The 144,179-nt window shown below is 41.6% G+C and overlaps 1 protein-coding gene across 1 annotated transcript; it reads left to right on the plus strand.

Annotated features, from left to right (window-relative positions):
* The first annotated feature begins 48,446 nt into the window (after nucleotides 1-48,446).
* Nucleotides 48,447-118,531, plus strand: SUSD4 (sushi domain containing 4). The gene is made up of 9 exons (XM_041405592.1): nucleotides 48,447-48,565; nucleotides 48,696-48,848; nucleotides 89,534-89,746; nucleotides 96,594-96,773; nucleotides 100,123-100,311; nucleotides 114,070-114,261; nucleotides 114,756-114,900; nucleotides 116,134-116,516; nucleotides 117,704-118,531. The coding sequence occupies exons 2-9, from the start codon at nucleotides 48,731-48,733 to the stop codon at nucleotides 117,730-117,732; spliced, it is 1,449 nt and encodes a 482-aa protein (XP_041261526.1). The 5' UTR covers nucleotides 48,447-48,565; nucleotides 48,696-48,730; the 3' UTR covers nucleotides 117,733-118,531.
* Nucleotides 118,532-144,179: the final 25,648 nt, after the last annotated feature.

Genomic DNA, 144,179 nt, shown 5'->3' on the forward strand with positions numbered 1-144,179 from the left:
AAACTGTGTTTGTAAAACTGTGTGTTTTCCCAAGCTGTAATCACACTCTTAGACCACTGTGCAAATTTACCCAGTGCACATACCAGAGCAGGTATGATCTCTTGAGAGTTTAAATGAACTTTGTGACCAACACATTTTATTTCAAATTGTGTTTTGCAATGTTTTAAAAGATCATTATATTTGCTTATTAATTTGCACAGAGTTGGAACTCAGGAAATGCAGTGCTTGTCAAACGTGGGATTGATGACTGGTGGTGATTGGTGGTGTGGCAGGCAGTGGGGCTTCTCACAGGGTCTCTGTGTTGGGATGCAGCAGCATTCCCAAGGGATATTCCAGTGTGCAGGTTGTGTCATATGAAGGGTGTTCCCATCTGCCTTGAGTGAAAGAATCTTTGCTGGGGCAGCTTTGCCTGGCAGATGGCAACTGTGAATACAGGAAACTAGGAAAATGTTTTCAGTTTCAGAAAGAATCTTCACAGAATTAATTAAATGGGAAAAAAAAAAAAAAAGAGATTAAAGGAAAAATGAGAAAATTATAAAGTACCAACCTGACCTCTAATTTGTAAAGCACCTTTAGCCAGAACCCCGAGAGAATGAGCTATCTGAAACAGTAGTAAACTTAATCATAACAAAGCTGATTCCAGCAGAGAGTCCCAGCTTTCTACATGTTAATTTAATTTGAACTCATCTCAGTCTTGGGCTGGGATTCTGTTTTTATGTGTGTGTGTGCTTTTATACATGCTGATAATGTTTGAATTGCAGGCATGCTGGTCTGGTGCATGAAAGCTTGAATGAGAAATTATCTAACCAAATTTTAGTGTCCAAGTTGACTAGAGTACAAGCAATGAACAAGCTTTATGGAGAGAGAAAATACAATTAATTTCAGAACTTACACCTTGCACTTTATGGTGATACCAGTAACGTGAGTAAGAAGAAAAAAAAATTATTTTTTAAATTATGTGGGTTATTATTATATGTTACCCTGGCAGATTTAATTTTGCCGTCCTCATAAAAATTCTTGACCCCACCCCCCACCCCCCTTCCATAGGATGCAAATATTATTCTAGTTTAAAGGATATCTCCCCTCAGTACCTGATGTCCTATCAACATTCTGTGATATAATGGAGCTCTGTAATGCTGATGCCATACTGTCACTAGGAATCTACATTTCTTTTAGCACAAGGTACATTTTGTGAATAACATATAAATGAGCATGTCTTGAATAATCACGTGTTTGTCAAACCATGGTATTGCTTCTCTGGATTCCTACACATACAACAGATGAAATTTCCTCAGATACCAGGAGAATGATTTTTTAATTTCAACTTTCTTTTCCTCTGAATGAACTCTTCTGTTTTGGGATTCCTGGGAGAAAAAGAAAAGTAAAATGCTGTTGGCCAGGTCTCATTCATTTCATTTAAAAGGAGCTGGTAACACAGTGATAGCTGGCTTGAGGCTACTTGATGTTTCCATCCCAAAGTACAAGATCATTTCATGGAGCATGGAGACAGCTAAATCGGAACTCAGCTAAAAGAGGAGTGATTCTGTCTAGACTAATGAGGTTCACTGCATTGAGCACAAGGTGCTCAGCATATTTTGATATTGATTCTGATAGGCTGGAGTTTTCTGCTGTTTGTAGTAAATTATGCTCCATGACATAGGAATGGTCAATAGAGAAATCTGGGAATGCAGCTCATTCAGAGACACTGTAAAACCAATTATACCACCAGCAGATCTCAAAAGTACCACAGAGCTAGACAAGCCTATGCTGCAACCTGTACTCCCTACGTCTACATCTAATTAATTTTCTTAATTGCACAAGAGTGCTCTTCCTAATTACACTGGGGAACCACACATGGTTCTTTACCTATTGGTCAGATTATTCTGGCTGTCATTCTATCAGCACAGTCCCCAGTCTAATTTTGTCCCATCACACACAGACTGCTTGGGAAGTGCTTGGCAGAGCCCTCAGCTGCTGCAGTGACATCTCTCAGGCCCAGATGGATGCCCTCACTCACACGGGGTCCCTGGCTGAGTAGGGCCAGTGCAGCCATGGGGCTGTTGTGGAGACACCGTGTAATAGAAGAATGTTGTTAAGATCTCTTGTGAACAAGAGCCAGAGGAAGCCTTTGGCAGTGCTCATCCATGGTTTCGTTGGTCCTACAATACCCAGGAGCTGGGCTATGTGTTCTTCAGTACCATCCAATTTGGGGAATAACTAAGTCATTATCAGTAGATGGCATGCTCCTGAAACAAGGAGCATAGTCACCCCCAAATGACCTGACAGACAGAAAGAACCTCCCCCTCCAGACACCTCCATTTATCCCACCATTGTAACTGCAATACACAGGGGTGCAGTCAGGCACACAATAAAACCATGCAACAGTAATTACCACCAGCAATAAAAAGCCAGGTAACCCAAAATCCCAGTGTGAGGAGTCTGGTTGCCAGGGAGCACACATATCCCAGTGCTGCCAAATACATCTGCCAGGTAGTGGTGCACTTTCCCTTTCACTCAGACTGAAGTTAAATACCTGAAATATATTTAACTTTATTCCACATCTTTCAATGGCACCAATGTGCTTCAACACAGCATTGGTGCATCTGGGTTTCCACCACTCCTGGCAAGCAAATGGAGTCTGGATACTTTTGGCACTATCCCCATATTTTGCTGAAACCAGCCAAGAATAATAATGTTTGGTAGATTTTGTATCTTTTTTCTTCCCCTGTTTTCAAATTTTGTAGAACCTAGCTTCTTAGCCAATGGGTTTGCCAGGAGATCTCTCAAGAAAACATCTGCTGTACTGCAGGAGATGTTCAATATAATATTGATGTAAGACACTTAGACCTGATCAAAGGAAATAGATTTTAAAATTCTAACTGAAATGCAAAACTTGTTGTAACTGGAAGTTGTTGGTCTACAGTACTTGGCAAGATGAGAAGAGAGATCAGACATTTGTAGGGACAAAAGGACAATCAGTGGTTTTGTTTTAATCTTTATTGCTAAACCACCTTTTGAAAAATTACGAAACTACATCATTTCAGGATTTGAGCTGACCACTAATATTAGAGATTGAGAGCAAGCCTGCGGTGAAGTTTAAAATAACCCTCCATCTGTGTGGCTACTCTGAAACACTTGATCTTTGACACTTTGAGGCAGGATGGTCCACTGGATTGACCAGAGATCCCTCCCAGGAGACTGGTGCTTGCTCCACGTTACCTCAAATAGACTGGTTCCCATCTGCTGTCCATCTACCAGTGCTTTGAACCCCACTGGGTTGCAAGGAGCCTCCCGCCAACTTCTGCTTTGCTGAGCAGAGAGACAGAGCAGAAGGAACTTGTGCCCTCTCAGAAAGATTTCACTTTTCATCCTCCTCCTTCCTTTGCTGCTTTTACTGCATCCTAAATAATTGCTATGAAGTGATAAATCATATGTTTATTCTTTATTTATAGATTTATAAGGCAATGAAACTGTGAAAGGTATTTGCAAAGCCCAGTTCTGGCCAATTATTGAATTGGCTGAAGTATTTTTGATTAGTAACAATTACTCTAAAGCACAAGAGAACCTAGAGAAGCATAATTTGTTGTTTGGTATTTTTCTGTAAAGATTACTTATAATATGTGGGCTTGAGGGCACTGAGACATATACTAAAATAATTTAATACAATCCTGGTCTCTGCCAATTGAGAAAAGCCTCCCTGCATCTCCCTTGGAAAGTACAACATGGGGACAACACATGGCTCTGATTTTCAGATCTGATGACAACCCAGATCTCCTGAAAAAATCCCTTCACAACTCCTGTTTTCTAACAGCTCAGGAAAATTACTTGTGGGATGGAATAAAAAACCACTAGAATTTAAAAAGCTATCCTGACAGGGATCAGTCCCCAGAGGAGGAGTGTCTGGGTGCCCAAAGGGACAAATATATTTGTCTGCAAACATGCTTTTTAGTGATGATGATATCCAAGCTGTAATGCTTCCTTTTCATGTAGCCCTTTTAACTCACTCCCAGCAACACAAGGCTTTGGCCCAAGATTTTCCCTGTCATCCATTCCCATAACCAAGATCTGTGAGACAGATCTGCTTTCAAATTGGATTAGATGTGTACCAGGTGCCGCATCCATGAGCACTGCACAAACAGTGAAATACAAAAATTGCCTTTCAGCACAGCCTGATTAAAACCAGTATAAAACAGCAGCAAGGTCTGCATGAGCCTCCAGACCCATCTTATTCCTTTGGGATCTCTCTTGGTATGTGACAGTCTGCACTGCTGGAATTGCAACACCATTCATCTTGGTGTTGAGTTTTAGAAGAGTCCTCTTTCTAAAAGGAAGAGTTCTTCTGCATGCAGACTGGCAGAGCCCTGTCTTCTGTCACCCACAATATCCATTTAAAACGATATGCTCAGTTCCCAAGTGAAAAAGTTCTTAACTTTCTCAATGCCTCCGATCAGCCTGGGCAGATGTCCCAGACCATTGTGTTCAATACAGGTTCCACCAAACAAAATAGGCCCTGATACCTTTTTCCAGCCTTGGACCCTGAGTAGCATCTTTGCTTCAAGTGAATTTGCAGTGTATAAATGTTTGGGAACTCAGTACATTATTTTGCTGGTGATAAAGAATGGAAGTAAAATCTGGACCACACTTTTCAGGGTTTTTAGGAGCAACAGGAACAAAGAGACAATAAAAGATGCGTTATCACTGAAGACACAGGCTCAACTCTAATACAAGCAAAGGTCAGATAAGATAATAAAACAGTTCATTCTTTCCAGTTCAGATTAGTAGGGTCCTCTAATCCTCAAAACAACTTTGTTGAATATACTCACATATGCCAGTGCCAGTGACTAGCTCTAAAAATAATAAATATGATTCATTTTAATTTTGGCCATGAATTTTTGACTATGAGGTTCACAACTCAATAAACAGGGAAGAGCTAAGGGGATGTCACCAGCTCCTGCTCAAAGGAAGGAGTTAGTATCGCTTGATTTCAAATTCATTTTCAAGGCTAGAACTGTTTAACTGCAAGACCCAGTGAGTACTCGTGTATGGCAGGACTGGTGAAATTATAATGTACCAGCTCCTTTTGGCAGGGTCTGGGGATTTTTAAGCAGAGCTTTTTGGGGAATTTCTTTCTAGCTTGGCAGCTCCCAAGCAGAGGAAAGCTCCAGCTCCCCTTGAGCTCTGCAGGAATGTGCCCCTGTTGTCTGAGGCGTGGTGCTGCAGGTGGGATATGCACTGCCTGGGAGTTCAGAACAAACTCTGTCAGAGGAGAATGAAGGGGAAAGACCCTCACAGGGATGTCCACCCCATTTTAAAGGTCCTCTACTGAGAAACCTGCTTAAGAAACATGGCCAGAATGAGCCAAAGATGTATAAATGATGGAGAGGTGTTGCAAGCGTCTCCTCTCCCAGAGGGGCTTGAGTGACAGAGTCTGAGCTAACCTTGCTGTAATGGTCTCACTTTCATTTTTGAAATTCCAGTTAACACCTTTTTTTTTTTTATGGGTGGAATTTATTATGTCCATTTCTATCCTGTAGCATCTTCTGTCTTTAAAGAGACATGGACAGATTGCAAAAGCTCCTAGGTATTGATTCTGTTGACACTAAACTTTAAATTTGAGCTGATTTCTGAACAGGTATAAAGAATGTTGAGAATTTGTTTTAAAAATAGCTCCATTCAAACACACTAAAATCAGTAGGAAACATTAAAAATGTAACATAAGCCTTATTTGGACTTTATAGAAATACATATAACTTTTTCTTTAAGGAAAAAAAAATTGGAATGTGACAGAAGGCTCCATGATATCTGAAAAGTCAATTAAAATAAAGCATTGCCCCTGGCTTTCCAGGTGGCTGAATCTTTTATTTTCCCATACTTTTTATGCCCCATATTTTATATACAATACAGCTGTGCTACCAGTGACTTCCACCAGTGCTGGAGCTGCCTTACAGAAATGAGTGCAGAATCAAACTGTCAGCACAGGATGGATCCCAAGCATAAGCCCAATTCCAGCTCACATCAACTGCTCTGATGCAAACTGAGGGACAAGCTTTCGGTGAGCCCTGGCATGGGGGAGAAAAATCAAGGACTGACTGTCTGTGTCCTGTCACAGAATTTTTTTTTTCGTTTGTTAAACATTTTGTAAATGTGATCTAAACACTGCAAGATAAAGCTCAGTTGGGTAATTCTAATGAAATCTTGGAGGCTTGGAGAGAAAATACAGGAGGTGTTTAAAGAAAGTGCTTCTATTTCACACTGTGTTGCAGCAGCTGAAATTAAATTCTGATTAATATTGTTCAAAAGCAGTAGTAAGTGACTGTACTGACCTGACCTTTGATTGTCAGTGGTTTTTTAATACATGCCAGAGGTCAAGCAAGTAAAATCCCAAGGAGATATGGCCAGGGGGCATGATGGGGAATAAAAAGGGGAAGGGTATTAAGAGAAGTGTAGCATGTACATGCCTGCTGTTTGACTACAGCTCCTGCCTGCTTCATACCCTCAGGCAGCCTGAAGCTAACTAATAACCCTGTCATCTGGAGAGAAAACACAGCACTGATCATCACAGTTTCACAAATAAGTAATTTAAAATTAATTATATCACATCCTAATAAGACCAGCTCTGATTGTCTCCTAGCTTATCTTGGATTACTTTATCAGCACTGAATATATTCATTTTGCAGATAAACCTCGGAGTGCTTGAGCAGCAGCTGACGCTGAGTGTCTCTCTGTGTCACTACCAGCACCTCCCTGACCTCCTGAAGTCCTGATGTACAAGGCTTACCGTGCAGGGAAAGCCAGGAAATTTTTCCCTTTTCATTCAGTGCTGCCTGATGCCTTCCTACAGGTGCACACCTCCCCCACTGAGGTTATTACAGTCACCTCAGCTATTCCAGATTATCTCAAGGTTCACCCCAAATGCAAACCTGGAGTTTATGACTCAGCTCTCCCATATGCAGCTATGCTCCAAAGCAGCTCTTTCAACCATTTTGCTAAGCCCAGAGTCTGTGGATGACAAAGCAGCCCCTTTATTTTGATATTCCAATTATATGAATGGCATTGACAAGTTGGAGAGAGGAGAGTTGTAGCAATGGTGAAGTACCAGAGCGGGCAGAGGGAGATCTTGGAAAACTCTCAGCCTGCCTCTGTAACAGCTGCTTGAGAAATGATCCTTCAAAATGCTCTTTTTGTGAGAAAGTGCCTCTGTGTTGAAACAAATCAGGCTTGCTGCTCAGAAGAGACCTGAAGCAGAATGGGAATATCAATGAATTGATGCAATTTCTTTTTCCTCAAAATTTTAATTTATGGGAAAAGTAAAGGTTTGAAATCAGAACATTGCATGATTTTAATATAATCTTGAAACAAAAAACGCTCAGGGTTTTGCCTTTTAAACAATAAAGGAGAAGCACGGATATTCAAAGTAACGGTAACTCTCTTAGGCCAGTAAAATATTCCCCACCTGGCCTGGCGTGCTACAAACTGGACACAAATTTCAATTTTGGAACAAATGGGGGCAAGTAACTGCTATCACAAACTGTGTAGGAGACATTACATTACAGCAATCCTTCAGGTCACTCTTTGAACTCATGCAAGAAGGATTTTCTCCCTTCAAACCATTAATCACTGCTGATGAGCTCCAAGAGAAGCACAAGATTAATTAATGTTTCCCCCTTTTCCAGACATTTTTCTTTGAAGAGAGAGAGAGGGTGGCAAAGCTCAAGAGTCAGGAGTTCAGAAGGCGCTGCAAGAATCGGACCGATTAGTATCCTCCCAGCAGTCATATTTTCACCCTAGGAAAATGAAATATTGCCCAATTAGCCATATTTTATCACTTTTAGCATAAGAGATCACCTCTCAACAGCTGTTTATAGTTTTTCCAGTAAAAGTTACCTCTGTTAAAGATAACTGGGCATAATGATTTCATCTGGAAAAGCTATTACATGTTTTCAAAAAGTTTGATCTGAATTCAAGGTTGGTGGCCGCAGGACTGAATAACAGACTTAAGGTTCTAGTCAAAGTAAATAGTTTCTAGTGAGCACTCATAAGAGCAGTTGTAGCAGGATGCTCTGCCTGGAGTGGGGGTAGAACAATTTGAACAATACTGGTTTTTCAAAGCTATCAGCAGTGAAAGGAGAAGGGGTTGGCACACTGCTTTTGGTGTTGAATGATGCTGAAAACAGCCTGACCCATCGTTCCCAAAGATAAACATCCTGATAGTGAGGTGAAGACGTGGCAGACTTGATAAAGTACCTGATATAAAGGGATAAGCAAGTGATACTGCTGATAACTTATCTAAAGATGCTGAGGTGACACAGCTGGCCTGGAGACATATAAGGGACAGAAAATCACTTTATATATAAAAACCCAGTCCCACTTTCTAACAGCAGGGTCTTCATAGAATCACAGAATGGTTTGGGTTGGAAGGAATCTTAAAGATCACCCTTTCCAATCCTCCTGCCATGGGCAGGGCCACCTTCCACTAGGCCAAGTTGCTCAAACCCCCACCCAACCTGGCCTTGAACACTTCCAGGGATGGGGCATCCACAACTCTGGGCATCCTGTGACAGGGCTCACACCTTCTAACATACTCTTTCTTGAAGTGTGTTTGGAGATTCCTCCCTGAAGTGGGGACACCCCTCAAGGTTACTCCTTGAGGCTGAGAGAAAGAGATTTGCCTGCAGTCGTTGGTATGGGTGAGTAACATCAATCTCTACTTAATAACTGGTTTTGCTTGCTGCAATATAATTGCTTCAATATTGCTTCAATTCTAATAGTTATAGCTCCCCTACTGTACAGTAAATAATTTTGATTTAGTCTAGTAATGAAATTATTTATTTTTATATAAATATACTTGGTTCCCCGTCCTTTACCTTGTTGGACAAAGTAGTATGAAGGTTCAATTAGAGCTATGTAATCTTAGTCATAAATCATTGACAAATCTGGGGCTAAGATTGGATCCAGCAGCACCTGGACTCCTCTCTAGGAAGGAGTTTAAAGAGCAAGGGGATTCTTTGTGTCCCTCATGACTCAACAGCAGGGCTTCTCTAATAAACTTTACCTGAAGCTCTCATTCTGCTTGAGACAGCAGTATAACGAAAGCCAAATTCATGCAGATCAACACACTCTCCACACTTCTATCATATTGATTTTTGAATTCATGGGAGGCCTGGACAGCACAAACTGGGAACCAGAAAGGTGCTTGGAGCTGCACTAATGGGTTCCAACTCGTGTAATCCCGCTGTCTTTCTTCATCAGGGATAGAACTGAAGGAAGGAGATGTGACCCTCAGCTCTGGCTCCTCTCTAGCTGCTGACATAGGTTAGGGACAACTTGACAAATGGCTCCTCTACAGAGTGTACTGAGGAACCCAGGGTCCAGGCTGATGCTTTATGTCCTGTGTAGTAAGACTGAACAAGAGCCATACGTTTGCCAGGGGACGAATTTAAAACTTATGTTTTTATTCATCCGCTCCATACAGGCACAGTGGTCTTGTCTGTAGCATCACAGAGGGTCTTTCTCGTTATTCTCCTCCCTGGGCCACACAGTTTTCCTGTGCTTTTGTTTTTCAGTATAGGATTCTTGTCGTATCATTTGTGGCTGAGACAGATCTACCCAAGGAACAAGAGAGAATTTTATTCTTGCAGCTTGAATTTGGACTCTGTATTCAAATCCCTGTGACCTTTTTAAGACTTTGAGGGCAAGATGTGCATTACTGCTGCTCTAGACTGTTGCTGGTGGCATAATATGGTGCCTCTCAGGGGAACTCTGAGCACATCACAATTGATGCTTTTGTCTCTGGTTCTTTTCAGCGAAATGAGTTTTTTTCCCCACAGATATCAGACTGTTGCACTGCACCAGTGCTGGCTGGCCCCAGGTGCTCCTGGGGAAGTCCTGTTCAGCTGGATGGAGCTGTGGTGTCACCTTGTGTATGGGACTGACTTCAACCTATCCTCAAGCTACACAACAGGCAGGTGTATTGTAATGGTTTTCTACAAAATGCTGCATGCAATCCCTTGGTTCATTAACTTCCCTGAAAATAGTGACTATATTTGGATCTTCTTGTAATAGACGGAGGCTTTTGTGGCTAGACTAAGGAAGAGGCCTGCTCCTAAGCCTCTGTGGAAAATACTTTGGGAGGATTGCTCACAGGAGACATCCTGGCAGCTCAGACATGGATAGTGTCATAAATAAATGACAATTAATTTGAGAGGGGAAAGATGTTATGAGAAAGTGTAAGCAATAATAATCAGAAATTAAAAATCCCTAAGGAAAATATCAAGGTCAGAGCAACTCTATTTTTCAAGCCAAATCATTGCCTTTTATAAGAATAAAAAGAAGTGATAATGTAAATTTGTGTTTTCATTTCAGGCTTGGTATAAATACTTGTTTAAATCACTGTCATTCAAGTCCTTCCTGTATAGATGAGACCCATCTTTTCCACATTGTTTCTGTGCTTTTTCTATTTCTACCACATCAACTTATTCTGACCTTGAGCAAGTCTCCCCCTGTATCCCTGTTCTCTTTCTATAAAATGTGGGTGATAGTACAGCAAGCCTGCAAGGAAAAAATGCCCTGGAAGCACAATTTCATAGTGGGTGCTGTGAACATAGCTCAAGGAAATAAGTTCTCAAAGACAAGGTGAATTCAGGTTTCAAAACAGCTTTGATGAAAAGTTGATCTAAAATTTCTTTTCCACTTGCCCTTGGCTTTTTGGCATGTTTCAAAATCATATTCCAGTGAAGGACCCTGGGGGAATAGGCAAGGCAGTGTGGCTGAGGGCTCATGTGTGCTGGCTCACATTGGTGCCTTTGCTATGCAGGGCTGTATCCCGGTAGGTTCCAGCCGGGCTACAGCCCTGCATAGCAGGGTGGTACAGCCGGTGGACTGCCGAGGCCAGAATAGTCTCAGGGGAGGCTCAGACTTGGTCTGATCTCCCAAGCTGTTCCCAGCTGCAGGCAGCCAAGCAAGCTCGAGTGATTTTCAGCACTTTAGTGATTATCAGCTCTATGTGATTATCAGCTCTTTTGGCTTGCTTGTGGCCCTGGCAGCAGACGCAAGGAGAGAGAGGAGAAGCGCTGTATAAGGTTCCGCAGGGTTCTTTATTAGGGTCTTCCACTAAGGTTCTCAGTGACAGCTCTTCTGGTGAACCAGGCAAATTAGGGGTTTTTATACCCTTCAGGGGTTTTGGAAACTGTCCAATAGAAAGGGTCAGGGAAAAGTGACCTATAGGCTTACAGAGAGATAAGCAGGGGGCCGAAAGGCGGAAGAGAGGGGCTTCTAAGGCCCGAGTCATCGTGACTTGGCATTTCCTAGCTCAGGCTTCTGACCTCCAAGGAGGCCTTGCAGGCCCTGTGCCTGCTACAGGGCTGTGTGCCAGTCAAAGTCTCCCCTCCTTCCAAGCTCCAATTAACTTCATGTCGTTCAGCAATGCCTGCTCTGCATGCATCTGCTGCTTCACCTCTCGTGTTTAGACTAATGAGGACAGAGCCCACACATCTTGTTACATATTTGCTGTACTGTTCACTCACATTCTTGGAGAGGCTTGAAAAAAAAATGAAGGCCAAGATCTCCAGGTACCCTGAACTTATTATTGTACTTGGTAAGAAAAGGGAATCCTATGTTCATGGAGATGCTGGAATACCACAACACATCCTGGAGATGCTGGAGATGTGAAGGACATGAAGGTGATTGGAACTAGGAGGCAGCATGAATACAGCAAAAGAAACCCTGCTTGTCAAACCTAATTATCTTCTGTGGTGACATGGCTGGGTTGGGACGTGAGGGGTGTACATTTGGAGTGGCCATTGGCCACTTCAGGAGGACTGTCTGCCAGAACAGCCTCCTGGAGAAGATGAAGAAGTGTGGGCAGGCTGAGCAGAATGGGAGGTGGTTTGAAAGCTGGCTGAGTGGCCGGGCCCAAAGGCTGGTGGCCCAAAGAGGGACCAAATTTATCAGAGATCAGGACCAACAGTGAAGCCCAAAGCAAGGGGAAGTGAAGACCAACATGTGGACGGAGATGACCCTTCCCCTCAGCTGTCTCCTGATTCCACCCTTGTCTGTCTGCCATCCATAACATTCCTTAAGAAAAAGAGATGAACTGCTACCCTGCTGCATGCCCCTCTGGTCTGAGCTCTGCCCCAAGAACTGTGGGTGCTGAGTGGTGGAAAAAGGCAATGGGGCAAGAAGAAGGGGAGGACCACAGTAGCAAGGCTGCCTTTCAGCTGCCCCTGGCTGTGCAAAGGTGATGTGTGGCCAGTGGGGTGAGTTAGAGTGGGAAGGAGGGAGAGAGGGTCCAGCTGTGCTCCTCAGGGAACACAAGAGGGTTGGAAAGCTGGAAGGAACACCAGCACAGCCTTGGTGGTGGTTCTGGAAGGAAATTTGCCATGTGGGTCAGAGAGCCCCTGTCACTATGATGTTTTTAAGAAAAATCCCTTCACCAGGATTTTTTCTCTTGAGACGCTGAGAAGCCTCAGAAAAGAAATGTAAACAATAATTATCTGATGCTTTGGAATGTGGCAGGTGCATCTTTGATTGGTTCCATGTGAATTGTTTTTACTTAATGACCAATCCCAGTCCAGCTGTGTTGGGACTCTGGTCTGTCACGGGTTTTTATTATTCATTCCTTTCCTAGCCTTCTGATCTATTCCTTTCTCTCTATAGTTTAGTATAGCTTTAGTATAGCATAATATAAGGTAATATAATGTAATTAATATAATATAATATAATATAATATAATATAATATAATATAATATAATATAATATATCAGCCTTCTAGGAAATATTGTGTTAGATTAATCTCTTCGCTGGTCTTGGGACCCATAAACACATCGACAATTGGTGACATCGAGTGAGTTGCATTATTACCACTTTGTGGAGTCACAGGAAAAATGGTGACCACAGAAGTGAGTTCTAGCCTGGAGCTCAAGAACTGAGACCCTGAAGATGGGCAGAGTTCACAGCCAAGGCTGAAAACATAAGATTCTCCTGAAGTTTCCCAGACAGCATGTCCGGAATCCTTCACAGCATAGAACTCCTATGCTGAGCACCCTGCTGGAAGCTGGACACTGTCACAAGGTACTATTAACTCTTTCCTTCCTGAAAATACTGCCCTTTGTAAAATGTGGGCTTAAATTTGGGAAAATGTACCTTCAGAACGGGAGGTTCCATTCTCTCCTTCAGAGGAGAACTTTATTACTCTCTGGCAAACTTGGGGACGCCAGGACAGAGTTCTTATGGTGAAGAGACATTTCTATGAGTTTTTCAGATGGACAAAGTTCCATGTTTGTTTTTTCCAGACCTGACCTACTCCCTTGATTTCGATATCTGGGAGCTCATGGAGTCCTTTTTTGAGGAGATATTTAACCGGGATTTTGGACTGCTGAGAATTTATCTGGCGTTTGCAACCTTTTTCCCTGCTTTGAAGCGCAGGGCCCCCTTCGTGGGGTTCATCCTCTGATGCAGCGGGCAGTTTGCCCCCCCTTCAAAGCCAGCAGGAGAGAAATCTGTCGAAGGACAGAAACTGCCGGTTTCCACCACCCTCGCACCACGGGAGGGCGAGATTTTACCCACGGCTGAGAAAAAGTTTTTTCCGGCTTCTTTTGGGCCTGCGCAAATGAAGCCGTTTTTTCCCGCCCCCTCCTTCCCCTCGGGGGAGATGCGAGTCGGCCCCACTGCCTCCCGGGGTGCCTCCACCGACTTTGCTGACCCGGCCGCAGGCCCCGCCCCGTGAGCCCCGCCACGGAATTCTCCGCCCCCCTCACACCTCCCCAGGAAAGCACAGATCCGCTCCCGTTCCCACTGAGAGAGACGATTGCTGCATCAGCGCTGGCAGCGCCACCTCGTCCAGCCCCGCGGGCTGCGCTGCGGACGCTGCCGCCCGTGGCCCTGCCGTCTCCAGAAGAGTTTGTCGGCGTTCCGATCGCAGGAGCACTGCCTCTCACTGCTTCGCCCGGGTTGCCAGGCAACGCGATCGACTGCAGCGGCGATCAACGAGAGCCTGTCTCCGTGTTGCTAGGCTGCGCAATCGACAGCAGCGGCGGACGACCACAGCCTGTCTCAGAGAGGCGGCGTGTCTCCGCGGCTGTCTGCCCGCCCGAAAACACCGCGGCAGGGCTGAGCAAGCCGTCCGCGGCCCCACTGCCTCCCCCACCGGCCACTCCGGCTGTTCCGCTGAGTGCACCTGCGCTGCTGTTCCCGGAACTAGCAGCAGAAGCGGCTGCTGTGACCCTGCTTTCTGTGCCTGCGCTCTCTGCACCCCGCCCGGTGGGGAACATGCTCCCGCTAGCCCCACTGCCCACCCCGGCGATCCTGCCGCCTCCCGCCGACGCGGCTCCGTTCAAGATGATGCTGAGAACGGCGATGAGCCCGGAGAACAGCTCCTGCAGCCGATCCTGCCACCCGTGCCGCCCCTACCGGCTCCCTCAGCAGTTCTGCCGCCTTCGGGGACCCCGTCCTCCGTGTCTGCATCTGCGTCAGGCCCTGCGAACAGCTTGTCTTGCAGCGGAAGCGGCCAGCTCGACTTCTGACAGCTGGTGCCACATGAGTGAACATTTTCAAATTCAGCATTTTTCACGGGCCAATTCGCCTTTGGTCGGGGACTTCTCCCTGGGGTTTGGAATGCCTGCCTCCCACCGCGTGCCCCAGCGGTGTTGGCGGGGTGGTTCCCGGAGGTTCTGCCTTCAGTCCCGAGCCCAGAGTGGGTCGGGGTGGTGCCAAGGGGCAGAGAACGGGAACACTGGCATTTGCATTGCAGGGGCGGAGGACACAGTGGAAAGTGAGTATCGCTCGCTTGTTCTGGGGAACGAAGACCCCCAGATCCGGGGTCTTCCCTAGATCCCTGGGGAAACTTTTCTTCCCCAACTGCCGGTATACACCAGTGGTACTGGGGCGAGGAAGCGTTCAGTCACTTCTGCTGCCAGGGCATTGGCAGCATCGTGGTGCTGGGTTGTGAGAGCAAAGAGCCCGCGTCGCAGGTTGGGTCTGTGCCATCTGGCTCATTTCCCTGGGCCAGGGCCTCCACCCTGCCTGCTGCTAGGTTTGGGGGCTCTGCTTCCCCTGTCAGGGCCCCGGCCACTGGCTGTGGGCTGAGCCTGGGGTCCTTGGTCCACCCAACTGTACCAAGACCAGGGACTCTGTCCCATCCAGCACCACAGAACAGCTCTGCTGCTCCTGCTGTTCTTTCAGACAACAACAACAACAAAAGTGGAAAGAGCTATCAGCTCAAAGTACTCAAAGCCAAGAATTAGCCTCAGCTCAAGTGTTTCAATTAAGGGCTGTGGCCAGGGCATTCCAGAAATTTTTAAAAAATCGTTTAATAACTGTCAATGGATTTTTTTATAATTGTTGATTATTTTCTTTAGCAGTTCTTTGTTTCAGGATTCTCCAAGTCTGTTTCAGGACCAATAAAGACCTTTCACGGATGTCAAAGAACATCTTCAGTCCATGGACTTTCTCCTGAAACTCAGCTGCTAGACTTGAAACAATGGACTTTCTTTGCATGGGTTTTTTCCATTTTCTTGTATTGTAAGCTTTGTTTTAGTAATATGATAGAATTTGATGTTCTACAGGTGAAGAATCTCCTTGATCATTCCACATCAGCACTTGACTGAGGTTTTGATTGGCAACAGATAAACCTCTAGAGATGTGTTTGTTCTCTCTTCTGCTAGGGTCAGCAGAAGAATGACAAACACTGGGGTTTTTTTTAATTTTAGTTGTATAAAGAAGGGTGAGATGTCACCATGATATTTTATGAAAAATCCCTTCACCAGGATTTTTTCTCTAGAGACGCTGAGAAGCCTCAGAAAAGAAATGTAAACAATAATTATCTGATGCTTTGGAATGTGGCAGGTGCATCTTTGATTGGTTCCATGTGAATTGTTTTTACTTAATGACCAATCCCAGTCCAGCTGTGTTGGGACTCTGGTCTGTCACGGGTTTTTATTATTCATTCCTTTCCTAGCCTTCTGATCTATTTCTTTCTCTCTATAGTTTAGTGTAGCTTTAGCATAGTGCTTTTTAATATCATAATATAATAAATCAGCCTTCTAGGAAATACGGAGTCAGATTCATCTCTTCAGTTGTCCTGAGACCCACAAACCCAATGTCCTGGGACATCGACAAGCCCCAGAGGGCAAAGGGTTCCAGCTCTGCCATGGTCAAGGTGCGGTGCTGGGTGGCAGCTCCCAGAGACCCTTTCTGCTCTGGGGCTGCTCTCTAAGCACAGCCTGGTTTCTGAAGGGTGATTGCAAGCAAAGGGCTCTGACTGCACTGTCTGAAAATGGTAGGAGTTTCTGCTCACCCTTTGAATTTTGGGAAAAAAGGCAGGGTGAGTCTTTTCTCCTGAACCAACACATCTGCAGAACTGAGGATGGTGCTGCTGCCCTTCCTTGATTCATTAATTAATTCATTATCACTCTACTTAAACTTTAGTGACTTGTAATTCTTCATACAAGGTTGGTAATTTGCTCCATGGTTAAAATCAAAATCCCAAGTGTTTTTGGCTTGCTGTCAGGACTCCGGAGCCCCCTGCCTGGGTCTTGGGCCATCCACAGCACCCAGAGGGTTGTCCTGGGTTCCAGCACCTACTGAAACCTCTGTGACTGAACATGGAGTGATTTTCTCTGAAATGCTGCACTTTTTAAGCAGACTTATACTTACAGGTCTGGTACAAAGCACAGACATAGCAGACTTTGAGAATGGCCATAGTAACCACACAAGATACAAAAAGTTTTTAAATCCCAGTAGTCCAGTGGATAATAATGCTGGAGGCAGGTTCATGCTGTAATTTGTATTCAAAGCCTGAACATTAAAGAGAGACCATTTCTAGCACCTGAAATTCAGAACAGGTCTGCTGTTCACAGCTGGAAGTTAACAAATAGGTGTGATCTCTTATCAGTTTAACATCTGAAATGAGAGACTTGAAGGTTTAATTTTCTCCAAATATTACAAAGCAATCAATGGGAGGAAGAGCAAATTGCAAAAATGAGTAAGAAAAGATTGTTCACTCTCTGTTATAACTCAGGAATTAGTGAGAAACAGATGAAATTATTAATCACAGGAAATGAATGAAGAACATCTGCACACAACGTATAATTAAACTGTACACCTCCTTGCCACAGGATGTTTTCAACAGAAGCAAGAATGGTCAGAAGAAGCAATCAGAATCAGTAAGAAAGGTCTCTTACAGGCTGTTGTGGTGCACCAGTTTAGTTGTTCTCTTGCACTGGGTGATTGGGAATTTGCCCAGAATAGTTTTGTATTGCACTGTATAGCTTATGTTATATCATGTGGTTTGTTACCCCGTTTCCCCATCACATGGTCTTTCCCTCACCTGTCTCGGTACCGCCTGATGGCCTCTCCCCTGGGTTACCCCTCCCCTTGCCACTCCTCACTGGTGTCCCATTGGTTGTGGACCTCTCCCTCTGTCCCCATGGGGGGGGTATAAAAGCTCCCTGCTGCCAGGGAACGTGCTCTTTTTACCCATGGGTTTGTCCGCCTGATGTGTGTCTTGGAATAAAGGACAACATTTCCCATGTGGAGGAGAGTGCTTCTCTAATCTTTTACCTTCGTCTGTGAAGTATCGTGTGGGCAAGGGTCTATAGCTAGCCGGAGTGGACCCTGACAGCCCCGGAAACCATGTTTCTTCAACAGGCCATTAAGCTCTGGGAAGCAGGAACAGCCTCCAGAAGACTGAACTAGTGACTGTCAGCAGATAGAGAGCCTACCAGGGGAAGGAGCATGCTATGCTTATCCCATTTCTCATGCTTTTTTCCTACACACCTTTCACTGTTCAGCCTCAGAGACAGGATGCTGAGCTAAATGAACCTTTAGCATGACCCCATGTTGCTAGTCTCATGAATTATCCAAGGCACAGTTTAAATATGCTAGAGATGCAATTCACATTCACACAGAGCAGCAGCTTACGGCTCTGCAAATTCTGCTGGGTATTCACAGGGAGAATTTGAGCAGAACCTGAGTGGCTGAGTTCATGCATTCATGCTATCCCATTTTGCCCTATCCAAAACTGCACACTGGCTCTTCGGGCCTGCTTTTTGGCTTGGGTACAATTTTATACGCAATTAGTCAAACATCCTCTCCTGCCAGATCTGCCCTGTTGTGAACAATTGATGCTGCATAAAGGGATACATTCCGAAGCTGGAGCCCAGGGATTCCTGTCAATTTACATTGACAGTATGCTTATAAGGAAGGAGCTGGCAGTCCAGCTGGAATTAACTGCTAGCAGCCACAGAGGCAGCCACACACCAGCATACAGATGGTCTAATTCTTCCTCACATTTTCAGCTTTGTCTACCTTGAGCATCCTTTCATTTTTATATACATTAAGCAAGATACTGAGTGTGCTTGAATGTCTAGAAATGCATTTCTTAATGTCTTAGCCACAAACAGAGTTAGTAGATATTTAACTGTACAGCCCATGGGAAGAAAACAATCAAGTCATTATTTACATACAGGACATTTTCTTCTTGCCAGAGAAGAGGGGACCAGCTGTTAGGAGGCTGACCTGATGCAGTTCCCAGGGTGGCCAACTTGCCTGAGTGCCAACTCCACTTAAAGAAAGGACAACCTGACTTAGTAAAAGAGATCAATTTACTCTTAGCAGTGGCTCTCCAAAAAAATCATGCTTTGTGGAGATGAGTTTTTCTGCACATTAAAGCCTGTTCAAGAGTAGCTGGGTGTCTTACAAACCCTTGTAGAAGTTACTTATTAAAAAAAAAAAAAAAAAAAAAGGCAGCAGCAAACTGTCTCCCAAGTCTGCCCTCATCCAGAACTAAGAAGAGGTAATTTTTTTAGTGGTCAGAGCTCATGTGTTGGAAAAGCTACCAGATGCTGTCTTTTTTTGGCTTTGTAAAGCCATTTAGCTGTGTTCTGAAAGTAATTGGCTTTTAGTACTCTGGCTAATCAGATCCCTTCTTGGTTTATCCTGGACTAATTAACTCTCATCTCTTCAAATTATCAGGCAGCTGATCACCTAAAAACCTCCATCCCTGTGCAGCAGCTGCTGTCCATTGCTGATAAGGTGAGACATTCTTCATCATGAGCTGTCTTCCTAAGCGAAAATAAAACAAAATGTTAAGTAGCCAGAATAATGTACCAAATAGCAGCCTTTTCTCTAGCTGCAAATTTTTCCTCTCTGGGGAACGCTGCCTACAGTTCTGGATGCTGTTTTTCTATCATATGGGTTGAAATATGTTACCAGGAAACAAGACTCTGCACAGGGGGCAGCTCAGCTTGATCAAGCATCGTTGCCCTTCTGTGGCTGATGATCTGTGTGTGGTAAAAGACTGCAGCCCTACATGGGTTATAGGGTGAGGTGTGCAACACCATTTTCCAAGCACGAACAGGATTCGTGGGTTACATATCACTGTGCTCCTCTGCACCTGTTAGACAAGGGTATGGATGCAAAGAATGGGTCAATTAGGTGAGGCTGTGAGAGGAAGACAAAGCTACACACCAACATTAAAGTTCAGGATTTGTTGCTTTGGAGAATTTTACAAATGCCAAGCACAAGAAGACATCAGTTATTTAATCCTGAAAGATAGAATGAAGTGGGATGTTCTTTGGAAAAGAGAGCTGAGACCATTGAAGGAGTTTGGGTTAAACAAGCCTAGGAATGTCAGCGCCACAGCTGTGAGTCTATCACCAGAAATTCCCCAAAAACACTCAAAAGAGTCACAGAGAAGCTATGAAAGTCCACTGTTCAGAAAGCTTTTGCTAATCTTTCTGGTGCTAAAAGAGAAGATGAAATCTGTCTGTTTTTGCTTGCCCCTGAATTCCAGCCCTGAGACTGAATGTCATGTAAAGGAAGGTGGCACAAAAACTGGCTGGAGCTGTTTGCTTGTCAAAACAGTCCCAGGTGGTGACTCAGTTGCTCTCTCCACCCAGATCGACACACAGAATCTCGTTATCTTTTCACATGACCCTTTCTGGTTATTTACATGCCCAGCACTCAAGTAGTCAACATTGGCATCTCCAAGGAATGGAACCCTGTGAAAGCCTTGACACAACCCAAATGTTCAGACAGGCCTTCCTGTGTGAAGAACCCAAAATGCAGTTCTGAGCAGCTGCTACAATCAGTAGATGCTACAATCAGCAGATGCTACAATCCATCTTTGGATCCAACATTGCAGCATGGCCTGCGAATTTGTAAGTTATTAACCTTCCAGATGGCAAGATGAGGAGACATCCTTCAAAAGATGGATGTACACTGAAATTTTAATTAACGGTCAATGACCTTTAAGAGTGAGACACAGTGGTCTATGCGCTATGCAAGACATCATAGATATCCTAGGAAACTGCCAAAATTATGAACAATAATTTTTTTTGAGTGAGACATTTTTCTAATAAGATTTCAGCAATCTAATTCAGATTGGAAATACTGTTTATCTGCTTTTCTCTCAAAGATTTTAACACCTTCTCAGACCTTCAGCAGACCACAACAGGATGATTGGATGGTCCCCCAATGTAGCTTTATCATTATCCAAATCCATTCCTCTAGCTTTACTTGTCCCAGGACATCAATGAGGAATTAACCCACTGTGTCTTCTTGAGTAGGTTCAGGGAGTGCTTTGCTTCATTCTATTCCCTCACTCTACTCAAACCTGCCTCTTACTCCACATCTTCCAGATATGCCAGCCACAGGGTCTGGAGTTTCTTGAGGTCAGGGATTCTTTTTCGTAGGGTTTTGTCTACAGAAGTGTTGAGACCACCAGGAGAACATTGAGAGTACATCAGTGGGACTCCAAGTGCTGTGTTGCATGCCCGGTCTGGTGATCAACATGGAAGGGAGAGGAGAGGATTTCTGCAAAGGAGCCTGGTCCCACCTGCAGGACAGCCACAGGGAGGCAGGAGCACTTTGAAGTGTTTGGGTGGCATGGAACTGCTGTGCTGCCTTGCCTCTTAGCTACACCTACCTTGAAGAGGCAGCCACACGACATTGATAGTATTAAGTACATGATTCCTCTTGGGTGCAATTTTTTTGGATAAAGCAGACATAATTTGCACAATGCCATCTAAAAAAGGATGCAGCTACGTCTGTATGTTCAGATTACATCCAGCTACTTTGAAATTGCAGGAGGCAGTGTGAAAACTGGAGTTTGGGACTGTTACATGATCCTTGGTTCAATAACTAGCTTGAAGAAGCTGAATGGATAAGATTTCCACTGTCATTTAGTCATACTCACCAACCTTTTCTCGGAGAGACTTGATCTGTGGTCAGGGCTGGAGGATAATTAGATTTCTGTCTGCTCAACTTCTGAATTGTTATGACTCAGCATAACCAGTTCAGCTGAACAGCTCCCCTGATGTTAAGGGATTCAACCAAGTAAAACTCAAGCTCATTTTAGAAAGGCAAAGTAAAATACATTATCACTAGGTTCTCCCACAATGAAAAGGAATTAATAAGGTGCAAGACCACACAGTTATCTTTCTATTGCAATGGTTGCAGCAAACTACATTCCTGTTATAAAAAGAAATGAATTTCATCATATCACTGTGACATTCCCTGATTGATCTATTTAAATATAAAAGATTTGTTTTGTGCCATATTATTCAGCCAAACACATTTTGAAAATCAATAAATGGTCTTAGTACTGAGATATTCAAATTCCTTCCCTATAACACAGAAAATCATTTATGTTTACACTGAGTATCCTCACAGCAGTGGGAGCTGTGATACACCCCACTAGAAACTGCTTGTTTCACTTACCTCTCTGTCCAGCAAATCTGCAGGGCATTATCTAGAAAACCAAAATCTTGGCACTAGGGAGTATGAGAACTTCACTATTTAATGCAAACAGAATACTAAAGATTAAGAGGGAAAATATTAAAATTTTTCATGATGCCTAATGACCCTCTCTGGATTTAAAATTTGGATATTCAAGATGCCTAGGAAACACCTTATTCCCTTCAAGCCCAACTAGATGAGATTGTTGAGGTGTATATGAAGTAACATTTTGTTCTGGGATTAGCAGTAGAATATGGGGCAGTCTTTTCAGAGGTTATTTGAATAAGGCTTAGTGAACTGCACAAGGAGAGCAGCATCCTTTTGTACCTGGATGTGAGTTATGATTGCTTTTTTACGTGTTATCTCCTTCAGGCTTTTTAGTGCTGCTGCATACAAAAACTTGCAAGGTTTCAAACAAATGTTTCTTTAAATCAAATGTGGAACTACACACCTGTCTTCTTTAGTTTAGGGGCTTGGGTTGGAGTTTTTTGCTATTATGTGTTTTAGCCAGTGGGGAGAGTGTAAAGAGAGAGAACCAGCAACTTGCTAGCTTCTCGCTCAAAATTAATGCATATCTAGATGCTTTGTAGATGGTGATATATCCACTTTGCTGTCACAGATCAGATTCTTCAGTGACTGCAGCCTAAACAAAACATAAAGCCAAATATTGCCACAAAGGATGTTTTTTCCATTGTTCTTGAGTTTTCAGTATGAAACTTACCATTTTACAATTGAGTATGTTCATTTTTGTCTAAGAGACTAAAGAACTTTCAGATTTTGGTGTTAGTAGAAGAAAATGAGTGTGGTAATATGATGTCAGAGCTGGTATCTTTCAAGCGTGTTTCTCTTGTTTTCTTCAGAAACTGATGGATCATTTCTACAAAAATAAGCACATAAGCTATTTCCAAAATAGCTTTCCATCTCATCAGAGTCAAACTTTATTGAGAGCAAGAAATTTATAAGCATAAACACTATAATGTGATTTGGTTTTAACAGATTTCCTCCTTTTGCAGTTAGAATGGGATTGAAGATTATGTCTACAAAGACTTGTTATAGGTAAAAATTGATCCAGCCAATTTGATCAAAAATAAAAATTAAAATATTCGCAACTGATATACAGTCCCGACCGCCAACAATCAAAAAGTAGCGCTGACCCCGGGATCGCAGTGGGTGAACTATGACCTGGCCTCTATCACACCGAATCCCCCTGTCCACCACCGAGGCCTGGCAGAGTTTGATTTTTATACTCTTTCTCTTGCCTGCAGCGGAGTCCCTTTGTCCCCTCCTGGACTCCTTGGTATTCATGCAGTGTCTATTCTCTGTCCTGTGCTGGACAAAGCCTCATCCAGGAATTGATGTGTATCTGTCTCCAGTTCCCAGAATCCTTCATTCAGATGTATGTCCTTGATGGTCCTGTCTATCTGAGGTGGACATCTACATGGGCCATCATTGCTGGGCGTTTCCTGGTTCATGCCATTGGGAAGTGCGGGCTAGGTTTTCTTTGTATGTTAATGATGCACCTCTGCCTCGGCTGCGAGTTGTCCTGTGTGGCAATCTCCCTCTCCCCTTTGCAGTGTGATCTTAAGGCTTCATTTTATATTACATTAATAATCTTACATTTCCAGCACGAATTACCACCTTATTCATAACAATCCCCCCTATCTTTTCATTAATCCATTAATTCGTGCTGTTTTCTAAAAATATTTATACATACTTATTTTTAGCCCTTTTCCCTTTTTATTTCCCGTTTGTGTGACTCTACTGTTGAGGCAAACACCCCATGTGTGGAGACATGAGGCTTGACTCCATTTTTTCAGAAGGCTGATTTATTATCTTATGATATATATTATACTAAAATACTACATTAAAACTATACTAAAAGAACAGAGAGAAAAGAATGATCAGAAGGCTACAAAGAACAAGGATAGAATTGAATGCATAACAAAAATCTTGTGACTGCTCACAGCCTTGGCACAGGTGGCTGTGATTGGTCATCAGTTGAAAACAATCCATATGGACCAATGGAAGATGCACCTGTGGCATTCCACAGCAGCAGACAGCTATTGTTTACATTTCTTTCCTGAGGCTCCCAGCTGTCAGGCGGGAAAAATCCTAGGAAAGGATTTTTCATAAAATATCATAGCTACACTCTACCTATTTTGTGCTCAAAAAAACAAGACATAAGTAAAACATTATTCAGTCTCACTTTCATTTTCCCATTCCTCCCTGGGTAACTCCTGATATATTTTATATTCAATCTCATTTCCTTTTACTTGTTTTTCAAATTTGGCCAAGGCGTCTGCTGCCCACTTGTGTGGATCTCCTTCTAGTTTCATGATTTTAGAGACTGGGTTAGTCCTTCCTGTGGCACATTCTGCATCCATGGGCACTGCTGCTATTTGCATACCTTGTACAACTGAATGTATTAGTCTAATAAAACATGGTATCAGACAGGGTAAGAATATGATTCCTGCTACTGAACAGAGGATGAAGAATATTAATTTCTTCCACCATGGTCCATCAAACAGATTATCCCACCAAGATGCATTTAAGATAGTATTCCACTTCTGGACTGGAACATGAGCAACCCTCTATATTTCCGCTGCCAAACTTCTAATGGTCTCTTCATAGTCATCTATTTCAATACAGCATTCCAACTCATTAAATTTCCCACAGACTCCCCCTTCCTCTGCTAATAAGTAGTCTAGGGCTGTCCTGCTTTGGTACACAAATGCCCTCATTTGGGAGTGCTGTTTAGATAGTAACTCCAGGGCATCTGAAGTATGATTTGAAACAATTTCCACTACTGCTTGGAGTCTTATTAACCAGTTTAGCAGGTATATCTGGATTCTGTAACCTCAACTTCCACCTTGGGCCCAATTTGCTGGTCCATAATATTCTATAATTTATTCCGTGGGCCACTCTTCCCCTCCCCAGGTTTGGCTTCCCTCAAAAAGAGGAAATTTCTTCTTTACCTCCCCCTTTTGTCTGTTCAGAGTTTCATACAAAGGAGCTCCTAGCAAGGTGCTTTCTGACTGAGGTAAAGTAAAGAACACAGGTCTTATTATTCCTAAAGTACAGGAACCTATTTTTGAGGCAATTCACTATAAGCCTTTTTCCCACAGATGCAGTATAAACCGTTAGGAGCCTTCCATTTACTGGCAGTACTCCCTGGTTCGTTCCAGTAACCTTTCAATCCTTCCAGAGATTGGTAAGGGTTACCTCCAGAGGCTTTATTCCAGCGTAGTCCAATTTTATCACTCCACTCACAATTGTTTCCCTTTTCCTGCCTCCAACACCCCACTGGAGGCTTTGGTTGCCAGGTTTTACTTTTTTAGCATTTGAATTTACCGCTAGAGTGGAGATACAAGGGGTATATCCAACTACTTCGGTATACTCCCTCCCTTCCCGACTAATACAGATTGTTCCAATTCCTCGTTGGTCCAAAACCCAACCCTCCGGTCATTGTATTAGTCCTGATATTTTAGTGTTATCCCATTTAAGAAGCTGCTCTGGAGCTAAACTCTCACCTTTTCAAGGCCATTTCTCCGCTGATTTCAGTCCTCCACAAATCCAACAATTAGACAATCTTAATTCCATCGCAATTTCCTGCATCAAATCTATAAAAATATTTTTGTCTGAAGCAGGCAACCCCAGATTGTTGTACTGTTTCTCCAGTTGGTCATATTGCTCACTTAGGGTCCTCAACCTTTCTTGCTCCACCCTCCTTTTCCTCATCTCTGCCTCCTGTCTTTTTAACTCTTGTGCCACTTGTTGTATTTTAGTCTCTGGGTCCAATCCCTCTTTGTTCCGGGAGAAACAAAAGGTCAGGTCATACTGAAAACATGTTCAGTCATCATGATCTTCGAGAAGGTCAATGATAACCAGTTCCTTTTTAAGTGGCGACTTATTCCCATATTTCAAGTTTTTCCCCACCCAGTATGTTTTTCCCCCCATTATACACATTTCCAGTAAGTTATTATCATAACACAGTTTGTTCACCTGGAAATACCTGACAAATACAGATTCCATCCTACCCCCAGTCCATACAGTATGATTGCATCTGTTACAAATAGGGATAGGTGCTTGTCTCACCTCTCTTTTGCGTTGGGCGTGCTCTGACTCTCCAATATTAGATGCTGTCTCTTTCAAGTAGCAAATCTCCTTTCCATTTACTTTGCGTATCCCATATTGGGTGCCGTTGAAGAGACAGTACCTGCCTTTTCCATCTCCATTGCAGTTTCCCAAGGCTGGGTGGATCGAAGCCGCCGCTTCGCCCCATCCGTCCAGGATGGTTTGCATGCACGGTCCACACTCATTACTGGAGACCTGTTCTCCCAAGCCGAGTGGGTGTGCGCTAATCCTGAAGCACATGACTAGACTCAAGCTCGTCAGGACTTCCCTAGTTTCATTCCTCTGCCTCTGCCTCCACCCACTGGTGTGCCTCCAGTGGCGGGGAGAACCATCTTCTTGGCAGCAGGAATATCCTTCATGGGTATCGTACCTGGCTCAAGCTGCGTATCTCCTTTTAAAAGTGCCCCACCTGGATAACTTGACTGCTATGGCGCTGCAAGGTACCTTGTTTCGTCTCCGGCCCTTGATTGCTAAGATTTTTGCTCTGGATCTCAGTTGTCCCCTTACCCCGTTTTGAAATAGCCGAAACCACACTAGTGAATCCATCTTGATTACCCCCAAATCTGTGAGGAGTGTTAAGATTAGGTTAGTCAGACTCCATCCAAGCACTTATCACATAGACCCCTTGGCCACGCCCCTCTTCTGCAGTGTACCACCCACACCTCATTACAATATTTGCACTTGAATTGAGCAATTGAGCAATTACAGCCTGGCTCTGAGCATCTTATTTGGTCGTTCTCGGTCATTTACTTGGCCGACGCAGAGTTAATTTCAGGTCCCCGGGTGGAGAAGTAACTTTCCACTCAGGCTCCTCTTCTCACGGTTCGACCCTCTTTACTCGCGAAGCGTGGGTCCAGCCTTTTTCTGCCATTTGCATTGCTCTATCTGTGATTAGAAGAACAAGAAATGGCCCTTCCCAGTGTGGGGAGAGGGGAACATCTCTCCAAGTTTTTATGAGTACTTTATCCCCGGGTTGAATTTGGTGTACCGCGAATCCCAGGGGACTGTTTTGCATTAAAATTCCCTGCTTCCTTAGTTCCTGTAGGTTTTTACCTATGGTCATCAGGTAAGGTCATATCTGACCATCTTCTACTCTTGGGTGTCCTATAGGCATTCCGTGTTCATAGGGCATCCCGTACAACATTTCAAAAGGTGATAGTCCTGTTTCAGAATGAGGCAGTGTCCTGATATTTAACACAGCCAAGGGAAGGCACTTTTATCCAGGACATCTTGGTTTCCAAAATTAATTTGGATAGTTGGGATTTCAAAGTCTGGTTCATTTTTTTCACCTGCCCTGAACTCTGGGGATGCCAAGGCGTGTGATATACCTAGAGAATTCCTAAAGCCTCAGCTAATTGTCTGATAATTCTTGAAGTGAAATATGTACCCTGGTCCGAATCTATATACTTTACCAAACCATACCAAGGTATGATTTCTAGTAGGCAACTTGACACTACTTGCACTGTAGCCCTGGAGCTTGGGAAAGCTTCCACCCAGTGTGTCAGTTTATCGACCATTACTAGAAGACATCTGTATCTTCCTACCTTTGGCATATCGGTGAAATCCACCTGGATCCTTTCAGATGGTTGGTATGCCACTGGGCAGCTACCTGATGCCACTTGTCTTACCCTTGCCTGATTAACCCTTTGACATATCATACATCCTTGTACTTCTTCTTTAACTAGCTTGGAAATCCCTTGGCACCCAAAAAACTTTAAAAACTGCTCAGCTAGTGCTTGTGCTCCCCAGTGGGTTTGCGAGTGAAGCCTCTTTAAAATCTTTCTAGTATACTCTTTGGATAGCAATTCCCTCCTGTCTGGCAATTTCCACTTACCTTCCTCTAGTTTTTCCCCGATCTTCTCATACCCCTCAATTTCATGGGGGAAATTCTCATACCTCCTCCCCTTCGACTTCTGGGGTGCTTACCTGCAGCAATGCCGTGTTTCTAGCCTCCTTATCAGCTAAGTTTTTTCCTTGGGTCTGAAACTGTACTCCCGCCTGGTGTGCTTTTACATGAAAGACCGCAATTGCTTCAAGTTCCCTTATGTCATGGTTTGACCCGGAAGTGAGGTTTTGGGAAGTTATGGTCAAACCAATCAGTGGCCAAATTTCAGATTGGCACCTGGTGTGGCCACTGGGGACTTGGATACGCCTCTGAGAACACACAGGGGTTAAAAGCAGAGCACTCCCAGAGAGACTTCCTCTTTGGAGTCCAGCAGGTGAGCAGATCGGCAGATTTCTCTTCGAGCAGCTGCTGTGTGTGACATGGAAGCACAGAAGTTCTACTGTGTTTCCAGGGGGAAGCCGATGGCGAAAGAGGGAGACTTCTCTCTCTCCTGATGGACTGGGGGGTGCTTGTGTGAAAGGAGGGTATTGGATTGAGAATTAATGTATTAGAGGGGATTTGAATGTTAGAGGACTGGGGGGAGGAGGAGGAGGAGTGTTTTGAAAGTATTCTATTGTGGATTGTTGTGTGTATGTAGTTTTCCCCTTCCTTTTCGTGTCTGTGTAGATTAATAAAGTGTTGTCTTTTCCCTCCATTCCCAAGTTAGAGCCTGCTTTGTTCTGTTCCCGGGTCACATCTCACAGCAACCATTTTGGGGGATACACCTTTCATGGGGACACTGGCACCGTGCCAGAGTCAATCCATGACACCTTATAACCTCCAAAATTTGTTTTATTATCCCTTCATGCATCAACCCTCGCCCTTTGGTGTTAATCAGCCCCCTTTCTTCCCATATCTTCCCGAACATGTGAACTACCCCAAAGGCATACTTCGAGTCCGTGAAAATTGTCCCCTTTTTCCCTTTTAGCATCTGCAAAGCCCTCAGTACTGCATATAGTTCACAGACCTGGGCTGACCAACAGGCGTTCAAGGGCCCTGACTCCAAGGTTTCCCCCGTCTTTCCATCTACCACTGCATATCTCAATTTCCTCTTCCCCTCTATGATTCAGGCTGACCCATCTACAAACCATTTTTCCCCTTCTTCCAGTTCCTCCTCTTCTAGGTCTGGTCTTATTTTGGTTTGTAATTCCACTATCTCCGCACAGTCATGGGCAGGTTTCCCCAGAATTTCTCCATACAGGAACTGTGCTGGATTTTGTGCTGCAGTCGTTTTTAGTTCTAAGTCGTGTCAGTGGACCAAGATAGCTTCATATTTAAGAAGCCGGTGGACCGTGAGTCACTTTTCAGCCTTTTGCTCACGTTGTGAGGAGAAAAAACAACAAAGGGCACTCCAAAAGTTATTTTCTTAGCCTCTTCTACCAAAACAGCCACCCCCATGATAGCTTGCAGACATGTAGGCCACCCTCTGCTGACAGGATCTAATAACTTTGATACATACCCCACAGGTTTCTTTGACCCGGCCCACTCCTGACTCAATACTCTGTGGGTCGTATGGTTATTCATGTCCATGAATAGGTGAAATGGTCTGTTCACATCTGGGAGACTCAACACCAGAGCTGTCATAAGCATTTCTTTCAGCTCTTTGAACCTCTCCTCATCTTGCCAGGTCCACTTTGGTTTATCCATGGTAAGCTTTTCATAAAGAAATTTTACCTTTTCACTATATCCCTCAATCCTCTGTCTACAAAACCCCAAAAGCCCCAGTACCTGCCTTACTTCCCTCTTTAATTGAGGAGCGGGTAAGGCAATTATTCCGGCTACTCTATCTGGGTCTAATTTCTTCTTACCTTTGGTGAGCCAGTTCCCCAAGTACTTGACTTCAGGTTCAGTGAATTGTAATTTAGATTTTGAGACTTTCAAACACTTTTGTCTCCCAAAAAGTTGAGGAGGGCTATAGTGCTTACCCTTACCAGTTCTTCTTGGGGACCCGCCACCAGCAAATCATCAACATATTGTAGTAGTTTGGTGTCACTATGATGTTTTATGAATAATCTTTTGCTAGGATTTTTCCCTCCTGAGGAGCTGAGGGCCTCAGGAAAGAAATGTAAATAGTAACTATCTGCTGCTGTTGCTGCTGTGGAATGTAACAGGTGCATCTGCGATTGGTGGATGTTGGTTGTTTCTAATTAACGGCCAATCACAGATGCAGCTGGCTCGAACTCTCTGGGAGTCAGGAGTCTTTGTTATTGCATTCCATTCTTGTTCTTTCTAGCATTCTGATGAATCTTTTCTCTCTATTCTTTTAGTATAGTTTTTACTATAGTATTGTAATATAATATATATCATAATATAATAAACCAGCCTTCTGAAACATGGAGTCGAGATTCACGTCTCCACACATGGGGCACCAGACACAGCAGTTTGGTCCCTTTAACTCAGTCAATGCCTGTTCCAGAGCCTGGCCGAAGAGGTTTGGTGAATCTACAAACCCCTGAGGCAGGGAAGTCCACCTTAGTTGTTGTTTACAATTAGTGTTGGCATCCTCCCATTGAAATGCAAAATAGTCCCAACTTTCCCTTGCCAGCAGGCAAGTCCCAAAGGTGTTCTATAATCTATTACGCTGTACCAGGTATCCTCTGGAGAAACGTTATTTAAATGCATATAAGGGTTTGAAACTGTGGGAAATAGTGTTTTAGTCCTTTGATTAACTGCCCTTAAATCTTGTACCAACCTGTAACTCCCATCTAGTTTTCGTACCGCTAGGATAGGAGTGTTGTGCCTGGACGTACAAGGTTCCAGAGTGCCCTTTTGAATTAAATCCTCAATTATTGGTTTCAGCCCTCTCCTTCCGTCCATCGGTATGGGGTACTGTTTTGTCCGGATGGGATCCTCAGGTCTCTCAATTTCAATATTGATTGGTTCCATTTCTAATTTCCCTCCTTCTCCCTTTGAATGTCAGACCTTAGGATTGATTTTTCCCTCATCCTCCACGGTTAATTGGTACAAACTTACCATAAGCTGTGAATCCTGAGCAATCAGGCTAATTCCTAGATCCACCAACAAATCCCATCCCAGCAAATTATAATCTGCTTCTTCTACTAATAGGATATCTCCCACACAAAACTTAGTTTCTGATTCAATTTCCACACCCTTTATAACTGGTACCTTAAAAGGTTCTCCTTTTACTCCAATGATCATCATGGAATCTTTGCTTTTAGAACATCCACTAGGTAATTGTCGCACCGTGCTCCGCTTGGCTCCTGAATTCAAGAATACCAATTCTTGTTTATGGGGTCCTATTTTTAATTTATCAAGGGCTCTCTAGGTATTACGGACACCAAATTAAAAAGCCCCTGACACCTCTAGTCTTCCTGAAAGATCCTTTCATCCCTCAGCTTTTTCTTACATTCCCTCTTAAAATGACCTCTTTGCTTGCAGTAATAGCACTCCAGTCCCTCCCCCTGCCTATTCGTGGGTTTCCTTTGGGGTTGCTTAGGTTTTCCTTGAGGTTTATGTGCCTGACTGGTCTTACCTGTGTTCGCATCCTTCTGGGCCTCCCTTACTACCGCCACCAAAACCTTTACCTGTGCCTTTTGCTTTTTGTCGTCCCTCCTCATATAAACCCTCTGTGCTTCCCTTAGCAATTCCTGCAGAGTTCTTTCCTGCCAATTTTCCATCTTTTCTAGCTTTCGCCGTATATCCTCCCATGATTTGGCTACAAACTGGGTTTTTAGCAAGATTGCCCCCACTGGGGAGTCCGGATCTGTCCTGGAGTACATCTGGAGACATTTCCTTAACCTCTCCAGCCATTTAGTGGGAGTTTCATCCCTCCCTTGACATTCTCCTAATGCCTTGCTCAGATTTTGTCCTTTTGGAACCGCCCCCCTGATACCTTGTATGATCATATTCCTTAATTCTATCATTTTACGTCTATCTTCCTCTGTCTGCGCATTCCAAGAAGGTCTTTGGTTAGGCCATTTATCCTCCCCACTCCCCCCTTGAGGGTTTCTATGCTCCCAGTCCTTTATTGCCGCTCACCTAATCATCTCCCTTTCTTCCACATTAAACAATGACCTTAGGATGGCACTGATATCATCATAGGAGTATATGCTGTTCCCCAGAAATTCATCCAGCCTCTCTGCCACCCCCATCAGATCATCCATTATCTTCCCCATTTCCTTCTTGAATGCACATACATCCCTGGAGTTTATCGGCACGTTAACATATGCGATGACTCCCGGAGCTGTTGGAACCTCCCTTAATGGAAAAAGACTTTGTTGACCATCCTTGTCCTCACTATCCTCAAAGTTTACCTTCCGAGTCCGCTGTCTTGTTCTACTAGCAGGCAGGGATCTGTTGCCACCCGTTTTCTACTTGTTGTGAGGGAGGACGGGACAGGGACGGTTCTTGCAAATGTTGCACCGCTGAAGCTGATCCTTATACAGGTAAGGCTTCTGCTGGTGGTGCTTGGGGTACTGCGGGTTGGTGCGCAGGATTTACTGGTGCAGGGACAGGGAGAAGGTCTTGTGGCATTGGGTAAGGTGGTGGCAGATTGTCTAAAGGTTCCCATGTTTCCCCCGGGTTTGTCTGATTTCTGTAGGTTCTAACCGGGAATACTCCCGTACTGGCATATTCCCATAGTTGGGCATATTCTCTTTCCTCACTGGTTGGCCCCGCCTCCTCAGAAACTAACTCATCCAAGGCTCAGCTTGTTTCCTTTTCGAAGGTGCCAAACAGAGGCCAGAATAAATATTTCTTCACCTCCCCGTTTTCCCATTTCTCCATGCAATAAATCATTCTTTCCCTCGACCTCCTCCGCCTTGTCGGACACTCGTCCCAGTGTTCTAATATCCACCCCAATGGACTGTTCCTAGGTATGTTTGGCAAACAGTACTTTTCTCCTTTTTCTATCTCACCTTGGGTTTTCCCTAAGATTTTACTCTTTCTTTGTCCCATCCCGCTAGGTTTAGCAAATTCCCTTTACATATCTTTTCATTGTATTGGAGGAACAAAAAAATTCCCTAATTCCCCTGGTCTTCCAAGGGGATCTTTCAATCACACAGTGAACCAGTCTGTGGATTTTTGCCTGTAAATGAGCTCTTGTACTTACCTTTTCCTGGATCCAAGGGAATTACCAATTCCCTAATGTCAGAGGCCTTTCCTACCCCTTTCTGATCCTGCCTGTGATCAATGCCCTCCCCTTCCCAATTTTCCCAGGTTTTCACGGTTTCGGTGTGTATGCAGAAACGAGTTTCTCAACCGCTTCCAACTTGACCGACCACTTTCCTCGTGGAAGAGTGGAATTTCAATATTGGGGTCCACACTCGCTTTGTGACAGTGTCACGTCTCACACACATGCTCGATCACACCCCACTCAACCGTGCAATACTTACGGTCCTTTTTCCCATGTGGAGTCTTTGTGCACGTCGTTTTTATGAGTGAAAACATTTTGCAGTCTCGGAGGTTCCACTCTGATTTTGAGAAATCTGGGGCCCGTTTTTATCCTTTTCATTGTTGTGGCTTTGGCTTTCTAGATCGTGGTTCTGATTGGTTCCATCAGGTTTTCCCAATCCCACCCGGCCGCTGACATCAGCGGGGTGCCGCCCAGGCCAAGAGAAGGGTCCCTGGAATCCAGGATCAGATCATGTCAGGAAAGGTCACCAAGATTGTTATAGGTAAAAATTGATCCAGCCAATTTGATCAAAAATAAAAATTAAAATATTCGCAACCGATATACAGTCCCGACCGCCAACAATCAAAAAGCAGCGCTGACCCCGGGATCGGAGCGGGTGAACTATGACCCGGCCTCTATCACACCGAATCCCCCTGTTCACCACCGAGGCCTGGCAGAGTTTGATTTTTATACTCTTTTTCTTGCCTGCAGCGGAGTCCCTTTGTCCCCTCCTGGACTCCTTCGTATTCATGCAGTGTCTATTCTCTGTCCTGTGCTGGACAAAGCCTCATCCAGGAATTGATGTGTATCTGTCTCCAGTTCCCAGAATCCTTCATTCAGATGTATGTCCTTGATGGTCCTGTCTATCTGAGGTGGACATCTACATGGGCCATCATTGCTGGGCGTTTCCTTGTTCATGCCATCGGAGAGTGCCCATCTCCCGTGGGGGCTAGGTTTTCTTTGTATGTTAATGATGCACCTCCTCCTCAGCTGCGAGTTGTCCTGTGTGGCAATCTCCCTCTCCCCTTTGCAGTGTGATCTTAAGGCTTCATTTTATATTACATTAATAATCTTACATTTCCAGCACGAATTACCACCTTATTCATAACAGACTGTAGACTGGTCAAGTATTTCTTCTGTTGTGCATAAAACCTTTTATTTTACTGGTGCCAATGCACAGCCTTTAAATTCCCAATCTGTAATTCTAGGCAAAATGGTGTGAAGCACTTTACATGGAAATGTTCACTTGGGGATTCTTTGAGCAGGCAGCAGACTCTCAGACTTCCTTGGTGCCTGCAATGGCAGTGCCCACCATGGTTGTGCTTTTCACAGCTGGAGTCTTCCCTCATATCCTTGAAAAGGTTAATCCATCATCACAGGAAAGTAATAGGAAATTAATTATTGCAGTCACTGATAAACAAAGCTGGCATCAAATTTTTGGAGAGCCGGCAGGGCCAGTCTAAGCACCAAGAGAATTCAGCCAGGGGAGACTCAGTCTCAGGGCATTAAGCAGTTTAGCTTCTCAGAGTGCAGGAACTGTTCTATTTTAGAATTATTGACAACAATTGCACCTGAACACCAAGTAATGAGATCTTGAAATGACTCCAGAATGATTATCACAGACAGATATGTAATGTAACTGCCAGAGGTGATAAAGATATTGTAGAGGGTGAAAAGAAAGTGGCTCAGATCACAAGTCCTAGGATGCTCATTTGCTCTGCTTCTAGAAAGAACAGAAGCCACTTTGCATTTCTCCTTTTCCAAAGCCATCCAAGATGTTGCTTGGTCAGAGTTGAAGTGAAAGGAGTGCTGATATGACTTAGAAGCACTTTGGATGATTGTCAGGGAAAATGTTAGGGCTATGAACATCTTTTCCTAAAAGAGCAGAAGTAGCAGCCAAATTCAGCAGCAGCTAAAACCTCATTGTCATACACTTGGAATTACAGATTCAATCTTAAATGAAGGCATCATTCCTCAATAGTTTTAACAGTATAGTGCAAGCATGATAATGATGAGATAAGAGGCAGATATGGGTGACAGTCTTGGATAATCTATTTGAGTGTAAATCCACTTCAGCTGCATAGCTCCTGGGAGTGATTCCAGGGTGAGAAAACAGAATTTCACCCCACTACACTCTTTTGTTGTTGTCTCTTTTTCCTTATGATTTTTTATCTTGTAGTCACAGCAGATAAGGTGAAACTTTAAATTGTATATTCTCAGAATTGTATATTCCCAAGGACTTTTCTGTTTGTAAAGCTGGAATGTGATCAAGCATAGAAGGTACAGTCGAGATAACCCATGCTAGTAAAACAGGAGCAGACAGAATGCTGAAAGATTTCAATAATGATCCTCTAACTGCTGGGGCCAAAGGCAAATTCCCATGAATTACAAAGGACTTGTGATCTCAGTTTCCAGCAGGTGCCTAAAGCTGTTGGGCAATCCTGCCTTTGCCTGGATAGCAGTGAGAATAAACAGACTTGTGATGGGACTAGGAAAAGAAAGCCTCCTTCTACCAGGATTATTAAACAGTTCTTCCTTCTATTGTGCACACTGGTTTTAGGTGTAGAATCAACACACTGTAGGTTTTGTCTGGCACCAGAAGCAATGGCTGGGATGTTTGCAGCTCTGCGACAGCCAAGGGCTGCTGAAGGAAGCAGAGAGTTGGGATGCCTGGGATGGGAGGAGGACACGGGTGAAACATCAGTCCCCCTCTGTTGAGGACTCTCCGCGTGTTGAGACACGAGGCTTGACTCCATTTCAGAAGGCTGATTTATTATGTTAAATATTATATTAAAATGCTACATTAAAACTATACTAAAAGAACAGAGAGATCAGAAGGCTACAACAGGAAAAGAACAGAACAGAATAACAAAAATCCTGTGACTGCTCACAGCCTTGGCACAGGTGGCTGTGATTGGTCATCAACGGAAAACAATCCACATGCACCAATCACAGATGCACCTGTTGCATTCCACAGCAGCAGATAGTAATTGTTTACATTTCTCTCCTGAGGCTCCTCAGCTTCTCAGGAGGGGAAAAATCCCAGCAAAGGATTTTTCATAATATCATGGCTACACCCCTCCTCACAGAACAATTTGTCAAATAATTGTAATCATGCTTTGGGATATATTCTGAATAGCCCATAAATTCTTATTGTCAAATTGCTTTAGTCAGCACTGCATCTTGTTACCATTAAATTACCACAGTATATAATCCAGAAGCTTTTGAAAGGTTTTTTCTTCTGTTTAGTAATTTGACAATCTTGTAATAAGCTGAGATATAAGAGCTTTCTGGCAGAGAAATAGAAATGAGGCAATAAAAAAATGTCATGTATTCATCTGAATCAATTGTAGTATCTAACTTACATTTCTAATGAATTATAAAAGGTGAGATGATTTCTCTTGTTTTTCTTTAAACTAACCTGGGATCAGACATTGTGATTAAAACTGTATTGAGCCTTACTCCCTTTTTTTGTATTGTGTGTACTTTTGTATATGTATTTTTTTGTGTGTGTTTGTGAGATGAGGGTTTTTTTGGCAGGATAAAATATATATGAAATCAGGATTTTAATGTACTGCATGTGCTTTGTTGCATTTGTTTTCTGTGTCCTGTCCATGCTTACGGAGATAACAGAATGATTATCAGTGTTTGATGAATGTCTTCATTTCAATACTCCCTTACATATATCTCGGGCTTTGCTCTGTTTGGGTTTCCCACTGTTTTGCAAAACATAACCTGAAAACTTAACACAGAGCCCAAAAAAATAAATAAGCATATTTCTTTGGCCTTGAATGACTGAAGAAGTCAACATGCTAACTCAGTACAGGGGCTGGGTCAGGCAGCTTTTAGTTTTTGCTTTTCCTATGCAGATATTTTTCCTCTGAGAATTCTGTAAATGTTGAAACACCTGTGCCTCAGAAACATCTGAAGCACAGCAAAATAGCCATATAATCAGGTACGTGGAAAAGCCCATCTGTTCCCACCAAACTCAATTTGAGGAGAACATTCCCACATATTTGTACTAATCAGAATGCTGTTTGACCATTTTTTCCTCATTTTTTCCTCAAAGGTGTTTAAATATGCCTTGCATCACCCTTAAATTTTTTAAGTCAACCTTAAAAATTTAATAAATGCAGTGCATTAATATAATTTTCTGCTCATTCCTGAATAGGTATAAGTAAATGTTTTAATTACTAAAATTATGCAGTTCCAGAAATTATTTAATGAAATTATTCTTCCCATTTGCATTCAGGTGCTGTCTGTATGATGAGGTATGGTAAATGGCACTGAACTGTGGTGGAATAATTCCCGGTACTGTAACTCTGCCTGAGGACTGAGCACCTCAATGGTTTCAGCTCCCAGCAAGATCAATCCACAGGGAAGTGCTCTGAGTGTAAGGAGGGCTAAACATAATGCATGGCTTTTGAAATCACTTTCAGTTTTATTGATGGACTTCAGATCTTGGTGTGGATAAAATGACTTCACGGTGATAATCCAAAGGGAAATGTCTCTGCTTTCAGTGAATTCCTTTCTGTAACTTCTTTAGCCATGACTGGTGCAGAACACGTGCCTTGCAGGAGAAGGGTTCTGGATGATGCCTTAATTAATGTGCATCCTCTCTAATCTGCAATGATGTCTGTTTATTTCAAACTAATTACTTCATTATGCTTTCCTCTGCTAAAAAAAATCTTTGGTGCCTGAATGAGACTGCAAACTCTTTGGGGCACAGACCACATATAATGAGATAACATTATGTTTGCTAAATAATGTAAAAGGAAGGAAGCTTGTGAATAAAATATATGCTGAAGTTTTGTAACTCTGGTTATAGGTAAAATTTCACAATTTATCCTGCATTTGCAGTCATAAATAATCCTTTTGCTCAGATTTATAAATTATCAACAGCTGAAATACAACCTGCTACCCAAACAGTCTCAAGTGTTAGAAAAATAATTTCTGACTTCACTATGATGGACTGAACAAGAACTCCTAGATTCAAATCAGTTATAAGAAAATTTCACAGTCCTCCTTTTCTTCATAATCTTTGTGTGAGGAAAGAGCTGCAATATCCTTCAAGACTATTCTGAAGGCATTTTTTTCCTAAAAGTTACAAGTGTAACTTCCTAATCTTGAACACCCATCCCAAACAAATCCAGTCTGGACCTTTCTGTTACAGGTAAAGCTAAGTGGTCAGCCATGGAATGGTAATCACTGCTTGCCAGTATTTACAATGGACAAAAATAAAACAGACTTTTATACATTTTTAGTGTTTCAGAAGGACTGGTTTCCCACAGATTAAGAGAGTGAGAGTGAGAAAAAAACCCAGAAGGAACAAATGTGATGGAGAATGGTGAGCTCTTTAAAGAAGAGCTCATTAAACAGCCAAAAAGCTGTGATTCCCGTGCCAAGAAAGATGACAGCATTGCCTGAAAGCCAAATTCTGGGGAAAAAAATAAAAAATGAAAACAGTAATTAGGAAGTGATATACAATCAATAAATAAGGACAACATGTAACATTCAATTATAGATGAGAAATTATGAAGCGTGGGGAATGAAGGAGGGACAAAAAGACGTGACAGTGAAATCTTTCCGTTCCTTTCAGGCTGTGCACAAGAGAGTTTGGGCTTTTCTTTAGGGGCAGGACAGCCCAGCACTGGGGCTGGTGGCTGCCCCATGGAGAAATCCCTTTGAAAAAAGGACTATTTGACAATGAACTTCTCAACAGTGAAACCAAGACTGAAGTTTGCAGCTCCAAAGAAGAGAAGGAACCAGCTTTTAAGAGAGGAATGTCTGTTTCTTCCTGCCCTTTCCTGTGTAGGACTGAGCAAAGCCTTTTCCACCCTGGCACAATCTTCTCCCTCCCTGCACTGGAGCTCAGCAGAGCCAAACTGCTGGCAGTGGCTGGCAAAGATGGGGGCTCAAAACTCTCCTCTCATTGCTGCTCACGATGCAGGAGCAAGCTCAGCCAAGGCCTTCTCTGCCCAGCAGTGCTTTCCCTTTAGTGCCACAGCAGTGATGAGCACAGAGGTGGCTTGAGCAGGTCCAGATCACATAGGCCATCAGCTCAGGCATGCCCCTGTCACAGAACAGAATCATAGGATCATAGAATGGTCATCTAGACCATCTAGGGGTCCTGCCCCTGCTCAGCCTTCTCCGTGCCAGGTGGCCCTGGAGCTGCTCAAACAAGCTCCTTTTTAATACTCTCAGTGTGAGAAATTTGGAGACCTCGCTCTTACCTTAAAGAATCTTGCAAAGTGCTTCAAATGAGCCCTTGAGGTATTTTGATGAGAAAAAGTAGTTATGAAAGGACTCCAAATGAGGGTAAGGGGAAATCCAAATAAAAAAACCTCTGAGAAATCATTGTTTGTCAGCAGTTGACAAATTCAATTTGGAGAGTTGGAAATCCTATTTTCACATGGAAAGTAACTGAGTGTTTGAACAAACTGACATAAGTAAACTGGATGTCCTGGAAACTTTGGTTTAACCAGACACTAAAGAGCTTCAACAAACAAAATATATTGGGGTGACTGAGAGAAATGGAGAGGTCAGGGACACATGGCAGTTCTGAGCTGATGAAGATATAATTAGCATTAGATTTTGAAAGCCTGTCATGTGAAGTTCTTGCCATCTCACCACCACACATTGTCCCATCTGTGTATTTAATACCTGATGCTTTGTTGCACCCAAAATGTATTGGCATTGCTATACCAAAAAGAGTTAGTTTATACTTCATTTTGTGTTTTATACTTTAAACAAAACAATTACATATAAATAGTATAACCTTAACACGTCAGTACAAAGAAGAACAAAGCTTTAAATGGTCCTAAACTTCATAAAAAGGAATCATTAATACTATGACAATCTGTTGAGGAAGACTAAACCTGGCTGGATTTGCTTTTCATTAGCAAGCATGAAGAATTAGATGACTCCCATGGGGATCTACATATCTGAAAGTTATCTTATACATGACCAAAAAAAAGCAGAATTCCTTTCTCTGTACAGCTAGGCTGGGTTTCAGCCATTGCTCTGGGGAGCTGTTGTCCCTGGAGGATGAAGTAGACCTTGTGCAGAAAAGGCAGGGACATGAAGAAAAGAGGAAAGCAGCACCATTTCAGAGATCTTTCCATGGTGTTGCCACTTGCAACAAAATGTCCCTGCTGCTCTCTCCTTCTCCAGACTATGTAGGGCTTGCTCTCACTCCCATGTTTTCTGTTCCCAAACAGATTATCACAGGGTAACTCACACCAGTTCCAACAATTTCCTTTTTCCTTACCCTCTTCTCCCACCTTCTGTTGATGTCCACCCACAGCTTTGCCTCTATGGACCAGAGACGGCAGGAACAGCCACCAAATTCACAACCTGATGCATAAACTTCAGGCCTGGCTGGACTTGTCCTGACCTTCTTGCACCTCTCCTTGTAGGAGCTGCTGACATAATTTTTTTTAATTTTTGTTTGTTTGGGGTTTTGTTTTGTTTAGAGTTTCTTTTGCTAAAGGAGAATAGCTAATCAAACCTAATCGAGTTTAGTCTTCAATTCAAGCTAATCCTCTTGTTATGAATTTCAGGGTGGCAACAACAAGCAGGAATGGTGATCATGTATTTTCCTGACAGCTTTAGATTTGTTATTATCTCACCTGATAAGAGCTGACAGATATAAAACTACAAAAAATGCATCAGCAAAAAGGAAGAAAAGGATCACATGCAGGGAGAAACCTCAACAAACCTGTACTGAGAGCCAGATGAACAGCTGATACAATTGGCACAACTCAGTGGTAGTGGGGCTACAGCAGAAGAGAGTTACTTTTGTGTCTGTGTGAAAAAGGTAGAAAATAAACACAGAAATTAAAGATGAGAACAGCTCAAATCCAAATCTCTGCATCTTCAAGGTCTGCACAAATCAAACTCTGTCTAGGATATTTCTTTCTGCTCCCTTTCTTCAGGCTGCACTAATTCACACTATATGGTTGTTGCTTCACAATGTGGGCTTTTGGAACAGTTTTAGAGCCCAATACTGTGCTGTTTAGTATGTGCATCAGAACAGATGCCAGAGGAAGTTACAAAAATTCTAGTGTAAGCTAGGGTTTTGCATGGCATTTAGTTACAACTCAATATTAAAAAAAAAAAAAAATCCTCAACATCTTAGGAAGTCATTATGCAGCACTATAGAATTGTGACATTTTAACTTTTTTTTTTTTTTGTTATTCTACATTGAGGATTGTAAAGGTACAGATATTTGCGCTGGAAGCATTCTCAACCAGCTGCTCTATTTTTGTCACAGCTTTTCAAATAATATGTTTGAACACATCTGCTTCAGCTCTCTCATTCTCTTCTCTCATGCGGACTCTGCTGCAATTCCTTATTCTTCTTTCTTTGTATGTTTAAGGAATACATAAAGTTGCTCTCCATGCAAGGAAAAAGGTAGTGAACAATTTTTTACTTTTCTACATGGCTTAGTTAGATGCTTCTAGGCAAACACACTCTGTATACATCAACTCTGCAGAGACATGAGATGCAAGGGCAAGAATCCAAGCGCCATGGAGGCTGATTTCTTCTGCACCTGAGTGGGAAGCTCAGCTTCTCTGTTTGGACAAAGGAAGGCACATCCCTTCTATTCTGAAAGAGATTTTGCTTATCAGAAGCATTGTGAAAGCTTCTGTGAATACAGCATCCAGAGGTACAACCCTACCAACCAAGCCACAAGATCCCTGCTGCCAGGGCTGAGCCCACAACCTGAAACACAACTGCAAACTCCTGAGAATTCTTGCTAAGAGATACTGAAGTGCCTTTGACTTAAACTGACAGCTGACCTGGGCTGTGGAAGCTGCAATTTTGAATGTAGGTACCTTCTGGGGGAGCTGAGTCTGAGGGACTTGCTTGTAGCTGTAAGTTCAGGCAGTAGTGGGAAGGCATTTGTGTCTTGCTGTCTCTGTGCTGCCCACACCAAAGGCACCGTGGCACTCAGGTCTGTATCTGCCAGACCGATGAAAAGGCCAGAAAGTGGGATTTGGGAACTTTTCCAGGGAGTAAATGGATGAGGCTGAGTGCCTTAATTTAAACAGACCAGTGAGTAATGAAGCTGTAAGCTGGAGGTGAAAGACACTGGGGTCCTCTTATGCAGAACCTCAGATATCATAATGCAAAGGAAATGGACTGTGCCAAGTGTGCTGTGGGCATAGGGAAATTCATCATGAGTTTATACTTAAGGGTGATGAACACCATTCAGGGGTTAGAATGGTGTTGCAAATCAAACACTACATATTGTATTTTGCATTTTCAAGTCTCGTCTGGTCTGGGACGATGAAATAAAAAGCACTCATAACTAATTTAAATTGTTTCAGCTCCTGGAGTTGTTTCATTTTATATTCTTCTGCTGGGAATTACTGTTTACTGGAAAGGAAGGGCCAAATGTAGTCACAGGACTAGTGGCAAGTTCAATTTGGCTGTAATCAGAAGAGTACAAAAATCTCGAGGTGTTCAGCTTGAATTGGCCTCACAGCAAGTGTGATTTGGTCCAGTTCTCCAATTAGCCAGGTATCATTTATTTCTGTGATGTCCTCTAAACTATGTAGATGGGAATAAAAATAAAGTGTGGTTTTCTGTTATCTAAAACTTTTCATTAGTTATGTAGGTCAGTAGGAAACAAAAAAGTAGTTCAAACTCCATCCCCTACACTGCCAGCTTTTCTAATGAAAAGTAATTAGCAGTAATTGCTGGTAAAACTACACTGATGGCTGGTTATTAATGTTTGTGTATTGGTCCCAGATGTGAGTTTATGGCAGTCAGTACTAATGGCTCAGTGAAGAAAAAAGAATTCTCCTTTCATATTCCTGTCATTTTCTTCAGGGTGTCCCCTGCTCCCTTCAAAGAAAAGTTTATGTTTAGGGAAGAGAAAGATTCTTAAATCCTGACTTTGTAAGAAAATGAATGCCTTCAGCTCTCCTTTCAATTTGGTAGGAGTTGAAAGGAGCCAGCACTATTTAGCATCTGCAGAATCAGGATTCTGCAATTTTAGGGCTGCTTTTCTTGAGCCATCATAACTGTTAGTGGTTCAGAATTCATCAAAATAATTCTCCTCCTAATGGCTTACCTGTTTCTGAAAGCACATTTTGAAAGCACATGAGGGAAGCCTCTCTTATAAGCAGTCACCTTAAAGTATTCTGTTTAGAATAATTGCTTTCCTAAAATCCCTGCAATTACTGTGTGTCCAGCAATCACCGTCTTCAGGCTGAGGTAGGTGAGAGAACTGGCCTTTTTAGACATTAATGGAGGGAAATCATGGAATCAAGGTTCCAGTGCAAATCTACCCAGAGATGTGTAAGCGATCAGTCTCCTGCAGAATCAAGAAAAGGCAATGTCATGGTGAAGAGGAGGGTCTCCAGGAATATCCTTCTGGGCACACTTGGGAATAGATTGGAAAGCACTTAGGAACTCATTAATTCCTGAATATTAACTGTAAAACATCACCACTAACATCTAAGAAGATAAAATCTTTCTTGGCAAAGCATCTATTTATTCTTACATGGTTTAATAATGGGCACATCCCCAGGATCACCCATGCAAACCTTATTTTTGTGAACTATCAGCTCATTAATATTTCTAAGTTAAAAGGGAAATACGGTGTACTCCAGGTATGAAGGAAGTGACTGAATGCATTATCTGATATATAAGGGAGTTCAGCAAATGAGTTTTTACTTGAAAATGCTTGAAAGCTTAAGCCTGTTTAGAGTACAAGTAATACAGCATATCTAAGGCCATTATCTTTCATAAGGACACAACATGGTCATTATAAATCTTAGCCCTGAATAATTTTGTGCTTTCCAAGGCATTCAGAACTCCCTTTAGCAACTCTCTGCATTTTGTTAGATGATGCTTGAGCTCTTTTTCTTAATTTTGTGTGTGGAATTGTATTTACACCAATAAATAATCTGTGAGCTCAAGGCAACAACTCTTCCTTGTGGCCAATAAAATGGGAAGCTGGTCTGTGGCCAGGAGGTCTGGAGGATGTTTTGCAACAATATGTTCTTACAGTCCAGATTGATGTTCTCCAGCCAAATCTCAATGCCAGTCATCGCCATTTTATATTTTAAAATAATTAATTGCAGACTTCTGTGTTAAGCTGTTTTTTTCCCCATGGACTGACACCCCTTTGCTCATACAACTGCTACTAACATGCCCTGGGGTCTTTTTTTTTTTTTAAAGTCTCACACTGTCAAATATAAATTCTCTCTTTACCCTCAGCTACAACCCTCACCACTTCCTTTTCACCCTTTCTGGAGTCCAATTTAAGGATGAAACTTACCTACCCAACAGCCACATTACCAGGACAATTCCTTCTGGCCTTGCTTTTGAGCCGGTAAAACATGGAGAAAGAATATCTTAATGTGATAATTAAAACCCCCAAACACTTAATCCAATACCCAATATTTTGGGTTACATTTTGCTAGCAAATTAAAGATGCCCATGACCACTCATGCAAGCAATGAGGCCAACCAGAGTGTTAGGTACCCAAGAATTTGGACTACAAAGCCTCCTTTCCAGCTGACTCTTACCAGTGTCCTGCTTTTGTCTGGGATAGAGCTGATTTTCTCCTTAGTGGGTCGTAAATGCTATGTTTTGGGTTCAGTATGAGAACAGTGTTAACAACACATTGATGTTTTAGTTGTTGCTGAGTGGTGCTTACTCTAAATCAAGACTTTTCTGTTTCCTATACTCTGCCAGCAAGGAGCTGCACAAGAAGACATGAGGGAGCACAGCCAGGACAGCTGACCTGAACTGGCCAAAGGGATGTTCCACACCACAAAGAGTCATGGTCAGGACATAAACTGAGGGATATTGGCCAGGAAGGACCAGTCATTGCTGGGCATCTCAATTATTAAACTCAGGACTCGTGTTCTGTTCTCAACCCATGAGTTTCTTCTCTTTTTTTTCCCCAGTTCTCCTCCCCTTCCTGCTCTTTTTTTCTTTTTTTTTTTTTTTTTTTTTTTTTTTTTTTTTTTTTTTTTTTTTGTGAGTGAATGAGTTTCTTCCCTTTGAAACAATATCTTTCGGCAGTTCTGGAAATAATTTAGTCCAGACACCTTCCCAATGAGCAGTGTGAATGAGACTACAGCAGATTTGGCTGCTCCTGTTCCATTTTGGTCCTGGTTTTTGAGCATTCTCAAATACTTGTGCCATGGCAGCAGCTGTGCAACACAGGTTCACGTTACAAGGGCACCACTTGGACTTGTGATGCCACAGACTCTCACATTGCCATGGATGCTTTGAAGGATAGTTCCTAGTTCTTGACACAGAGATAAAATTATTATATTGTATCCAGGACTTCAGGCCAAATGCTGTGTAGGGTGGACATGCCTTCATACTCCTACTCCTGGGCAGAGTCAATGTTGCTGCTCTTGTCATTTAGCTTAGAGTGAGGGGCCAATTTTTGGGTTGGATGTATTTAACTGAATTTTCCAATCTAGATTTTTATTAGTACAGACCTCAAAATAAGAAAGTCAGCTAAAGGAGGGCATGTGAGAAGATAAAAATAAGAGAATGAAGCAGATGAATGTGTATGGCAAGACAAAACTAAAGTCCTGCAATGACAGGAGTTATTAATTGCACACAATTGTTTATTCACCAAGGTGATTACAAAACCCCAGGAGAAGATGAGCTGTAAGCCCACAGCTAGCCAGAATCTGGCTGGGATGCTCACCAGACTTGCTAGAAGCAGCCAGGAGCTGACTGTGTGCACCAGCTGGTGCAGAGCTGAAGCCTCTTCCTCCAAGGAGAGTGAAGCTGGCCAGGAACACCTCTCCACCACATGGCAGCACCCACAACCTGCCACAAGGAACATGTGATCTCTACCTGCTCCCACCACCACCTCGATGCTCCTGGGCCCAAACAACAGGAACCTGAGTCTGGAGGGTGCAGATGAGCACTGGCACTTTTCATCTTCATTCTGAGAGGTGGCATTTTTAGCTGCAGAAGCAGTGCAGGGAAATGGAAGCAGCGAAGCAGCTTTGTGAGTACATATGAAGCAAAAAAAAAAAAAAAAAAAAAAAAGTCACATAATCTCTTGGACTTGTTTGCAGCCCATCTGCACCAGCACCAGGGAGGGTTTATCCGTACCAGAGGCAATTCAGGGTTTCTCCTCACAGGTTTGAGGCTCATTTTTAACTTGCTTTAAAAAAATAGTGGAGGGGCAGCCAAGTGTATGAAGGCACAGAAATCATGACATCTGGGTGGGATAACCAGGGGACAAATCCTCCTGTATTTTACAGTCTGTGCTATGTAACAGCAGCTCAGAGCTTCAGGTCCAGCCCACTGATCACTGCTCTGGCCCCACTTCAGCTCAGGAGGATGCCGTAAAATTGATTACAGATGTCAGATTTGGTCACAGAACAGTTGTAGCCCTTCAGGCAATCCATCCATCCCTTCCAGAAACAAAGTCCAAGCCAAAGCAAAACGACTTCTTTCCCCTCTGCCTCTCTGTGGTTGGGGTTGCTTCAGGCTTCATCCTCCTCCACCTTTTGCTGCTCCTCACTCAGTTTAGACTTTCCTGGGCTGCAGGAGCCCTTCCCTGCTCCTGGCTGACACGGATTCCTGCTAAACTGCTTCAGCCACAGGGGGCCCAGCCGCTTCAGCCACTGCCACCACCTTGCACACACATGCCCTGCTCAGCAAGAGGAGAATTTTTACAGTTCATTAAGATTTTGAAGATGAGCTGCTGCACAAGAAAGCCTTGATTTCTTGGTGCTGTTTTGAGCAGGGATGTCCTACTTATGTGGGGTGGCTGACAGGTACCTGGAGCAGTCAATTATCCTTCCTCAAGCTGGATGGTGTCAGAGGTGCAGCTGCACACGTGGGGATAGGACTAAGTGCCAGAAACAAGGGTTAAGTAGTACCTATCAACACTGATAGACATTAGTTTACTTGCCTCTTCCTCCTTAGAAGTGTCTGGGTACTCCATCCACACTGAAGGTAGACATTGCATCCAGCACTTTGCATTTCAATTGGTGGAGAACACGAATAGCATCAGATTGCTTGGGACATTATCTTTCGCTATTTTAATTTCAAAAATGAAAGCTACCAAACCAGTAACATAAAGATCCTCTTATTACAGATAACAGGAATTCCTGCATTATTGCTCTGTCCTGCTGCTTGTAGTAGTCAATGGCTTATTGCCTCTGAAGAACATCTCTATCATGTAACTTGTGCCTGTGCTGTGTTTGGATGGCTTACAACAGCTATTACTGCCCTGAACTCCCTCTTTGGGCTGGCTGGGGACATGAAAACTGACCTGATCAGGAAATGATGCTTGGTGAAAATGCTCTATATTTTCCAAATTTTCCTGTTTAAAAGGAGCAGCAAAGGTATTTCAGAGACAATAGCCAAAAATTGGCCAGTACTTCCCTATTCTTAGCAGAATACTGCACTTCACTGTGAGATATCCATTTTCTCCAGGGGAGATAAAGTACTATGCTTCTTACACTGGCCTTTGAACTGATGAATGATTTGAACTAAAATCTGTCCTGAAGAACCTTAAGTTTTAACTTGGATGAGACAGCACTAGGTAGCTGAGACACATGAAAAGAAGTTCAACATTACCAGTATTTACTATTAACTTTGAAGCATTAGATAATATTAACAGCATGTCCACATGCTGTTAATATTATCCCTTGTGCCTTTGGGTCTGTGTTTGTACTAAGCATAGGTATGTTTCATTATAAATGTATATTCCCTTGTCCCTGGTTTTGCTCCCCTTGCTGTGTCCCAGGAGTGTGCCAAACACCTTAATCTGCTTAGCAGAGTCCTTTTCATCTAAAGGAAAGGAGCTCTGCTACCTCTGAGCAAGGGTAGAGATGCAATGCCCAACTGTGGAATGGCACCAGGAAACAGAGCTACCACGGCTGCTGGAGCCACAAGACAGACTCTCTGATTAAATGATTCATGGCTGTGAATTTCACAGATTCACTACGTATAGCTGATTTCTAACAGTAAATTGCTCCAGCCGGCAGGCCCAGGCGTCCTGCGTTTCCCCAGTGGCAGCTGATAGGCGAGAGTGCTCAGGAATATACCTTCCCACTCCCAAAAACTGTGAAAGATGCGGCCCTGCCACCAGCGCTGCTAAACCGCGTCTCGTACCTAACGCTCTGCCTACGTGACGAAGCACAGGGCACTCCAAAGATGCTCCGTCAGTGCTGCGCACGAAGAAACCCCGTTTGAGGTGAAAACGAGCAGAAACTACCGGAAGCGAAACCTTAACTTCGCCTTCCCCGACCCCTGGCAGTGTTGGGGCGCCCGCCGGCGCGGGGCGGGGGGTGCCCCTGCGGGCCGGGCTGCCCGGGCGGCACAGCGGGAGCGGCGGCGCGACCGTGCCCGCGGCTGCCATGCGTGCTTGGCGCGCCGGGGCTGCCCGCGCTCCCGCCGCTCACGGCTCCCCGCACCTCCGCTCCACGCCGGCTGGTCGGGCGGGGCAGGTGCGCGCTGCGGATGCCGCTGCCCCGCTCGTAGGTAGGGCCGGCCGGCTGCGGGATGCGCAGGAGTCTCTGTGCGCCTGTGTGGCGTGTGAGCGTGTATGAGTGTGTGTGTGCCTGTGCGCTCCGCCCGGCCCCGGCAGGCTGCCGAGCCGCAGCGGCGGAGGCGGCGGCAGCCTGCCGCGGAGGTACCGCCGGCTCTGGCGGGGGAGCCCCCGCAGGTAGCGGCGGCAGGGGGGCATGGCCCGGGAAGCCGCCGGGCCGGGAGGGCGGCGGGGAGGGCGGGAGGCGGCCCGGGGACCCGCGCGGATCCCCGGACAGCGGCGAGGCGGAGCGGCTGTCTCGTTGCAGGTGGCGGCGAAACGGATGCCTTTGGCGGGCAGAAGATGTGTCATGGGAAGCAGGCGAGCGGCGGCGGTGCCCTCCCGGCGGCGCGACGGGTACTGGCCGCGGCGCTGTGGTTGCAGCTGGCGCTGAGCCTCGGCCCGAGGCTGGCGGCGGGCGGTGAGTGAGTGAGTGAGGCGCCCCGGCCCCATCCCCGGTCCCCTCCTCCGCCCGTCCCCGGCCCTGGGCCGCGCCACCCCATCCCCAGCCGGCCCCGCAGCCCCGACCCGGGGGGAGCAGGGAAAGTTCCCCCCCTGCGCCCCCCCCACCCCCTCCCGCGCCTGCCGCGGGGGCGCGCCGTTTTGGCACCCTGCGTGGGGACCCCCGGCAGGACGGAGCCTCACTCCGACTAGGGAGCACTGGCTCTCTGTAAGTACTTCATTTTGAAACAGCGTAATTTTTTGAATTTAAAGCGGGAAAAAAAAAAAAAAAAAAAAAAAAAAAAAAAAAGAGCCTTGCCCCGCCGCGGTCCGCTCAGACATCTCTTGGATGACTCTTAGTGCGAAATCCCTGTACATCTGGGGAAAGCAGAAATTTCGGGAGGAAGCTGACGATTCGAGTTTGGAAATGCAACGTCCTTCAGCACTCTGCTAGTGGAGGAGTGACCCAGCTTTATTTGGCCTTTTAATTTTAATTACCTTTTTAACACTATCATTTAAATTACTGAGCCTGTGAGATATTTCAGGAGGTACTTTTAATTACAAAATTGTTTTTAATTGATTCCATAATTAGACTTGGATTACTGCAAAAGTCTTAAAGTAAACTGCTTTGCTGCAAAATGAACTTAGCTGTGATATGAGAGCAGCTTCACATTCCTACTCCAGCATGGTATTATATGTTTGTGTTGGGGGAATAAGCTATTTTATGATTGAATCACATCACTAATGGCAGACAGAGCTCAATATAAAAATTGCTTGGGCTTCTTCTCTTGCCAAAGACTTATGCCGAAATTTTCTAACTTGAATGCCTAAGCCACAACAGCTCTAGACCAGACATGTTTTCTGTAACTGAATATCGACTTACAGGAATACAGCTAAAGAAGGCTTCAAAAGGTCATCTTGTCCATCCTTCTCCTGATTCAGGCCTAGTTTTCTCTCTGGAGACGATAATGCCATTTTGCAATAGAAATCCTGTGACTGCAAATGTGATTCCAGCTAAAAAAGCTTTTAAACTGTTGCAGTCACTACATATCCCTCTTTAGCAACAGCTTTTTTTTTTTTAAATTTTAATTTATTTTATTGCAACTGTGTAACCCTTGATTTCCTGGGCAGCTCATGTTTCAGTGTGGTGGTGCTATTCAGTCTGTCCTGGGCCATTCTCCAGATTAGAGTTGTGCGTGCTCCTGTCCTTCTTATGGCTCCATTCACAAAAATGAAGCTGCTCCAAGGCCCCCTCCTCCCTGAGGCTCTGCATATCCCACAGTTTGATTGTCAACACTTATTTAGCCAATTAGTGCAAGAGGTTCTTCAAAATATGGTTTATAGCTCCCTCAAATTGAATAGTTTTCATCCCAACCTGCAAAAAATCATTGTGCAATGCTGATCGTTACTAACACTGCTGCCTTTCACCTCAGTAGTGTAACTAATTCTGTATCAAATTTCATTTGTAAATCACTTTAGTATCTTTCAATAACTTGGGGGTATTTTTGGACCAGAGTCTAGGAAAAGGCAATGCACTGAATGATTGTGCGTGGGCATAATCACCAGTGAAAAATATTCATTGCTGTTCTGATTATTGCTATTATTTTCCAATGTGGTTGTGCTCAGAAAGTAGGCACTGTGTAAATCCCAGCAAATGTACAGTCTTTGCATGTGGTAGAATATACGGTTGGTGGGTTTCTTTCACCCTGAGTCATTTGAGTGGTAAAAATAATGAGCTTTGTAATTAGAACAGAGGACTGTGAATTAGCATGCCTCCTATTTTAGGCTCTGTTGTATCTGTGAGCAGGCTCATTGTGCTTATGTAGCTTGCTGTGTTTGCTGTGAGGGCTCAGTTTGTGGCTCCCCAGCCTGCGACCCAGAACTCTGGGAGCAGCTCTTGGGAACTCTGTAAGCAGCTGCTGACCACAGTTGTGATTTTCTGGGACCTTTGAAAATTTCATTTCTGTAGGACTCTTATTTTATGGATTTTTGTATTTAGACACAAGGCATGTGGCTTTACTGTCTAGTTTGGAAAATGTAGCTCCAGTCTCCTTCAGTCTTCTCATTATCTGTTAAATAAGAATAATCATACTTCTCTCAGAGATTTGAAAAGAGCTTTGATGACATTTAATAAAAATACTATGGAGGTGGAAAGAATTTGTTTCAAAAGCTTTAGAAAAACAGAACTGACAATATGCTGAAATAAAAACTACCTCACATATTAAAACATTAAATTGAATAATTTAGGGTTATTTTTTCTAAAAAGCAATCTGTAGCTTATATTTTGGATCCCATTTACAGCTTCTTCCTTTCCTTGGCTGATACCAGGATTTGTCTCCTGTAATAATACTGTCGTGACTTATGTGACTCCTTCTGTTTTATATCTGACTAAACTCTATTGATTGTCATGTTCTACCATTTCATCCCAAATCAATACTACTTCTAACTCTTTTTTTCTTGTCAATAACCCTACAGAGAATAACTTTGTTTACTACACTTTGACTTTCGCAAAAGTGAACCTAGCGAAAAAATTTGCTATAGAAGTGAACTCAAATGAGCAAGCCTTTCAGCTATCAATATCCCTCATTCATCTCTAATGTATTTAAAACTGTTGATACTGAGGATAAAGTGTATCTGTCATACTTCAGCCTCTGGCTTTCGTCTAATCATTTTTGTTTACAGAATCATTTAGGTTGGAAAAGACCTTTAAGATCATCAAGCCCAAGTGTTAACCCAGCACTGCTGAGGCCACCTCTAAACTGTGGTCCCAAGTACCACATCTACACATCTTTTAAATGCCTCAGGGTTGGCTGACTTAACCACCTCCCTGGGCAGCCTGTTCCAGTGCTTGACATCCCTTTTGGTGAAGAAATTGTTTGTAATATCCAGTTTAAACCTCATCTGGTGCAACTTGAGGCTATTTCCTCCTGTCCTGTTGCTTGTTACCTGGGAGAGGAGGCCATCCCCCACCTGGCTACACCCTCCTGTAGAGAGTGATAAGGTCTCCCTTCAGCCTTGTTTTCTCCAGGTTGAGCCTCCTCAGCTCCCTCAGCTGCTCCTCATCAGGAGGGACAAAAAAAAAAAAAAAAAAAAAAAAAAAAAAAAAAAAAAAAAAAAAAAAAAAAAAAAAAAAAAAAAAAAAAAAAAAAAAAAAAAGAGACAAAGCAGCAGCAGGCTGGGAAGTCTGGTATGAGGAGAAATGAAATGTGTAGTGGATGGAGCTGATGACAACTTATCCAGGAGTTTTAAGGTATTGTACAGAGTTCACTGTGAAATTAGTATGGAGATAATAGCTGTAATGATGAATTTTTAAATATATTTCCTGCAACTATATTAAAATAGTGGAGGATGATGAAATCTCAAAGGAAAGAGAAGAAAAAAAGTTCAATAAGCTGTTGTTTTTCTTATTTGTTATGTGGTCTTGTACCCAGATGTGACTTGGACATGTGTCTGCTTTGCTGTCATGGGTCATTTGGGTGAACTCTGTTCTTCTGCAGGGCCCAGTGCAGAGTCTCAGGGCTGCAGCACACATCATATAGGCTTGGAGAGGGCCATGACCTTGTTTGCCTCCTGGCCTTGAGCACATCAGCGTTCTGGCTGTATTTCATGGTCTGTTTCATCTCTTTGACTTTCTGCTGCAGAAATGCACACTCCAGTTCCTCCAAAGCCTGGATGGCTCCAGTTTCTCTGAATTTCTCCTAAGTTTTCATTGTACTTTCTGGATTGCTGGTCATTCAGGCCATGAGCTTGCTCTCATGGAACCACTTCCCTGTGGAATGTGCCTCATTGGCACTGAACAGAGCTGAGGAATATCCTGTGCCTTGGAGCTCTCCTCCTGCTCAGACATCCTGGCTTCCTTTGTTGCCATTACAAGATGATGCTGGGTTATATTCAGCTTCTGGTTCCCTGTAGCTCCCAGGGCAAAAAAATGTTCTTTTTTTAGTGTTGTAATCAATTTGTGGTGTTCCCCTGGTCGTATGTTCTGCAGGGAACATCTCTGCACATCAGTGGTGCTTTTAAGCTGGCAAGTATATCATGCACAATTGCAAAGAAATCTGGCATGTTGTGAAACCTTCAAATATACTGAATGTTAGAGATTCCATGAAGACTTGTGGTGAGCTTCTTTCTCTAGACTAAGGCTGAATTGTTACTGCTCTGTAATTGTATTGCATTTGATTGAAATTTTGGTTATGCCATTGTTATGGTAACTGATCATTGACTTTGGATGTAGTGGCCATCAAAACCACATCCCTCAGGTTTCTGAGGGTGGTGGACTTGTTTCCCTGGGGTAATACAAGTTTTTGATATATGATGATGATGATGCAGGTCTTTGATAGGGCTGACTTTTTGGTAACCTGCAGTTGTTTCTGGCAAGAAAAGCCAGCCAGAGATTCGCCATAAGTGCCTTACATGTGATTTTGGGATTATAAAGAAGGTTTTCTGAAAACTCTGAATGTTTCCTGATACCTTCTCACTAAGTCTGCAGTTAATGTATTTTACTGTCTCCTTCTCAGTGTGTCTGCTTTTCTTGTCAAGCAAAATAGACATTTCAGCCTTGAGTTCCTTGTACATTTGATGAGATCATCAGTTATTTTGCAGGATTTTTTTTAACCTCCAGCTTATTGGAGAAGCTCAGTGTTTTGAAAGGAAAAGATTTTTCCCACAGTGACAGGATCTCAGTCCCAGATGTACCTCATGCAACCTCTGTTCCCAGCAGTTAAGCACCATTCTGATGCTGCTCAGAATTGCAAATGGCAAGGCTAGTGACATCAGAGGATGGCGGTTCATCATTTGTCTTAGTGGCACATCCATCTGCCTACAGCCGTGAGAGAGGTGGGCATATTTGATAGATTAATCTTAAATCAGTTTCTTAGCACTGTGCAAGAAGGGCCTTTATCACTGATGTGCTGTGTCATTTGGAGACTGAGGTTAACTTTTGCTTTGCTGCTTTGCTCCCTTACTCTCAGGATTGCAATAGAGTATCTTTGATCTCTATATTAGGGATGATTACAACTTTAGGATAATTAATTAATTCTGCTTTGCTTGATTTTCTCATCTGTAAAGTAGATAAGTGATGTATTTTGTGGGCGTGTTATGAGGGAGTTCGTGAACCTTCCAAAGAAAATGTTACCAGAATGAGAAATAGAAATTTTAGCAAAGCATAAACTGAGCTTTATCAAAGTAGAAGGTTCTTTACTATTCATGATTTTTGTTGTTGCTATTTGTGGGGTTTAATAATTAAATATTCTTACCAGAATTAGGAAAATGCTATCTTTTTTAACTTTTACAGATTCCTATAGATTTTTTTTCTACAGGATTGATCATGTAGTCAACTTTTTTTAAAAAATATTGTTGAACTCTGATTGCAGTTCATTTACTTTTATAACAAAATACACATTATTAGAAGCAGGAAACCTTGCACTTGTGCTGTGCATTTTCATGAGGTTTTAGGCGGGAAAAGGACAACAAAGTATGGCCTGAATTCATATTTGCATATGTGCCAGTGCAAAGTGATTGAAGGCTGGGCTACACTTACTGTTGAGCATTGCTTAGTCAGAAAATGAGCTCAAGGGTAATGTGGTGTAGTGTGTACAATTTGATTCACTAAGTGGAAGAATTTGCTTTGCTAAGATATTAAGGGACTGAAGATACAAGGATGCTACCAAATTCAGCAATTTAACTGTGAAACTGGCATCTCCTCACTTGGTTTTACATCTCTTCAGCTACTTCCTTTGAGGTGGCACAGGCAGAGCATTATGAAGCCAATTATGGGCTGTACATCTATTAATTCTCACAGTGGTTTATAACAGCAGTTCTTGGTGTCCACACTCACCTTCTGTCTGACTGCCCCATTGCTTTTGTTGGCACCAAACTTGGTCTCCTGCTTTTCAGGGGGGGTCCCAATGGCTTTTCCTGAACAGCTGGGCTGCTGATGGGGTTTATCTGAGTTGGAATGTTTCTTTCTCCTCATACTGTGAACAGTGGAAGTGGTTGGTGGTGCCATCTGTGCTCACTGAGATCCTGTGGGGCAAATGTGTTTCCACATTTGTGACCTTTTGAGTCTTTTAAATCGAGTAGTGTCCATCCTGGGTTGCTCTTTTGCTTGTGGTTAAGGGATTGTACCAAGCTTTTCTTAGCTAGGGAGGGTCTAGAATTTATCAGGAACATTTTTGTATTAACTGATTTTGTCACTGATGACCAACTTCAGAAAGGAGTATAGGGGCTTTTCTGCCAGCACCCCTACTTAATTTTGATAAACCTATCTCATTAAACCCATAATTTGACAAATATTCTTGATTGTGGTACCTTAATAGTAACAACAGTAATAAAAATTTGACTTTTTTTTCATATAGCCCTTCTCATCCATGGAGTTTAAAGCACTTTATAAAGGAACATACATAAGTTTTATTGTGCTCCTTTGTAGATGGAGAAATGGCTGTAGAAAGATGAATGTCTTGAAGACACATTTCACATAAGAAACAGGTGTTGTCATATACAGGGAAGAGATCCTTTGGATCTTCATCCATCACTTTCTTCTGTAAATAGAATTTAAGGAAATTTCCGGTGTGGTTTATTTGTGTGACTCCTTTATGTCTGAGATAACACATGGCATTTTTCCAGACACCAAAAACATCTTCAGAATAACAGCAAAAAAAAAGTGTCATGAGTTAGGTAGAGCCCTGGAAAATGGTATTATGCAGGTTTCTCATGGGGTAAAGTCCATATTAAGAGAAAGGGTGTTTCTGCCTTGCTCAGTCATGTGGTTCATGATCACAGTTTACACGAAAGAGCAACATTAGAAAAGTACTGCATGTGTTTTAAATTAATTCTAACATATTTGAACAGTTAGAAGATCATTGCATGACAGGCAGCTCCATGTAGACTGTGGCTTGAATGCCATTGCCTTATACTGCCCATTCCTCTTTAGAAATCAGTGGATGTTTAATGTGTTCCCATAAAAATATGGGTTCAGCTTACAAATGTTTGCTCATGAAAACATAAGATGTAATGTAGAGGACACAGAAGGATGAAACAGGTTTGGTCCCTTGATCCTTTCTGCATATGGTGAAGCACAGCTAAGGGTGCAGCAGAGTTTCTGTGTAAAGAAAAATTCTTTAACTAGAAAAATTTACAAACTGAAAAGAGGAAACAGCTTACAGTAGCCTGAGGAAGAAAATAGGTTATATTACTAAGGGTTAGATTATGTAGAAGTTGGGTAAGCAAGAGTATCATGAGATAATATCCTAAAAATACACTATTTTACACTGCTAAAGAAAAAATGAGATATGGCATGCACATGAACTAGAGGAATCATTATATCACTGGACTCACATTCTGGAGACTGAGAGAGCATGCTAAAAAGAAGAGGTTGTCTTTGAAAATGCAAAGTCTTCAGATCTTTTGTGGTACTGCAGAAAGGCAGCAGAACTGATAGCTGTTTATCTGTCAGGATACAGATACAGATTCAAGAGAAAAGCTGTCATACATGCTGGGAGGGAGGAGAAGATGCTCAGGAAAAAAGCCTGTAAACATGGGGTCCTGTTCTCACTTCTGTCATTAGCACCCATGAGTGTGCACAGTAAAAAACTATGGAACAGAAATTTTATTTCCATCTTTCAAGACATGGGACAACACACTTGAGAGCAGAGTCACAGAAATAGGACTGGAAAACAGCTCAGCCTGTAGTTTATCCTCCTGCCCAGAACACAGGAGTTACACATTTACCTCAGGCATGTTACCATTTGAGACTTTAGGTTGGAAACTCTACCATCTATTGAAATGCTTCATTCTCAAACCTTTATAAATGTTTTTGTCAAGTCTAACTCAAATTGTCATTGCTGTAACATAGGAGTCTGAGGATTTCCATCTCTAGTGTGGGATTCCCAAGTGTTACTTCCTCCACTTGTCAGTAGAAATCCATCAGTGCTATGTCTTGGGCCATCCTGACTGCTGCTGTCACTTTCCTTGCTCAGGCTGGAAGAATGCAGACTGCCCCAGCAAAGAGTCTTTCAGAAGTTATGGACTAATTGACAGCCTGGGACCTGAAGTTTAGCTGGAGCTGCCCCAACGTTCTTGTGTTGCTGCCAGCACAGAAGGAGCTGTTGTGATTCTTAATGACGGAACTTCCATTTTTCTGGTTTAGTGAAGGTCACAGCTAAGTTTATGCTTAATACAAGATCAGATATTTTACCAGCAGCTATCAAAAAGGTCATCTTTACCTTGCTCATTCTGAAGGGCTTGCAAGGATTTTCCAAAATCACAACTGAAAAGCATCAGGAATAAATCTCAGAGCCCTCCCATAAAATATGCTTATTTACAAAGTCTGTTGTCCTTGGGGATATTAGACCAACTCTTTGTACTTGATCATGATGTAAACAGTATGGTTATTGCCACAATAAATTGCACCAAAGTGAATTTGTATATTACTTCTGCAGACTTCTAAAGTTGTATATACTGAATGGCCCTGTGATAATAGATTAGATCCACACAAAAGCTAGTCAATAGCTTAAGACTTCCATGTGTGTTTGCAAATAAACAATTTTACCTGAAATTTTGATAAGCAGCTGCTTGACAGCTGTCACCCTTAGTGCCTGCATTCCCATTTCCAGTGAAATCGTTGGTAATTGTGGGTATCCAGAAAGACTGTGTCATTCAGGAATGGCAGGGGGAAAGGTGGGGGATACTGGAGAGTGTGTGGGGAGGAGTTGCTTGGTTAGGCTAAACTGGGAGTTAGATTTAGAGCAGTACTAAGAGGTGAATTAGCAAGAGGTGATTTGCAATGGTGTGTGGATGGAAGTCAACAGCACTACTTGCTTGGGTAAATCTTTTAGCTGTAAGAACTTCATGGCATAGAGTGGAGGTTTCTTTTATGTATTTCTAATACTCTGTGGAAGCCTACCATGCTATTGCTGTGTTTGTGTAAGAATGATTTGTATTCTGAAAGCAATGGGTATTTATGAGAGAGAAGCATTTTTCTGTATCTCTTCACTTAGTTGACATTTTTAGGGATATTTTGTACACATCATCTTACTCAAAGAAAGCACAAATGATCCACTTAGAACTGAAAATAAATAATAAATAATTTGGTCTCCTGTAAATTGGACTTATAAAATAGCTTTGATTGCAATTACCAGCTTAAAGGAATTAAGATAAAATGGTGTTATCATGGGCAGTAGTAAAAATGAAAATACACAGACATTTGTCTTGATCTTGTAAAAGTGCAGAACATTCTTTTCTCCTCTGAAGGGGGACCATGACCCCCCCCCCCCCAAAAGCCCACCACCATTCTGGAGAAGCCCCACGGTGGCGCCCCCCCCCCCCAAAAGTCCACAACCATTCTGGAGGAGCACCAAGCTGGTGCAGCCACAATCCTGGGTCCCACTCTATCCCTTCTTGAGTTTAGAGATAATCATCCTGGGCAGTTCTTTCCATTGCTGACTCATAACATCACAATGCTCTTTTCTCTGCACTCCTTGTTCTCTTCTCCAAGGCCTGGGGTTCTTCTGTGGTGCCAAGGAAGAAGTATGGAGGATACAGTCTCTTTTCTTCAGATATAATTCCAGATTAATTCTATCTGGAGTTACATGGGTGAGCTGGAGGGTGTGACATGGCTGTTTCAGCACACTACCCACATTTTAAAACTCCCCCTCACTCTGCCCTGTGGGATTCATGTCCCAACAAGAGAGGCTGTTGTTTCAGGCCTTGCCCCCTTCTCTTTTGACACTCAGAAGTGTTTGCCCAGATGGAAGAATCCAGCTTTCAAGTCTAGCAGAGTCCTTCCCTGCTGGTAGCCTGTGTCTCACCTGTCACTGCTGCCCTGATCCAGTGCATCTGTCTTAGAGACCAGCACAAGGAAGGTACAGACTCGGACTGATTTTGTCAAGACTAGGCTGGTCTATAGAGGCTAGGATGTTTTAGTTCAAGGGGGAAATCCCAATGAAAATATTCACCAGATAAAATATATGAATGATTGCACAATGTGTGTAGGTGAAGCCCAACTCCATTATGCCTATGATCTATTGAAAATTAGGTCATGATGGGACATGCCTCTGCACAGTGGCAGTAAGAGATGCCAGTGGAAGAAATCGCAGGAAAGGTCATCTGGTCATAAAGGAGGGGTACATACCTGTCTTTACATGCAGCCACGCACTAATGCACTTAGCATGCCCCTTATTAATCTTATGGATAGGTGAATGGGTAGGGAGGAAGATAAATAGTGAAATGTATACATATATGCTGAATAAGAGTAAGAAACTAAGGAAAAAGACCCCATAACCCAGGAATGAAATGCCAAAAAATACGCTACGCTCATTGACAGTCTTTCCAAGGTTCTTATGCTGGTGTTATGTTCACTCAATTATCCAATCACAAAATAAAAGGCCAAACAAAATTAAATGTAACAATAATTTTAATAAAATTTAAATGAAATAGTTGAAAATATATAAAATTGAATACATTCAATAAATTGGCAGTATAATTTGGTTATAATAAAATATAGTCTGGTTCGGGTAATGACGCATAAGCAAAATTACCGCGGGGTACGGAGTGCGAGGGCCTTGGGACCCCTGCCACCTCACGTACAAGCTTGCCAAGCCCAAAATTGCCCCCTTTATACTGTCTATTATCAGCATCCCCTCCTATTTTCGATTCATCACTCCGGTGTCTCCACCTTCATCTTCATCTTCACCGCGCATGCGCCACCATCTTTTTGGGGGTCGCACCACTTTTTGGGGGTCGTCCAGATGAAGGCCGCTCCTCTTCCTCAGGTGTCCTTTATTTCACCTTTGGGTTACACATGCGCACCAAGCTAATATCATATATGCCAAACCAAAATTATATAAGCCAATATAATAAATCTTGTAAATTAACATATTTCTGATTTCCACCCAAGTTTCCCCTCTTTCACTTAATTTTAGCAAGCTTTATCTGACTCCTTTCCCTGCCTTGAACATCTGCAGAAGATAATGGCGGAGGGGGGGCGGGCCTTTCCCCTCCGCTTTTCTAGCTTTTTACCTTTTAACCATTTTGTTATCTCCAAATATTGATTACTATATCCATATTGATTACTGTTTCAATTTTATCAGCACGAATCACACCTATTTATCACACTGGTTCTTAGCATTTACAAGGTTGCTTTTTACACTGAAAAATGGATGAGTGCTGCCTCTAATGCTTCTGTTTAGGCACAAGAGTTATACTGGATTCATGTGAGGGATGGAGAGCGGGAAAGTGTTGGGTATATTTAGATTCTATTTAATTTTTATTTCATATTCAGTAAAGTTACCGAGATGGACTTCATTTCTCATTTCAAAGAGAAATCCATCAGATAAATTATGTTCACTGTGGGTAGAGGAGTTTTGTCAAAACCAAGATGAAAGATACCTTTCTGCAGTAGCCTTGTTGTACTAGGAGGCGTGTTTCTTGGATGCTACTAATAAGTGTATTTTTTAACCCTGAGTTCTGCATGTGGAAGAGTTTTCTTGGTTATTCCAAAAGGCTGTCTGAGAAACCTTGTACTTAGAGCAGGTAGATCTGTGGCGCTCAGGAAGTCCATATGTCAGCCAGGCCAGGGATAGAGGACTGAAAAAAAGAGTATTTTGAACTTTTTTTTAGCATGCCAACGTTATTAGAATATTAATAAACGTAAGGGGGCACTCATTTAAAATAGCTCTGTATTATGTAAACTGGAGGTGTTGCTGCAGTGCATTAGTATCACAGGTAAATGATTCATGACTTTTGCCATCCTGACCTGTTTGAAGCTGTGATTTCAGAATGCAGACTTTCAGGGAAAACAGTTATAAATCTGATCTGATATTTTTTTTTTTTTTCCCAAGGAACAATGTAGCAGCTCCCAGCTGCAGCTCTATGGTCATCTTAGCATTTGCTGTTTATGATCCCTTTTTGCCATTCTTAATCTTAGTTTAATTCCTTGGTTGTTTTATTGGAGAGGAAAAAGTCCTTTGGTAGTGCATATATACTTACAGTGTTAGAAAAAATATTTTCCATATGCTGAGGTTTTCTGTCCTTGCCATCAAGTGATTCTGTTATCATAAAATCTCCTCTGAAGTACAAACTCCAGGCAGTGCAGGGAGGTGCAGCAGGGTTTCAGTAGCCAGTGGGACTGGCAGCTTACTGCCAGTAAGCTTACTTACATACTTACAGAATGTTAACACAAGGCTGCTGTTTGTTAGCTTGGAAATCCATTTGCTAGTTTTTCCCTGATCTGAACAATTGGATGATGTAGGGATTTTCCTGTTCATCAGCTTTCCATTTCTCCTGTGAATTTCCTGTCTTGCTCCAAGGCAGTCATTCAGGCTATGGTGACTCTGCTCACCAGCACTACAGCCAAATTTCCTACAAGAGCAAATGTGGATCCTCTGTATTACCTCCTACACTTGACCTCAGAAATGGAGGAGGTAGGGGTGAGCAGAGTTTCTATGAGTTTTAAGAGATTTGACCTCATGAAACAGTTCTAAAATGATGCCCCCCCCCCCCCCTGTTTATGTAAAATGATGCCCCCCCCCCCCCATGTATATGCAGGGATGAGGAAAATCTGGTTGGTTTTTTTTAGAACACAAAATCTGCTTTTTTTAGAATACAAGATGATTCTGGTCCTTCTGGTTGGTTGTACAGCCTCTCCTTTCAGTGTCTGAAGACCATTCATTCTTTCTCCCTTACATCCTTGTCAGTCTATACTTATCTCTTCCTCTGACTTATTTTTAAACGTACTTACCTGAAAATAAAATGAAGAGGTGGACTAGTGCCTTTTCTGGGAGATTCTCTGGGAAGCTACAAGGCAATTAAAAATGTTTAATATGTCTCTTTTTGTAATTCGTCTCCCATTCAGCCTTCTCCAGATCATCTGGTCTCTCTGCCATCTAGATCAACTAGCTTTTAAAAAAATGTCTTCATGCACACTTTTAAACCATTTGCCTTGATCAGAAATACAAAAAAAAAGAGTCAGAAAAACAAGACAGGGATGTGTTAAATGGGGAAAATTGTCAAGGGATATATTATTCAGAGCTTTATGTAAAACTTCCCTTTTTTTCCTAGTTGTAATGGTAGTTTCACTCTTGCCTCTCCTATTGAACTTGAATGTATTCATTTGGTTTGTTTGGGGCTATCTTAGTGAATTTTGAAAGCAAGGGCTGGTCAGTATCCAGTCCTGAGTGTTCCTTAGTATCAGTTCATATGATCTGTGGTAGGAAGGGAATGATTCTGTCCATCCAAGCCTAATGACCTGAAGTTGTAAAGCTAAATAGCAAAACTGCTACTGGCATGATTCACTATTTTTTTTTAGCTCTGAAGAGGAGACAGTGGAGCAAAGGTTCGTCTTTCCATACCAACTGTGCCTTTTGTTGGACAATCTGATCTTGCTGAGAGGTTAATGTTTATCTTTCTTTTTTAACCAGGTTCTGCAAGATGCCACGCATCTGTTTGGGTTCTATTCATAATGGGCTCATTCCTTGAGAGAATGGCTCTCTGCTCTTCTGGTATTGTACAGGCCCTTGCACAGGACAGAGACTTTGCAACTTGAATTGTTGCTGGAAGCAGCCAAAGTAGAAAATGTGACTGATTTAACTAAAACAGCAACACAGAAGTCTGTGAATTTAGTTTTTGCTATTTAAAGTATAAATATTTTCTCCATTTTCCTTGAGTGCTAATTATTTTACATTTAAAGAATGATTTTCAGAGGTTAGACATTTGGTAGTGTGGTATAATAAAAGAAAAATCACTTTTTCCAATGGAATAACTGATCCAGATTCAGTTTGGAAAAGTGATTTCTGAAAGCTTTTTCTCCTAATCTCTTGGAGTGCTGCAAAGCCTACCCAGGCTGCATGGGCTCTGCTCCTGCCAGGTTTATCTGGGGAATACCTCGTTATTAAAATCCTCTGTTGCATCCAAGCAGTTCCAGTTTCTAATATTGAATTTCTAAATAAAAGTTAGTGGTGATACTGTCAGATTTGAATGAAAAAAACATGTTTACATCTTAAAAAAGCTGTGACGTGATTTTGGAGTTTAAGAACTCATTTAGAATTGGTTTAAGCACTGAAATAAGCCTAAAGTTCCTAAACTTTCAATGAAACAAAGGGCCTGAGCTGATGTGAAGACACAGAGCAGGCCAGAGAGGTGCTACTGCCTTTGGGACACTTGCTGAGACTGTGACCAAACCAAAAACCTGCATTCAGATTACTGAATAGTGGGATTTAGGTCCTAGTCTGTGACTCATGATGGTGATGCAGCATACTTTTAATGGAAAAAAACAGCAACCTTTTAATGGAAAAAAACCCCCCACCTTACCAGGATTTAAATCTAATTTGAATTATCTCTTAAGAGGGACATATGATGGTGAATGTCAACTGAATGATGCTTGTATGTTCTCTGTAGTGAAGTCTTGGTCTGCATATGGAAGACTTAGCTGAACCAAAAAGGGAAATAAGGACAGAGAATAAGAAGCATAGGGGAAATATGTGCCTTGCATTATCAGGGGATTGCTAATTCAGATAAAGTAAGGCACAGACATTTTGTCAAAGAAGTCGGGTATGTAAGTTTAAAGCTTGCTCTAGGCAGTTTAACTTAGCCAGCACTTCCAACAGATGATAACCTAAGGTGACACTGACCTTGGCAGACTTACAAGGGCAAGACTTGCACAGGGATAAATTATTTCTTGACCAGTTGCTCAAGTATATGAGACACAGTCCAGCATTCCTTCAGTATTGATTATGGATGTTTGTTTTATCCCAGAACAAACATACTTATTGCAGGCAATGGAAGTAGAACAGTCTCTGTATATTTGAGCACTTCTCTATCCATTTTAGTATATCCTGGGGTACAGTGATGCTACTGAGTTTGTGCTGTGCTGCTCTCTCCACTCTCCTTGACTCATTCGTTTTTAAAGCTGAAATGCATGGAGTGGGAAGTAATGGTTTTGTTCAGTAACTGTGCAATCAGGATTTTTGGCCAGATTGTTTTTTTTCTGGCCTCGCTCCCTTCATGTCCAGGAGAAATTTCATTAACTTGGTGTATGGATGCACAATTCCAATAGCACAGCTAGTTTCCATGTGTTGTAAGTGGCTGCTTTGAGACTGTCAGTGTTTAGAAACACAGTGGAGGCAACTTAGCCACAACGTCACTATTTTTAATCCACCCTCTGTGTACTGAATCACCGTACGTCCTGCTAAATCTGTCAGGGTCTGTGGGTGGTAAATGCTGCTAGGATGTAATTCCTTTTTGTTGTGAGGAGCTATCCAGACTCAGGAAATAAAATGCCGTGGTGAGAACAGAACTCAGCTGTACCCTACCCATGCTCGTTGTAGTGATTTCTGTATAGCAGAATTGGGCAGTTCTGAAGTCACAGCCCTTTCCTGGATTTGTGGCCCAGTGGACAGAGCTTGTTGGTTTCTTGGACTAACTGAATGCTGTCAATACCAAAAGTCCCACAGACATTATCATTTTCAGCTTAATATTTAAAACGCCTATTATCAAAGAACCACCAACAAAATAAAAACCCTGGCCCAAAAATGTTATGTGATACCACTGGGAAAATGACAGCTGAAGGGTCCCTTTTAGATCTTCTGTTGAGTGACTTGCTGGGTTTAAAGGTGCTTTTGCACATGCTACTTTGCCCATCTGTTCTCCCTGCTTCCTCAGATCCCCAGAGCAAACAGAGAAGCACAATTCAGAAGACTTTTTTCTCTGCTCTTCTGAAAGAAGAAATTGTGTCAACTGCAATGTGCTATTTGGATGCAAAAAACCCTGAGCTGGCAGGTAAAAAAACCCCAGATAGTATCCCTGAGGTGTGTAAGGTGAGTTGCCCGAAGAATCCCAGTCCCCTTGGTTTAGCAGTGGTCACTGAATTACAGACCTGATATTTTTAACAGCCATGTTTTTTGTTTGCTTGCTCCTCTGTTAGACATTTAAAGGATATAATGCTGTGGTGAGAAATGGCTTAATTTATACCATTTGCTTTACCAGCATGGCCTTTAAGTCAATAATATGTTGTAAGACTCAACTCTTTGTGAGCTAAATCTCTGCTGACAACATGATTGATTCAGTTTTGCAGATGGGACTCAACCTGTTGTATGATAACCTGTTGTGTCTCAATCTGTCTTATGATTACTTGCACACAGACCTAGCCGCTGACAACCAAAAAATGTTAATGTGGGTGAATGCTCACACATATGCTTTACGTATATGTGAACACCCACTCCCTTATGCATTGCTGGAGGAAAAAATATACTTGTACACAAGAATCCTGTTCTTTATACATGGGGAATGCAGGATGCAAAGTTATGCAGCCAGAAATAGAAGCAGGGGGTTGAAATGTCAGCTTGTGAAAAAAATGGAAAATTAATATTGAATGGTTGTATATTCATGAGGGCTGAGCACGACAGGGATTTGTACTTGATCCATCTTCCTTCAGTAGGTCAGCACTTGTTGGCTCCAAATCTCAAGCTGCTTTCACCTGGAGGCCTTTTCTTACCATACTCCTGTGGGATATCTGTCTGTCCCACAGCCCTAGGCCACTTGACGCTAATTCCCAGAAATTGCTGTCAGTGTTGAAAGAAAAGCTGGTGCTGAGTCAGTGAAGAGAGGGAATTGTTCTGCTGTCCCTGGAAGTTCTACATTTAGCACCAGTTGTCACACAAGGCTGCTGTGGTCTCCCCTGTGTGTTTTCTGAGTGTTCCCTGGTTCAGTGGATACCACAACCACAGGAGTTCTGCATCAGAAGTAAAATGTCACAATTAAGTAGAGAGATTCAGTTTCCAAATTTTCATGGAACAATTTCTTATTGTAGAATATCTGAGTTGGAAGGGGCCCACAAGGATCATGGGAGTCCAACTCCTGGCTCTGCATAGATTGTCCCATGTATAATCCATTTTGGATCATACTTTTAGAGATTCATTGAGCATTTGAAAGCATTTGAAAATATAAAATTTAGCTCACTTTTCATTTTTCTTTAACTTAGTGCCAATTTAGAAATTGTTATTTCTGTTCAATAGACTTCAGTTGTAGCAGGCTGCAGGCTAATGCCTACACAGCAGAACTCTTCTGCCCTACTTGATCCTGTTTATAATTTAATAATTATAAACAGGATCAAGTAGGGGAGAAGGGGAGACCCTGGGTCTCTCTGAAGGCTAGATTATGTCTCCAGTTTATTTGCACAACTGATGGCTTGAATTTCTTTTGGGTTCCAGAGTTTGTCCTCTAAGCATTTATTTTCCTATTTAATGAAAAATCTTTGCCTGGGGTTGAGCCCTGACACATGAGGTGGCATTTCAAGATCAAGTGTAATTAATATTAAAAAAAAAAAAAAAAAAGCACTGGAGACCACTGATTTAATTTAAGTACTTATTTTCAGATGTGATTTTTCCCAAATTTCTAGTAAAAGTCCATAGAATTTGTGATTTTTTACCATTTTTGAAAGCAGATCCTGACCTAAGACACTTCAATCATACGGCACCAATAGTGAGGAAGGACTTATGACCACAGTACTGAAATCTCCTTAAAATGTGACCATCTGCTCAGTGTTGTGCAAAGGCAGGAAATACTAATTACAGAATGTTCTGACATCTCTGGACTTGTGACACAGCTGAATCTGACCCAATATGTTCACTAAATTGAAGCTCATGTATATTGAAAACTGCACAGCTTAGTAACACTTTGTTTCTGAACTTATTACCTTTGTAATAAGTGTATTAGGCAAAAGCAGTATGTTTTTAAAAGGCATTCAGTTCAAATTTGCATGAAAATGATACTGTTGCTACAGGACTTATTATGAACTATTAGATAAATAATCTGCTTTTAAACAGCCTCTAAATACCTATTTATGCAATGTAACAGTTGAAAAGTTAGTATGTATTTTAAGACTGACAGTAGTTTACTGTGTTCAGCATCTTTGGCTTCTACAGCAGAACATTTTTCACTTAACAACATATTTGAAAAACTAAAGCAAATACCAAGAGACACACAGTGCAGACACACATTGGATTTAAATATAAAGTTCAAGTCACACTATGAGTCAGCTGCAAGCAGGAAAATATTAAATCTCACTTTTTTTAGTAGTCGTGCTCCTGTGCTTAAATGTTATAAAGGTTGTTTGTCAATAGATAATGCTGTACATGCTATGAGTTGAACGACCTAAGCCGAAAAAGTTTTTAAATGTATAAATGTTAAGAGGTGGAATTACACAGTCTGATCCCCTTAGCCAAGCCCATGAGAGGACTCCTTCAGCCACTCTGTTCAGTTCTGCTTTATTCTGTCTGCAAAACTGCTTACAGACCTGGGGCCTGCTTAACAATGGCAGTGTCTGCATTGTCTTGCCCTGTTAACAGCAGTGGCTTTTAATGTTGTCTCCCTGCTTTTGAATCCAGCTTCTGACTCTGCATTGAGAGCCTCTATCATGGCCTCTGGGTAAGGTCATGTGTCCCTTGCTACCAGAACTTGATTGTGTTCTGTGAGTGGTTTCACCTCGTGTTAGACCATTAATGAATATTGGTCCAAACATCAAGCTTAACAGCAAAATTGGAGGTTTTTAGTAGGCAGTGAAATAATCTTGACATTGCTCCAGGCTTGTATTTGTGGAATTTTTATGCAATGTGCTTCTGGAATGGAGTGGAATATTGTATTCTGCCTACTCATTCTTCTGTTCTTCATGTAAATATATGCCCAAGTGTTTGCTGAAGGCAGTGATTTTTTAAATCAAACAGGTTATATTTATTTAAGCATGAATCTTCTATCCACTCCACCCTCACAGGTGACGGTTCCTAAGATTGATTATTCAGGATGAACACCACTCCTTATTCATGAATATGTCTTCTGCATGTGCAGGAGGACACTCATTCTATTCTGAAGTGGTCACCACTTCTGCTCAGAGATGCTGCCCCTGCTTTGGCCTTACCATGTGGATTCTCCAGGGACTGCTTGTGCCTCCAGGTACTCTTGGAATCAGTTGCCATACTGTTGGATTTGTCTTGTTGTTAAGTTTGTACAGCCAGGACAAACAGCTGCTGTGTGAAAGGAAGGCAATGCCTGTCCCTGGTCTGCCCCAAATGGGCTGATCCGCTGTGATCCCACTGCGCGTGGGACTTGTCATGCAGGACCAGCTGAGATGTCCCTGTGCACCTTGGTGCACTGGGACATAGTGGTGAGAATCCAACCCACATCCTGCCCTGCAGGGTGAGTTTGTTTCAGGGGTGCAAAGCTGTGGCTTCATATTTGAAATCTGGAGGAATAAGTAGATGAAGTAATTGTTAGTAAATTGTGTTTCTATTAAATTTTGAAATGAATAGATGATTTTTTTTCAGGGATGTGTTAGTGGTGCCAAGTCAGAAGACTCCTTAGGCAAAAGATCTGACTACTTAGAAATTAAAATGGTGCAGAATAGATATAATACCTAGAATATGATAGTTTTATCCTTTGGCCATATGTCTATGTAGGCTGAAGAAATTAGAAGAGCTGGTCTCCCACCTCAGTTTTCTTAATGCCCTGTATGTGTTTTATGCAGTATTTTGGTTTTATAAGCAATCACACACACGTGCTTTCTGATTTCTCTGTTCCAGACCCTGGAAAGTTCTGCCTTGTATAATGGGTCTGGAGTTATAAAGATTTAAATTGTGAAATATGTCAAATAAATAATATATTTCTTTAGAATCATCCTCAAAACTGAAGACTCAAGATACTTGTTTTGAATGCTTCTTGAAGACTTTCTAAATCCTTGTCTTCTCAATCTCCTGGAAGGAGGGTCTGCTCACTTGTAGCTTACAGTCTGTCCTTATACTAGGTACAATCCTTTGAGATGCAGAGGCCATAGGTAATCAATCCTGCATTAATTTTTCAACAAAATAATTAATCTGATATTCAGTAGAATTTTGCATTGAGAAAGAGCTGCAGAAATACTGTGAACCATGCACTTCAGCCTTCACATTTTTAACCTGCTAACCCTTGTGCATCGAACAAGTGCAGATGTCTAACACTAAAGCTTTCTGTGAAAAAAAAAAGAAGTCAGAAAAGGAAACACTGACCATATATAGTCCCCCTTTCCTCTGCAGTGCATTAAGCAACAGTGCAATGTGACAAAATTTTTATTGATGCTTTTTCCATTTATTCTCATGGAGAAAATTTCTATAGAATTGTTATTGTGACCTGAGCCTTTTTTTTTCATTCTGGTAAGAGTAAGTTTTGAGATCACAATCATATTCCACAGGTGAGATGTCAACAGAAGAGGTGGAATTCTGCCACCCTTTGTCACTGCATCTGTTGTATTGCAGGTCTTGTCTTTGGAATCTTGATCCTGGTTGCACCAGGAGAGGGTGCAATCTTCTCACTGTGTGATTTGGAAGATCAATTTGATTTTGGCTCCTGGCATACTGGATCATTGGGAATGTGTTCTTCCCTCTCTTAGTTATGAACTCTGTAGCTTCCATCTGCTGCCATGTACAGTGGGATAGTGTAGTTGATCCAGAAGATCCAGAGTTGATCCAGAGAAAGATGTAGTGTGCTTTGGCCATGTCTTCAGGTCATGGAAGAAGCCTTTAAATGTGCAAAGAGATTTTATAGTTACAGAAGCCATGTGGATATTGAATTAAGAATCCAGAAGACGCTTCAGAGTGCAACAGGCTACTGACCTTTGATTGGAAACAATCTTCACAATGTAACAAATTCTGTAGAATATTTTCCTTTTCAATGATTCTCTTTTCCCTTGGAAAGACCTGGGAGTTGAGATAGCCCAGTGAAAGTTTCATCTCTGTGTTTGAAATGAGGGATGTAGAAGGCTGAAGATGAGTTGTGTTTCATAGGAGGCATAAGACTGGTGTTCACAGGTATTCATCTTCTTTTGTTGTGTAGGAGAGAGTGGAATCTTATCAAACTACACCAGAGAGATGTTTTCAAAGCAGAAGACTATGACTGTCTGTTCTGGTCTTGTGTGAATGTCTGAGAGGAATGTTTTAAGTCAGGGTAGCTGCAGGCTGAGCACTCCACTTTAAACCTCATGTTTGATTCATCAACACTTCACAATTGGCTGTAACAAATTCCACTGCCTGCTCTAGTCTCAAGGATCTCTTTTTTCTTTGCCATTTGTGCATCAACATCCAAGTCTGGTGTTATGCAGGCACATATTTTAAAGGAGAATTCATTTTCAGACACTTACAAATCTTATGAGTCACTTTGGGGCTGGGCAGATAGAAAGCACCTTGGGAGAGAGGGAGCTTGGGATCCTGGTGGACAAGAAGGTGACCGTGAGCCAGCAGTGTGCCCAGCATCCTGGGCTGCACTGGGAAGAGAGAAGCGCTGGAGCATGTTTCATGTGAGGAGAGGTCAGGAGAGCTGAGACTGTCCAGCCTGGAGGAGAGAAAGCTCAGGCAAGTTCTTACTGATGTGTAAAAACAACCTGAATGGGGAGGACAAAGAAGACAGAGCCAGGCTTTTAGTGGTGCCCAGTGACAGCACAGGAGGTAAAAGGCACAAACTGAAACACAGGAGGTTTCCTCTGAACATCTGGAAACAGTTTTTCATTGTGAGGGTGACCAAGCACTGGTTTCCCAGAGAGGTGGTGGATTCTCCAGCTGAGCAGATTTTCAAAGTCTTACTGGACACAGTCCTGGGCAGCCCTCTCTAGCTGCTTCTGGTTGAGCTGGGGCTGTGGACTAGATGATCAGAAGGCCCCTTTCAGCCTCAGCAGTTCTACTGTTCTGTGATATACCACATATTGACACACATCAGAGGAAGCCTCCCTGTCAGACTGGTCCATCGGTCCTGTCAGGGAAACGGGAAGTGTGGGAGACGCACTTCGTTATACAGCTATTGTGAAGTTATTGTATGGCTTAGTGTAATGTGCAGGTTGTGTCCAAAGTACGTGAACTTATGTGGAAAGGCTGTGGTGTACTCACAACATAAAGAAGCAGATGAAGATCTCAGACTTGCTATTTGGAATTTTAAGGGCATTCAGCAAGGTTTGTGTACACACATGAGGACATTTTTGCTCATGTTCCAGAACCTAGCTAATTCCAGCCTGGAAATGTGGCCTAGGAAATACTTAATTTTGGCCACATGTAACTATCCTTTTTCCCCTTTCATGTCTCTTGTAGCTTTAGTCCAGATAAATGGAGCACTTGCTCAGGGTATAACAATTTAGCAACCCTTTCAATACAGAGTTAAAGATCTATAGTGCAATGTAAGTGAAGGGAATGACAGAAAATTAAAACTGTAAAGACATTAGGAATGGCAGTGCTATTGTGGTTTGCTGTTACTGTTACCATCCGTGTTATTGCTGTTATGAGTGACATAGTTGTTTTTAGCATAGCCTGGCTAGCATCCTTAGCTGAAATTAGGAAGTTCACTACACTGGTGGCTTGATGAACACACATGACTGTATGCCGCCTTGGCTCAAGTAGGACCAAGCTGCCAAAGCAGAGCTCATCTTCTTCAGTGTCCTTGTGTTGCTGCTTCTGTGATGGGAGCAGATGGCATAGCAGGAGTGTTCCCAGCTTTGGTAAAACAAGATGCAGAAGATAAAATGAACTGGCTCTCATTGGAACATGCCAGCTATTAGTCTAGCAATCAGGCCTAGATGTAATTCTCCATTGCACAGATTATATCAAGCATGTCTCAAATATGGTAAGCGCATACCACACAGAAATAAAGATTTTCAGAAGTTGCAAAATGACTGATTTCACAGCCGTACATGCATTTTGAGCCATTTCTTCACATGTCCGATTCTGAATGTTTTAGTTGTGTAGCAATGAAATAACTGATTTGTTGGCAGCATCTCATAGTTGGTTACATAAAAGCCACAATGGCCTTGAAACCTTGAATCTGGACAGAGGGATGAAGAATATTTTAAGCTCATGACTCAGTGACCTTAAGTTCAACAGTGACAAGAGATTCCTGCCATTTAAGAAGATAATTAAATGAACTTACACATGTAAAATGTATTTTCCGGTTGCTCAGATGTCTGTGCCCCTCATGGTCTCCTCATGACCTTTCATGATCTCACCAGAGGTGCCAGCTTTGGATGAGATTGTGGAAGTTGAACTGTGCTTGATTGTAGAATCCACGCTCCTTGGGATCAGAGCGTGCTCCTGGGTCAATGGGAGAAATTTGCAATCACTGTCTACTAAGGGTTCTGTTATTCTACTTCTTAGCATCTTGCATCCATGCCAAAAGGAAAATAATTTTTATTCTTTTTAGATTATGTTCAGTGATGTTTGTCCACTGTTTTTTGGCCTTGTGTGTATGCTATTAGAGGTAGGCTAATTTATGGTGGCATGTGATTGCTTGTTGTACTCGTTCCTGAAACTGGGGAGGGAAAATGCTAGGAACAAATCTGCAAAGTGATTTTACCTCATTTTCTCCTTGATTGCTTTACTACATTCTCTTCTTTGTTCTGGCATGCATTTCTTGGCCTCTTAATTTTCAGCATAAAATGTAAATAGTTACTCACTGATCCACATGTATATGAAAAGGTGAAGGAGGTCAGTGAAGAGTATAATGATGAGAGGGAGAGGAAAAGTGCTTTTGAAAATATGTTTCTAGTTTGATTAGATTTAGCCCTGGTTCAAACTATAAAATCTTTGCAAAATTATAATTCCTGTAATGAGGTTAGGTTATATTCCCAATCAGTTCAATCTTCTGGCCAGCACACCATTAAGCAGGCATCTTCTAGTTCATAACTGCAGGAGAGACAATACAGCAGACTTTGTGAGGAAAGCCTTATGTGACTGCGAGATTATCTGTTTTTTATAATTATCTTAATTGATCTAGTAAAATATATTTCTTTTCCTGGTAAATGTTGCCTTGATGTATCCTGGAGGCAATCAAAGCTACAACTGTATTGCTGCTGCTCTGAAAGTCACAGCTGAATATGTCAGTGGGAATCAAAGTAAAAGGTGCAATAGAAATGTTATGAATTATTATTAAGATACATGAGAAAGCTCTGCAGGGAAGAACTGGAACATCTTGGGAAATGGTCTGCAGTCAGCCAGCTGGGAATGCTGAATGTTAATAGAAATGTTGTTTTTAAAAATCACCATGACGTGAACATTTTTATCAAGTGCCTTGTGCTGGACTTGCTTATATAACTGAGATTATATTAGGTGTGATGAACAGATGTGTAGTCAAGAGGGGTTGTGCTGTGTTGGGGAAGGTGGAGTTGGCAGCGAGGCTTGCAGCTAAAACTGCTTCAGTTGGAATCCTTGTTTTCAGTGCCTTGTAACTTTGTGCTGAATCATTTAAATGAAATATTCCATTCTTGTATCACTGGCTTAATAGCTTCAGATTCCGGGAAATATTAGGACAAGATTTTTTAAATGCCTAATTGTGCCCAATGTGTTCCTCCTTGGGTTGCCTATGATGAGTTATTTTGGGTATGGGAATGAAAGCTTCAACTGATGAGTGCTACTGGTGTGGGTTCCAGTAGCATATTTGTGTCAGTTACAGGAAAGAAAAGCCCAGAACTGAGTCCCCTAGCAGGCATGAGAAGCACCTTGAGGGAGTATGGTAAGTACCATACATCAGAGAAATCAGTCTGGTATTTCCCTGGCAGTATCTTCCTCCATTAGTAGGAAGAGAAAGGGAAGTGTCACAGTTCCAGACCAAGTAAACTAAAACGTGAGGTTTTGTAATTGTGAAGTAAAGCCCCTCTGCAAAATTTCCTGGTTAGTAGGATGATAGTTAAGAAATACCAACATAAAAAATCTTTATGTGGTATCTTCTAAAAAATGACATAAGCAATTCATAAGTAGTTCAGGGACTAGAGCCCAGGATGAATATTTCACTAAATGTACTGTTGAAGATACTGGTTGCAAACATACTATATCCTTTTTTTATCCTTTAAGCAAAATATGCTTTAAGGCATTTTTCCTTTCTTCTGAAGAGCCATAGCAGGAATAGGATATAAAGCCCAGATGCTACTCTGTAGAAGTGTGCTTTTAATATTAGCTATTTTTATGACATTTTGAAGGTCAGCTGTCTAGGGAACATGATAGGGTTATGCAAGATGTTGAGAGGTCTGAGAAAGCTCTGCTGTCTTTTCTGGAGAGTTCTGGTTTCATCTGCCTTCTCGCCAAGGCAACCGTGACATGTATAAAACCTGTGTTCACACAGACTTCACACAGAATAAAGAAGCTGCATGTTTTCTTTTGCAAAATCCATTTAAAAAGTTTCTAGATAATGAAAATTTGGTACTCTTCTACTACCCTCCTGTATTTATATATTACTATCTACTTGCAAAGGGATGGCTCTCTTGAGTAGCCTGAATTGTTTCTGCTACTCACCTTGGCTGAAGAGTTGCTGCATTTTTACATTAAGCAACTGTTAATCAAGGTTGTTCTCATCCCAGTCAGATTTTTGTCCTTCCTCTCAATACTTTGCATATTGAAAGGAGGCAGTTACGCCATAAATTACATCTTTTCACAGAACCTTACACTGAAATAGAATTTGATCTTAAGGCAAAGTCACTGCTTCTTGGAATTCAGTTTCTCAACTATAATTATTTTCATTAATTTCTCTGTCACTGTCAATAGCTTTTCCTTCTTTACAAAGACGTCAGAGGCTCCCTCTTGTGGCTGCATTAATTTCATTTGGATTTTGTTGGTTTTTTTTAAAAGAAGCTGAAAAAAGCAGAGCACCTCCTAATATTGGAAGCACAAACTAAAAGAAAAAATAGTAATAATAATAATAATGATAATAATAATAGCTGTTGTACAGAAGCAGCAATGTAGATTCATAGGGGAAAGGGAATTTCTTGCAGGCAAAGCTGAAGCTGCACAATATGAGCTTTATCACATTCGTACACCATTGCTAATGAACAGGTGCTCAGATGGGAACCAGATTCCTATTTCTACTGAGTGAAAATTAGACCCATTATTCTCACTTAGAGTGGGAAAGTACTCAGATTTTTTACTTTTTTTTAATAGAATCATAATGCACAGAGGTTTTTTTGAAATAATGAGGTATGGTGTGCTCAAAAATACATCACTCAATTCCCGTTAGTAATTTGTTTTATGTTTATTTTCCTTCCAGGTCTTTCAAGCATATGTAAAATAATTCAGCAGTTGGGTTGTGCTGTTTGTTAGGAATCCACCTGGTAAATAGTGTGGCTGCAGGAAGCTGAAGCTGAAACATTTCATCTCATGGGCAAAGAGAGCGCAGTGGCTGTTGCTGCAGCTCAGCTTCCACATGCTACCTGTGCAAAGGGGATGGGACAGACACCAGCTCCAGGCGGCCTCTGCCAGCCTTAGAAGTGGCACTGATCCTCCCAGCTGCCAAAGCAAGGACTGGTTTTAAGTAGCGCCCTTCCCATTTGTACACTGGTAATTTGTGCTGTCCAGTTCATTCATTTTCTGTAGGTCATGAGCAAGTTGTGCTCCCTCCTTGTGGTGTTTTTTCTCTCCCCTTTCACTCTAAAAGCTGCCCACAAACACAGCAGCCGTAATACACAGCTAAAGCCCTTTAAATGGCCCAGTGTGTTATAAAACTGGCAAATTTTCCATAGAAGAATCTACAACAAAAAAACACAACCAAAGTACAGCGAAGTTTGTGAGTTATAACTGGATTCTTATACAGCTGTGATTCCTGTGAGGATTTCGCAGTTTTGCTGGAGTTTGTAATGGTAGATGAGATAGGTTCTGAAGTGTTTTAAGCTTTCTCCCCAAAGAGAAAATTCATTACACAATGTCATTACCAAAAATAATATAACTCTTCCTTGCCATTATAAATCACACAACAGCAATTTCCTCCCTCATTTGAGTACGTCAGGTTTCAAAAGTAAGTGTAACCGTGGGGGTTTTTGGCACCAGATTAAGTTTACGTGATTACTGATTAAATGAGTTGTAAAAAAAAAAAAAAAAAAGAAAAAAAAAAAAAAAAAAAAAAAAAAAAGCTGAACTCATTCCAATTTGGAATTCTTGTATTTTTTCCATACCAAGTACAACGCTAATAACGCTGAGAGAGCATCCCTTGCCTCCTGAGGGAAAGATGAGATGTTTCAGTGTTTCAGACAGGATTGCATATAGAAACTTTGAGAAGTAGCAGTTTACTCAATTTTTCCATGAGATACAGTTATTTTACCTCAGTCTTCACTCAGTTTCCAGATAGACTTGTGTATGTGGGGTACTCTGTGTAAAATTGTATCTATGACATAGGAAATACGCTGAGTTTTAAAATGCTCGAGGACATATATCTATACAGGTTCTCCATTAAGATAGTGAAAAATAAAAACAATACAGGGTTATCATTCCTATATCCATGCCTAGTTTCAGCAGGTTGCTGATCAGGCACAAAATGCTACATTTTATGATAGTAGATCTAAATGCTTGGAGGACAGGCCTGCTTTGTGAGTGGGAGAGAACTTTAGGTAAAGCCATGTGTGATATCTCAGTGAAGGAACCTGCAGCTACCTGTGGAGGTCACTCCTGCCTGGTGTGTGTCAATTGATATGTCTTTGGTGAGCAGCAGCAGGTGGGCTACCAAGTGGCTTGAGTCAGAAATCAGGAGCAGAGGGACTTCTTTTCATCGCAGGAGTAAGTATTTCTTAACAATAAGCCAGGTCAGATCAATGGAAGGCTCTCTATTTATAGGTACAGCAACATATTCACAGAAAATTATGATGTGAAAAGTTGGCTTTTTCCAGGAGCAAATATAGTTAAAAGATTAACATTTTCTGTCCAAGGTTAGGGCAGACTATGTCTGAGACTACCAAGTGTGGAAAGATGCTTTCTTGTCTGTGGATTTTATTGCCAAAACTCAAAGACCTCATGGAGAGCAATCCTCAAAGGGAAAGCAGGTTGGTCTGGCAAGAATGAATGAATTAAATGGAGTTTTGAGGTGGGATTTAAAATACAACTGGACTTGAAAGGGGAAAAATGGGGAAATAGGAAGGTGTCATAAAAAGCCAAATTCAAGCTTGAGAAAAAACAAAGCAGTCAAAACGATATCCTGGGGAGAATGTGGAAGAAAATTAGGACACAGAAAAAATGGAGAATAGCACATATGTTGAGGACGGATAGGCTGAGGGGCTTGATTTTCAGAAGGAAAAGAAAGGAAAACAGAAGGGAACTGGGGCTATGTTCTTACTGACCAGGGCACAGCCCCACAGGGCCTCAGCAGAGCTGGGGGGCTGGTGATGGGGTCCAGAAACAGCCTCAAAAGCAGCCAGGGGATGAACCCAGTCAGAGCAGCAGAATGTGCTGATGGGTCCAGCATTGGTCCAAGGTTCACCCAGAAGATGGGACTGGAGACAGGCACAGCTATGGCATAGCTTAGACATGGTCTGGGAGCCCAAGGCGGAGCTACCTGGAGCTCCTGGCCATGAGCAGAGGGTGTGAGTGGGGCTTCCAGGTGGGGCCAGTCAGTGCCCTCAGGGAGGGCACAACCTTTCTTTTAATACAGCTGATTTTAATACAGCTAATACCATTATTACTGGGAATAATGGCAGAGACCTTACTGGGAATAACAGAGACATGGTATTTAAGGCAGTTCTAGAAAGACAGTTTTGGCACTGGATCAAATCATGGTTGGGTGACTCCCATCAATCAGAATGGAAAGGAAGAAAAGAAAATATTTTAATAGAGGTGTTTGGAAGGCAGCACCCAGCAGAGCCACAAAAGAAAGCTAAATAAGGATAGAGGAGATACAGAAACAAAGGGGCATTATTGTCCTTAGGAGGACAGTAAGATGGGTAATGATGAAGAAAAAAGCGTCATCATACGGTGGTGGTCAGGGAACTGATGCAGGGACCATATAAATGTTCTTTTTCTACCAGCATTATCAACAACCAAGCTCAGAATTTTATTGTGAATCTGGTTCTGAGTTATTGGAGGCAAAAAATAGCTATGTATTTCATGTGTAGCAAAGACAAGTAGTCTTGCCTAATCCAGCAAGGCCTCCAAGAATTTTGTAAGAATTGGGGGTGGGGCACTGGCACAGGTTTCCCAGAGAAGCTGTGGATGCCCCATCTCTGGAAATGTTCAAGACCTGGTTGGAGGGGGCTTTAAACAACCTGCTCTAGTGGAAGGGTGTCCCTACCCACGGTACAGGGGGTGGAACTAGATTGTTTTTAAAATTTCTTCCAACGCAAACCATTTTATGAATCTATAATTTCTGCCATTCCTAAACCAGTTATCTTTGGTCTCAAACAAGGTTCAAGATAGTGTCAGATCATGTAAAATAAAAATCTTTCAAGATGGTCAGAAACTGAAAGTGGAAGTATATTTAGGCATGTTCAGCTCACTTTTAGCAATTATGTTGTATGACACGCTGGACTCAGCACTGACTGACTGGGGTTTGGCTTTCTGCCCACCACTGTCCCATTAGCCTGTGCTGCTTATGACCTCTGTTTGTTTCAATGCCCCTCATAGATGCTGGTAATCCATAAGTCTGTTTTCATTACAAGGTAATCTGCAGCCTGCTTATAGCAATTAGAAAATCATATGGAATCATTAGATTACAACTGGCATGCTGTAGTCACAACGGCTGCTGGAAGGCCATGCCTACATAATAAGCTGCTCAACTAACTCAGTTATTTGTGGTACGTTTCTAGAAAGACGATGTAAATACAAAGTGTAGATATAATAATTAGGAAGAACAAGATTGTCTAAATAACCCAACTGCTCTTGCAAGTCAGGAAGCTTGATGTGCTGCTCCTATCAAGGAGACTGCAATTCCCCAAATGCTGGAAGGCAGGCTTGGAAAACTGTGCATGGAAAGAAACGGCTGAGTCAAATGTTTTGTAAAAACCAAGTAAGATTTGAAGAGAGAGACCCTGAATTAAATCAGGCAACCTATTATGCGTGTGGCTGGAGTCTGCTGTAAAGAAGGAGCCAGACTCCAGCATTTATTTAAGTCTGCTTACTATATAATTCAGGGTAGTGAGGTAAACTAAGGATGAAGCATTAGCTTCAGCATAGAATTTTTATTCTGATCACTGGAGCCTAAAGTTATTAAAAGAACAAACTCAATTATGATATCCTAGGGGACTGGCACACATATAAATCTGGATATGCTGCCTGTTTCTCTCAAAGCATATGTATGGATCTGTGTGCTGCCTGCTCTTAATTTTAACTAGGTTTGCTGCAGCTGTTGTTCTGAAAAGAACCATCTAACACTGTGGGGAAAGAGAGGCTTCAGAAATCCTCAAATGAATATCTATTAAGAAAAATAAGTTTCAAATAAATTGCTTGTGTATATGGTTAAAACTCCTATCCTTTGAATAACAACAAAGAACTATCACTTCACTAGCTCTAGACTTTTCCTAGTTCCCAGTTAATCAACTTACAGTACCATAACAACTTAATAACAGCTTATTCTTCCTCTGTTTCTTCAAAATGATGAAAACCTATTTTCTTGAAAGGTAGGGACTTTAATGCTTTCTGAAGAACAAAAACCCATAATCTTTACATTTAACTAGCATATGTGATTTTCAGATTGGCTTTTATGAAAATACTTTAAGCATCAGGTAGCTCAGCAATACCTATTATCTGTGCACAAGAATACCCTAACTCTCAGTATTTCAACTGACTAATAATGATCTGTGTACATTATATAAATTGTACAAGACTTGATCTGACAGGCTCGACTTCAGTGTTTGTGGATATTCTCAGTTCAGTCAAAGAAAGGACAGAGACAATTTCTCCCAGGCTGAGCCTGGGAATCTTAGACAAAAAAATTCAAACAATTACTATCTCTCTTTCTGTAACCATTGTTTATAGTTATGGTTCTCCACAATGTGCTATTCATAGTCACCAATAATGTGAGATGTTTCTACTTTGAGACCAATGAGGTCTCATTTAGCAAGTGAGACTATAAAAGCTCGCAACTTCTTGCTAATAAAAGAAATTATTATTTTGCCTTCTGAGCCACCCGAAGACTGGAGTCTTTCTTTCCATCCCTGACTTAACAGTGTCAAGTGTTGTCAACACTGAGTACATTACAGAGTCTCTAGTTTTGAGAGTTGTCATCAGAAAAAAAAAAAAAAAAAAAGAAGAAAAAAAAAGTCAGGTTTTCTGATCCAAAAGGTTAGGCCATTAACCTTTGAGGAGGCTCTCACAGTGTCTTACTGGCCTCCAAAGTTGTCCTGTGAGGCACTGCCCATCTCTGTTGCCTGTGACTGAGGCTCTCTCCCTCTCTTCCCTCTTGTTCCTTCCATGTTTTATCTTTCTAGAAACCCTTCTGGGCTGCTGCTTGTGTTCCCATCTCCTCCTCTCTGACCTGCTAGTGGTATCACCATCCAAACTGTCCAAAAGTTGTCAGTCACCTTCCAGGCTATCATATTTTTGTGTGTCCCTACATCGCAGTTTTGTACCTTAGCCAAGTATCTCCTGCTGTTCCTGCTCCAGTTCCTTTGGTTTCACTTCTGTCCTCAGCTTCCTCCTCTTCTGCCTAAGTTCACTGCCATAGAACCAAAATGGAGCAACTTCCAGTATCTTCCTAAGACACTATCTGTAATATTCACAGATTAAAGAGAAAACAATAAAGAAAACCACAGGACTTGGCAATCAGAGACTTGGTTCTCTCACTTCAAAAATTTGAGATTTTAGTTTTAAGGTAGTGACATTAAAAATATTGGAGGTATGATATAAAATAAAGCATAGTTGTACTAAAAGAAAGGTCAGAATAATCTGTTACTCTTCTGAGAAAACAGCTGGTTTCCTAAGGATGAAAAATGTAGCAGATATTGTCCACCTTGACTTTTGTAAACTGCCACTAGGAAAAGTATTTGTGAAGATTTAGGTTCATGGAAGAATTGGAGAATTGATAGAAAACTGACTAGAGAGAAAACATTGAAAGGGGAAATACTGGACCAGAGGGGACTTTGTAACACCAGTGATTTTTTGGTGGTGCCACAAAAATTAAGTGTGCCAGTGGAATTTTTTTTTTTTTGCTATATTTCCTAAGGGTTGTGTGTCTAGACTAAGATTGTTTAAACTAACTCATAGTAATTAATTTTTTCCAGAGCGCTAAGAATATGGGACAATACTTAGATACAGCTTTTTGAAAAACACACCCCACCCACAACATACTTGAAATTATGGGTATATTGTTTTATTTGTCACATTTTTATTAGTAGCTTTCTATGCTGTTATTAATCCTAAGGCTGGATTCCCACATTAAGAGTATTGCAACTCTAATGAAATCCTAAGACACCTAATATATAAAATGTTACATCTGAGGATGAAAACAGAAATGGGGTTGGTTGATTTAAATCCAAGTAATGAGCTCACTTTTTCATTTAAATCAGTAAAAAGAAAATCTTGGCATAAGTGATGTATTAATATTTTATAGTCTGGATTTTTACATATTTGATTTCTTATGATGATGCTTATGGGTCACCAGCCCACAAGAACATATTGGCAAGTATCATCTTTATTACAGGGCCTTACCAGCAAAATGAATAGGAGGATGTGTTAGGTATTTGCCCATTTACTGAAGCATATAGAGAGCTTTTACTGTATTCTTGCTTTTATTATGGTAAAAGGTGGTGTTTGATTATTTTTTAAAACTAGATTGTTTAAAAAATCAGTCATCCTTGTCAAGCCATGTTTACAATTTTTTATAGATAGAAATTAGAATAAGTAAATTAAATAGAAACTGGAATAAATAAAATAGATAGAAATTAGAATTCACGGATGTTCAAGGTTCCAATAAGAAATGTGGAACTACCATTTCCAAGAAGAACCATTTTAAAGTAGTTTAAATTACTTTAAGGATAATAAATATGCACACAGATAAGCTTATTTAAGCACATTTTGTATTGTAAATTAACTTAGAAACATGAAATATTAATTGGAAATTGAAGAAGTCATTTATTTTCACATGCTTCTTTTTCACAGAATAGGAAAAAACCTCTCTGGTTTTATACCTTTTTTAATTTCTTGTGGAGTTTGCAGCTTGAATAAAATTAGTCATTAAACTGAACTAACTGAATAAAGGGAGATTCAGAAAATATTCACCCTATATTTGCAGAAAGCTGGCCAAACTTTGTCTTCAGGTTTTTAATTATTTCTACCTAATACTTGATTTGAGCTCAGCCCAGTCTAGGCCTCAGAGTACCAGTTTAATAATTTTAAATGGCTTTGTTGGAAAAATAAATATCCATTTTAAAAGTTTAGGAGCTGGGAGGAGGTTGTGGGATTTATTGTGTGGTAAATGGGCTTTTATTCACCCTGAATCATATCCCAGCATAGCCATGGTAACTTTCTGTAACAGAAATACAGAAGACATGAGCTCTGTCAGTAGAATGAACAGCAAATTTGCTTTCTGCCTTTTGTTTTTCATTTAAGTGATGGCAAGTTCAGAGGATCACAGAGCAGCTTAGGACATTTCATAATGGTTCATAAATTATGCAGTCAGACTTGTTGGATTACAAAAGCCTGGGAGTAACAAATACTTCTTGCATTATAAATGAAATGGCTTATTTACAAATATGGCATGGCTATATTAATTGTGAGAAGTTGTGATTAAAGGGATAAGCATGTGCTGCTTAAGATGTTAATTAGAAGAAACTCATTTTCCAGAAGAAACAAATGCATCTTTTTAGTTTGCTGTGGGTTTACTGAAGTGCTTTGCTGACTGTATTCTGAACCACCTTCTTCTTCCAGCAATTTTAAATGTTTTTTCCTCATGTATTAGCCTAATAGGCAATAAAAGAAGGCAATAAAAGAATCCTGCATCAAGGTTCACATCCAAAATTCAAACTGGTGATGGTTTTCATGGGTAGGAAATTCAGCTTGTTCCCTGCTGTATGACACTGGTCAGGCACCAGTTGGGGTGTGCTGTCAGTTGTGGGTGTTGAATGGTAATTGGAGTAACTAATTGGAGGCGTGACCCCTGAAAGAAAGGTGCTGTTTTTACATCTGCAGTCATTTATGCAGGGCCCAGGAACCTGCCCTGTTGGCATGCTACAGCTTGTGCTTCTTTCTCCCTGGTGGTATTCCAGGCAGAAGCAGTTCCTGTATGGCTCCTAGAAGATCCATTTTGTCCTCTGAGGACACTTTATCTTGCTTGTGGCTCCTCACGTTCCATCCTCTGTACCCTCTCTGGAGGGAGCAGCAATTATTGGCCTCTCTAGGGAGATGTCAGTTTGTTTTGACACAAAAATGCCCAGGTGAAATAAATGGGCAGGAGATCTTTCTCCTTTTTTAATGCCTTTATTAAAGAGATTCAGCTCAGGTGGGGAGAAATCGACGGGTCACGCCCATGCCGCCGCTGTCCCCAAGAGTGGCACGGAGGAGGAGGGTGATGCAGCTCTGTCCGCTGGTCTGCAGGCAGAGCTGGGGACTGCATCTTCACGGGAGATTAGCAGATTCCTGTTTTTCAGTCCAACACTTCAGGTCCCCTCCTTAGTGAACATCCTTTGAGGTCAGGGTGAGAAGCAAAAAGGATCCAAGCAGGCACTGGACTACGTGCCCATCCTTAGACATCACCTAGGTCCCCTAATTCTACGTTGGCTCGTTGTTTTTAGGGGTTTTCCTGGAAAACTGGAAGCTTTGGAGCAATGCATTTCTCATCTGCATGTGAGGTCTCAGGCCACTCCCATTCTCCTGGTGCTGCAGTGTCCAGGTGTTGCTCCTGGGCAAGCATCAGGAGGACAATGGCTAAATCACCAACCATTAACAGGCAATTGAAGAAGAACTCTTAACAATGAAGCTAACTTAACAGCAACCGGTCCAACCGGTTTTAACTCTGCAACCTTAAACAAAAATACTTTTTATTCATAACACAGGGGCTTGTCATACCTGAATAGGGATTTTAAGGTTGAGCTGATCATTGCCCTTAGGAGCATTTCTGAGTGACTGCCCCTTTCCAAGGGCCCATTGAGAAGAGGAGAAAGAAAGGTGGTGGGCCTGGTGGTGGGCAAGGTTTGGGATCACAGTGGTCTTCTAGGAGACAGCAAGGGCAGGTTGGGGGTTGCCTGACAGTGGGTTGTGGTGAAGGAGGATGGAGAACACAGGTGGGAGGCCGTGGTTGTGGGAAAAGATGAAAAATCAGAAGAATGAGGAACTGCAAATGAGTCAACCTTTCTGCCTTTTGAATGACCAATTGCCTCTCTTGGAGTCTGCTCCCCTTCATGCAGGGCTTGCGTGTTCATTTTTTTACTGCAGATGGGTCCATTTGGTGCTCATGAACTGCATTACACGCTGATTTTCTTTTTTCTGCTATGATGCTCTTGTATTATAAGAAGGATGAAGTAGCTTAATGGTGTTCTTGATTTGATAGCTCAACTCCTGACTTAAGCAAAATACCTGCCCTTGGAGGTCTTTTTTGCTGTTCTGTTTCTCCTACAAAGTAATTTGAGCTTCTCTGTTTCTTCCAGTGGCTTGTTAGGCTGCCCTGGGTAAGGCTTAGCCCACTGAGGAGGGATATGCAGCTGTGCTGGCTGCTTGGGAGCATGTTCTGCAAGAATAGCAAGGGAGGCTGTGATTTACATCCTAAACAGAGCAGGGCTTTACAAAGCTGCTGAAATCTCAGGGAAGCTTAAGCATTACTGACACTTCAGGGATTAAGGAGTTTAGATTTTAGCAGGCATTTCACTAATGAAATCATAGCTTTATAAGTAAATTTCACTTCCAAGTCTAGATGCTAATCGAAGCACATCCTTCCTTTTCTTGTTCCTAGGGTACATGGATAGTTCAATTAACATCAGCAATATCAAGGAAGCATAAATGGCCAGAGGCACACAGTGCTGTGACTGCATGGCTTTCACAGAAATGGGGCAGAAGCTCCTGAAGGGATGAAAATGGCTTTTCCTTTGTACAAGACAAGGAAGCCCTTGGCATGCTTGCACTTGTGGCCCTTTTGTTTTAGTCCCAGAATGGCTTTTTACTGAGAGCTGGCCTAAGATAACCTGCTCCTGCAGTGTTTACAGACTCTTTCTAAAATGTGTGTGCAGGCAGTCTGGTCCTGCCACAGTCTGTGAAGCCTCTGCCTCCCCCTGCTTCTGGTTGAGAGAGATTTAGTGAACCCAGATGTAGGTGTTGATGTACAAGAAGCCCATTCTCCATCCTGCTGAAGACAAACACTGAAAATACTCTCTATCTTGAATATTATTGCACATTATGTGCCACTTTTCATTCACTGGATGTATGCAACAAAATGAAATGACAGTGATGCCTCTGTTTAAGAACAAGTGCAGCCAGTTCTGAGCTCACATGCATCATCAGTATGTCAGTGAAATGTTTTATAGCAGCTTTAGAGGCAAAGAAGTTAATAAAATCTAGATTAGAAATCACCTTGCCAGCACCATGAAGTTACAAGGAGCTGTAAGATACAGAGGTGAGAGAAGAGGGAAACAAAGAAAGAAAAAAACGCATGAAACTGAGAAAAAGAAACAAAGAAAAATAGATATGTGGTATGAACTGAGGGGTTCTTCCTCCTGCCTTTTTTTAGGCAGGTCTGAGGCTCAGTCGTGGCTGTCATGATTTCTTGTCATCACACATGTAGTGTTCCCCTGGATTCCAACATTTCAGGCTTTTCACTGGGGATGAGATGAATCCTTTTATGTTTGAGGATGTACAATGCAGATGTCTAGGAGCAATCTGATCAAGTTATTTACAGTGGTTCATTTTATACCCCAGGGAGGGCATTGCTTATTTTTCAGTCTTCTCATTAACTTTACATTATTTTACCTGACTGACAATACCAAGAAATTTAGGTAAAGTAAGCATCCATATAATCTGCTTGAGGGTTATCCAAATCAAGAGCATTGCTATTTTCTGGTTGGTCAAAGAGTAGAAATGTAGTAAATTGGTAAATACCAAACCCAAAATATATTCTGTATCAACTACATGCTTTTTTGATGATGATGACCTTATGTGCTCATTAACCAAAGAAGACATTAATGTCCATGATATTTTACACAATATCCCTTAAAGGTGCTGTGGTATAGAAAGTCTTCAACTTGGACCAAATATTAACCTATTCCGATTACTGAAATAGTCAGTTCCAGCAGTAATTGTGTAGTCTTTACTTTAGGGATTTAAAGCCATGCAATAGCATCCCATAAAGTTGCTGCTAATGGTGTAGTATTGATTATGATGGCTGCTGCCCTTACTAAATTTTTACTATGTAGGCAACATGAAAGTTTTCTACTTTATTTAACAAGTGTGTTGTATAATTTTTACTGGTAGCTGGTAATGATGATTTCCCCTTTCCTTCTTTTAACCATGAGAAAGTCCAGTAATCTTCTTTTCCCCAAAGACTCATTGAAGGGTTTGTCAAGAAACAGAATCCATTGTAGTTCTAAGTTGCTTTCTATCTTATTTGATAAACCTATTTTCTGAAGGATAGCAGTTTTTTATTATAGCCAAAAGATTGGCTTTCTCTTCCAAAGACTTATATGATGGCTCTGGCTGAGAAGATTTTTGGCTTTTTTCATCAGGTTCTAAAGGGACTGGAGCATAAGATGTCTATAGCATCTCATCTATAATGTAGAATTACTCCTACCATTAGAAAGTTACTGTGTCACAACTTGGAGTAGCTGCTCTTAAATGCATAGTTTTGAAAAAGAAAAGAAAACAAAGATTGTGAGAAAAAAAATTACCAAGCTGTATCTCATTGAAGACATGTATTTAAAAATTTTTGATAGGGTGGAGGTTAACTAGATGAGATTATATGGAAAGGATTATTATGTAAAGGGTCGAATTCTGCTATTATTAAGAAGAACTGGAAGATGACAATTCTGAGGTATGTTTGAGCATTATTGTTCTTGAATATTGTACCAGAAAGTTTATACTTAAATTGGAAAAGGCTGATGGACTTAGCTGTCTGCTAAATAAGCTGTTGAAACTTCACCACAGCTCTTGTGCAAGAGAGAAGCAGCTCTGGTGAAAATCAGAGCAGTTCCTGGCTTCTCTGGATGGTGGCAGTTGCTCCTTTAGAACATCTGCAGTGCCTGTTGTGCACTGGGAGATCCTCAGCACAGGGGCAGCCTCCCCACACCTTCCTCATACGTGTCCTTCCTCCTTCCCAGACCCAGCACAGCCCTGGCTTCTCTGCTTTGTGCCTGGATCATCTACACTTTCATAAAGGTGCATTCCACTGTTTCCAGCAGGACTTTGGGCACTGTCTACTGTTGCTATCTATGAAGCTAAGATGGGGTTAGGGTTTTGTTTGCTTTGCCTTTATGGCTTTACCATGAGATACTACCTTATTGTGTGTGCCATCCGCCTAACTGGCTCTTCCCTGAGGCTTTTTCCTTCTTCCTTGCTTCAGGAACAAGCTAGGAAGTAGTGATCCTGTGCTGAGTCCATGTGTCATCTCTTATGCAGTAACTGAATAACAGCTGGCTACTGGCTCTGTAGAAACCAGAGGGTGCATAATTCAATTTTCCCATTCATGTTCCAGTTTCTACTTGGGAATTCCCCTTGGGGATAGATTTGTCTGCTTGCTAACTGCACTCAAGAAAAAGAACCTGAGAGACCAACACACTGCAAAAAGATCCCAAGGAGGAACGGAAATCTTTCGTTGTGAAGGGTCACCAGAAAAGTCGCAGTAGGGTCACAGAATTGGCCTGCTCCAGGGAAAAACACATCCTTGCCTTCCATGTCCGGTTTGTGCTGACAAGCACAAAATCTCTAACTTTGCATATTTGACTTTATGAAAACTGAGAAATTACTTGGCTCATTTTTTTTCTACGCAAATTGTGTGTGGCCTCAGCACTTTTCCTTTGTTGTTGCAGAGGCAAAGTAGTAGGCAGCAGTGTACTCTTCCCTGATGCAGCTAGTGAGAAAGGACACATATCTCAAGGTGCGTTACAGTATTCCTCGCCTGACTGCAAATTCTGAGATTACTGAAGTAACAAAATTGATTTAAATGTCATGTTATCCCTTGGTTTAATGGGAAATAATTAAGATCTTTGCTGACATTATTAAAGGACATGGGCTTGCTGTCTGGAGCATAAGAAGCTTCTTTTTAATCTCCAGTAAAAATGGACAGCCTTTCTCTGTTAATAAGTGCTGCCTACAGTGTGTAATCCCATTATCATGATGACTGTGCTTCTCCTTGTTCATCCCATTGGCAAATGACAGAGAGTCTGAGGTGATTTGCACTGGAGGACTTGAGCTGTGGCAGATGAGCAGGCATGGATGGAATTTAGGGATGTGTTTGACTTGGTCACTGCACTGATGCTTCAGTTCCCAGGATGAACTGCACCGGATGGAGGAGTGAAGCTGCACAGGAGCAGCTGCTCTGCTGCTCTTGTGATGTTTCCGCCAGGAGAGAGGATGCTGGGGAAGTGGAGAGGGAGATCCATGGGTGTTGGAGCACTGCAGAGGGGCACAGGGTGGCTGTTGGTCATGGAATTCAGGCTGGGTTCTGTCCATCACGTCACCTCCTGAGAATTATAGCCTGGTTGGGGAGTTTGGCACAGGACCTGGAAATCAGGAATGTGCATTCCACCCTGGTGACTCCACAGTGTGTCCTGCCTCTGGTCACAGGAGCAGGTAATGGGACATAGGACACAAGTGGCTTGGTGTAGGCCTCCTACTTCTCCACTAGCAGCTGTCAGCCAGGGGACTGAGCAGAGACATTCAGTGCTCAAATGCAAGAGCCCTTCATCACCTTCAGTCCTCTCCATTTGGCTGCCACAGTGTCACAATGAGCCCTTGGCAGAGGGAATGATTTAGCCTTGGGAAATGGAGATTTATTTCAAAAAGTCCTTTACTGTAATATCTGCCTTCTCTCTGACTGCCCCATGGAGGCATCTCTTCATGCAGGAAGTAGCTGAGACTCTCCGATACTATTCTTTTAAAATCAAAACATTAAAACTACCATGCAATGATTTTCACATTTTCCAGGCATCCCTCCTGCTGGCATTAATTGCCCCCCTGCTGTTCTTATTCCAAAGCTATTTGCTCTTTCTGTATGCAGCCCTTGTTCACTGCTGCACTAAACCTTTGCTGCTTTGCAGTAAAAAAAGCTTCCACTTATGCAAATGGCATTGAAATGAGTTTGATAAAGTGATAAACAGTCACATTTATTGATTGCAACTGTTGGGGTTTAGTTTGTTATTTTACAGTTAATTTTGTAGAGGACTTTACAAATTCCCTTCTGGTGTCAGTGAAGTCATACAGCACTCTCATAACAGTGTTTGGAAAGTGTGGTAGGACCACCAAGCCAAAGAGATAAGGGGGTTACATTCATCCAATGCCACAGTGTCTCTTTCCCCTGTGGCAAATCTCCCTCCCATCTTGAAATCTCCCTGTACTTAGCAATTCTCCTATTTCAATTACTCTGTCTTTGGATGGCAGTTAAGTTTCATGCTCTTTTATTTCCTCTTCCTCTCTGCTTCTGACACATTATTGTTCTTACCAGTGGCTGCACGAGGCCTCCAAACTCCTACAGTCCCCAGAAGTAATTACAGACACATTACTGAGTAATCCCCACTGGTAGGCTGGGTCAAGTGCTTTATTTTTACCAAGGGCAGCTACCGAGGAGTGTGATTGACTTTTGCTTCCCCAGTAGCTGCATGAAAAGACAGGAGTACTTCTGTCGCCTGAGCATTTCAGCTGGGGGTGGGTCCTCGCCCAACCCTGGAGTAGCTGGCACCCAAGCAGGGTTGCTAGTGATCAATATGGAAGGTACAAGGTCCTCGTGAAGATAATGGATACAGACAGAAAAAAACATGAAGAGTAAATGAGCACAATTGGATTGTATCTTTGTCTGATGCAGGATTTGATGACCTGCAAGCGTGTGCTGATCCTGGGGCTCCTGAACATGGCTACAAGACACCCAGCGCGGGTGTTTTCTTTGAAAGCGTGGTGGTCCGCTTCCATTGCCAAGAAGGATACAGGCTCAATGGTTCTTCCAAAAAAATTTGTGTGAGACACTTCAATGGCTCCCTGAGCTGGAAACCCAGTGATAAACCTGTGTGCCTACAAGAAGGTAAGTCAGTTTTCTTCAAGCTGTTCACCACGTCAGTTCTTCTCACTTGTCCATGTACCATGTCTGTGTGTCTCTGGACAAAACAAAATGCTGGAGTCCATTTCACTGTGTCTTATTGGATACATACTTTAATTTTCCATCCATAATCCTCCTTTGTCAGTTAAATTTGTACCAGGAGAAGCTGTGTGTGTTGAAAGGAACATAAAGAAATGTGAAAACAGGATTTAACCTCCGCTTTTAACTAGCTACAAATTGATGCAGAGAGGAAAAACAACCTCCATTGTAAGTTAACTGTAACTATTTATTAAAGCTGCCCACTTAATATTCCTTTCTCCAATATTTTACTAGGAAAATACAATCAATTTCCAGTGCTACTGCTCCTGCTAATCAGGCATTTTAAACAATAGTATTTGGTGATGTATGCATGAGTCAAGTAGCAAAATTGAATACACAGAGCCTGCAAAAGATTAAAGCCAGGGTAGAAGTTTACTCTGAGATAATTCAGACTATTATGGCATAAACCAATTTATTTTTATTATATATTTGAAACTGTATTTGGTTTTAAATACTTAGGATGTTACATTGCTTTCTTCTTTTTGGTCTTAGAGGCAGGATTGATTTGAATTTCATAACTGTAAATTTTGGCCAAAGTACACCCAAGCAGCACAAATTTTTTATTTCACCAAGTATGTTAAAGATATAACCTGTCCTTGTTGATTTATTTTTGGTCAACAGAACTATTAAAGTCAACAGACATGAGAAGTTTTGATTAAATAAAGTGTTTACATTTTAGTGTTGTGACTTCTCCACTGAAGACATTAGCCATTCCCTCATTTCTTCATTGTCTTCATGGTGGAGCAAGATAAATTCTACTTCAGGTTACCTTTCACCATTTAAAATCAAATAAATACATGGACTTTATTCAGAGGTAGTTGAAGACATCTGTGGCTCACAAACACACTTACTGCATAGGATCATGCATCACTTAGTCTTTATAAAAACTGCAGGTACTTGTTTGTGATCCTAGGGGGGTAGGTGTAAGAATCCTGTGCCAGGATAGGGATGTGACATGACAGGGATAAGCAGGGCCTGGGAAGACCACGCTCAGGAGGTGCATGTGAAGGGAACAACCCTAAACAGTACCCAGTGTGAAAGTGGTGCATGAGATATTGGAGAGAGTAGCCAGGGGCAGCTGGTAAGGAGTGCATATGCTGTAGAGCTGTTGTTGGGATTTCAGGCAGCTGGGCTGTTGGCAGGAGAAATTTTGGTTAAATATGTTCTCCTGGACAAGTATGAGGCCATGGGCTACAGAGTCATGAGGGACACAGTGAGCTGTCCCATCAGGTGACAGCTATGTCTAGAAATAAAGGAAAAGGGGTGCCAACAGCACCTCATCATATGGCCCCATGGGTCAGCTTCAAAGAAATAACCTGATGCCTTTAAAAATAACTATGTATGGAAATCGTGCCCTCTTCTGTGACAGCCACTTTTCATAAATTACCTTGTCTCTCATCTCATGGTTATTTATGAAAAAATACATAGAGAGTGACAGCAGCCTGTGTCTAAATTGCCTATTGGAACTACCAAAAAAGCTTTAATGCTTGGAAATTCTGTTTCCTTAAGCACAGCAGGGAGCTAGGAATGTTGATGTGCATCTTTGAAATGTTGCCTGTATCATCCACTGCAGTTTTTAAAATAAGCATTAATGTGTTTTGTTAAATATTCAAACCTCTTCCCTCAAGCCCAGTGGAAATCTGTGGAAGAAGTTTCTGATCACAATGCCATCAGCAACAAAACTGCCACTAATGTGATCAACACTCAGGCCAGGTGTTTTTAAAAAGGAATGAAATTGGAAGATGAGAATGTGATAGATGATGTGACAACAGTTGCTTTGGAGATAATAATTACTTTCCAGCATAGAACGCTTAAAAAGGATTGCTAGCCAATGCTCTGATCAAGCAAAGCACTTAAGCTGGAGCATAACTGTAATTATGTGATTAGTGTTGTTAAAGTTCTATGCTCAAAATTAGGCAGATGCAAAAGTGCTTCTTATTACTTGGACCAAAGAGTAGGACCCTGATTTAGGATTTAGTGAATCAAGTGCTTAACACTGATTAACATTATAATAGTACCTCAGGTATTAGATTACAGCATTAATTCTTCTTTTCAATGCACAATAGCAGCACTGATTCAGAAGAAATACTAAGCAAAGGCTCAGTGGCAGTCCATGAGGCCTAGGCATTGGCTTAAGTGATTTTTAGAAGGATCCTTTTGCACACTGAGAGTAGAATATTGAGAGAGGGCCATGGTAGGCAGGCAGACAGTGTAGGAACGTGGCACATCTGGAGATGAGTTAAGAGAATTACAACAGGGTTTGTGATTCTCAGCTGTCTAATGACATACATAAAAGTCTTCATTGCAGAAATTCTGTAATGATACATAGAAAGAAATTTGAAATTTCTAGCAACTGCTGGAGAAAGGAGAAGTTGATGTTTTCCCATTCATCATTACCTATCACAAGGTGAAATAAACTTTATGCTGCATTTACCATTTACGGTGGGGGCTGGCTGCTCTGTGGGCTATGGTATGCTCTACATGCCTCTCATCCCAGCATATATAAATGTCAGGCAGTGTCAGCTGAGCTTGAACAGTGAAAACAATCTGTACTTTGGAATTCATGTACTCTCAGGACTTTGGATTCGGAGAAGGATAATTTTATGTCTATATGTTATGTACGTTTAATTGTTATGTGTTTACTAGCACAGTTTCTAATCACAAATCGATGCTATTTACCAAAGGAAGCAAAGCAACCTGTTTCAGAATGTAATTGATTTTAGATCTAATATGTTTGCCTGGAGCTCTTCACCCAATCTATTTGATTTTATAGGCCTGTCATCTCTTGTTAAGAGGCGGGAGATTTTAAGTGTCAGGACGAAAATGAAATTGCATGACTTGGTGCCCAATAAGTGCCCTGTCAAAAATCTGTATGTCAAAAATCTTTTGTTCTTATGTTGGTCTACAGCATGGTGTGACTGTATCTTTCATCAGCTCTAATATGGTTATGCACATAAATACCAAACCTCTGAGGTAGGAATTTTGTATTTACTGTTTAAGAGCAGTATGTCATGTTGTTCACACTTTAATCTCCCACTGTGATAATGTGGCTGCTGAGGCTGTTGGCCTACTTGGAACAAATGCTAACTCTTTCCTATGAGATTGAATCTAAATTTACAGTCTGCATGGAGATGGCATCGAAGTGAAGAGCTGTGCCCTGCTCTCCCTGTGCTCCTCAGTCAGGCAAGCTTGGAGATGTTCTCAGTGCCTCATTCTCCTAATCACAAGGATGATAAACCTGCAGTGAAAGTAGTGCACTAGTACATGGTTTGGCTACAGCTTTCCTGCAGGACATTTAGCCCTCCATTTGCTTTGTCTTTGACCAATTTTTCATGATATTCTTTTCATCCTTCCTCCCTGTTTCTCTCTGTTCCAGCCTGCCAGTGGTGTGACTCAATGTAGTCAAGGCTAATTGAGAGAGAGACTTGTCCACACAGGAGCACCAGACCTCTGCATTCGAATTTACATACAGATAGCAAACAAAACAGTGCCAGAGCAGGGACTAGGACGCAGTTCTTCAATTGTACACACTCTTACAGTGTTGTAAAGGTCCTTGACATAGTTTGGGCCAATATCCACAGGGCAGTATTCCCAAGTAAATATTCCAGCACCTTCCTGGATTAGCATGGACATGGGATAATTTTTAGATGATAAGGGCTCACCTGCAATAGATACAAGCCTTCCCAGGCCAGCTGGTACCCATGGATGCTGTAGCTATCTCCATGGTCTCTAGGTCATGCCTTCCTTCTAAGTTGCTCTTGTGGTCCAAATGCTTTTGGGAGGAGATAGGGTGATCTTCCTTCCCCATGGGTAGAAAGAACAGTTCTGAGAGGTTCTGCATGGTTTGCACCTGAGCAAAACACTAACTGTATTTTTTAACCAATTTTATTATTCAGACCAATCTTCTGTGAGGGAGACGCACTTGGTTTGCTAAAGCCAAGAGTTGCTAATGTACAAATCTTCATGAAAGTTAGGGCAATGTGAGCCCTTGTGCCTATCAGGCTGTTGAGCCTGTTGGCTCTACCCCACCTGTTTCTGCCCTTGCAAGATAAGAAATGTGTTCTTTTGGCTGGCCCATTTTAATATGCACACAGTAGATATAAGCAGATCATGTAAAACTGCCAGAAAGGAGTGTAAGTCATAGCCTTTGTTGCTCGATGCTTTCCCTTATTCCCATAAATGGTTTAGCAGCTTCCATGGATTTGCTGAGAAGGACTTAGAATAAAGTGGTTTATTTTCTAGGACAGGACATTTTAAAATTCAGTCACTTCCTTCTAGCTTTTCCAAGCAGAATTGGTGCTAGCTAATCCAGTTTTTTGTGGAGAGGTGGCTAATGCAGTTTATGCCTCAGTGCTAAATATGAATTCAGCTAGTGGGAAGGCATTTGCTTGCAAGGCATCAGGAAAAAGAGCTGTAATATTGTGGTCCATTGGTCTGGTGTTTAGCTGGGGCTTGTAATAAGCCTGTTATCAGAGTCAGCCAGGATGTGGCAGGTGGAGGATGGTGCAGTGAGCAACTTATCGCCATTCTCTGCCAACATGTACCCGATTAAAATGATCCCATCTACAGCTGTTCCTTGGAATAATAGGGATGGAGTTGCTGTGATAGATCATTGTTACAGAATCAATTTCCCCCACTTTGAAAGGGAAATCTCATGTTTTACTGTGCTGTGTGTACACACACCACCTTTATTTGTATAGCAACAGAAAGACATGGTAGAAAGCGAGGGAGATGTTCACTGACGTTATCTTCTGGCATCCATCTCCAGTCTTCTGCTGCATGGCTGCCAAGCTGCATCTATCTCATCCCATCCTCATGGGGTGCCTGGGACAGCCTCTTTATGACAGCATTTATGGCTTAGTAGTAGAGGGCATTTCTTCTGAGGCATCCTCTGCTGTCTTCTCTGCTGATTAGCTTTATAGAGAGAGAGAAAACTGTTCCATCTTTGAAAGTCATGTCTGCACCATCGCCGGTGTATTTTACAACCTCCAGTTAGGGCATGGATCCTCCCAGACTTCTGCGTTTATAAATAAATAAATAAATTCCAAGAAAACTTCTTGCTGCAGTTTCTCAGCCTGCCTAGCAGGCTGCCAGCCCTTCCTGCTACCAGCAGCAGGAGGCACCTACAGCAGCTGCCAAGAAGCTAAAAAGTAATAAGAGAAATGGAAGAATTTTTAACTAATAATGTGCTAGGCCTTATATAAAAAAATTAGCTAAATAAAATGTTTTTTAGAAACATCCCTGTGATGAGAAGGTACAAAGTATGTTTTAACTGGGGAAGGAACACTGTCCCCCTTCAGGTTAGTAAAATTTAGTGATGGAGTCTCAGTTTGCCTAACTAAATAAAAACATTACAAAATACATTTGCTCTTAGTAGTTTGTGAGTGCTGTACTAAATGACAGTTTATCTTCCTTCTACTTGTGCTTCGAAACAAACAAGCTGTCACTATCACTTTGCTTAGTGCATACTGACAATTAATTGCTAAATACAAATTTAGCTTTGCCTCTTCCTCTTTAACAAGAATTACCCATGAAAATGGCAGATACTTTTGCTTCTATGCAAGTCTCAAGGGATCTTTTTTTCTTAATAAATACAGTATTCCTAAATGAATAAAATTGTCTCTCATGGTAGAGGTGTTGGGGGAATAAAACATAATAACACAGGCTTATAATATTTTTTCTGTCTTTCTTATGTTTGAAATATTTCTTAGATTTTGATGCCTGGAAACTTTTATTATCATGTCTGTCATGGATTGACTGCTGGCAGATAAACAAAATTTTTCTCCCAATATCTGTTTCATCTCATTTCATCTCACTTTGCCTTTGTGAGGAGGATGAACTTTGAGTCACTCAGATTATTCCCTCAGACCCTCTTGGCTTTTTTTCTCAATTATTCAGTATTACTAGGGGATTTTCCCCCTGCTTTCCCTTTCCACTTTGTACACCTTTCAGTGTTCTGAGTTTCATTCTGTATTTTGATGTCTTTGGCACTGATATCTAGAGTGAGATCTGTGACTGTCTGATGCATGTGTCACAGACAGGCACTAGGGCCCATCCCTGTATATCACTTCAGGTTTGCAGTCCGTTCTTGAGAATCTTCTACAAGCACTCAAGATGCTGCTCAGAGTGCGAGATGCTAAAAATCATGCCCTCTAAAGGCATATGAATGCAGGCACACAAAACTATCTGGTTTAAAACATAATCATGCAAATTAAAGTGAAGGCATTCTCATAATAAACTCTGTGGCCTGGAGCTGTATAAACCCTTGTAAATGTACCTGATTTTCATCTGTCTCTCTGCTAAAACTGCAGCTTTTCTGTGGTCCTCATGCCATATCTGTATTTTATCTTTTCTTTCATCCTGTCCTTAGTGCTGTCAGAGTCTGCCTTTGCATGGAACCTTGGGATAGTCAGACTTTGGGGTATAATTGCACACATGATGAATGGAGGGCCAAAATGGACCACAGCCTTCCTAAAGGCTCCTAATTTTGTTGATTTTAAAGAGGCTGGGGGAACAATCCATTATTGTAGCACATCAGCTTCTTCTACCATGCTATAGAATTGGTAAAATGGTGGTTTTACTAGGGAAAAGGCACTTTTATTGAAATGTATGTATTTTCCAAACAGTTTAAGCAGAGCGCTTAGATTGAATGCTTACTTCTGTTTAAGAGCTTGTTTACTGAACAGCTAGCTGTGTTTTTTTAATTAAGTTACTATTTCTTTTTCTCATGAAGTCACAGATTGCCTTGTTCCACATGTTGAAGATGCAGAGGTTCATAACAAGACATACAGGACTGGCAATAAGTTAATAATCAGCTGTCATGAAGGATTCCAGATCCGTTACCCTGACTTAGACAACATGGTTTCCATATGCCAAGACGATGGAACATGGGATAATCTACCCATATGTCAAGGTTTAGTACTCCAGCACGTCCTGTTTTATAGCTCATGCATCTTGTGATAGTTTGCCAATATTTTTTCCTACAGTTGTAAGAATGTAAGTGATCTGATAAGCTCCACAGTGCAGTGTTTGAGTAGTGCTGCTGCTAAGATTTCTTTGATTTGCTCACTGCAGGAAAGATGTTGCTTCCTGAACATTCCCGTGCTTATAATACTACTTTAAATACTGCTCTTTTTGTTTGCAAAGCTCAGATCTGACACAGATTCACTGCATCAAAAAGTAAAAAACAATCAAGGTAATTAGTCAGAAGTTCTGATGGGCATCTTGCATTTTTTCACCAGTTAATTTGTGGAAATATTTAAGCGTCTAACTGCACTTTATCTTCCTTTACCTTGTGTAGAAGGCAAGGGTAGAGGAGAGAAACTGGAATCTGTTCTTCTGTCGGAGTTTTCAGCAGAGCTGTTGATTAGATTCACAGTCCATTAAACCTTTACATATTGACTGAAAATTCAGGGTGTGCACAGGTATGATTTTGGCCAGAAAAGCCATTCTAGTTCTAGCTGTAGAACTAGAAATATCAACAGCATGGGATCCCAGCTCAGCTTAGACTGTGAGAAATGACTGGGTGTAAGCCAGCTTTAGTGACTGGAAATTCAATAACCCTGGGCTCCCTTTCTCTTCACATTTCTAATAAGCACATCTGAGTACCACTGACTCTGTTTTAACCAAGCCACATCTTGGTAACAAGCTTGGCCCATTGAACAGCAGCAAGAGATTCTAACTGAGGAGCAGACTGGGTTAGTCCCAACTTTCTTCAAAGCCATCTGTCCCCTTGTAGAGTTAACAGTTCTCTGTAGGCACTTAATTACACTGTCACACCAATTTGCAGAGTCAGGGCAGGCAGGCAGGGGAGCTGAGACACTTCTCGGGAGCAGTAGCACATCAGACTGTCCCCCAAGATCCTGCCCTCCACTGGGGCAGAAACTTAGACATATTATCAGGCTAGCTCAGCATTTTAGATGCACACATTGTATCTGAACAGGCCTAACAGCAAAGGGGAGGTTTTGCAAAACCATAGCAAAGCAGGTGCCAGTTTTGGGGCGTCTTATCAGCGATGGCATCATGTGTGGCAGTATGAAGTGTACAGCCCCTTTCTGTGGGGGTGCGCTTCACATCTAATTTAGGTAGATTAAAACTTTTGCAGTAGGAGGAGATGAATGCTTAAAAGATTGATCTTCAGATGCTGTATTTGCCAAAGATCCAGAGGCAAACTTTTTGACAGGCAGTATTTACTAAGTTAGCTGCAGTACCCCAAATATCCCTTGGCTTGTTACTTCTGTTGCTGTGTTTATACTGTGAAACACAATCAATTACTCCTACTCAATAGTCAATATTAACTGCTTTTCAAAATAAAAGCAGTGCTAATAAAAGTTAAGAAATAATTGCACAAGACCCAGGTGTTGTGATTACTGGGTAGGCAGAGAACAGGCAGTTCATATTCAAGACCCTGCCATATTTGCCAAATTCCATAAAGTTACTGCAGAATTTCAGAATTTTCTTTTTGACATGTCACGCACTGGTAAGATCAAAGTCAGTTGTCTACTTACTTTAGGTAGGCTGTCAGTTACATTTCTATGGCCCTTTCATTACAGAAGGCAGGGGAGTCTTATGACACTAAGATGCCTTTTTTTCCTGCCAGAGCAGTGGGGAAGGATTGTGGAGTATATAAGAATCTAACCTCTATTTTTGCCATGAGATAATAATATTAATTACTGGTCTGGAAAGATGTTACTTAGCAAAAAAAATGTCAAAATGAAGTTTTTCAAGCAGTGTTTGGAGACCTAGGAATTTTCACAAATGCTTGGCTGTCATACAAATTCAAATAAATCTCTCTCCTGCATGACCAGGAACATAATGAGCATTAAAATTCTGAGCCAGCAGGACCAAATTTTCCCTGATACAGTTCAGAGAAGAGTAAGCTTGGTCTTGCTTGGGCAGCCTGTGCTCTTTCTGTCCCACTGGAGGCTGCTTATGACATCCTGCTCGATGGGCTGCTCAGTTTGCAGGAATTAGTGTGGTGTGTGTGGGGCATTCTTGATCAGGGTAGAAGCAGCAGCCAGCAGATAGGATGCTTGAAGCTTTATTTGAGAGGGATATAACCAGCTGCTTCAACTGCTATTGAAATCGTTGCTCTGGTGGTACAGCATGCTGCAAAAAGCTTTCAAGCTTTTTATTTATTTTCTTTTGGGTTTGTTCCTCTCCCTCAAAAGACCATTGCAAGGAAATGGCTGCTTGAAATGCTGCTGCCGATTTTTGTTTTAAATGCCAGTGCCTTACAAGAAGGTCTCAGACTGATTTTTGTTTCCTCCTCTAGCTTAAAATTATGGGAGTCCTATGAACATCCTTCACAAATTCCTAGTAGTAGCGAGACTCATTTATGGACTGCCATAATGCAGCTTCCATTAGTCACATAATTCTAAGACATTACTTGTCATTCCATGATTGCTAGTTATCTTTTCTCCATATTATTGCAAATTAAAAAATTAAACTGTATCAAGCATTACCCAGAGGGTCATTTATAGGGCCATGAGGAATGGACATGTTTTAAAGACATGCCATCTGTTAAATTCACTGCTTTTTGTTGCCCCAAATTTTGGTTGGTGACCATTTAACTGTCACTGCTCAGTATACCAGCCATGATACAAATCCCTCAGGAGTAATTCCAGAAGTAGATCTGGAACATACTCTCTGATTCTGACTACATTTACAATTTGTGATGATAACAGATACCTTAACTTTTTGATAACCTAGTCTGAGACCTCACTCAATATTTATATTTTTATTCCTAGGAATTCATGTCCCTTTAGACTTTCTCAGACTAGAATTTCAAAGTCATTAATTCTGCCTGCAAATCTTTTACAGTTGCGTGCACTTTGTCACAGGAGCGGTTTTAATATTTAAGAGAGTTTACATGCCTGTCATTTTTTAGGAGGAAGAATAAAACTCACCATTTATATAAATGACAATCTTTATTTATTAAAGATTCTATTTCAAAAAGAGATTGTCATCTGCTGGAATGGTGAATGTTTGTTAAACAAAATGCTGTCAGTTTCAGAAAACCTTTTCTGGATTTGTTGGGAATGAAGCCCACGCTAGCAAAGCATGTGGGCTAAACAACAAAAGGGTTTGAAACAGGATCATGAGAAAGATCTATCTGAGGGAGATCATGCAAACATGCCATTCATAATGGAGAGGATGAAAAATATCACACTCCTCAATTTAGAAACTGTAACTGAGATGTCTGAAGATGACTGAGATAAGCAGTTGATAATAAAAGAAACCTCCCTCTTCTTAATTTGCAGGTTGCCTTAGGCCATTGGTTCTTCCTCATAGTTACATTAACATTTCTGAGTTCGGGGCCTCCTTCCCGGTAGGAACAGTGGTGTATTATCAGTGTTTTCCTGGATATAAACTAGAAGGGGCAGAGATCCTTGAGTGCATGTATAACCTTATCTGGTCAGATAGCCCACCTAGGTGCCTTGATGTGGAAGGTAAATGCCTTACTGTTTGTTTCTCTTTCTGGTTTGCAAGACCTGCATGCTCTCTATGGTTTTAATTCAGGGCTGTAGTCATGGTTCCATTCTGAGTGATATTCCCACTGGCTGTGCAAAGCCTATGTGTGTTCTGATGTGTTCCTGCTGTGCTTCACTGCACCCTCAGCTCGTGGTGTTCCCAAGTAGTGTTTGCTCTCGCAGTGTCCCAATGCAAGAGGGAAAGCTCCTAATGATTGCTTTGCCTTTAAAATGCGAACTTTCTGCTGCCTTTCTGATCAAAACACTGAGGAAGTTACATAACTCACCTCCTACACATATGGATAGGTTTCCATGATCAGCTAAAAAATACCCCACAGAAACCCTTGGTTTGGGCTGTGACAGCTGCAGTCATTACTCAGCACCACACAGTGCTGCACACTCAAGTATTTGCTGTCTCCCCTAGCAGTTAACCTTAAAGAAGGATTGACAGCTGGAAAACAACTGAGCTAATTTATTGATGAGGAGCATAAAAACCATTCATTGTGAAGCAGGTAGATCCCACCGAGCCAAAAGGAATAATCTGTGACTGGAGCTGAGATGGAGGGTGTTGTAGTGTGTTTGTATTTGCATCCCAGACATTTAAAACAGTGATACTGGATGGATTGCTCCATACATTGCCAAAACTGCATAAACTACCCTCCTCCATCTTCACATCTCAAATGAAACATCCTAGAGAGTCTTGAGAGTCCAAATACATCCTCTGCATTTCATGCCCCTAAAAAAACTACATTTTTATTGTAAGGAAGCTCTCTACATATAGAAATTAGCTAAAAGCAATTATAGGAATTCATATGTGATGCTTATGTCAGTGAACTAAATGCTAAGCATTCTGGAGGTGCAAAAATTTGCCAAAAGCATCAACAAAGTGACAAACTGCACAAAAATAATTTAATTATCCTTACTTTTAGCTGACAATTCGAGTTCCAAAATTCAAAAATGCCTTTGCAATTTTGGAATGACAAGACAAGATTATTTTTTTTGTTGTTTGTTTAGCTTACCATGAAAGATTAATCCTCAGTCAGGTCTATGTAAGCCATTTTTGGAAGGGGCATTTACTGTTGTTTATAGCATGGAAAACACATTAAAAAATCAGAAGAACCCTGTTAGGCTTAATCCAAACAATATAACTGATTTGAGAAAGATGACAGTTATTCAGTTAGAAAGATAAGAGCATGAAACTCAAGCATGTGAAGCAGGAAAAATTGTGTCTTACTGTCTGTCACTTAACACAGGTGAGCATCCCAGCTGCTATCAAAATACCCAAGAAAACTCATGTGCTCATTGTTTCTTGCTTGTATGATGAAGTCATAGAAAGGCTCTTTTTCTTGATAATTTAAAACATGAGGCAGGAACTTCTGCCCTGACAGTTCTGTATTTTAAATTACATGTCAAAAATTATCATCCCCACTCAACTATGATGATCTGTGATGGGGGGATTGGTATGTGCCACGGCCATTGGGGAGACATCCTGAGTTCTGATTTCAATTCAGCCTCCCTTTGAATCACTTTCTTACTACACTCGTTAAATGCCAAAACTTCCCATGGTGGTTTCATGTGGGCATCCCATCAGTGCATTCATTCAGTGAACAAGAGGAGACCAAATCGGGAGAACAACACTTGCAAGAGCTGGTTCTGCTCAGCTTTGGGGGAGAAGAGAGAGCTTCCAGCAGCACTCAAAGGTCACTCCTGACAGCTTCTCTTGTGAACTCTGCTGTAGGGCTGCTTCAGCAGGTGTGCAGTGATCCAAAATGAATCCAGATAGGGTAAATCAACTCGAGATGCCCTTGTTTGAAAGTGCTTGTTCAAGAGATTTATGCAAGGAGTGCCGGGCTCCAGGAATCTTGTTACAATCCACTACTCTTAATTAGTGGACAAAATTCCTTTCCTGCATATTTTTTTATTCTTCACCTTGCATTCCGGTGTCTAGCTAACTTTTCAGCATTCCTTTTAGGTGTGCAGTGTGATCTCGCCAAGCAATATTTTTCACAGAGTAAATCTGCAAATAACAAATTCTATTTATTTCTTTCCATGTTCAATTTAACATGTATTGTAATGGCGTTTCCTACTCAGTATTTTAATATGGTAATGATTAACTACAGCAAACCATTTGGGAGTTTCTATTCTCCTATAAACAATGCTGCTTACAGCTTCCTCATTTAGATGTACATTCTTGTTGAAGCCTCCACAGAAGGGATTTCCTAAATTTGTGTGTAGTCACAAAAATACTATAAATCAATCTGGTGAATTTTTTCCTCTTTGTTAGGGCAAATAAATTCTGAAAGAAGGGGTCGTAGCTCCATTTAAACAGAAGATCACACCAGGGACCACGCAGCTCCTATTGCACATCAGGCTTTCTAATGATTCCCAGCTTTACTCTCCATATTGGTGAGCACAGAGCTTCCACCAGCTCAGGTGAGCGATTAATTTTTCTGTTAGGGAAGGAAGTTTTTTTTTTCTGATAAGTGAAATCAGTGCTGCTCGAGTCAGAGCAGAGCTTGAGTCAGAGCAGAGCATAGAGACTGTGTCACCTGGCACTGAAGTGCAGCCACTTCAGGGCAGTGGTTATGGTTCTGGCAAAAAAGGATGCCTCTAGCTCAGATTGCCAAGTGCTTAGTGGTATGAGATCCTCTTCTTAAATGCTGGTACCTTTGCCAGACTTAAAACATTTGGATTGACTTTTGAGTGTCAGCCTCAAGCTGAATCATTTGGGTGGCTTCAATTGAAATGGTTGAGCAATATGAAAGAATGTCAGTAAAGGAAACAGTGTTGTTTTACCAGTTCTAGAAAATTTTGCAGTCATTTAGATGAATCATCTTCACACTGAATTTTCTTATTCTTTGACTTTCTTAATTTCCTTTTTTTCTAGTGGAATTCCACAATTCCACAGAAACTTTTTAAACCTTCTTCTGTACTGAAACTCAATAGTCACTTCCAAGAAAACGGAAGAAAAATGGGCTTTGGGTTTCTTAATATGATTTTTAAATTACCAATTTGGGGTTAATTATCCATCTGTAGAAACTGATCTAAGTTAGTGATTCCCTTCTGTAAAATCTGGTATGCAAAACATGGGTGCAGAATTAATGAGTGAAAAATACCATATGGGGTATAAATATTAATTGTAAAATAAATCAAACAGCTTCCAAAAACATCCAAGAACAAACACTTGAAAACATATCTGTATGAAACTCTGTGAAATGAAACATTTAAAACCAGGAAATGTTTAGGATATGGTACTTTTAAGTGAATTAAGATATTACACAGGATTTTGAGAAAAAAAAGAAACAAAACAAACAAGCAAAAAAAAAACCAGCAAAAACCCTGAAGGCAAGAAACCCCAAATCAAACTGAAAAAAAAACCCTTGGCTATGAGTACTTTGGGAACATGATCTGCATATGATTATATTCCTTGCCATCTGGAGTTTTAATTTTTTATGCCCTTTGGAAATCTTCCAAGGAGATGTAAGGAATAGTTCTTATAAAGAACTGGGTAGAGAGTGGCAAGAGAAGCAGATAAAGAGAGGAAGGGCTGGGAGAATTTGATTATAGTGCCAGAAAATAAAGCAGTTGTATGGATAGTGTCATTGGGAATTCCCAACTTTGTATTTAAGAGTAAAAGGGAAAGCAGGTTGATTCAATTTGCAAACAATAGACATGTTCCTGTTATCTAGAATGTCTTGTTTCAGCATCATCCCAGCTGAACAGAAAAGCTGGTCTTGCAATAAATCAAATATATTGCAATATCAAAAATTTCATTCTCTTTGTGGGACCAGCAGATTCTCTAGCAGAGGTTAAATTTGACAGAATGTAAAACTGAAAACTTCAAATTTTTGTAGGTAGATTCAAAATTAAAATGAAACAAACATGAGGAATAGACTTCTAGGGGGAGATTCATTAAACAGAAGAGAGTAAAAACACAGAAAAAACCTGAAGGTATTTCCAAATTCTGGAATACAAAACCACCTCATTGTGAGGGTAAATTAAAAGATACAAAACTAAGCAACCACAAAGTTAGTGACAGGATTCTGAAAATTATGGAAACTGTTGAAGAAAGGCAGGAGAAGGAAGGAATTTAGAAATTTTATGACTTAAAATCTTTTAAATTCTTGAAGGAAGATAGAGCAACAGTCTGAGAAAAAGCGATAGTAGTCAGCCTGTAATCAGTTATGATCAGCAGACAGGAGAAAGTAAGTAATCCTAAGCCTCAGATGTTATACATTGGTACAAATGGATTTCTCTCTGTGTTTCTCTGCTGACTTTGAGAAGGCTTTCGATAAATTCCAACATGACAGACTGATGTGTATCCTCAGGGATGATAATGTTGATGCAGCACATCTCCAACAGACAGAAGTCCTGTAGAGGAGCAGAGGACAATACAAGCAAGTTATGAAACACTGTGGTATTGAGAAATTAAGTGAGGTAGATAACCAAGATTCTGTTTTACGTTTGCAACCACTCATCTGGCAGGCAGGAGGGAGAATAAATTAAATACTGCTCAACTGCCAAAGAGGTCATCAAGGTTAACTGAGTTAATGTTAACATAGGACACATTGATAGCCTGGTTTTTAATAGCTCTGACTACAGTGGTATTTCACTGCCTACAGCAAAATGTGTGACCCAGAAACTACAATCAGCAGTAAATGCTCAAATAGCAGCAGACAACCATATATCTAAGGACCTTTACTAGGGCAACACCTTTATGTCAGTGGCACCTCTAGCCTGATATCCAAAGGACTAAATAGGCTGACAGTGTCTCACCCTGGTTGTGCTTGTCATGGAAAGCAAGTGTGATTAATAAGTTAAAGAGTACATTTTTCTTTAGAAAAAGTAATTCAGTAATTCTGCTTGTTTCTGCACTGTAGATAGTTGATTCATTCATCACCCAGGAGTGCAGAAATTATATGCATTCATGTATGAGTGTGGAAGATGAACACTTTTAACTTGGAGTGTCTGGATTTTTGTGCTGTTGGAAAATGCTAAACTTCATCTGTTACTCTTCAACATACCCACAACATACCACACCTGAAGAGAAGAGGTGTGGAAAAGAATTGAATTCAAAAGGAGCATGGAGACGTGAAATGCTAGACAGAGGAGTCTAGCAGAAGCTATTCTGCTAAATAGTCATCCAATTTTGTAACTCCAGCAACTATTTCTTCTATATGAAGAAAAATAGTCCAAACCCAAGACAGAATGGATACATAACAAAATGGGCTTTTTTGCAGCTCTTGTTGTGAGGGATGGAGAGCTTAGAGAACAGGCTCCAAGTTGAAGACATTGAAGAACATAAATAGCATTATATTTCTAAGTGACTGCTCCTTTTCTGCATTGCAGAAATTTTCTTTGATTTTGGCTGGGATTGAAATAAGTGCTTTCTCCACTGTTTGTAGTTTTTCAAGAAAGCAAGAGAATAACATCTTGTAATCTGGTTTTTTCATGTCTTTGGTATTGCTTGTTACACAAGACTTCCACAGTAAATCATTGTTTCACACCTGCTCTATCACCTCTGTACCTTTCAGAAACTCCTTAGCATTTCCAAAATCAGCCAGACATCCCAATTTTTTCATGGAGCCATAATTTCTGCCCTGAAGTTCCATATTAGTTGCCAGATACATGTAGTGTTTTATCTGTAGTGCTTTAAATATACTGTGGGTTAGGTGAAGGAAAGCAGGCAAAAATTCTTCCCGAGTGTTACTGTATGATATTAATCTTTAACTGACAAGGCTGCTTTATGGACATGTTCATTAAATTTGGCCACATGGTGCACTCGCAGAACATCTTCCACAAATGGAGGGAACTGTAGCCACGGACTCTGTGCAGCAGGAAGTCTACTCACTTGTTCATATCCAGAGATAAAACCCAGTATTTGAAGAGTGGCACTTTCACCAGTCAGTGTAGGCAGGCACTTGGGAACTGAACATAAATAACAGAAACCAACACTCCTCCATGCCTTCCTGGTCTTGTAAGATGATTCGTGAAATTGCAGTGCTAAGATCATCTGCTGGTTTTCCTTGCCCCTCTTTTTTTTCTTCCTTGTACCTTTCCATTGGGAATAGGACCTTGTGCTTTTTCTTTCCTTATGTGGTATAGCTTGATTTCCTCAGCCTTCAGCTAAGCCCTCGATTACAGCTTGTCAAATCCAGCATTCCTTGTCTCCATCAGTCCCTGATTACTGGTGTAGGTAACCCCACACAAACTGAAGGGATTCTCGCTTATAACAGAGAAGAAAAAGCTGTTCAAAAAAGAGGGATTAAAGTAACATAAAAACCCACTGATACATCCAGCTTTCAGTGAGCACTGGCTTTTTCAGACATTCATGACAGGAGCTTTGGCTGTCTGGTTTTCTTAGCCAGTTTCCTGACTGCTCTCTCTCTCCCCTCTCCCTCCATTATACTTCTAAGCACTTTTACCTTTTCTAGTCCTCAGGTTATCCTGGGATGCCTGTCAAATACCCAAGCTTTGATTTAATTTGGAGTTTTTTAAGTCCTTCCTGCAAAGTGTCTATGTAGTTCCCAGCATCTGCTTCTCAAAGTCCTAAAAAGACCATTACTGATCATAAAGTCATCCACTCATGAGGGAAGGAAGTAACAAAATTGGAACAAAATTATGAAGAAAGCCAAAACTATCTACTGTAAATGAGACCACAGTGCTCCAAGCACTCACATGTTAATAATGAATAAAAACATTTCCTCAAATATAATTGTGGGCCATTTGCTAAAAGAAGTCCTAGTGCTCTAGCTGCAAACTTGTCATCAATGTTTTTGTAGTTTAAATGAAACTTTCTCTGTTTAACTTATAATTTATAGGATAATATCAATTAGGGTTTGCTTCATCCTGTATTTGTTGTAAAATGCATTTGAAACAAAATACTTCAGCATTGATATCAATGTTTCACAGGGCACTGTGCTGGGAAGGGCAGAGTTGTTGAGGTTGAGTATGAATTTGGCATGATGCTCCTGTAGGAGCTCAGCTGACTGGTACTGCAAAACCTGCTGTATAATTTGCAGTTCTAGGAAAGAAGTGTGTACCATAAGTGATTGTAAAACACTGTCTGTTTCCATTTTGGAATCAGTTAATATTAAATTATTATTAAAATATATTTGAAATTAGTTTTATATTGTTTCATGAAATTCTCATTAAGATGGTGCTTGTCAAAGCTAGACCAGAGAAGCAGCTTTTCTTTAAAAAACTTGATTATTCAATTCATTTCACACTCTGTAGAAGGTGAGTTCTTCTCACTGTGTGCACATTGAAAGGATTACCTCACTGTCAAAGCTGCTTCAGAATTACCCAGGGGTGACTTTCTAGAGGTACAGCCAGCAGTCTGGAGCCAGGAGACCTGGCATGTTCCTGGCTGCTTGAACATTGACTTGCTGAGTGGTTGAGAAGAAATTGCTTACCTGTTAAGTGTCTTTTCAGTAGACAACATCTAAGGGGCATTGTGAAGGTTAAGTAATCAAGAAACGTTAAGAATGAGAAGAATTTGGATACTATTGGCTGTGAGAATACAATATTACTAATAATTCTTGCTCTAGAGTTTCAAGAAATAAATTCTCTGGCAACCTGAGTGTTCAAAGTAAGCATCTTACATGTTCATTACTTTACATCTTCAGTCAGGCTTAAATAGGATTTACTTTATGTGTTCAGTTGTTTCCACTGAACTTTCTATTCTGTTATTACTCTTGGTGCTGTTTTTTTTGCTGTGGGAACGAGCAATCAGAAAAGTTCTTGAAAGCATGGCATCATTTTCAGAACACAAATTCAATGGCCTCCAAGTTTGTTCCAGTACAGCTGTGATAGGCACCAAGTCTCCCTTCACAGTGCCAGCAGAATTTGTTGCAGGAATGCTTCATTAGGATACTGTTAAGCTGATTTTCACAATCAATGAGAATTTACTCCAGTAATGCTTCCTGTTCTGCTTATATTCCTGAATAGTGTCATTTAAAAAAAGTCTCATTAAGCAGCTGTTCTTAGAAGGAGATGTTTTGAGAGGGCTTATTTTAAAACAACTCTATTTGCTATTTCCTTCCTTTTACAAACCTCTGAATTTCTTCTTCAAGCTTTTGATTGGATGTGAGTGGTTAAGTTCAGTAGTTTTTTCTTCCATCCTAATTAGAATACTGGACATTTTAATGGGAAATTTTGTTTTGCTATTTTAGAATTAAAATACATTGGGTTTTGTACATTTCTTTAAATTGAAATCTAAGTATAGAATACAAAAAATCCCTTTCTTAGTATTCAAAGTGCAGATTTTCCTCAGGCTCTGTACTGTGCAATGCAGGTGTGATTCATTTGCTAGTAGTATCTGTGGAAATGGACAGGTCTGTCAGGTGGATTGGACAGCAATTCTTCTGAATATGAAAGAAAAACTTCTTGGTTGATATTTGTTTTATTCTGAAGGTGTGAAGGGTGATGACATTGAGGGAACCAAGAAACCAAGTTTTTTAGCACAGTTTTATAAAGAAGCAGGAAAAGGAACAAACATAATCTTCATCATCTATGTTCATGTAAAAAATATAATTTTCAGATCTTGCATCCCTTATATGGACGCAATATATGGAAAAGGATCCCTCCTTAGGCCCCAAAAGCCAGCCAGTAAAGCTTCAAGGTGGGGACCTGGCCACCCTCGATGGCAAGGGTCAGACCTGCTGGGACATACACAGCTGTGCTCTCATGGAGTAAGTGACAGCTTGAATTAAATGTTGGTTGCGGTACCATAGCCAGGTGACAGGACTCCAGATTCCTGGTGATAATTAGTGTCCTGATGTATACAAAAATGACAAGTGAGGGTCGGGGGAAGCTCTTGTTCTCTTCCAGTTTGTGAGTAAAGCAGAGAGTGTCTCCCCCTTTCAGATGATTCTCTGAGAGAGAGACACCAGAATTTTCCTGCACAGTGGAACCGGCAGGTTTCTCTGTGTCTTTCTCATCTGGAAGTTTCGTCTTAATCTGTTCTCATTTTTTGCATAATGAGCAGGCATTCACGATGTGTTTGGAAGAAGTGTTATTCTTTACAAGGTGCAAATATCTCTAATCCTCTCCATCCCTGTATCAAACAGAAATGGCTGGCCTTACACTGGGGCTTTCTGCTAACCCAGCTAACCAAGAAATTAATGTCCTACATAAACGTTGAACTAATAGCCTGAGACAATAATCATAGGTGGAAAATAAGCTTAGTTGTTCCTACCCCTTATTTTTTTAATAAGTAAGTGTCCTGTACTTCAAGACATTTTTGCTTTTAGTTTTTGGCTTATATAAAAAATGCTGGGCAAAACCAGAGTGATTTACTACCTGTCTACTTGGACCACAGACTAAAACCACTAGCCTTTGAACATTGACTAAAAAACGGTTTTTGAGCAGTGTAAATATCTGTAACTCCACTGTTATCTCTCTACCAATGGCTTTTAAAAAGTCTTTGTTCTGTGCCATTGATGTTAATTGAGAATATGCTAATGCCAAAAAATCTTCCTTCCCTCCTCCAGTACCAGTGTCAACATTGCAGAATTACTGCAGCATCCTCCAGGCAGAGTTTAAAAAGCTTCTTGACCATAATGGGTAGGAAAAAAATCACTGGATGAACCTCATTAATTCTTCAGTTAATGAGGAATGGAACCAGTGCCACTCTCCCTTGGCCCTGCTCCAAGGGATGTGGCTCTGTGGAGTCTGTGATCGAGAGGACACTCCGTGGGGCAGACCAGCCCTTGCCTTTGCTCCAGGCCACAGTCGTACACTGCTGGTAACACCAGGCTCAGCTCCCCAGGTTTTAAGCTCTTCTTGGTAGTGCTAGTCCTTCATGAAAATCAGCCGGAACAGAAATCTGATCTCGGAGGAGAGCCCTCAGCTCCAGCAGTTCTTAGGAGCAGGCAGGGAACTCCACCAAATCAAATCAGGAATTCTTCCCTTCAACTTCTTGAGTAACAGGACTCTTGAGCAACCAGCAAGGGATTTGTTTGCCATATAAACACAATTGCTCTTTCTTTTTTGATGAATGATTCAACTTTTCAGCTGCAAATGCCGAGCTATAAAGTTCCTGTAAATCCCCTTACAGTCTGTGGCCAATTGCTGAACAAAGACAGATCCAGAGATACAGGATCACCTGCTGCAGGACCACTGGCAGACACTGTTTAAATTATGTCTATCCCTCTGTCAAGCTCCAAAGTTAAGGACACAGGCATGTGGTCTTTTAATGCTGGTCTTCAGAAAATTCTACTGGATTATCCATGCTGGATGCTGTAATTAGAGCATTACAGTCTCCAAAGCCTTATAAAATGAAGATGCTGAAAGCTATTGGTAGTAAAGATTTAGTATCACCTTTAAGAGCAGCATTTAGGGCTTTTTTTGATCTGTGAGAACTTTCTGAAGTAGAATTCCCTTGTCTCTATTATTATTGTGCATGCTGCTATTGGCTTTGGCAATGAAAATGTACTTGTCAGATATGCTTTTATTGTAATCAGTTTATGGCTATTTTAATTCTGTAAGTTTGATGCAGTTGCCTGAAATCCATGGCCTGTAATTTCCAATAACAATTAGGGTTCATCACTGGGAATGCTAGAATTTATCTTTCCTAAAAAACTTCAGTGGCCTTAGGTTTGTCACCGGAGTTTCCCTCCATATTTGATCTGACACATTCCTGTAATCCATGTAACCGCTATCATACACTGGTATCTGGCATAAAGGAGGGTTCAGACCCTGTAATATAACCGGCTCTGCACTAAAAATTTTCTGCCCAAGAGAGCCAAGAGAGTCCAGCAGCCCTCTAGCCTTTCATATTTCTTTCCTATGATCAAAACCAAGGCCACTTGCTGGCTGTCCTTCCACTGGCTTTAAAGGATCGTGGATCAGTATAACCATGGGAATGAAGTGAGTGGAGAAAAGAACTAAGTGTACGACTAACTGCCCAGAGCTCAAAGTGAGTTCATTGAGGGATTTTCATGATGTACTATCTCCAAAGGGGTATCAGGGACAGACAAAGGTGATACAGGGACTCTATCATCAGAAGGTATGAAAAGCACTTTATTATTAGAAATTCACAGTTGTTATAGAAACAATAGTGGACCTGACTGGCCTTTAGGAATCTTCTTTCACCTATTGGTCAAGAAGGGACAACTCCTTCATGTACAGATCTTTGACAAACAGAGATTGCCTGCCAGGTGCAGAGATTGAGATAATAATTGTTGTAATTCTTTCTCTGAGCTTTCTCACAGCTTCCAGGAAAGTCCTGGGAGAGCTATGTCTCTCTCTGTTCAGAGGATATGTGATTACCACAATGTAGCTTTTACTTGATTTGTGAAAAGAGGCATTGAACCTGAGTGCTACAGACTGTACATGGGGGCCAGTTTGCCCATGGAAGTATTAAAGGGATCCTGAAACTGGTTGAACATAAAGTTCATGAGAGGTGGTGAGTGACACTCCAAGTGAGTCAGAATCCCTGACTCCTGCAGTCCAGCTGACATAAGAATGAAGCACTGTTTCAGCTGAGCTAAAAGCTCTCTGTTTCAGACCTGTTCCATTGCATCTGTTGGTTCCCAGTGTTTCATGCAGGAGCTGTTGGCAGGTCTGACTCTGTAAACCTCCACTAATTCATGACTAATACTTGGCAGGGCAATAAAAAATTGTTTGCAGGAATTTCCAGGCAGCACCAATACACAAGCATTTCCCTTGAAATATGGATGTGTCTCTGGAAGGAGTAGCACCCTTTTTAGTACTGGGGACATGTCCTACACAAAGAGTGATACTCTCATTTTTGGGTGTTATAAAATACACCTCCGTTTGTAAACAAACTGACAGCTCCATATCTGGGTTGTCCCCACAGTGTGTAGCTTTAAATCTGCCTGGAAATATGTCATTCCTGAGCTGGCCCACATTGCTAGGATGCCAGCTTTGAGGGATTTTTCTATTTAGCAGGCTGCTTTGGCTCTCAATGATATTAAGAGGTTAGGAATGATGTAGCAGCTACATTGCTGGAGGGGAAAATTAGTTTTTCTGAGTGTTGCTCTTTGTGATAAGGTGTGCTCTACTTGCTCATTGCTAGAAAGGTTGTGGGCATCTACACATCTCTTGCACACTGCCAGAGCTTGGCAAAATTCAGTTGCAGAGGAGTTTAAATTGTTCTCTTCCTTTGTTCTCATGCTCTGAGCATAGGTAATAAAAATATACCAGGTTTCCTTATGGTAGGCCAGGATCATGGCTTTCACTGATCATTTTCTTTTTATATACAAGAATTATTAATAGGTGCTTTCCTGCTATTTCAGTCTGACAACCTCACCCTAATCTTAAGAAAATTGTTTTCAATCTTGAGTTGACTTTCCAGTAAAGTATTCCTTTTTCTTGTAGGCCGAGAGACTTTGGAAAGTGTGCAGATCACTGAGGATGTGAATTTTTATGTGAATTACTTACTCTGATTTCAAGTTATCATTAAGCCTTGCCAGTGAAAATGCAAACAAAACCATGTCTCCAGAGGATGGGGAATAGACATTACTGCACATTGTAATCAGCCTCTCTCGAAGATTCATTTAATATGTTGTGTATTTTTTTTATTAAATGCATTATTCATGTAACAAGATTCACAGGGAGAAGCAGCTGAATTGTAATTTCTGGAAAGATTGTTCTTCCAAGAGATGTCATTTTCATTATTTAAATCAATGCAGCAGGTCTTGCCTGCATGGAAGAGGCATGAAGTGAAGGGAAGGGCCTGTAGATGGGGCACTGAGTCAGCCAGGAACTGCCTCTGAAGGGGAATGAAAGTAGTCGTCCAGTAACTGAAGCTCTTTTGGGTCAGTATGCAGTCATTTGAAATATCATTACACTTTGTAGGATTTTTTTGCCTTGTGCTAGAAGCACTTAAGAGAGCAGTAATCAACCAACACTAGGAAAACATGTGGAAAAGTTTCCTGTCTTGTAAAAATACTGCTTGTGAGCTGCTTTCCCCACTGCCCTTTTCCAGAGTGCTTCCTCAGTTCTCCCTGGAGTTCATCTGCCTGGGCTATCATTCCAGGGCCTACAGGAAAAGTCTCACATGTTTATATTGCAATTCTCTCTTATTTACCTAACCCTAAGTAAACCAGTCTACTTAATTAACACAGACTCAGCCTCTACTCTATTTAAGACCTCACTCCACCAGTGGTCCCACTGAGATCAGTCAGGCTGTTCAGAAATAACAAAACACAAATACCACCAGTAGACTTTAAGCTCAACTTAATAAAATTACAGTGATACAGACTGCACATGCTTAAGCAACACTAGGTGCTTTGCATCTCTTACAGCACTGCTGATGGCAAACTTATTTTTAAAAGGAATTTAATTAATGCATATCACCATTTAATTATGTTAATGAAACAAAAAATAGCATGTTACAGCTGAATTATAAATGCTTCATGAAGAGCATGATTCTCCTTATTTTGACTGCCCTGCTCCATCCCCATGCAGCCACCTGATGGGAATGCATCCCCTTTTGTCTTCCTCTCGCCCTCCTCTTCCCACAGCAGGTTGGAAGCTTTCCAGATCCCACCTCAGTGACCTCCCTGGCATGTGCATCCCTACACTGGTGTGGATGGCCACCTGGCCTGCCTGGGCAGTTGCCTGGTGCCACTGAGATGTACCCAGAACTGCAGGGAGCCGAGAGGGAGCCTGTAGTGTGCCTGCTGCATTTTGACACTCTGAAGCTGCCCAGTGGTGGGTTGCTGGCATCAATGTCTTTCTCCTTTTCCCTTTGTTTGTTTGCCCAAGTTTGTCCACTACCTCCAATGGTGAGTCACGGAGACTACATCTGCCACCCGCGGCCTTGTGAGCGCTACAACCATGGGACGGTGGTGGAGTTCTACTGTGACCCGGGTTACACCCTCACCAATGACTACAAGTACATCACCTGCCAGTATGGAGAGTGGTTCCCCTCCTACCAAGTGTACTGTGTCAAAACAGGTAAAGGACTGTCCTATGCTAACAGCCCTGTCTTCTTACAGCCCCTCATTTCAGAGCAAATTTGTAGGTTGGCAATACCTGGTGAACTTTGTCTGTTTCATGGTTAAGTGATGAGCATTGATTTTAAGATGCTGCTATTTTTGAACTCCTTTTCAAGAGTCTCAGATTTTCAAAAAGGCTAAATATAATGCATCCCCAAGATTCTAATGATTCTAAACCATTTTTGATCATTACCTCTTCAAGTGTATTTTTTAACATCTGGATATTTTATATGTATGCAAGCTAAGGCATGATTGCATGCATAAAAGACCAGTCAAGGGGAAAAACCAAGATACAGCCTCTGTGACAGCTTTATGTTAAGACTGCTTTTGGTACATGGTTTATGTGTGTTTTTACAAGTTGCATATAAAAAATGTGCATTTCTGAGTAGTGTTGAATATAAAATAACAACAGGAATATACAAGCACAATTCTTGTATTGTCTTTCTGTTACAGAACAAACCTGGCCAAATACAAAGGAGACCCTCCTGACTACATGGAAAATAGTGGCATTTACTGCTACCAGTGTTTTACTAGTACTGCTACTGGTTATATTAGCCAGGATGTTCCAGACCAAATTTAAGACACATTTCCTTCCACGGTTTGTACCAATTTCTTTCTTGTTTTGAAGGTTAAGGGCCCTGATTCAGTTTTCACACTCGGCACTCCTTGCTGGAGAAATGGAGCAGCTCATGGGCCTTGCAGATACTTTGTTCTGCTCTGAGCAGAAGCCCCTGAACCACTAGTGTGCAAGGCCACCCCCAAAAACCTGCAGTAGTCCTTCATGCAGCCAAGATAAAAGGCAAAGTTTGCCAGATTCACTCTGGGAGTAATTACCACTCTTCTATTGAGACCTGCTGCTTCTGCCTGTAAAAATAGCTGACAATATTTTTAAGTACTCGTTTTCAGGTGCTGGGGAAATTAATTTTGTAACTACTGTACATTTAGTAATGTAAGTTTTAAGGAAGAATTTATTTTTTCTCTATGGACAAATTTATATTAAATGTTTGCTTTACCTTCATTAGTGTTATTTTCATCATGATTCATAAACATCTCCTGCATCTTCCTTTATTTCCATAAAATATCATGCAGCTGGGAGCATTTGTCGTTGATTGACATAGTGTTCTCCATGAGGAAGGCCTATAGCCTGGACTTGTCTAGCTCACTAAAATGGTTTTTAGTCCTCTCCTTTTCAGATGTTTTCATGTGTTAAAGGTACCTAGGACCTCCTCCCTGGACTATACTGTGTTTAATAGGCTACTAAGCAGAAACTTTAGGGTTTAATGGACCTTCCCAGTTAATAGAAATGTTTTGCTTATAAAAGAAATCAGCTTAATACTGGTTAAGGAAGCCTCCATCCTTTGAAAGCAAGACCTGAAGGAGGCCACAAGTCTTGCCACCAAACCTTTGTCATCCAGCAGTGGTATTCTCAGCACTCATTTACTTGGGCTGTAAACACTTTTGTGCTCTAGCATACATTTTGCCAGGGATTCAGATACTTATGCCTGATGAACTACATCTGTGATCTTATATCCATGACACCTACTGTGCACAGCACAGCAAATGGTGCTCCTTATCTCTTCCACATATCTGTTTACCTTGCATTCTTGAAACTGTTCTTCCCATTACCAGTTTCATTTTTTCCAATTGTAACAGATTCCACCTGTCAACCCAAGCATAGTTTGGCAAACATTTCTGTGAATGTTAATGTCCCTATAGCTTCATTTGGCATGAAAACACAGAAAATACTGTGTTTACTGGAGTTCAGCAGTTGCTCCGAGGTGCTGCTGACATTCTCCTGCTCTCTGCGATAACCTTTCTGTGTTTGACATAGAGGCAACCAGGAGGGCTCCATGGGTGACCCTGACTTTGTGGTGGTGGATGGTGTTCCTGTCATGCTGCCTTCCTACGATGAAGCTGTCAGCAGCGGCTTGAATGTCCTGGCACCTGGATACTCAGCTGCCACAGACCAGGGGCATATTTTGCAGACAGAAGATCAGAATCCGCCCGCTTACCCTGGTCCCAGGATTCCAGGCACGCAGCCCAGCGAATTTGAGACCTGTGACAGTAGGTTGGGTTCCTCTGAACTGTTCCAAAGTTTGTACCCATCCCTGACATGCCAAGTGGCAGCACTTCCTGGCTCAGATCGAACTGACATATCCCACAGCACTGACGGGGATGCTGCATCCACAAGTCCCCGAATCAATATCACAGATGGTGAGTCTTGCATAGGTGCAATAGGTGAGTCCATGGACAGGGGGCATCATTTGTTTGTAGTGGCAGAGCAGGAATTCACCCAGCTGACTCACTCCTACTTTGTCCATGGTTTTGTCTACACCTTAATTTGAAACTTTTTTTTAAATCATAAAACTCCATGGTTATAGAATTTAATGTCTGTGATATGTCCTTGCTAGCTGTGGTGCATGTGATTTGAATGCCAGGCCAGCAGGTTCCTGTCCAGACCCCAGTCTCATCAACAGAGACGTCAGCAAACACCTGTGTACAGCAGCAAAGCCAAGCCTCATCTTGCCTGTGCTGGTCTGTTCATCTGCTCCTCAACTCCTACATTCACAGCTCCCTCACATACCCTGGCTTTCACAGCAAATAACAGGATTTTCTCCTTGAAAGAGGAAATAAATCTTATTTTCATACTGGGCCAAAATTAGCAGCCCTTATTAACAAACTCATCATGTCTGTGCATCCAGCAAAACATTCCTTCCATCTGAGGCATGTGAGCCTTAAGCCATGGTTATGGAAGTCACAGCATAAGGAGAACATGCCACAGGTCCATGTGCCAGAAGGGAGCTTGCCATGTACTACTGCCCACCTTTAAATCAAACATGAGCATGCACTGACACGATTTCATGGAATTCTGATTGGTGCTGCTGAGAAAACTGGATGGCTTTCCTTGGAGACATTTCAAGGGAGAGGGTCATATCCCACTCTCCATTGTCACTGAGCTGAAGCCCAGTGTCCTAAATTCAGTGTGGATGAAGGTCTGGGTGGAGGAAGTCTTCTGCTTCAGAGGGGTTTGGATAGTTTTAGTGGTATCACAAAGGGAACAGGAGACCCAGGAGGAGAGGAAGAAATTACAGGGCTGCCAGTTGAAGTCCTTTCCATCTCTGAATGCTGCTTCAGTGATTAATGTAGTAGCAAGGATGTTTGCATTTAGGTTTTTGTGGTCCTAACTTATTGGTCCTAACTAAATCTGTGTAGTTTTAGTTATCTAATTTTCATAGAGGTGTTAGAGTCTGAGTGGGTCTAAAATTGGCAATATCCCATGTCTTGTTCAGATATTTGCAATGTCCATTTCTGGCTTTATGGAATTGGTAGCAATTATGCTGTGCAAAAGCGAAAAGGGAAATTGCAATCGGCAGTCAATGCTATTTCTTTGTTTCTCCTAGAGATTCCTTTGATGGAAGAAGACCCTTAGCCTGCACTGAGTTGTGTCCTCATCACATTGCACTGTTGGGTGATATGAATCATGAGGATTCGGAGACAGAGGAGACTCTGTGGATTTGGGGAGGGTGTTTTCCTACTTATCAATCTTCCAGACGATGATGTCACCAGGTTGGGTGTATGTCTTAATCCACAGCGGGGACAACAGCATCAGCATTTGGAACAGCAGCAGTTTTATGAATGAATCCTGGGGATTTGATGAGAGCCGATGTAGAAAAAGAACTGTGGCTTTTTAGAAGTGAAATGTTTGTCTGCATTGCAGAAAGTCATATGGCTCTGTAAGAAATGCTATTGGATTTTGATACTAACTGCCTCACAAAAGCATGTAAAAATATGTAAATTTGCTTATAAAGACTGCTTTAAATGATCTATGGACCTCTAGTTTATGAAGAATCCTTTCATGTTTAAAAAAATCAGTACTGAAACACACACAAAAAAAGAGGAAAGATCCTCTTTGTCTTTCCTATGATAACCAGGAAGTTTTTGATTTAATTGTTGGTGTTTTGCTTCAGACCATGTCTGTGGAAAATATAACAGAAATTATGGGATTCATATATACTTTGATGTACAATAGCAAATATATATAAATATATATATATTTAAAAACTCTTAAAGAGAAAGAAAAGGAAAGACTCCCAGGTCACGTAACGATCTGGAGATTTTTTTTTAAAGGTAAGGCAGAATTTATATCATAGACAATATTCAAAGTAAAGTATCAATATTTGTATTTATGCAAGACTTCTGTGACTACATTGCATTTGATAAATCATGCTGTAATACGAGAGATCTAGAAGATGTTAAAATTATGAAATACATGCTTAAGAAATGTCAAACTGCCGTGCTTCAACCTTTCTTAAGCTCTTAAATATATATATATATATATATATATATATATATGAGAGTAATCTACAGTCATAGCCCAGAGCACTGCCTTGTCCCTGTACATTGTGGTAGTATTCTGAGCCATTATTGTAGAATACTTTTTTTAAAAAAATAATAAAGCTGAGTTTGCGTTATTTTAACTTATCTGACCATTGTGTAGTTGGCCTTTTTTCCTTCCTCACTTCTTTCACCAGCTCCTACCTGAAGGTAGGAGGTAGCAGAACACCTGTCCTTTGGCATTTTCAGCTTTGCATCCATTATCCAGCTGGAAATGGAGAAAGTGGTTTTGGTTAAGCAGAGCACACGGAATGGGTGCAGCAGGAGCACAGCTTCTGCAGATGCAATGTGGGTTTCATTGAGGGTTTTCTCTGCTCTGCAGGCTGTGCCAGAGCATTGTGCTGAAGCCTGTATGAGGGGTTCACTCCGTGGTTTTACAGGCTATTTGTTCTTTGTCAGGAAGATTCCTGGCTGTTTCATGTACTTACGGAAATTGAAGCTGATTTTCTTTTCTTATTTTTGGTACTGTGCAGATGAAATACCTTAAACGGGCAGTGTTTGAAGGAATAACTCACTGTGTGTTAGTGACAGAGATTACCATCATGTAGGCTAATCCAAACCAAAGGGGAAAATACAACTGAGTTCTGATTTTATGTACAAAGTAAATTAATAATATCTCTATTGCCGTAAATAGAGGATCACTACAAGCTGCTCTGCTATTTTTTCATGTTTAATGATTTATTTGTATTGTGGTAGAATTTAGTGGTCCCACTCATGAGCCAGGCTAGTGGAATAATAGATGTGCTGCAACCATTCAAGAAAAGAGTTTATTAGCATCCTGTCAGCAACTGTATGACAGCAAAAAGCAAAAGCAGACCAAAAGCTCTGTGGCGAGCAGAAGTAATTCTGTCAGTTATCCTGAAGTAAGATTTTGAAAACACAGTGATTGGTGTTGAAAAATGAGACATATTCCATTTTATCCTCCATCCTTGCTTACACAATATTTCCATTTTTCTTCTCCTGAATTGTCTCAGTTGCAGCTGCATGTTCAGGTTTATCCACAGATGTATCTATCAGATGTTTGTACTTTCTTGGCTACCCCTTCCTTTTTAGATCTCAAGCTTCCAGAGGTGTTTGCATCACCAGCTGATGCTCAGAATTACCACTCCAGTATACAAGACAAGAGTGCTGTAAAACCAACCCTGAACTGAAGCACACCCCAAGCCTCCAGTCAGTTGTGTGATTTTAGTTTCATAATACCATTGACAAGTATTGGACTTACTTTAAATGCCTTATAAAATATTATGAAACCCATCTTTTCTGGTCTTTTAGCAGCTTGTGAAATTTCATCCCTTATTAATTTTTTTTTTGCTTCCATTTATTAATTTCTATGGAAGCTTCTTGATTAATATTTGGAGCTCTGAGGTTTTACAGATTCACACTGCTGTGTGTATTGTATTGCAGTCATTTTATTAAGGGAGACAGGGTAACTGAAGAAATGTAAATTTATGACTTATTAGAACATCTTTATTTTAAGAAGTGTAGAATTGCAAATACAACAGAAAACATGAATATATTAATTTTGCTTGATAGCCTTTTGATAGGACTGCACCAAATACAATTTTAAAGGGTTTTACCATTTAAAGAGTTTTACCATTTTTTGCTGATGTTGGATAAAGCTTCCTGAAAGGCTGTTTTTGGGGGGGGGGGGGGGGGGGGGTTATTTGTGTGGTTGAGTTTGGGGGTTTTGCATACTTGACTATCTGGGGAAAAAGAGAGGATTTTTTTCTCATGCTATTTTTTTCCACATAGGGCTTGAATTCTCATGAGAGGACTGCCTGCCTCTGGATCCACACCTATGTCCCAACCCACAAAATGATGCCCTGGGCTGGGGGCTGCCCCCAGGTGCCCCTAGCCTACCCAGCAACCTGGACACCCTGGAGAACTCCACAGCTCCCTGGCCTAAGACCTCAGGATGTTTTCAGGGCCTAAAGAGACTAGAGGGCTGCTATGACCACGGCAAGATGTTCACTGTGTAAATGAGACCAGATGGGAGGATGAGCACATCTTATGCACATCATAAGCTGTTTTCCCTTCAGCTAACTGAATGTGGATTAAAACAGATCCAAGAAAGCACCTTTTGGTGAGGGGTTAGTGAAGATGGACAACCCATGTGCCTTCAGCAGAGAGAAAATGGGTGTGTACTGAGAACTCCAGGAAAGAAAAACAAGAACTGGCTTCACCCTGCCAATATTTCTAAAAATGAGAAAAGAGAAGTGAGCAATCTGTCACCCTTGAGCACTGACTTGTGAACAGGGGATTGACATGCAGAGTGCTGGGTAAAGGTGGGGATTCAAGGTCTCCCAGGAGCCCTGCAGGGAGTGAATCACAACCTGAGCATGAGTCAGCAGAACCTGGCTGTTGTGAAAATGTTAAATGTCAACACAGGAGTGTTTACACAGAACTGTAACTTATAAAATGCATGAAGCAATCGTTCAGCTGCACTCACCACTAGTAAGGCCTCAGCTAGAGCAGTGTGTCAAATGTTGAGCAATTTTTTTCCTCCTCAAGGGAAACATGGTGCAGCTGGATGGCAGCCAAGCAGAAAGAATCAAGCAGAGAGAATTGGAAGAACCTGTCCTACCTCACAGATTATGTAGTGTTCAGCGTGAACAATGGAAGACCAAAGAGAACAGAAATTCAGTTTTCTGTAAGAAATTATTTTGCAAGGAGGATGGAATTTATCTGTATAAGTAGGACAAGAATAATAGACTTAATTGAGGCTTGAGAGAATTAGGTTAGATATTAGAAGAAACATTCTAGTCACAGGAATGGTTACTAGGAGAGAGAGATGATCTGAAGAAGCTGTAAAAACCTCTGAGATATTTTTTAAGACTGTTTTAAATAAGTAGAAGCCAGGAAAACACTGGGGGAGATGCACAATATGAGTTTTGGGGCCCCTTCTCTTTCTGTCTGCATGATTCCCAGCTTGTGAGAACTAAACTTGGCTGATGCACAATTTTGCATATAGACTAATTCCAAATTGATGGTACTGGGCACACTGGTCAGTGCTCATCAAAACCACAGCCAGAAATACTCTCTATTCCACAAACAAAAGCTTTCATGTAGCATGGGCTGAACTCCAATAAAATCCTGTGAATTAAACCCTGTTGCATTGAAGTGACATTGATTTCAGAATATTGTTATGTGACAAATCCAAACTTGGGATTTTCTGGTCTTCATGTCTGTCTTAGGCAGCTAAATGAATGCAGCCCTGCTAATACTCCCTGTGCATTAGGTGAAGTAAATCCTCTCTTGGCAATTATCTGAAGACACCTGTTGAGCTCAATGAGAAATAGCAGCTCAGGCAACTGGAGCACAGAGCCTATTGTCATGCTTATACTAAACTTGCTTCCCATGTCCAAAAGCTGTTTGTTTCTCCCTGGTCTATTCTATGGACGGTAGCACAGCTTAGCATGTCAGCTGTCAGAGGGGGAGTAGCACAGATGAGAGAAGCACATCTCAAGCTCCTGTTCTTGATCTCCTGTGGATGCCCAGGCATGACTTGGAGGCAGAAAGAATTACAAAGCAAGTAAATATCTGCCCCAAACCCAGGGGGATCTCCCAAGTCAAGGACACATCCAGTCCCTTCAACACAGTTCCCAAAGGAATTGTACTATACTGGAGGGGAAGCCCTGTGGCAGAGGGGAGATGGGCCCTCCTTTGCCTATCACTCTCCCAGGCCAAGGCATGCAGCCAGAATAGACAGACAAATCCTTCTCTCCCTATATAATGTATATAGCTTACATTCCAGATTTCTCTCTTCACTACTATTATATAGTGGCACACAGGCTGTTCTTTCAGCCCTATTTTTCCAGGACAGGAAGATAGGTTATTTAACAGCAACAGAAAGGGCTGAGATTGAATTACCTTCTGTCCAGGTGTCAGAGCAGACTTTTCATAATTCACAAAGACCCCATAAAGAAATTGGATGGATGAGGCTGACTGCAATTCGAGGCACCTTTCCTCAGCAAGGCAAAGGGTCTGCCCTGCAGGGCAGGGGCAACTGCTATGTGAGGACATTTTATAACCCAGGAAAATTGCATTCACCTGCTAAAACATATTAAGCAGAAACTTGGAAAAGGAAGAAAGGAAAAGGAAGAAAACATCTAATTTTAATAAAGTCCAGGGGACATGGATAAATTCCCCATGTTCTCCAGTAAGAACAGAGGGAGCTGTTTGTTTAATGCAACTGGTTCAAAAGAAAATCAAGAGGCAAGCACAAACTTCCAAGTTTTGGGGCTTCAGCATCTCTTTTCTTTCACCTCTGCATTTCTGCCGTCAGACTGGTTCGGCTTAAAATAAGGGCCTTTGTTTTGGTTTGGATTCACTTTCACCATTTTACTGTGTTTGCTTTCATTTCTCCTCTGTTTATCCTTCTATTCACTCAGCATTTTTTGGTAACTAATACTGTTGTTTCAGTTTCATTCTGCCACCCCAGTCATGCTGGGAAGCAAAACAAGTTGCTTACTTGCAGAGCAGTATCCAGCAGGACACTTTCCCTCCCGTATAAGAGGTTCCTCATATTTGTCTTGCTCATTTATGTTCTCAGCAGAGAGGACAAGAAAGGACATGGAGCTCCTCACTCTGCTGGCAAATGGTCCATGAAAATGGTCGGAGAGGGGCACTGAGGGGAACCCACATGGCTTCATGAGTGCTGTGTCTATGCCTTGGTCACAGGACTGTTACCTCACCAGCTTTCACTGGCCCAATATTCACAGGTGTCTGTGAATACTCCTATGAAAACAGCAGTAGCCAAAGGTTTTAAGAATCTGCTAATGTTTTAGGGCATTGTTAAGGTAAGACCTTTTAAAAGACCCCCTCCTTTCTGAAACTGGTGAGCTCACATCTTCAGAAAATTGGCACTGATAACGGTCCAGTTAGGGAGCACAGGGTGCACAGCAGGTCATTTCATCTGCCTGCTTCCTGGTGCTCCAGTATGAATTTCTTGTCCACTGGATAACTGCTTGAACTGAAGAGCTGCCAGTTGCTGAGCTGTCAGGTTCACATACTTTCTGTGGATGAGACTGGATTTATTTTTAACATTCCTTATTACCATCCACTTCTGGCTTCTGCTTACGTCTACTGCTGAGTACATGCTACTCTTGCCAAAGCAAGTGTCTTCGAGTAGCTCTGTGAGCCCTTGGAACTTCACTGCCCTGCAGGGAATCACATTTGCCATCCTTGTCCCTTCTATTCCATGACAGCACATGCTGGGACCCCTTTCACCTGCCTTGTTCACTGCTCTCATGCTAATAACTGTGCAACCAGTTGTTATTTCTCTCATAACCATTACCAGAGCTACCTGTTGTTAATATTTCAGGGTTAATTACTTACTAAAAAGTTTAGCAGAATGATTTAGCTTCACTTAGCCTGTTCATTGATGAAGACTATAAATTCTCTGCAGTCTATCACTGATAGAGCCATTACTGGGGGTTGGTATAATTGGCTTTTACTGAAGTGCTGCAGCAAAAATGAGGGTTAGTCCAACTGCTTGTACACCTCCTGCTTGGTTTTCCATCAGATTTTGGGCAACCACTTGGGAAGAGAAGTGCCACAATAATTTAGCAAGTTTTATTACATATCCATTCACATTGCAGCAGTGTGCAGTGTAGACATAGCTACAGAAGTGCTGAAGCCTGGCATTAAAAAAGACATCATGACAGCTGTGAAGTGTCCAGCTTCTCAGTTAGGGAGCTGGGCTGATTCTGTCACAAACACATCTTACTGGGGATAGGCACACCTACAACAAGGCTTAGATGATAGTATTCTCTTTGGTTTATGGAAAAATTGGGAGGAAAAATTGCCAAGAATAAACATCATTAAAGATAATGATGCCTGTTTAGTCAGTTTTCTCTGGTCTGGGAGGCTCCTGTTCCCTGAATTTCTGAATCTAGGAGCTGTTACAGAAGGCTCTGGATATACACACTGCTCTCAGTTTCCAGTGAAATGAATGAGAACTGGGACCCCTTTCAGCAATGAGCTCTTTCTGACCATGCAGTCAGGAGTCCCCATCTGATTCCCAGAAGCAGAAGAAAGGTCATGTGCTGCCTTCCAAGGGAAGGTGGCATTTATCATTACACTTCTTTAGGGCAAAACTGGACTCTGGAAAACCTACCCAGACTTCTGATTTTATCTGCATTACAGCATTTTCAGTGACTCGAGGCTGACTGGATGCATTGTGGTACTGTGGATTAATTTGCGCCTTCACAACACATGAGGGCTGTGCAACAGATCATTAACAGCCTTTGGCTGCTCTAGGCAAAGACAAACAAGTGAACTAAGACAGTTTCCCTCTTAGATACTTGGAAATTCAGAATACCACTGCCTTCACCTTTGGATGCATAAGTGTCCTAAATATGCCTACATATCTTAATATTAAATTATGGGCAAGAATGTGATTAATTGTCCCCTGACCTTCAGTCTCCTCATTGAGGCTGTGTCACCAAGCCATATTTTATGTCACTAGGTCACAGCAGACGTAAATCAAATATCTGCCTCCTCTAAAAAATATAAAAAGAGAGGAATTGAAATGAATGAAAATTCAAGGAATGACGTGAAATGAAAAGGCAGGAAAGGAAATAGAATAAAATGAAATGAAATTTTAAAAAATTCTCAGGAGCAGTTAAATTGTTGAAATGGACTGGAATGAACTGCAATGCAATGAAATTAACTGAAACTTACTGAAATAATACTCCTTGAAATCTTGAGATTTCATTTCATGAAAGGAAATGTAATGAGAAATCAAGGCATGAAGTGAAATTAAAAGACAGGAAAGGAAATAGAATGACATTTAATGAAATGCAAAAAGAAGGAGTAAATTGTGAAATTACATGAAAACAATGAAATTCAATGGAATGAAGTGCAGTGAAATTAACCAAACCTTACTGAAATGATACTCATTGAAATCTTGAGATTTCATTTCCTTGCATGAAATGAAGAATTTTCATTTCACTAAAGGAAGTTAAATGAGAAATTAACAAATGAAGTGCAATGGATAGAAATGGAAGGAAGTAGAATTAAATTAAATTAAATGTAAATGATAAAATATAAAATTCTGAAAGAAATATTATATTTTATCATTTACATTTAATTTAAATTAATTTAATTAAAAGAATGGAATGGAATGGAATGGTCCGAAATTGTATTGGTTTAGCATTGCCTGGTTTTGGTAGCTGGTGGGACTACAGGACTGGTTCTGTGAGAACTTGCTTGAAGCTTCTTTCATGTTTAGCAGACCCAGTTCCTGGTGACTCCAAAGATGGGCATGGCACTGGTCAAGGCTGGCCCAATTAGATATGGTTGCAAATCCTCTTAGGCTTTTGTCTCAGCAGTATTCAGCACTGTCAGATCTTTGTTTCACAATGTCTGTCAGGCCTGGCTGTGTGAGGCAGTGAATATTTTCAACTCCCATCAGCTCCAAAATGAGTACTATTGAAAACGAAACAAATAGTTTTTAAAATTAAATAAATAAATAAAGCTTAGGAGTAGCCTCGCTATGTTGTCCCCATGCATTAATTTTCTCTCCACATTAGTCATGAACTTGAACAGGAAGTTCACAATAGGGAAGCCAAATCACATGTTCATAATTTGGACCCTGGAAAGAAATCCAGCATGTAAACCAGAGAAATATTAGCCCATAGTTACACTGAAACCTCAACATTTAGTGCAAGACATGTTCATAAGTGCTTTTCCTAGGAAAAAATAGCCTCTGCCCTGCAATTACACATTTAAGCTCTGTGGAAAAGAATTGTTTACTGAGAAAGGCACAAATCATAGGCTGCTGGTCAGAAAGAGTCCTATGCAATCATCAGGATTACACCAATAATAAAATCAAAGGTTCAAAGACCTCTGACATTTGATGAGTATTTTTCTCTTTTACATAGTGAAGAGAGTTTGGACCTTAAAGGGAAAGTGAGCTGAGGCTTTGATTAGCAGAGCCACAGAAAAAGAAATTAAGAATGATTGTGGAGAGCCATAAGTATATGCTGAAGCTTACAGGGAAACTGCTGCCAAGCAGGTTGTGATACATTTTAAATTCCAAATGTAGATAGACTTGCATGTGCACATGCCAAACACAACTGTTTCAATATAACTTGAAGAAGTTAGGAAATGCAAGAAACCCTTAAAAGCACGAATTTGTGATAACTGGCAAATGTTCCAATTGAGCAACTGCTTTAACCCTTGGTACGGTCATTGAGAATTGATTCTGCTCTCTTAAAAACAACAGCTGTTCACTGCTGAAGGCTATTTCAGCTCCATCAGTACTGGTGCACTGGCCACAAAGCCAGGAGCAAAGGTGACCAGGCACCAAATTCTCTCAAATATACAAAGAAAACAATATCAGCAATGGGTGGAGTTACTGAAAATGGCAAGCATGCTCTTTTCAGGAAAATATAATTTGTGAGGTGATGGTTGCTTCGCAGGCAGTGAATCACAGAAGCCTCTTCTTGGCATCACAGCATCTGTCTTTTCTTTAGGCAGTGACATTCCATGGTAGGAACAGGTGTAGATAAGAGCAGTGTTTTAGGGCTTGTGCTGATAGCACAAAATGAGCAGAAACTGCTGTCACACCAAAACAGGCAGAAAAAAATACAGGAAGAGGCCATACAAAAGTGAAACACATTTCATGCCTGAAAGGTTGGACTATCAGGTGTGGATGAAGCCAGAAGTGATGTGGCATCCCACTCCAAGCACTTTCTCCAGTTACTCCTGGCAAGCGGGTGCTGTTGGCATAAGATCAGGAGTGCAAAGCACTGCTTAGTGGAGTTTGGCTAACTGGGCACTGGGTGAGGTGGAAGGAACTGCAGAACAACTGCTATGTTTTTCTATTCTGTATTCACCCCATCAATGTGATTCCCTGCTGGGGGGCAGGAGATGGAGTGGAAAGGCATCTCTCCAGAGAGGACTATGGTGGCCACTGGGAAGCACAGCCTCCTGCACAGCTCTCTAATGGGTGGGTCCTGCTTGTCCGCACCATGCTGTGGCCCCTCCTGCCCTGGTCATAGGAGCCATAGGCAGCAGCAACAGAGAGGCTGCCACCCAGCTTGGGAGTTCATGTGCTCACCCAGCAGTCCTCCCTCTTGAACAGAAGATTACTTCTACCTGCTTCTTGGTAAAAATGTGATCTAGTATTGAGACTTCAAGTTCTTCTTTTAATGCCTGCAGGAATCTTTCCATGTGAAAAAAAAAATAGTTAAGGATTTTTTCTCTAGGATATCACATGCTCTGCTACTAAACCACTCTGGAGATCCTTAAAAGAATAATGTTCTGGGAGTGCAAGAGGTGATGTGCTGGTTTTATGCTTTCTTCATCCGTTGTGTTTTTGAGTGGCACAACATGACGTGTCATTTTTACACCTGGAGAAGTGGCCAGCATGGACCAAGCCAGCCATCCTGGCTGAGTATGCTGTTGTTGACTGAGACGTCTCGAGTACCACAGGAGCCACAAGGATGTTGGGGAGGTGCTGACTTTTAAATCCTAGCTTCATGCACAACCCTGGCATATTGTCAGCATGTACAGTTTTCAGTTTTGTGGGACATTTCTTCTGGTGTTACCAGTGGATTTTGTTTTACCTTCATCTCCTCTTTCTGTTAACACTGCAGAAATTCATGTCTTGAGGCTCTCTCCTGTCTTTCTCAATCCCAAGTGCATTGTGTGATTCCATGGCAGAACTTGAGTTTGTGCAAGTACTTCACGTGTACACTCACATCCCGATGCCAGATAACTGAATAACATGAAAGCTGTCACAGGTCATTTTGTTACAGCCCCAGCGTTTGAAAGGTATTTGGGTTAGAGTAAAACTAGATTTCAGCTCCAGTCAGTCTTTTTTTGCAGGATACAGGGAACAGCTGGCTGGTACATGTTGCCCAAACAAAAGTCTCCTACTCGAGTGGCCCCAAGGGGCAGCTACTGCTGCTGCTGCTCTGTCTGGCTGGCCTGACAGAGGACCCAAAACAGGGATTTATTCTGTACAGCTGTGGTGGTCAGACAATCCAGGCCTGTATTTTACCCATAATAAACTGTGGGAGAACATTTTTCTCCTGCAACCTCCTCAGATCTGGGAGAGAAGTAGAGCAAGCTGAACCAGTTCCTCCATCACTATCCTTTTGCATATTTTTACTTCGGTTTAAGAATCTAAAGCATGGTAAGCACAGCTTACTCTTTGAACAGAGAGAGACATAATTCTCTCTCCCAGGATTTTTCCTGGGGAAGGCAGTGAGAAGGCTCAGAAAGAGAAGAGAAAACAATTCTTATCTCTATTTGCTGCACCTGTTGTTTGGCACATATGGAATGTGTTATGGAGATTGTTTACCAAAAGGGATTTGTTAATTGGACTCTGGTGATGGTTGTTTGGATTGATTGACCAATTAGGAAAAAGCTGTGTCATGACTGTCTGAAAGGGTCATGGGTTTTTCTTTAGCATAGTATAGTAGTAGTATAATATAGTGTAATATAGTATAGCTTAATAAAGCAATTGTTCAGCCTTCTGAATCATGGAGTCACTGCATGTTATTCTCTGGCTGGGGGTCATCCTGCATTGATACTCTGAGGGTTTCTTTTTGCCAAGACCCGACCATGTTAATTTCAACAGAGAATCTTAGGTTTCAGTATGTGCTAAAATGAAAATATCATCATTTTCAAGATAAAATGTAATACATTGAATCATCCTTAGGCTGAGATGGATAGAGCACTTTATTCAATTGATCAAGCTTTGCTCAGTTAGCCTTTACTGAACTTGCTTTTCTCTTCCTTGCTCAAATTAACATAGTCATATTTGTAACTGAAGTCAGTGGTAGCCAAGGCTCTAAAGGCAGATAAATGCAAAATCCTGCCTCTCCAAAGTCTTTAGTCTCACTAAGAAAAAAAGCTCACAGAAGGAGATTGAGGTCAAAATCAATGTTACCTAGCTCAGGAAAAAATTAATTTGCAGGAGTTCTATTAAGTTTCTACATGTAGAATTTTATCTTTTCTTATTCTCTCCATTTTGTGGACAAACTGTTGAGTTCACTGCTTTGATAAAAATCTTTCTAGAACACTTTAATTATTCCCAAAATACTGGTTTTTTGTCTTTTTTTTTTTAATAAAGTTAGAGGTTTATTGAAGAGACCATAGATTTTTCCAATGTTAGTTATGAAATCCATATAGGAAAAAAAATCAAATAATTAAATACTTCTTGGCATTTATTGTGACAATTTTAACTGGGACTCATAAGGTAAAGGAACTTAATGGCATTACCTCTGTAAGATCTGAGAATGTGCATCTCCAGAAATAATGACCTTATTACACCGTTGATCTTGTGTGGGTGAAAGCCTGGTGTAAAAGGAGCCTAATGTTCATGTATTTCACCTGCTTATTGTACATTATAGGTGAGATCAGAGATACAATAAGATACACATTTGTAAGTGTTCTACATGTAAAAAATGGGTGATATAATGCATTAATCACTGTAGTACAATTACAGGCCTTGATTTAGAAGGTATTAGTTACTCACCATAGATAACCTTCTGTGACTATTAGAATTTCATAGGCTGAGTACATTACAACTGCCAAATGTCATTTGCACAACCAGCACACAAGGGGCTGGTTTTGGCTAGAAGCACTTTTTCTTTTTTTTTTTCTTTTTTTTTTTTCTTTTTTTTTTTTCCCTGTATTAAATCCACCCCATTAAATACAAGAGAGAGCATCTGTTGGATCTTATTTCAATAATGACTATATCCTGGCTGCATTTTAAGGGGGTTTATAAAGATTGCATGGCTATTAATGTATTTTATTAACATGTTTATAATGGGGTGGGATACACTGGAAATGTTATGAGCACATCAGTAGAAGACATCATAGCTGGTGATAAACCCTGGCAATAATCAGCCAGCTATAATTAATCTGTTGCAGTCTTTATCAAAATATGAGATAAATAACCATAAAACCTGTTACAGCACTTACTGATCTTTTATAAATGAACCTTCATATATGGTATTTTCTTGAAAATAATAACATGCTTAAAATTAGGTCTCTCAGTGCTTAATTTCAAGAAGCTACATAAATCTAGGAGACAGAAAAATTCTGTAAGCAAATGTTCCTAATTTTGGGGGTTTTTTCCCATGCATATTGGAGAGGAAATCTAGTGCCTAGTCCCTGCTAGGTGTCTAGCTCACTGTGTGTATGTGACTTGCATAAGACAAGGGAGAAGCAAGAAACATGTCTGTGCTTAACAGAAGCACTTTGGCAGGAAGACAACTTTTGGTTTTGGTTTCCATCATTTCTTTCAAGTGACAGAACAGCATGAAAGAGGACTGTGTAGGTGTGCCTTTTGTCATCAAAATATAACATGCAGGACATGCTCATCTGCATAATTTGGAATTACATTACTTCCTGTGAGCTAGAAGGCACTGAAAGTTGTCAGCACACTGCTACAGAAAATACAGTTGCATTAACAAACAACTTGCCTGTTTCTTTTCTCTCTGAGAGAGAGAACAACCACAGTAGTTGAATATTTCAGCATCTTTATTGTAGAGTCCTATGATTTATGCACATGAAGCCTGGAGGTTTTTAATAACTGCATCAAAAGTATTTAATCCAGAAGCATGTCTGCAGTAGTAATAATGGTGTACAAGCATTGTTCAGTGACAAATCAGCCAATGCACCAACCCAAAAAAGTTTCAGGTTGAATTTTCAACCATAACATTTGCAAAGAAACACTTGTGTACAAGTGCATTTGTTAGCAGCAGGTGGCTGTACAACAAGCAGCAGTGAATACATTGCTTCCATGCTGAAATGTACATTGTGTATTAAACAAAAAGGTTCTTAAAAACTATAGCCATGAAAGGATAACAGTCCTTCTTACCTGCTGCTTCAGCCACTTCTGAAGTTTCCACAAACTGAGACTGGCTTAGCTGGCACCTAAACTGTGACAGCATTTCAGACCTTGTTTTAGTCATGTCAGTATAAAATATCTCAGCCTTTTAGGTATATGGGCAAACAGCTGAAGGCCCAAGCTGATAGGATCTACAAAACCTGAGATGCTTCGCACCTGCAACAATAGGATTATAAGTGAAGTGTCTACATCAGACAGATATTTGTGGCCTGTAAACTGGGGGCAAGCATGGTTAAATCATTATGCTGGTTCTTACTGTCACCACATAAAAAGAGGTGCTGTGGTGGTAGACTCAGTAGAAAAGAGATTTACTAAAGGCTTACTGTCTTTTCCTATTATTTACAGCTAAGGGTAATCCTGAAAATATTCAGAACTTAAAGTATCCAGTGTCCTCTATTCAATTATAAAAGGGAGAAACAGGACCAAAAAGAAAATAAGTTACATTTTTGAGCATAAATACTGTAGTAATTACATATCCTCTGAACAGAGAGAGACGTGATTCTCCCAGGAAAATCCTGGGAAGCTGTGTAGAAGCTGTGGGAAACTTAGAGGAAAAGAATTCAAACCATTATCTCTCTTTCTGTAACCACTGTTTATAGATACGGTTCTCCAGAGTGTGCTATTCATAGGTCACCAATAGTGTGAGAGAAGATTCCTAAAGGCCAGTCAGGTCTTAGGTCCACCATTGTTTCTATAAGAACTGTAGATTTCTAATAACAAGGTGTCTTTTCATGCCTTCTGATGATGGAGTCTCTGTATCACCTTTGACTATCACCCTTGTATCACCTTTGATACCCCTTCAGTAATACAAGTATCACAACTGTTTCCTCACACCATAAATTTGCACAAAACAATTTGCTTCCAGATACTTTTCTGATATCCCATGTGTCTGCAAAGAATTGTTTAGGGCTTTCCCTATAATTGGCTTTCTTCAATTCCCTGTTTTGTTTAAACACACTATTCCTAATTTGGCAAAATTACTTGTCTTCGAGGTCCCATTTTCTGTGGCCTTAGGACTGTTTCAGTGCGAATACGTCACCTGATTTAATGCAAGTATAATATATCCCAGGCAACCAGAGAGGTGCATTAACACAATTTCATTTCATCAATTACTACTCCTATCTCTTCATTCACTTCATTCCCTGATTTCAAGATTTCAGTGAGTACAATTATTGCAAGGTTGCATCCTTTTCTCTGCATCTCATTTCATCCCAATCCATGCCATCTGAGGGGCTTTCAAAACGGACCCGACCAGGTGGTTCCCTTTCCCTCTCCTTGGCCACTCAGGCTCAGGAAGGGGCTTCCTCCTTTAAAGAAGACTCTAGGGAGGGTAGCAGCCAGGAGTGGGCAAACAGGGGCACAGCACGGTGGTGTACACAGGCAAAGTAAGCAGGCTGGATTGCAGTCATCCTCCTGATTGTGGGGTTTTTATTTTGCGTTGGGATTTTGTTTGCTTGTTTTGGTTTTGTTTTTTTTTTTGTTTTTTTCAGCAATGGTCTCCAAATGATTAAAAGCTATGGCTAGCTGTTGTGATGTGATGTCATGACTTGCCTCAGTTTCCCCTGGTTTCTCCCTGAAGTTTCCTTCCCCAGCTGGGATGTCAATCACCTTTCCTTTCCCCACTCTTGACCCCTGCTGGGCATTGTCTATCAACCCAGAAATTCCAAGGGGAGCGTTGAGTGATTGGCAGGTTCAAAGGATGCTCTCCACCCCCTGGGGGGCCATTTGTCCACCCAGGTGTCCTTCTCACCTGAGACCCCCCCTCCCCTCATACCTGGTTGGTGGTCCCTGGGTCCCCTCCCCTGCCCCCTTTCCCCAGGTAAAAGGAAAAGCATGTGGTTGGGGTTCTGTTGGAGAGGTTGTTGGAGCTGTTGCAGGTTTCAGAAATAAAAACTCTGGATTAAAAACTCTCCATCAGGACCCACTCCTTTCTTCACCTCACCTTAAAGGTTTCTCCAGCTCAGGAAGGCCTGAGGAGTGACCCCGCATCAACAGCAAGCTCCAGCCCATAAGCGCCGGAGCCTGGGGCATGCCCGGACTTATCTCCACATGCCCAGCTGCGACCACAGGTACTGAATAGCGTCTCTGGGGAGAAAACTCCACAGGTGCGGCTATTTGGTCAGCAGCTGGGACCAGGCAGACCAAGTCCCGTTCAGTAATATTGGTAAAATCCAATAGCTAGTAAAAGTGTGCCAACTCAAACAGAACCCCCCAAGAAGCATGTATGTGTTCAGATCCCTAGCTGTAAGGAGCATTTGAAGCTGTCAGTTGTACCAGGGGACAATGCAAAAGATGCCCGCATGTGGTGGGAGCAGGTGAATGATCTCTTGTTTGGTGGCCAAGCTTAAGGAGAAAGTAGAAAAACTTAGGAGTATTAGGGAAAGTTAAAGGGAAATAGACTGGTGTGTCGCAATAGGACACGAAATAAAACCATGCAGACACTGGACTCCAAGGTAAGAAGAAGAAAAAGAAGGGAAGTTTATTTTCTGACTCCAGTTTCATAGACTTACAAAAGTGAGAGTGGATTGGAGCATGAAAGTGCCACCTCTACAATGACACCGGACAAGACAACAGTCCATCAAATTTCTCCTCCTCCAGAGAAGAATGTAAAAGCAATAATTATTTACATAAAACTGCATAAGAAACTTCGTTACAAGAATGTAAACATCAGAAGGCTTAGAAGAACTTAGAAGCACAGGGCAACACTGGTGGAGTTTCACCCTTCCATCCCTGAAAGAAGCCCCCGCAGGAGTCAGAGGACTCCCCTGTCTCTCACCACTAGGCAGAAGGAGGAGACCTAGTAGATGAAAAGGAGGGTAAATTAGTTCCTGCTTGGGGAGTTAATAAAAAATCCTCTGACCCCTATCACCTACCCAGGTGCCACTTCAGAGTAGGTATGAGGCCCTGGATCCAGAGGGTCAGCCAGGTGCCATCAAAGAAAATAACCTGCCCAAAGAGCCTCCCAATTACACTTTGTCTGTCAGATGGATCAGCACCTCTGGCAGTCATAAAAAGAAAAGGGCAGTCATAGTGGGTGACACCCTTCTGAGGGGAACAGAGGGCCCTGTATTTTGACCAAACCTATCCCACAGGGAAGTCTGTTGCTTCCCTGGGGCCTGGCTCTGGGCTATCAGGAGACTCTGTAAGCTGATTCAGCCCTCTGATTATCATCCACTGCTGATACTCGAGGCTGGCAGTGATGAGATTGAAAAGAAGGGTACCAGGGCAATTAAAATGGTCAAGGCTCTGGGTTGATTGGTTGATGGGGCAGGAGCATAGGTTCTGCTCAGTCCCTTCAGTAGTAGGGATAAATAATGAAACACATTACCAACATGTGGCTTAAGGACTGCTGCCATGGGCAGAACTTTGGGTTCTTTGATCATGGGGCAACATTTATGACACCTGGCCTGCTGTAGCCAGCTGGGCTCCATCTAATTAACAAGGGAAAAAGGATTCTAGCCCTTGTGGCAGCTGATTGAGAGGACTTTAAACCAGGTTTGAAGGGAGAAGGGGATGCAAGGCTCTCCAGAAACAAGCCCAAGGAGAGTAAACCAGAGTCAGAGGTGAAATCAGCAGTCCAGCCGAAGTACATGTACACTAATGCATGCAGCATGGGCAACAAACAGGAGGAGCTGGAAGCCATGGTACAGCAGGAAAGCTATGACATAGTCACCATCATGGTTTATTTTGATTATATTGAATTAAATTGAAATTATAGTGAATTTTTTCTTTTCTTTTTTTTCTTTTTTTTTTTTTTTTTTTTTTTTTTTTTTTTTTTTTTTTTTTTTTACATTTCAATTGCATTTTATTTTAGCATCTCGTAATTCCAGAGTGTTACAATTTCTTTTCTGATTTCAAAATTTCAATTCCATTCACGAAATGAAGTTTTTAATTTCATGGAAGGAAACATTTCATTTCATGGAAGGGAACAAAATCTTGTGAGTTCAATCAGGATAAATATGGCAAGGTTTGGTCCACTTACTTACACTTGATGTCATCCTATTGCATTTTATTGTTTTCATTTTGATTTACAATTTTTTTTTTTTGTTTAGAATTTAATTTCATCAATTTCTTCATGTCTCTTTGTTTGACTTCATTCTGTGATTTTGGGATTACATAAAGTATACTTTTGAAACATTTTGGTCATTTTCACTACAGGTAATTTCATCCCAATAGTTGTAGTTATTCCATTTACAAATTTTCTTTTTCCTTCTTTCAACTGCATTTTGTAATAGCATATCTCCTTTGAACAGAGTTTGTTATACTTTCTTTTCTGAATTCAAGATTTTATTACATTTAATTGAAAGAAATTCTTAATTTAATGATAGGAAATGAATACTTGAGAATTAAATGAGGATTAATTTAGCAAGGTTCGGTCCAACTCTCTGGATTTCCAATGCCTGGATGAGAACCAGTTCCTTTTCAAAGGAAAACAATACTCAGCCCCCAGTGTCTCAGGGTCAGCTCAGAGGTGGCATTTAGGACTCCAAGGGCAGCCAGAGTCCTAGCTGGTGGCAGCTTTGTTCTGGAAGAAATGCTGCATCATTTGTGAACTTTGGAGGCAGCACCCCACTGTCTGTCAGTGTGACTGGATGCAAACCATGGCCATTTTCAATGGGGAAAAAACCTCATTCCCCCAGTGTCTCGGGGTCAGCTCAGAGGTGGTATTTGGTGCTTCAGTGGCAGCCAGAAATTCAGGTATTGGTAGCTTTGCTCTGGGAGAAGTCCTACCATTTTCACTATTTTAGAAGCAGCAGCACACTTTTGGCCACTGTCTGTCGCTCATATAATCCTATTAGCTTTTATTGTTTTCACTTCATTGCAAAGTGTTCCTTTTCTTTAAGCATTTTGTTTCATTAATTTAATCTCTTTTTGTTTGATTTCATTTCAGTAAGTATAATTATGCCACATTTTGGTCCATTTCACTTTATATCATTTTACTGAAATCCTTTTGGTTTTAGTCATTCCATTTCTGAATTTTTTTTTTTTCAATTGTGTTTTATTTCATCCTATCTCCTTTCCCGAGTGTTTGTTGCACTTTCTTCTCTGATTTCAAGATTTCAAGTGCAGGGAGATGGACCAAATGTTGCTGAATGGATCCTCATTGAAATCACAAGATTTAATTTCCTTTCATGAAACGAAGAATTTCCTTATATGAAAGGAAATAAAATCTCCAAGTCCAAGAACAAAGTGAAACAAACTGACTGGGGTGAATTTATAATGAAGTGAAATTCCGTTTAAAGAAATAAAAGCAAATTCTGAATTAAGTGATTGTAATCCAGTGTAGTGAGATTATATGAAGTATGCATGCCTTTTGTAGTTGCAGTGTCCCTGGAGGCCTAGGCTTTATGCTATGCAATCACTTATAAGTACTTAATACAGGAGTGACATAAGTGGAAGTAATTAAAGGTACATAACACAGATTAGTATGAAAATAGGCACTTCAGTGTCATCTCTGGCCCGGCTGATTCCATAGAAAGCAGAACAGCCTAAGCAGGAAAGAGTAAGAATTTCCTGTCTAGATATTCTCATTGTCTGGTGGGAGACCAGGGGACATCAGGGACAGAAGCATGGTTCACAAAGAGGAGGGCTCCAGAAGGAGCAATCTGGATAGGAGAAGGGTCCACAACTTGGTGTGACTTGCAAGGAAGAACTGCCTTAGGCACTTAATTCCAAAATAGGCTGAGACTTAGGCAATCCCAAGAGTCAAGACTCATTTTATTTAATAATCTTAAAAATGGCCCTCAGTGCTGCATTTCCATCCGTCCAGATTAGGTGATGCTTTGGTTAACAAGAGGTATATTGTAGATACAGTGCTTTAGGCTCCCATGTCTCCCATGCAATATTACTGAATCCCCAGCTCTCTCCTGTGGATAAGGCCATGCAAAAGCGAGCTCAAGAGTTAGCTCAGAGGCGGTCACTTTTTCAAATAGCATCAATTTCCAGAAATTTTATCTAAATGTAACATGAAAACCTGAATTACTCAGGTTTATTTTTTAAAAATAAAAGTTACCCTGTCCTCTCTTTCACCTCCCCTTTTCATTCCTGGATTGCTCTCTAAGAATTACAGTAACAGGCAAATAAATCACTTCAGTTACAGATCTATCATTCAATCCAAACTTCTTTAGGAAGCCTAAGTATTCCACTTAGTATAAGGTAATGTAGGAAATGGTATGTAATGGCCATTAGAAATAGGATAATAATGTGAGTGGAGGATCACCTGAATACAGTTATCTTGGATCAGATTAAGTGCAGATCAGAGAGTCAGCTGTATTGGAGGTAAGAGACAGAGATGTGCTGGCTCTTTCCACCCGAAAAAAAACCAGAATAAATAGCTCATGCACCAAGCAAACATAAATGTTCATGTTTCTTAGACTGAGATGAGTCAGTCTGATAATCTCCTAAAGATTAAAATGCAGCAAAGCCCAAAAAAGCTGCCTCCTGTGCTCTGGCTGCAATCCTCAGTCTGGTGTTCCCAGGCCTCACCCTCTCCCGTGGAATCACGGAACAGTTTGGGCCGGAAGGGACCATAAAGATCATCCAGTTCCAACCCGCCTGCCATGGGCAGGGACACGTTCCACAAGACCAGGTTGCTCAAAGCCCCATCCATCCTGGCCTTGAAGGGGTATCCACAACTCCCCGGGAAACCTGTTCCAGTGCCTCACCACCCTCACAGTGATCTAATCCAAACCTAATCCAAATTCTGTCAGTTTAAAGTCATTCACCCTTGTCCTATCACTACATCCTTCGTAAAAAGTAATTCTCCTGCCCTCTTGTGGGCACCCTTTATGTACTGGAAGGTGCTCTGAGGTCTCCCTGAAGCCTTCTCTTCTTCAGCTGTCTCAGTCTGTCTTTACAGGAGAGATGCTCCAGCCCTCTAAGAATCTTTGTGACCCTCCTCTGGAGCTGCTCCAACACTTCACTTCCTTCTTTTATTGGGGCCCTAGAGCTCGGTATCCGGCAGCCGATCTTGGAAACCCAGGGAGGGTTTCCATTCTGCTGGGGAATTTACTTGCCAGTACTTCTTCCCTGATGATTCTACTTTTTTTTTTTTTTTTTTTCTTTTTTCTTTTTTTTTTTTTTTTTTTTTTTTTTTTTTTTCCTTTCATATCCACATAATCACCACTTCCCTCTAGTCCTTACGGAACTAGAAGGACCGTGCCTTCCTGCGGCACCCCCGCACCCTGGCTACGCCCTTTGGTTACTCCCTCCTTGGTGAGCTCAGCCACCGCTTCTTTCCGCTGTCCCCGGCTTCCCCCGCCGGACCCGTGCCCCAACCATTCCCGGCAGGTGGAAGACGCTCTCCCTCTGCAGCCGCCCGGTGTGTATGTGGGAACAACGCGGGGAACGGGGAACAAGGCGGGGAACAGGGAGGCTCTTCCCGGCCGAGTTTCTGTGCGAGGCCGCTCTGCCCCGGAGCGCTGGCGGTGGCGTCGGGACACGGGACCAGGCTGCGGGAGAGATCGACAGCCTTACACGGGTCCGTCACAGCCCATGGCACACCAAGGGTCAGTCTTCACCCTCTCTTCTCGCCGTCGACCGCCCCTCCTTCCATTGTCCCTTCAAGCCGACAAGAAATAAGGTTTTCCAGCCCTAGGAAAATGTTTTGGCAGCAGGGTTTCACTTCGCATTTTTCAGAGCACTATGTAACTTAGCACTTTCTCGCCCGACGCCGACAAGGATTACTACAGTTTTTTTGTTTGTTTGTTTGTTTGTTTGTTTGTTTGTTTGTTTGTTTGTTTGTTTGTTTGTTTGTTTGTTTGTTTGTTTGTTTGTTTGTTTGTTTGTTTGTTTGTTTGTTTGTTTGTTTGTTTGTTTGTTTGTTTGTTTGTTTTTTTGGTTTTTTTTTTTGTTTTGTTTTGTTTTTTTTTTAATGGGGGAAAAAATAGATCTGCGGGGTACAACGCCCCTAAGAGGCACAAAGATGTTGGAGGTGGGACTTAATAAGACATGGCTGCATCTGCACCAGGTCTTTGAAGAGTCCAGTTTGTGGGATTTCAGCAGTTCTACCCTGGACTTCAATACTTGAGAACTTGAGCACAAAGTATTTTGCTTTTGCAGACACCCAGCAGTGCCCCAGTCCAGCAGGGCTGACTGGCCAGCATCTAACCTGGCTAACACATGGCATAGGTGTTGTCAGGTAGGCAGGCTTCTAGCTCCGACCTAGCATAAAGCACAGCAGTGTTGTAAAATGGAGCAGTAAGCTGTTGCTGTATTTCTTTAATTCCATGACTGGGAGCATTAACCCGGGTCATGAGAAAGTTCCATCAGATCTCTGCTGCTGGGTGAATGAGACTTATCTTCCTCTTAATTGGCAACAGGCTAATTTTGGCCATCTCCAGCTTCCTTGTGAAGTTGTGTCATTATGCAAGAACTTCCGGAAGCTGAGTAAGGTGGTGAAAGATGGAACTAGAAGACAGGGCTAGAAGGACCTCCACAGTGTTCTCTAAGGATGGTTTCTGGGTTGAACACATGCATAATGAGAACATGGAAGCAGCCCAGAGCAAATCTTCTCCCTTCCCTCCCATACAAAGCATCCCCCAATCCCTCATTAGGCTGAAATATGATTTAAAGAATCTTGAACATTATTCACTCAGTTGGAAGAACTATAATGGAAGAGGAGAGTGCCTCCTGTCCAAAATAACCAATGCTTCCACAGTTAGTGGGTATGAGTGTGAGAAAAGGGTTTGGTGTAGCATTGCGAAGAAAATAGAGCTGACTGTAGCTGTTTTACTTGACAGAATAATGTGCTACATAAAGGCATAGCTGGCTTTCTCTCTGGAAAGAGCTGGGTAGGGAGAGAATTTAAAATATAACCTGCATGGGGATTTCTCTTTTGACAGTCCCTTGGTATCTGACTGCAGGTCTTTATGGATTCAGAAATCAGGTGTGTGTTCTTCTAGGTGCACTGCATGGAGTGTGTCATTCAGTCACCTGCTTCCGCTCTACACACCTTTCATCAGCTCAGCCTGTGTGACAGCTGCTCATCCTGGTTGGGTTGGGACTATCTTGTGTAAGGATAATCAGTGGGTAAGCAATTGTTCTGGGATATATATGCGGGTGAACCCTAGGATGCTCCTGCCATGCTGGGAATCGATGGAACAGCTCCCTCACCAAGAGCCTCCCACAGGAATGGTTTCAGGAAGGCTCCTTTTCTACCTTCTTTACTTGGTAGGTCTTCATTGCATCACAGGTTCGACAGTCCAGAGTTTTGTCAGCCATACTAGTGAGTGAAACTTTCACATTTTCCTCCTCCACCAGCAAGAGTAAATTAAAATTCATTCAGATCTAAATCCTATTTCAAATAAATTCAAGCATCTTGATTCCAGGAAAGTCTGGATCCTAAAGGTGGGCAGATTTTATCTCTCATATTATATTTATGGTCCTTTTGTCACTGGACATTTGCAGCTTGTTATCTTTTGATTGTTCTTTTAAAGTGCATGTGCAAAAAAAATACTTGCAAAAGCAAACATCTCTCTTATAATTTGTTCCATTTGGCTCCACATATTCAGGAATCAGTTTCCATACTTTTTAAACAGTTCTCTAATAAATAATGTGTCCAGATTTGGTCCCAGAAGTGCAGGTGTGGTAATCATGTCATTTTCCCTCTGGCTGATCACTGTTACTCATCTTTGCTGACTTCAGGCTACCAAACCATTACCACTGTTTTATGCCTGACAGCTGTCTCACAGGCATGACAGCACTGATGAACTTTATAAAAAGGTGAGACCTTTAAAAAGGACTGTACAGAGCTCTGCTTGTGACCCCAGGAGTTACAATTTTCAGACTGTAACTGCTGCTTCTCCAGTTTGTCAAGAATTCACTTCTTCCTGAAGGATTTCTGTCTCATCTGTGAAAGCTGGCTTCCTGTAACTTAAAAACTTAACTCTCATTCCTAAGACTCCTTTCCTATTATCACTTTGATCTTTTCCAGGTGAGAGCTTAAATCCTGGCTGCTTCTAATTATCCTGCAAGCACAAAAAAATAACATCGTGTCCCTGGGCTAAATCCAGTTTCTGAAAGACACAGTCCAAAGTTATAGCAAAGAGGGAGGGGAAACTAACAGAAAGGAGAGATTTTATCCCGCAGGGTGACTTCTGGTGTAGACCAGGCAGTTCTCACATGACAACTTTCAAAGAGTAAGGAAAACATGGGCTCAAGATATAAGGTAAGAATCCCTGAGTGGTGACTGTGACTGCCCACAGGTGGTTTGTGCAGCCTAGAATGAGTGTCACTACTGGCAAACAACAGTAGCAAAAACTTTGGTAAAACAAAAAAATCACCACCAAACTAAAAACCCCCAAACCTCCAAATGAATCTTCACTGTCCTCACTAAAGCCCTGTTTCCTTAGGAGCTGGAAGACTAGTTGTTGGTCCTCTTTGAGGCCCAGCTGAGGCTCCTTCTGCCTTCATGCTGTCCTGTGACACACAGGGCAGAGCTGGGCTGCTCAGGGTTGGCTCATGGACCAGTGCCCAGTGCTTGGGCCATACTGGGACAAAAAACCCAGCTGGCTGCTGGGCAGGCAAACAAGCAGGCTGACCCTGCTCACCAGGGACACACTCAAAACTGTGCTAGAGGCTAAAAACAGCTGACCTAGGTCCAAAAGCTGAGGTCTGGGGCTGACTCTCTGCATATTCAGTTTACTCCTGTCCTCCACAGAATAGCCCAAGCATGTTCTAGTCTCTGTTTTCAAGTTTATTTTCCTGTCTTTCTGGGGATTGCTCTCCTGTAAAGAACTGTTACAATGTAATTAGTGGAATCATATCTGTCTTTGTGTGTTTGCATCTCATTGTATAATCTGGTGGGATATCAAAACAGACAAATAAATACAAACAGAAAGTAAATCATTACACCCAGACAGTACTGGCTTTTATGGTCCTTCTGCTCTGTCAGGTCATTAAATGCCTTATGTTTTTTCCATCAATGATAGGAGCTGTCACAGTGCTCAATTACCTTGTAAGATGCTCCCTGATTTTCAGAGGAAATCTTCTCTATTTGATTCAAGCATCCTAGCAACTTAAGGGAGAAACTGAGAAAGTGGGATGGGGCACATGCATCAATCATCTGATGAATTAAATAGTTGAAATAGTTTCTATTTTAGATCTTAATTAGCTAGAGGGGTCCCATGACAAAAAGTGTGTTTACACTGCACAACTTTTTATGAGCACAAATGCATATATTGCGATGGCCGAAGGCCCAGTCAAAAGCTTGGAGCTTTATTTTTGTTTCAGTAAGTAGATTTTTGTCCAATCAGATAGCATCAGCAATGCAAATTTTCACAATAGCAGTTGGCCTTTATCTGACCAGTCTAAGAACAAAGGCTTCCTGTTTTGCAATATATCTTTCAAGATCTTTTTTATGACCTAAATAAATATTACAAACTCCTTGTCAGCAGGCTTTCTGTTAGATGAAAAGAAAAAGGATGGTCTTAGTGGGTTTTTTTCTGAGAAATTTTACCAAGCACCAAACACAAATCGTCCTTCACAGTCAGTGAATATCACCAGCCTCTGGGAAAGATAATCATAATTTTTGCCACGAGTGAGGAAAATATGAATGATGCTAGGGCATCAGACAATGGTATTTTGTTCTGTACCTTCTCCAAGAAGTAGGAATTATTCTCATTTCCCTACAGAATTGTGACCTGGGAATATAAAGAGAAGACTACACAAGGGAGACTCCTTTAGATGGCTGGAAGGCGCTCAAGATCTAAAGGAGATTGAAACATCTTTGTCTATTCAGGTGAATTTTCATGGTGTTTAGACAGCAACTGCACAGCAACTTTTCCAGCGTGTTTTTGTTCGGGGTATGAAAAGAGGAGTGCTTTCTAAATTTCCATAAGAGAGTTGCTGCTCTGCCATGAATAACAAAAAGAGACAGTTTGAGCCCTCCTTTTCAGCTTTACTCCAGGCCCTGCTTAGTGACAGTCCCTCTGGGTGTCTCAGCATTGCTGAGATAGACAGGCTCTGCTACAGCATCCACTCTCAGGTACTGCCAGTTCCCATCATCCTTTGCTATGGTTTGAAACCAGGTTAGCAAAATCAGGTTTTAAAACAGTGAGTACAATAGGGAAGATCAGTTCCAGATGACTCAAAGCCTTCCCACTTTTCCCTTTCCCTTTACCCTTTCCAACGTCATTGCAATATAAGGAAACAAAATCTCACATGCTGGCTCTGGTTCTCCGAACTTCAGTGCTTCAGTTTTCAATAATGAAAATTTTCAGTAATCGTCAGGACAAGAGGATGTAGACTCAAGCTCCACCAGGGAGGTTCAGGTTGGACATTCAGGAAGAATTTTTTTCACTGAAAGGGTGTTTGTCCTGGATTGTCAAGTAAATTGTATTCTATTTGCTATCTGTATGGCAGTTGTCTTCTGTTAAGTGGGCAGTTTTCCTTATCTCTTCTACAACCACTCCTCCCTCCAGGGAGACATCTGCTGATAATAGGCTATTGAATGACACTGCATGACTGATAAGAGCTATAGCATCCCATTGTGAGATGCTCCAGCACAGAGGGAAGAGCCAAGCATTCCTATCCAGTTATAATCTTGAGATTCTGGAACACCAGAAGGGCTTCTCCACTGGATTTCCCAGAGGAACAGCTGGCTCTTC

This window comes from Onychostruthus taczanowskii, unplaced genomic scaffold, assembly GCF_017590055.1.
Source record: "Onychostruthus taczanowskii isolate IOZ18803 unplaced genomic scaffold, ASM1759005v1 scaffold236, whole genome shotgun sequence".
Classification (NCBI taxonomy): Eukaryota; Metazoa; Chordata; class Aves; order Passeriformes; family Passeridae; genus Onychostruthus; species Onychostruthus taczanowskii.

Excerpts from the sequence above, each read along its gene's own strand:
- SUSD4 (XM_041405592.1), top strand. The coding sequence starts at position 48,731 with ATGTGTCATGGGAAGCAGGCGAGCGGCGGCGGTGCCCTCCCGGCGGCG. Across the intron at positions 100,312-114,069 it reads TAGGTGCCTTGATGTGGAAG|TTTGTCCACTACCTCCAATG; the intron begins GTAAATGCCTTA and ends TGTTTGCCCAAG. Across the intron at positions 114,901-116,133 it reads AAGACACATTTCCTTCCACG|AGGCAACCAGGAGGGCTCCA; the intron begins GTTTGTACCAAT and ends TGTTTGACATAG.